A 144,179-nucleotide genomic window follows, 5' to 3' on the forward strand; every position below is an offset into this window, starting at 1 on the left:
AGTCCCAGGATCGAGTCCCGCATTGGGCTCTCTGCTCAGCAGGGAGTCTGCTTCTCCCTCTGCCCCTCCCCCCTCTCATCTCGCTCTCTCAAATAAATAAATAAAATCTTAAAAAAAAAGAAATTAAATATTCTGCTGATTCAAGGCACTAATATTACAAATCCATTCCCACTAGGTTAGCCAACATATGTCAGAAAAATAACTTTTTAGTTCAAGATTCAATTCATCATTCCCTGTAGAACATACAAAAAGATCCCCTGGTCATTTTCTGGTATTCTCCTCTTCGCAAAAATAGAAGAACATCTCTGTAATTTACTCTCCTCCAATAAGCGTTCTGTGGGAATTGCTGCAAGGGGGGTGGCACGCTTCTCTCACCTCTGTGCTTCCTCAGCTTTGTGTAACTTTGATCCCACTCATCTAGTAAGCTTTGCTCATTAAAAAAAGTAGACCCGTGACATCCACTGCAACATATTAAAAGTAATTTACAGAGGCGGGCAGCACATTGGAAGTTATGAACTAACAACACAGCAACTCTAACAAAAACACACATTTTTCCATTCTGTGACACAGAAAGTGGGCAGCAACACGTGAAAGGCGCCAAAGAGCTAAAGCATCTAATTAGAAAAGCCAGTATCTGGGTATAGTAAGCAAAGTTTCTTAATAAGCAGTTTTAAAGAAAATCTAAAGCTGTCTTTCAAATCTCTTTCCAGTTTTACAGTAACCTTTCTTCCTGGGGAGACCCTAACAGAATTATTTCCAGGAATCTGGTCAGTTATACCTAAGTTGTATTTAACCTCTCAGGGATCTCTGCCTTTATTTGCACTGTGAAAAATAAACAGCTGTATCATGCCTTTCTGGACAGTCAATAGGTTTTATTTACATTGCTTTGAGAAAAAGAGACAAAAGACATCCCTTTACAATTGTCTTTCAGCAATCTCACTTTTGAGGGCAATATATAATCCCCATTTTTACATAGAAGGCACCCTGTAAATACACCTGTAAAAACATATAAATAGACAAATGGACATAAAGTGGCTATGAAGTCTCTTGAAGTACAAATTTATAAACTGACCACCAGACACAGAACTTGGACCTGCAATGGTGAAAAACCATGATTAAACTGAAGGGAAAAAAAAGAAAAGAAAAGAAAAGAAATACCACTGCCCCCGACATGGGAAAAAAAAAATTAAATAGAAAATAGAAAACAATAATCACCGGAAAACCTGTGTCTTGTAAAGATTTCTTTCCATCAGAAGATGCAGAAACATTTTTCCCCGTGGAGCAACTGAAAACGTTTCTCAAGCGCCCCCAGTTTCTTCCCTGCTTTTTTCCCCCAGGCGCCGGTGTAGACGGCCGGTGTGGACTTTTTTCCAGAGATGAGAAGTAGAAGTGTGTACTTTATCGGGAGCGGGTGCACTTTTCCCCCCGGCCCCCCTTTCCTCTGCCTCCAAGATGGTAGGAAAGTTGTCGTTTCGGAGGGCAGAGGAGCGGCTCTCTGGTGTTATGTCCTCGCAGTGCCTGTAGTGGTGCTATAGGAGGCTGCTGCCTCTTCTTGTGCAGCCCCGGCAGCCCTGCCTTCTTGGCTGGAGAGTATATTCAGGGATTTCCCCTTAATAATCACCGACCCTGGGAGCACTTTTTAGTTTCCAAAATAAAAATATGATCCTCACCCCTCTTGCTTGACAGGGAAAGGCTCTCGCCGGAGCCCAGGGGGGAGCAGTAACAGCGGCAGCCGAGCTTCCGAGTCCATTGCCAGCGCCTCTCACTCTGATCTGTCAGCCCGGCCGAGGGAAAAGGGGGGAAGGAGGAAAAAAAAAAAAAAAAAAAAAAAAGCAGCTGAAAGGTAAGCAGAGGCGGCCCCAGGCCCGGCCCACATCCCCGGGCTCCCGTAGGGCGGCGGGCAGGGCCGCGCAGGCAGGGCGGGCGGCGAGCGCGCTTACGTGAGGCCGGGGATTCGCCGGCCCGCGTCAGGCCCCGGGCAGAGAATGAAAGGGTGAGAGGGGCCGGCGCCGGGGTGGCGGGGGCTGGGGGCCGCGGGGCCTGGGGGCGCCCACGGGCGGCGGCGGCGTGCGGGCGGGCAGGCGGGCGGGCAGGCGGGGGTCCAGCCGGGGCTCGAGCCGGGCGAGCGGCGCGGCCTGCGCGGGCCGGGGTGGGGGTGTGGGCCGGGGCGGGGGGTGGGGGGGAGCCGGCTAGGCCTCGGGCCGGCGGGCCCCGCGGTGGCCGCGCCCTGCCCCGGCACCCCGGGCCTCCCCGCGCCCCTCCGCCTACCCCGGGGCCTCCGGGCGGGACGGCGGCGCTGCGGGGCCGAATCGTGCGCCGGCCGGGAGGCCCCCCCGCGGGGCGGCAGGCCCGGGTTGCCGGGACAGGGGCGTCGGGGCCTAGGAGCGGGGAATGGGCACCCGCCCGCCCCTTCCCCCTGGTCTCTCGCAGACGCCCCCCACCTCCCTCGATTCCGGTAATCGTTGAATTTATTTATCCCCCTCTGCGCTCCGGGCGGCCAGGCCGGGGCGGGGCGGGCGGCCTGGCGGGCGTGGGGTGGGGTGGAGGGGCGGTGAGGAGTCAGGTGCAGCCGCGGCCCGGAAAGTTTCCTTTTAGGCCCGAATTGGGGGTTGCCCTCCTTTCGGGGAGCCCTGGTCCTAGCGCCCGCGACCCCCGAGGGCGTGGGGGAGAGCACTCGGCTATTTTGCAACTCTTTGCCAGTTCCTGTCCATTGAAGGTACTCCGCCCCTGTACCCCTCGCCCGCGCCCCACCCCACTCCCCGGCGAGCCCTTCCTGGGCTGCAAACTCCAGCCGGTTCCCCCCGGAGCCCCCACAGGCTGGGAGAGGGCCTTCTCTGCCCGTTTGGAAAAGTTTTCCAGGGATTTTTCTTAGCTTATTAGTTAGTGACTGGGCTCTTGCTGTGAGAAAGGAGGAGGTAAATTCAGGTGGTATTTCTACCGGGTAGACTTTCCTAATCGCCTTTTTAGCCCTTACTCCAGAAACCGGGGGTGTTCATTTCAGATTAAGCACCCCCCTCCTTGCCTCCTGGACTCCTTTGGGTCTCAAGCCCCCCTTTTCTGGACGGTCCCCGCAGAGGGAAAGACGTAGGGAGACTGTCATTAGAGGGGGCTGGATTTCTGGAGCAGCCCCCAGACGTAGGAGTTTCCTGCCCTATTTGGTCAGTGTCTGGTAAATCAGACACATGAACAGAACCCAAGGGGGAGACCCTACTTGTCAGAACGCTTGGAAGCATTAAAAATTAGGAGGAAGGAGTGGAGGTAGGCAGGGCAGCTCCTGAAACAAGGTATGCAGTTTAAGGACGAGTAGTTTATTTATTTCCGACGGTAACTATTTGGATTTATGTGATATTCTTACGTTCGACCCTGGAGATAGAAAAATGGGGATTTTAAGGAAACTTGTTAATTGCCACAACTCGGAAGGGTCGGTGGAAGAGCCCTCAGGGAACTGAACATAGCTGACACAGTGTGGTTTTGGTAATTTTTTTTTTCTATGTTTAAACGGATTTAATTTTAGCTTTATTTTGGTGCCATGAGCTTTGAAAGTTGCAAAAGAAAAAAAAAAAGTCAGAAACTTAAATTTCCAAATCTAGATTTCCTGGTGTTCAGGGATGGGATGTTTCCTGTGGTTACACTTAACCTCCTTCTGGTTGTTCTTTGGTATGGAAGTGGAAATGTTAATGTCCCCTGCCCCCCACGACCAGCCCCTGGTGTGGGCAAGGTTGGAGGTTATTTTTCCTCTTTCGATTGTTCCTCCCCCTCCCCTTCTTTTTTTAGTGGACCTCGGGCATTATGTGCTGTGTATGTGCGCGTGTCCTGCCTGGTATCAGGCTGTAGTTCACTGGCAGAGGTGTTCCACATTCTGACCACACACCCCTCCCCAGAGCACTGTTACCTAGTGAAAAGCTACCACTTGCAGAGCAGTAGATAACCCATGACTTACTTGGTCTGACTTCTGTCAGGCGTGGAAGTGAGACTCCTTCTGTGATTCTTACTAAGTGTGGCTTCTTTTCCTTTTGTCTGCCTAAAATAAAACTCCTTCTGTTTCTCCACAATGATAGATACCCAGCCAGCTAGCATTTTACTTAAGGAAAGCTTGATATTTGAGGTTGTATGGATTTCTTACAAAAATGCAAATTGCATTTAATGGTTGTTTAACTTTATTGATGAATTGAAATTGCGTATTGACTCAGATATTTTCATAGACTTGTGTAGCCAGAATTGTTACTTCTATTATAGCTTGCCCTTATTTTTAGAGCATGTTGGATGGAAGAAATCATTCAGTGAGTCTCTTTTCCTAGAACATATTAGGATTTAAAAAGATCTCTTTGCCCCGTAATTTGATATCTTTAAGGTATATTGTCGACTTTACATATTTCTAAGCTTTCAAAAGCCTTATATGTACAAATCCTTAAAGTTTTCTACTTTTTCCCTTCTTGTCCCAAACCTACATAAATTTCCTAATCTAATCACCTCGTGGGCTACTTTATTATTCCCGAGGGAATGGAGGCTTTGATATTTTTCAAAGTTACATTTTATTTGAAACTAATAAGACTTTCAGGGCAAATAATTGAATTAACTTTAAATTGCAAAGGTAATGTATTTTTCACTATTAAATATTTACTTTCAAAAGTAGATGTTTAATTTGTTAAGTCTGCAGTAATCACATTTCCTCTGAAACATTATATAAGGAAATTTGTATACTCCCACCCCAGCTATTTTCCTCAGCAAATCATTTTAGAGAAACAAAATACTATTTTAGAGAAATGAAATTTTAGTTTATATGGATTTTAAAATTTCAAAGAGCACTGAAAATTAAACATGACATTTCAAAAATGCTGATCCATTCATTCTTACCTGAGATATTCCCCAAGGGTTCACAGCTCTCACTATCCAGGTTTGGAACAGTAGTTATGAATAATGAGAGGTCATTTATATCTGAATACAGTTAGCAATATTGTCAGACACGTAACACCCCGTTTCTCCCCCCACACACCTGGTGACTTGTAAACAATAGATGAATAGGTGATACTGGGTTGGAGGCAGCCAATTGTGCCCAAAGCAGATACTCTGCTGCTTATACAATGGAGTCACATTTAAGTCCTTGTATCTTATGCTAATGCCATCCTGCTTTGCAAAACAAACAGCAGTGGAGTCTCCTTCCCACTCCCTTCAGGTATGGGTCTGTCCCAGAGTCCTCACAGTCCTGGCTGATTTTAGAGATAATGCTTCTGGCTCTTTTGAGACACTTGTAGAGATAACTATTGACTAAAGCTTAAAGTTAAAAACCGTAGGCCTCTATCTTTTCCCACCTTCACTTACTATGCCAGGCTTCTTAGTTCTGATTCTTTCCCAGAATGTGGTTTGTTTTTGAACAGCTTCTCAGTTAAATTTTACTTGTCGCGTGGTATCCTGCAGTCAGACACATTTGGACTGGGCTTTGGGTTCCGATCCCAGCTCTTCCACGGGGTGGGTTCCTTAATCATTGGTTTCTTTATCTGTAAAATGGAAATACAACATTTTCTGATGTAAGGATTAGATGAGATAGCCCCTGTGCTTGGCTCTTAGTCGGTCCCCATCTATTCCCCTAACCCACCTTAACCTTTTTTTTATTAAAACCATTTAAATACCACCTCTCTTATTGGCTTGTTTGCTTTTTTTCTGACTAAAAGTTATACGTGCTCGTTTTCATCCCACTCAGACCTATTTTTCACACTCAGGAGGTAACTAACCGCTGTTAACATTTTTTGTTGTGTTTTCTCTCCTTGTGTGATTGCGTGTACATGGAACTTAATCTTAGGATCTTCCATTTAACAGCGTTGTGTAGTTTTGTGTTGGCTAAGCACTTGCGCTCTGACGTCAAACTGGCCTCGAATCTCATGTGACTGGGACGCATTGTGTAATTTCATTAAGTCTCAGTTTCTTCATCTGTGGAAAGGGTGATAATAATACCTTTTCCATAGGGTTGCCGTGGCCATTAAATGAGGAATCGCACATAGTTTCTAGAATGGTGCCTGGTGCATGACTTTTATATAATATTTTCCTCTAAAGATTTTTACTATTCTGGATGTGAGATTTTTTTCAATGTGAATAAGTTCTTGGCTCTGCAGATATTACTAATACTAGTAAGTATTTGAGTACAGATAGAATAGTATAATTACCTTCATGGGGCAAATAACTGTTTTTGTGCCAGTAAAAAGTTGGCAGTGTGTTCTAGAAGTCTCAGCAGCTCGATGGTGGTCTAGCTGTTGAATTCTGTGAGTTGGCAGATGTAAAGGATTGGTAAGTGCACCAGCGGGCGAAGAAAGTGGGTTTACTTCTAGTTGCTCCTTTGAGGCTCTTGCAGTTCTCGGCCTGCTTGGGTGGGTGCTGCAGAGCTTTGAGGAAGGCCTAGTCTGATTTTGGTGGGCTTACCTTGGGAGGGTGGGATGTTTACCTGAGGCATGATGGGAGTTGCCAGAACCAGTGTCGTTTCATTCACTTTACCGGATTAGCTTCCTCTTGGTCACTGTGGCCTTGTTATACAAAGAAACATTCTCTGCCCTTGAGGAGTTTTTAGTCTAGTGGGGAAAAAAAAAAAAAAGGCTGACATTCACCACATTGAATGATAAGAGAGAGATTAGCCTGGAGGAAGAAAACCTATTTATTCTGGCCTTGGGGTAAGCCTTAAAGAGAAGAAGGACTTTCCAGGATTTCTAGACTTTAAGGGTTTCTGCCCTAAGCGAATGGGAGGAGTTAGAAAGGCATTCCAAGAGGTGGGACCTGCTTCTATGAATAAATGCCTGAGGACAAAAGAGTATTCTGTGTTGCAAATTGTAGGAGTAGTAGGAATAGGAATAAATAGTGGGAGGGGGAGCGGTCTTCCTGGCCCGGTCCTAAGGAGTTTACGTGGTGGGCTTGGGAGTTTGGATTCCTTTTCCGTTCCTACGCAGACCCTGAAGGCCTTTGGCCAAGTAAATTATTTACGTTTTAGAGGATCCGAGTTGTACAGAGTGGAGTGAAGGAGGGCAAGACTGGAACAGGCCAGTGAGGCAGCTGCAAAGAAGAGATGGAAGGTTGGAACTGAGGCCTTGGCATTGACAGTGGAGATGGAGAGAAGTCAGTGGAGAGACTGCTCACCGAGGTAAAGTGGTCCGCATAGGCGGGCCCGACGTAGATTGGGGGGTCATCCGCACGGGGATGACAGCTGAGGCTGTAGAAGCAGAAACATTTGGCTTAGTCTGGTTCTTAATCTTCTGGGGGAATCTGATGAACTCTGTGGATTCTTCTCCCAGAAGAATGCATTTATGCATGTTTACAGTTCGTGCATGTGGCTTGAAACTTGGGATCATAACCTGTAGTCTGGGAGGAGATGTAGAGAGGAAGGTCAAATGAAAGGCTGTAGAAATGTTTTGTTTGATTCATTTTTTGTGTGTTTGTGACTTTTTCACTGCCATTTCATAGATGAGGAAATAGATTTACTTGCTCAAGTTGAGTCAGGCATCTTTATTTTACAGTTTAATGGGCTACTAACATTTTGTGGGAAAACCTGGATTTCTACCTTTTGAAAAGTCGCTAAGATTTAGAAACCTTGGGTCTGCATTTTTTTTTCCCTTTTTTCTTTTTCTTTTTTTTTTTTTTTTTTAATCACGACAACTTGCTGGAGCTGGTTTGAGTGAGCCCCTTTTAGATGAGCAAAGTTTGCCCGTTTGTCCCTGGCCCGCCCCTGTGGCGCATTTAGGCATTTCATCTTGCATCCCTACAAACTAAGAAGAAAATCTTGGGGAATATTGACATTTAAGTGTGGGACCAAGAAAAAGGAAGCCACTGAGCTGCCAGAAAGGAGAGATTTTCAAGAAGTGGTCAACAGTGTCAAATGCTGCAGAGAGGTTAGATAAGATAAGGATGGAAAAGTGTATGTGAAATTTAGCAACAAAGAGACCCTTCGTTTCAGATTCGTAGAAGAAAAGAACTTTGAGGACTATAGCTGGAACTTTGAGGACTAGAGTTATAACTGAGTTTTTCTAATGGTCCTACAATATAGGGTTTCTGTAACGATCGAGAGTGAGCGTGGCATGGATATGAACGCAGCATTTGTTGTAAAGGATTGCTACATGGAACTCATAAGTGCTGTAACCAGATCAAGCACCGCTCCTTAGTATTTTCCATCACAAGAATATCAGTATATAGATGCTGTATAGAAGGTAAAACATATTTTTAACATTGGATTCTTAATATAGATTATAGGAAACAATTCTTAGTGGATTCTGTTACCCTAGCCCCAAGAAGGTGGGAGGGCCTGACTTAATGAAGAATTACCCTGTACCATTCAGAAAGGCACTAGCAGCTGCAGAGTGCATTTTAGCCCTGCAGATTCTAGATTAAAATGATAATACCAATAAACTACTACTTACTGCTTCTAATAGTAAAGATTAAGTGATTACTATGTGCTGGGTACCGTGCTAAGTACGGTTCATGAAATACCTAATTTAATTCTCTTAAACGACTCAGTGAGGTACATGGCTGTTATAGCCCTCTCTTTACATATGAGAAAACTGGAACCTAAATAATTTGCCCAAGGTCACACACCTAGTAATTAGCAGAACCAGATTGGAGCACCATCTCTGATACCCGCTAGAGCCAGAGTGCTCTCAACTGCTCCATAAACTATCCTTAAATGAATCAGCTAAGGAACTCAACTAGTGTAAAGGCCATTTTTAATTTAAATTCATTATGCAGACTTATTTGTGCAGTGCTGTTTGAGCATAGATATTCAGTAACCACTTATTTGGTTTAAAATATTTTCTTTTGAACTTTAATTATGCTGAGTATTATTTATGTTTTGAGATGATAGACAATTTTTCCCCCTGATCTTTTTCTTCAGATCACATCAGTGGGCAGATTTTCATCACTTCCGAGTCTAATTTTACCACTTTTCACATTGATATGTGGGATGTTAGTTTTTTGTTTTTGTTTTTTAGTGAGTACACGCAACTGTTTAGTATCTCACTACCTTTTTTGGCTCCATGAAGTTGAATAAAAACTTCAACAAAAGCTTAAAATGGGGAGAAAAGTTTTTTAAAACCTGAAAGTATATGACTCTGGGATAAGAAAATGTTTTTTTCATTGTATTAAATATATTAGAAAGCTAACATTCTGGGAATTTAGGTGCTGATTTAAAAAAATTGTATGTTGTTGGTCTAGCTCTTAAAAGGGGGTAGAATATAAAATTACAGATAGCAATTAGGGGAAAATGCTGTGGCAGTGAAATGAACATGCTTCTGAAACACGAGACTCGAAAGAACAGTAATGACATGCAGAGTTTCCACATGGATGTGGTACATGGCAGTCCCAAAGAGAATGATGTTCATGTTTTGGTCAGATTGGTTTATGTGTTGCTGTGGGGAGACTGAAAGGGCCTTAGGTTGCTTTTGTCAAAAGCTTGTCTTTTCTCCCTGGTAATGTCTTATTCCTCTATATTTGTAAAGAAGAAACTATGGAAAGAAAACATTTTATTTTCTAATTAAGCTCAGCATAGAGTATGAAGGAAGGTGGTTTTTTTTTTTAAGATTTTATTCACTCATTTGAGAGAGAGAGCATAAGCAGGAGGAGAGGGAGAAGCAGGCTTCCCGCTGGGCAGGCGCCCCTAAGAAGGTGTTTTCAAGATTTTACACCTAACCATTATTTCCTGCTCTTGAATTCCAGTATATGGATATGTTTGCCATGAAAATATTCATTCTGTGAGACTGTTCTCAGCAATGATTACTTTTGCCTTTTGGTAATAAATAAGGGTGTATATTCTGCTGCTCTAAGAAGTGCTTAATTACTTGCATTCTCTTCTTTAAGGGAGCATAGATCCACTTGTATTCCAAACAAGTTATTTCCACAGCTGAAGGTAATATCTACAGTTGATGTTAATAAATTGAGTATGGTTGGGATTTTTTTCTTTTTTGAAGCGATACTGATCATGTGTTAAAAAAGTAGAGCTTAGGGTATAGCTTTTCTTCTTCATGGATTAGACCATACAATAGTGTATTAATATTAGGGTCTGTAAGAATTTGATTAAGATCATGTGAACTTTATATATCTTTTTATTTTATTTATTAAAAGATTTTATTTATTTGAGAGGGGGAGAGAGCAAGCGAAAGCAAAGAGCAGGGGGAGGGAGAAGCGGAATCCCTGCTGAGCAGGGATCCAGATTTGGCGATTCGGGGCTCCATCCCAGGATGCTGGGATCATGACCTGAGCCTAAAGGAGCCGCTTAACTGACTGAGCCACCCAGGCACCCCAATATATCTTTTTTTTTTTTAAGATTTTATTTATCTGAGAAAAGAGCATGAGCAGGGGGAGGGGCAGAGGGAGAGGGAGAAGCAGACTCCCCACTGAGTGGGTAGCCCAACATGGGACTCGATCCCAGGACCCTGAGATCATGACCTGAGAGGAAAGCAGACACTTAACCAACTGAGCCACCCAGGTGCCCCTCCTCTTTATATCTTACAACAAATGTTAAGGAGTGAGGGCTATGTGAACTTCACCTTTGGAGTTGGGGTAAAGAACTTCAGTTGTAGGCGGCTGCATGTAAAAAATGAAAAAAAGTAGGCTTTTTTTCCTGAGATCTGCCTTATGCTTTTGTTAATGATTTCTTTAGTTAAAAAAAAAAAACCCTCAAATGTGGAGAAGACCAGATGAATAGTTGTTTCCAGTTCATAGACGAAGTGATTTTGATATTAAATAATACTCATTTAGTAGGAAGTTCAGTTTTGAAGCATGAGGGCCGTTTTCCTTCAGCATTTGTTGCTTTTTATGGCATACAAAGTGAGTCTGAATACATTAGAGGATTGGAAATACTAAGTATGAAGATTAAATTGAGCCTTTTTTTTAGAGAAAGAGAGAGTTTTTTTTTTTTTGAGAGAGAGAGAGAGAGAGAGAGAGAGAGAGAGAGAGAAAACAAGGAGGGGGCCAGAGGGAAAAGGAGAGAGAGAATCTTAAGCAGGCTCCACGCCTAGCACAGAGCCCTATGCGGGGCTTGATCTCACAACTCTGAGATCATGACCGAGCTGAAATCAAGAGTCAGCCACTAAACTGACTGAGCCACCAGGCACCCCTAAATTGAGCATTTAAAAGAGGGATTTGAAAATGAAGTGTTGATTGTTCAAAAGGAAGATGGAAAGCATGATACACAGTTGGCTTTTAGTAGGATTTTAAAATACTAAAAATTAAAGAAATGGGAAGAAAAAATTCATCACAGGTAGATAGAAAAAAATTAAGGTTCAATAGAAGTTGTTTATAAGATGTTGAAATTAAACCTCTTTTTATAATGTCATAGAGGTGATTAGTGAGAATTTTGGCACCTTGTGCCAAATACTGAAGGAGGGCAGTTGGGTAGATTAATGAATTCTTCGAGTTAGAAAGAAGTTGAATAGGCAGATTTTAATGCATTCTTTTATTTAAGATTTTATTTATTTATTTATTAGCGAAGAGAGAGAGGGAGAGAGAGCGCGGGAGCATGGTGGGGCGGGGCGGAGGGATAAGCGCACTTGCTGAGCAGGAAGTTGGCTGGATGCCCCGGGATCAGGACCTGAGCTAAAGGCAGTTGCTTAACCAACTGAGCCACCCAGGCGCCCCTGCATTCTTGAGTATTTTTTAAACATTATTTGCCGAATAGACATTGGGTGCAACATTATATGACATCTATTTGATGTTCATGAGATGTTCTGGAATATTCAAAAACCTTCATGTTTCTAAATTACACTTTCTCTTGCTGAATGACTGTGGCTATTAGAAATTATTGTATAGACTATCTGAAGTCCCGATTTAGTGATTTTTAAAAAAATTATTTAATGATCCCTGGGTGAATCTTTGTTTTAGGTAGACCACCAGGAATTAAGAGTTACTGTCACAGAAGCTGTTGATGTAAGTGGCTGTATTTGTTGAGCACCTGTTAACTTCTGGGCACTGTGCTAGGCCCTGGGATGTAGTGATGAACAGAAAATTGTTCGTCCCTTTGGGAACTTTATTTTTTAGGTGGGAAGACAACAGAGGAATAAGCAGTTATAGAATGTGATGATTGCCAAAACAGGGAAATGCATGGAGCACGTAACTAACTCAGCCTTTGGGAATCTGCATGTGGCCATGACTAAGCTGGGTCCTGAAGCATTGGCCTCCGGCTGGCCAGAAGTGGGGGGCACACAGAGAGGGAAGATGTCTACTGCTCTGGGCAGAGGGAGCAGCCTTTTAGATCTGATGAGACTAGAGGAGCCTGGGTGCTCAGAGCTGTGGGTGAGGTCCTCCAGCTGTGCACTTCCTTTTGAATGCATCTCATCTTAGAGACTGTATCTTCTAAGGTGAAAATTGTCTTTTTTTTAATTTAAGTTTTTATTTTAATTCCAGTTAACACAAAGTGTTATATTAGTTAAAAATTGTGTCTTTTGCCATTATATTTTCCACAGCTTCTGAGAAAATGATGGGCTTTTCACAAGTGTTTAATAAATACTTGCCATTAAAGCTAGAGTCATGTGGATTTCACATAGTGAAATGAATTGAGTCAAGTTTATTAGCTTTTTTAATAGCATATTGATTCTTTAAAAATAGATTACAAAAGTAATGTGTTTATTATGAAAAATCATATTTTGGTTTTATTTTGGTATATTTTATTATACAGAATTTTAAAATATATTTCGGGTTAATGACAGTGGAGTACTGACATCTTTGTTCTCTCTAAACCAACTAGAAATAATAAGGAGCATGAGAAACAGAAAAGCAGCTCATTCTTTGATAACTAACAAAATCTTATAACCAGAATTTGTGAATTAGTGCCGGTAAGTGCAGTGAAAATTGAACCAAAGCAGAAGGATGACAGGAGAGCATGAACTCAGGCAAAGTGAGGGCACAGCCTTCTGCCAAGTGGCTGACCACCATGGGAACAAAACCAATAAGCTGCATATGTGGAATGACAAAGTTGGTATGTACATTGGGCTCCCTGAGTGGCAAGAGGTGAGGCTGAATTACGGACTGTGCAGTCATACTATTTTTTTCAAGAAGTTTAGAGTGGAGGAGAAACCGGCGGCAAGCAGCCTTACAGCTGCCGATCTTGGTCAACTGAAGAGGAATAAAGCCTACATTATCATCCCCTGAAAATCTATGGCATGTGGGCCTCTGTGAGTTGGGGAGGCGAGTTCAGCATTGAGTTGAGCTTCAAGGGAAGAGTGTTAGTGATAATCATTTTCAGAAACAGCACAGCAGGTGAAAATTATGAACAGAGTTCCCTATGGCGGGAGGTGGCATGTGAAGTTGAGGGTGAGATATAGCTCCTCTGAGGCAGGAGTCTAAAGATGAGACACAAAAGCTCAAGAAATCAATGAGACGACAACAGGAAGAGATAAGAGTGACCTGATGGAACCAGGTTACAAAATAAAAGATTCTAGTCGTTATGGAAATGAAGGTCACTTTCAAAGCAGCAGATATACACTCTAGCTGGGAATCCTGGAGGTAAGCTTGAGAGATAGGAGCAATCCAAAATGGAAAAGAGTAAAAATTTAGAAAGACTAGAGAGTAATAGATATGAAACATAGTGAATTTAGCATACCAGTAATTGATATCCCTGCCATATAGAATCATTGAAGCAGAAAGAATTTGTCAAGACGTTAAGAGTTTCCCACAATAAAAGACCTGACATTTTAGAATGGTTTCTAGTCTTTAAATGTAAAGACTATTATTGGGTCAAAATGGAAAAAAAAAGAAAAATCAAGCCCCCTATAAAATAAGAGGCTGGCCTTACAGGCTTTTCCATTCTGTCACACATGGAAAAACACCAGTCACTAGATAAAAAAATATGACCCACGAATTTTACGTCCAGGAAAGCTATAGTTTAATATCAATTGACACATGTTTCCAAACAGAAAAACTAGGGGGCTTAGTTCTCATTAAGTCAGCCGTGCAGGTCAGGGGAGGGTGGGGGACAGGGCTGGAGAAGGGAGGATATTATAAACTTTTGAATCAAGAGATGAGTTGAAACCTGAGTTAAAAGGATTAGTGATTAGCATTAAATAAATTTAAATGTAGAACTAATATTAATATTGTGGCAATGTAGAAACACAAGGGAAAAATTCAGAGTTGGGGATTGGGTAGATGGTTACAAAAATGAAAATTTTTCTCATCATTCATAACATGAGATCAATCATAATAATGCTAAGTGCAGCTGACCCTTGAACAACGTGGTTTGAACTGTGCAGGTCCAAGCTGGATTTTTTTTCTATAAATACAGTACTGTAAATGTATTTTCCTTATGATTTTCTTAAGCTTACTTTATTATAAGAATATAGTATGTAAGATGTATACATGAGAAATATGTATTAATCAACTCTTTATATTATCAGTAAAGCTTCTCGTCAACAGTAGGCTCTTAGTAGGTAAGTAAGATCAAAAGTTATACTTGGTTTTTTGACCAAGTAGGGTGTTGGTGCACCGAATTCCTGCATTGTTCAAGGGTCAACTATATACTAATTTTCTTAATGTGGAGTAAAGAGATGTTATCTAAAGGACATAGACTATAAATCTTCCAAGAAAACAGACTATATAGTGAAATATGTAATAAAAAGTAAAAGGATTAAAAAGATAAAATTATGACAAACTATTTGTCATATAAACAAATACAAAATTATAAATTGGGTAAACTAATTTATTAGAAGAAAGTGACAGATTGGAGCAAAAAAGTTAAATCCATTAAGAGAGACATCTGAAAAGGGACCAGCAAGTAATATTTTAGTAAGTTTATTGTATATTTACTTACTTAGTGAATTTTTTAGGTGTGGTGACCATCCAGTCTCTTTTGCAAGTACTCCGCTCTACTGACAACGGTGTGAAAGCAGCCATAGATAACATGTAAATGAATGAACAGGACAGTCTTCCAATAAAACTATTTACAAAAACAGGTAGTGGACCACATTTGTCCTGAAAGCCAGTTTGCTGACCCATGATCAGAAGACTTTTAAAGTAAAAGGTTGGGGTGCCTGGGCGGTTCAGTCGTTCAGCGTCTGCCTTGGCTCAGGTCATGATCCCAGGGTCCTGGGATCGAGCCCCGCATCGGACTCTCTGCTTGGCGGGAAGCCTGCTTCTCCCTCTCCCACTCCCCCTGCTTGTGTTCCCTCTCTCGCTGTGTCTCTCTCTGTCAAATAAATAAAATCTTTAAAAAAAAAAAATTAAAAAGTAAAAAAAGTAAAAGGTTAATAGCATGATAAATGGAATAACAACATACCCTGGAAACATTCTTTTTCAAGCATACCTATTAGACCCCAAAGAAAGTATCAGTCAAATTCAAAAAGCAGAGATAGATGCAGATTATGCTCTATTCTTAACTAGAACTAAAGCGAAAGAAACTATAAAACTTTGCCATCTGAGAAAATTAACCCTTGGGCCAAAGGAAAAATTGAAAACTCCAGTCCAGATTAACTAGAAAGTACTGATAATCAAAATTCTGTGTTAGTACCTCTGGGATATGACTAAAGCAGTACTCCGAGGAAAATTTATAAATAAAAGTAAACTACTAAGCAAGAAAAGAATGAGATAGTAAAATAGTCCAGCCCAAGAAGTTACTAAAAAAAAAAAAAACCACAAAAAATGGAAAGAAAGTAGAAAGAAGATACTAGCAAATATAAAAGCAGAAATTGATGAATTTAGAAAACATACATGGAGGTACTAATAAATCCAGGAGATTTGGCTTTTTTACTTACTTGTATTTTTGAAGATGTTGGTAATAATATTAAGCAGACAAACTGTTGAGCCTAATCATGAACAAAAGGAGAACTTAGAAATGTCACCTGTGTATGAACGCACACAGAATATGAGAATGAATCACAGGTATTTAGGAAATTAAATGTAAGTGGACATATTGCTAAATTGTGTGCAGGTAAATTTCAAAACCGGGTGTACAAAAAAGCACTGTGAGGCCCAGGCAACCTTCTAAGGAACATTATAACTGCAGTGCTTTTTAACTTGTTCCAGAATATAGAAAAAGGGAAAGGTTTTCTAAGTTATTTTTTGAAATATTATTTTGATACCAGATTCTGAAAAAATATTAAAAACCCTAAGCTCTAGACCATTTTCAAATTACAAAAATCCTAAAAAATTAGCAAATGTAATTTAGCAAAGAGAATAATACACAATGACCAAGTTCTCATTATGAAGTATCAGGAAATACTAAATACATCAGTATTGGGAAATACTAAATGCCTTGTTTTTAACAGTACAAAAGAGAAACATGATTTTCTCTCAAGCCGAAAAAGAATTTGGTAAAATTAACCATCAACTCTGAGTTGTTCTTGTTTTTTTAAGAAACAACTCTTAATAAAACAGGAATTACTTGATATTTAACATAACAGGAAATAAATTTTATGGTAAAAGCTTGCATTATTCCTACCATTGACTGTAAGCAATTCTCATTTAACAGGAATAACAGTGGTCCCCATTATTATTAACATTATTCCAGCAGTTCTGGCCAATTCAAATAGGGGGAAAAAATGATGTATAAAAATTGGAAAGCAGTCATCAGTCTAGATACATTACATGTGATTGTAGATCCAGAATATGTCTTAAAAGTGAAGGTTGTCCTTCATGTCCCTCCCATTCCTGCCCCCAGTCTTTCTATGACTTATAAAATATTCTCATACAGATAGATATATTGGCTACTTTTTTCACTTACATCCAGTGTATTTTTTTCATACAGAAGTTCATACAGGTTTACTTGAACTAGTTTACAAAATATTTAATATTGACCAGGTGGATGAGCAAGCCAAAGAGAGTATAAAAATGAAACAGCATGGGGCGTCAGTGTGGCTCAGTTGGTTAAGTGTCCGACTCTTGATTTTGGCTCAGGTCATGATCTCTCAGGGTTGTGAGATCCGAGTCCCATGTCGGGCTCTGTGCTGGGCATGGAGCTCCCCCCCCCCTTAAGATTCTCCCCCTCCCCCTCTCTCTCCGTCTCTAAAAAAAAGAACAAAGAAAAAAAAAGAAAGCGTGGGTTTGCTTTGAAATATTTCCTGTCCTTGAACATCTAGACCTTTAGGGCAGTTGAATTTTTAATAGAACTTTTTCTCCTTGTATCCTAATAAAGTAAAAAGGGAAAGCTCTTATTTTTGTGTTTTGTAAGATTTTATTTATTTGTCAAAGAGAGAGAGCACAAGCAGGGGGAGCGGCAGGCAGATGGAGAAGCAGGCTCCCTGTTGAGCAAGGGGCCCAATGCAGGACTCGATTCCAGGACCCTAGGATCATGACCTGAGCCGAAGGCAGACGCTTAACCGACTGAACCACTCAGCCGTCCCGAAAGCTCTTATTTTTGATTTACATTGATTATCTAATTAGGTTTACTCAGTAATGAATGTGATTTTTATTAACTAAGCTAATACTTCAGTTGTTTTTTCTGCTACAGTGAAGTACTCAAGGACAATAGAAATTCTGTATCACCAACAGGTAGAATGTAAGTAATAAGAAGCATTGACGTTTTTTAATAACCTCATTTGTTCGGTGCTTAACATGCACTAGGCAAGGTAGTTGGTGTGTTGCATGCTTTGTATCACTGGATCCTTAGAGCAACCTGATGATAACATAGCTACTATCATTAGCCCCACTTTACAGATGATAAAACTGAGGCTGTATTATTTATTCAAGGTAACACTAAGTGACAGATGGCAAACGTGTCTTCTGACTCCTTTAAGCAGATACGTGTCTTGACATTGATGGGTGTGAGGAATTTCATACCCAGTTTGGTAAAGAAGAGCGTATTCTGGAGTTTGTCTGTAGTTAGTATCCAAGCTGTTCTGTCAGCCCGTCTGGATGAGTTGTAGATTCTGGAGAAAGTGGGTTAAACCACAGGGTCCCACTACACCCTGACTTGACACATCTAGCTTTCACTGTAGACTGTCTGATGTTATACTATGGAAATGTTACTGCTAGCCATTCTGTGTACAGAGAAGTAGTGGGTGTTACGTGGTTTCTTCCTTCCATTTGTTACTAAAACTCCAAACATTTCTTAAGTCCTGATTCTTACCCTCTTTAGGGTAATTGGCTGCAGCATGTGGTATATAGCCATGCCCTGGATGCTGGAAGTGTAGTTAGGTGACTAGTCTTTGGGCTCAAGAAGTTTACATTTTGGGTGGGATAAATGTGGGGAAATAATTACAGGGAAAATGACTTCTAGAACAGGAATTTGCCCCCCCTTTTGTATTTCATAGAAACATTTGTTGCAAATGGCCAAATATTTTGTCAACATATCAAAATGTCAAATTTCTGAGGGACGTTTTAAGTCTGTAGGTTCATTCCATTGGTATTGTGAAGAGATTTGCGTTCTGAAAATAGATGTAGCATTCAACCACCAGTAATGACATACAAAGACCTGCCGCCTTACATTTGTTTGAAAGAGCCCCGCTGCTTTGAGGCACTTAAAAGAACTTTCCCAGAGTAAAAGTTACTTCGTTCAATTTGGAGGGGGGAGGTAACTTGGTGTTTTATAATGTCTCTTACTATTTTAATTTCATATTGGGATGATGGGTTACAAAGGAGAATCCATCCTGTTAGGAAGGGTGATATCCTAGTGTTTGACTTCCCAGGTAAGCAAGCTTTTCTCGTTTCTATTTGTTAACTAGGCCTTTTGATATTTTTGTAGACAATCTGCTTCATCTTGATTCTGCAGCATTCCAAACTGTGGTATCCTTGGGGTTCTCTTAACATTGCAATGGTGCAGAAGATTTAAAATCAGGTATGGCTGTGGGGCCAGAAGTCCCTCAGTGAAATTCTCAACTTAAATCTGCCTTATACTCTCTGATTTATCATTTGGGTTTCTTTTTTTGTGGTGGTCTTTTAGCTGATGTTCACAAGGAATAGAGTCACGTGATGTATGAAGGGAAACATATACACTTCTCTGAGGTTGACAATAAGCCCTTGTGCTCATATAGCCCCAAACTGTGCAAGCAGCGGCGACTCAACGGGTACGCTTTCTGTATCAGACACGTTCTGGAGGACAAGACTGCCCCCTTCAAGCAATGTGAATATGTGGCCAAGTATAACAGCCAGCGCTGCACCAACCCCATCCCCAAATCAGAGGATCGTAGGTAAGAGCTAATGATGGGGATCCGTCTTTGATTTCATTCGTAGACCTGGAATTTTCTTTTTCTTCTTTTACGTGCGGTGAGTTTAAGCATTGAGTTCTGGGATAATCTAAACCTTGGAATCTATTCTAAAGACAAGAGATGGCAGTTTTTAGAAAATGGAGAAGTGGGGAATTATTTGAAAAGTGTGTTTGGTTTTTTGTTTTTTGTTTTAATTGGTTTAATAGACTTTGAAAGAAATTTTTCCTCAATCGTCGCTTGTGTTTGGTTTGCAGTGTTTTATAAAGTCGTTCCTGATTATGATAGAAATCTGCTTAAATAAGAGAAATTATAGGAACTATTTAGGTGTTGTAATTAATGGTAATGATTTTGGAAATTTTTAATCTGTGCTTGAAAGGTAGCAAAGGGTATGTACTTAATGAAAATGAAGTGTTCAAAAGAATGATTACTTGAATTATTGAGAAGATGTACTTTGTCTCAGACTTCTAAGCAGTGTTTGGCATTGTTCTGTAATCTTGCCTTTTGGTTAAAAGAGTTCCATATAAAGTATGTTTAACATAATTGAGAAATGGTATGTTTACAGTAAGAGTAGGCTTTATCACTAGGATTATGAATTTTTACTTGGCTGAATTAAAAAACATGGAGGTGTTTTTAGAGAAAGAGTCTTATGATAGTTACTCATCTTTCATAGTCTCAGGAAAATTCAGACTATTTCATATATAATCTCTTTTTCATTTTTTTCTTCGGTTCTCCAGAAACCATGTGGGCATTGTTGGATATTACAGAGAGATGCATAATTATTCCCCAAAAGTTTCAAATACTGTTATCTTTAGGTAGAAAATGCGAACTTTTTACTTTAATCTTTAAAATATGTATATCCAGCCTTCATCCTTGTACCTGTGCATAAACAGATGTCACCTGCATAAATTGGTTGAAAAGATGTCATGTTTTGTGTATGTCATGGTGAGCAATTTTACACTTTTATGGTGAAATAAATAATTTGTGTTGATAGAGCTCCCACCAAAAATGAGTATAGCATCATGTGGTGATTTGGGAATACTTCCTTGGAATTTCTAATGCGCACTTAAAGCTTCACATTACAATACCTGAAAGAAGCAGCTGCTCAGTGAGGCAAGGAATAAAATTTTAATCTCAGTTGAGAAAGGGACCACTCACTGTACCTGACTAAAAATATCTGTCCAGCTTCTAGCAGACTTACCATGCCCGTTTCTTAACCCCTGGCCTTCTTTAACTTGAAGAATTGATGAACTTGGGTTCATTTTTTTACTCCAAGCTCCACTATAAACACATCTATAATTTGTCCTTTTTTTTTGAAGTTCATTTATTTTATTTTTGAAGATTTTATTTATTCATTCGAGACACAGAGATAGAGAGCATGAGCAGGGGGAGGCAGAGCGAGAGGGAGAAGCGGGCTCCCTGCTGAGCCAGGAGCCAGACGTGGGGCTCGATCCCAGCCTGGGATCACGACCTGAGCTAAAGGCAGACAGTTAACCATCTGAGCCACCCAGGCGCCCTAAAGTTTGTTTATTTAAGTAATCTCTACACCCAACATGGGGCTCAAATTCATGACCCTGAGATCAACAGTCGCATGCTCCTCCGTCTGAGCCAGCCAGGCACCCCTGTAATTTTGTCTTAAATTCAGTTTACCACATTTGCAATTGTCCACCTTGGATTTTTTTTTTTTTCCATTTCAGCGGAAGCAAGTACTATGTTAATAGCTAGCAGCGAGAAGTAAAACAAGAGTTGCTCTGCATTTCTCCAGAATATTAATTCTCTGAATCATAGGTCTTCACCTTGATATTCAAAGTAGTTTCCTCTTTTTAGAACAAGAAAAGAAGGGGAAGGACTTGTGTGGCTGTATCAAAAGAAACTACGCTTAAGTACTAAGTTACATAAATCTTTCCAAATTGGTTCAAACCAATGCAAATGGTAATATTTTTATTATTTGTAGGGTTGCTTGGAGGTAGATTAAGTAGACATCAGTAGGAGGTAATATTCTTATGTTGCCTCAAGAAATCCAGGTTGAATTGATATAAGGTCTAAGGTGTATATAAATATTGATAGTTAATAACTACACTATATGACATAATGTAGAAAAGATTGATATTCTTTTGAAAATAAGCTTTCATTATTGTTAATGCAGTTATTCTTTGGACACTTAGGAATTTGAGATGGTTTTATGTATTATAGAAAACAAACTCCCAATGACTTTTAATTGATAAAATTATCTGATTGGTGGTCAGCTGAAGGAAGCTTCTTAGTATCTGGTGTCTAACTTCTGGTATGTATTAAAAATGCTAACTTAAGGGATTCTTACCTCTTTGAAATAGAATAGTGTTATGTTCACTAGGAATACTGGTATAATTAAAAAGTAAAGTTCATTTTCTAATGTACAGTGGGAGGCTAAGGCTTATTACTGTAGCCTTGGTTTCTCAGAGATAAGTGGTTTTATTAAATTGGTTATTTTATATAATTTAAATTTGTCTAATTTTATATATTTTTTAGTAGTGATTTGTCAAGAAGTTTTTTGTTTTCCTGTATGTTTACCATTTTCCTAGACAGCTTAATTAAGATATAATTCACATCTGATACAATTCTCTCATTTGAAGTGTATAATTCTGTATTTTTTAGTACAACTTTCATCACAGTTTAATTTACAACATTTTCGTCCCTTCAAAAGAACCCATTAGCGGTCACTCCCCTATAGAGTTATTCAATTCATATTTGCATACTTCTTTTAAACACTGATCATAATGAAGTAAGCTGTTGTAATTCTAGCTATGAAAATTCTTCCCTTCTAGAAGAGGAAGTGTTTTACAAGTTCAGACTCTGTGTGGTAATGCTGACAGAGTAGCTGGAGCAGGAGTTGAGGGTGAGGTTGAAGGAGGGCTGGACGTGCAGATTAGCCTCTGCCCTGTTACGTGAGGTGGCACGGGGCAGGCTCAGTTACCTGTTCAGGCTGCTCATGTGTAATGAGCAGAAAAATTTCATTTCCAAATTTAAAAACTATCCCACCTCATTTCTACCCTGCTAATCCTTTTGTTAATTTAAAAATGACTTGAAAACAACAACAAAAATCATGCAGTTATCCCTGAAACTTTTTCCATTTTGGCCACAGCTTTATAAATCTATTCTGTTTAAGGTCTGTGTGAGACCTAACCTAAACCTGTTAGGTGTGTATGTGCAAGTGTGTGTGCGCGCGCGCGCACACACCCGTGCACACACACACACACACACAGTGTAGATTCTCTTTACTGTCCAGAAAGCTTTTTCTTAATAGTCCTATTAAAATGGAGGCGTGTCTTTGAGAGATTTATTTCTCAGACAAACCAACAAAACCATGTCTCTTGATGATATGGTGAATCTGTATCTTTAACAGTTATTTAAAAATTTGTCTGATATGGCCCAGTGAGTTTCAAGATTGACATTAATTACTTTATTGCCATTTTTACCTAAACTGTGTTCTCCACAAGTTCGCTACAATAAAAATAGATGCCCTTTTCACGTAAGTTTGGGAAACCCTGCCAGATGGGTACATTGCCACCTTGAAGCGCAATGTACGTTATCATACAAAATGCTTTGAGAAGTTGTTCAGCAGAAACAAACAACAAAATCATTGTCTAATTCTGTTGAAGCCAGCATTTTTCAAATTTATTTAAGCATGGAATACTCTTTTTTTTTTTTTTTTTTTTATGGCATACTTGCTAACCTTCTGAACTGCATGAGGAATCCCAGTCTGGGAAACACTACTTTACTACCGGTTAAAAGCCTCTGTAGCTTTTCAGTGTGGTTTCTGGGAACAACATGTATTCTTCTTTCTTACTGAGTAGAAGGATGCTGTCCTTTTTAGTATTTTTTAAAATACCATTTACATTACAGAAGTAACCTCATTGCTGAAGACTATGGAGAGTCTCCTGAGCTTAGATTCTTCGTTGGAGTCTCAGCTCTATCAGTTTCCAGAGGGGGGTGGTTGGGGCAAGTTATTTAATTTTCATCAAGTTTAGCTTCCTCATCTGTATAAAGGGCATTATTTTAGTACCTACTGCAGGTATAAATGTACTTCTCTGGCTGTTGAGGAACTCATTTCATCTGTAATCCCTCTAACTGTTAGTTTTATTATTTTACTTTCTCCTTCCTTTCTGTATTCTTTATTTCTCTCTCTCTCTCGATCTGTGTGTGTATGTGTGTGTAGAATACACTGTAGACACTTGGTATTTTTAGGGATTATGTCATAAGATCTTTGTGAATCTACGAATACTTGAATGACATTGGAATATATATAGATAAATAGATACGATTTTTTTTTCCTCTCCATAACAGAGTTTTTAGAGATCCTTTAGACTTGATGAGTTCTTTTTGTGCTGTGAATACAAAATAACAAAGCAGAGTGAGAAGCCATAGCTGGATGGTCATCCAGGGCCACTCAGTGTTGGAATGACTCACTTCTCTCTGGCAGCCTCTGCACACACACAACTCACCTATTTGCTTCAGGAAAATTGCAGACTTTGAGGCGTGCTTGAGAGTAGTAGAGGTTGTTTATGTTAAATCCATGAATGCCAAGAGTTCCTATAGTCATGCATTTTTAATATATTAGGTAGGATTCACATTTTATACTATGTAGTTTTATATTCAACTTCTCTTCGTGTATATCATAATCATTTCCCCGTGTGTGTTTTTTAAAGGTACTGCAACAGCCACTTGCAGGTACTTGGCTTTATCCCGAAAAAAGAGAGGAAGAAAAAGAATGATCCTATAGATGAGGTGAAGGTCAGGCACCAGATGGATACCATGGCCTTTAGCCTGACGGTGCCCCCGTTGGCCTTGAAGATGCCCAACGGGCTGGATGGAATGTCCCTCTCTCCACCTGGGGCCAGGGTCCCTCTCCACTACCTGGAAACCGAGTTGGAAGACCCATTCGCTTTCAACGAGGAAGATGATGACCTAAAGAAAGGGGCAACTGTGAGAAAGAAGTTGCAGAGCAAGTTGGCCCAGAATCGGCAGCGCCAGAGAGAGACGGAGATTTTAAAAGTCCGACAAGAGCACTTTAGTCCCCCTCCTGCGCCTTCACAGCAGCAGGCCCCGCCGCAGCTCTCCCACCTGTCACCTTTAGCCTCGTCCTTGAAACCTCCAGCTCCACCGCCACCGCCACCGCAGGGTGTAGTCTGCAAGTCCCCTCCACCTCCGAGCACCAGCCTACCAATGCAGGGAGTGGCCCCCACCACACACACTATAGCACAAGCGAGGCAGTTGCCCCACAAGAGGCCGCTGCCCCTCCTGCCATCCAGTAGGGCTCCAGCCACGGACCCGCCCAGGACTGACCGGGTCCTCATGAAAGCCACAGCCTTCTCTCCACACTTCTCCTGTATAAGTCGCCTGCACAGACTGGTGAAACTGTGCACCCAGAAACATCAGTTGGACACTGATCTGTTTCCCCATTTAGGTGAGTTCTCTCATTTCCCGGACTGTAACACAGCGTGCCCTTGCAGGGGAGGCTCAGTGTTCAGACCCGCTGCATCTGTGATGCTGGTGGCAGGGCCCTGGGACCCGGGGGGTTCAGTGCAAGACTGTGTGTTTAGGGGGGCCTTCGTCAAGGAAATAGGCTAGTGGAGGGGATGATCCTTGGTAGACAGGATATGGAAGTAGGAGTCGGCAAATTTGGAATGGCAGTCACACACAGTTTCTCGTTTGTGGTAGCAACAGCGGTATCGAAAGGCAGTTGTGTTGGGTTCTCTGCCCCTGTGAGCTCAGCACCTGTGTCTGATGAAGTTTTCGACATGTCTTATCGTAGGACTTTGGAATAATGATAGCATTGTTAATATCTGCTGACAGTTAAAAAAAAAAGCAAAAAACCTTGTAAAAAAAATTCCCGTAGTGATGCCTGTTCATGATTTAAAAGTGAAAAACTACAGGTGAAACTTGAATGTAGTGAAATGTCTTTCCTTCATTGCTTCTGAATTTTCTTGCTCAAGAAAATCTCTCTGATCCCAAGTTCATACAGGTGTTTTATATATTCTTATTGATAATTCGATTGTTCTGTGTTTGATTATTTAAAACCTTTAATTCATTTGGAATATATTCTTAAATATGGTGTGAGCTGTGATTCTAACTTGAGGAAAAATCATTTGCATGATGTGATAGTAATAGAAGGATAGGAAAAGGATGGGACCAGAGGAAGAAGAAATACAAGTGGTTAGTAAACCAGTGAAAACCTCAGTCCCCATAGCAGGTGTGGAAATGCAAATCAAAGTAACAGTTTCTGTCAGATTGGCAAAAACTATATCCACTGTTGATGAGGATTCTACATTGCTGGTGAATAATGTGACCGTGTTTACAAATTAAAAGAGTGTATATATAGCCAGCAAACTCACTTTTGGGACTCTATTCCTATGGGTGAAAAAAATATCAGAATGTTAGGATATGTGTTCAAGGATGTTTATTGCAGTGTTGCTTGCAGTATTAAAAATCCTCAAACAGGGGCGCCTGGGTGGCGCAGTCGGTTAAGGGACTGCCTTCGGCTCAGGTCATGACCCTGGAGTCCCGGGATCGAGTCCTGCATCGGGCTCCCTGCTCAGCGGGGAGTCTGCTTCTCCCTCTGACCCTCTCCCCTCTCATGTGCTCTCTCTCTCTCTCTCATTCTCACTCTCTCAGATAAATAAATCTTTAAAAAAAAAAAATCCTCAAACAACCTTTATAACTAGATGTGCCTATTTTATATTAGCAAGTAGAAAAAAATCTGGGGGTATTGTATTACCCCATTTGTAAAAATAAAGTAAATAAACAAGGGGCATCAGTGTATCTGTTGATTAAGCGTATGGACAGATAGATGTTTGCCTGTTGAGGTATAAGCATGGGTCTTTAATGTGTGAATGGTTATATACTACCAGGCTGTTAACACTGACTGTCAAGGGGAGGACAGAATTGGATAGGATGTGTTTTTACAGAGATGGGAATGGCATCTCTTCTTATATTAGAGTTTTATATTGTTTCACCTGTTACTAAGCCATGTATGACTTTTGGTGATTAAAACAACTAATAATACTTAAAGAAAAGATATATAAAAAAAATAAATTAAAACACCCAAACCTTATTAATACCCATTTGTTAATGCCTTGGTATATTTCAGATCTGTAAAATTGGGTTCCTGCTGTACATATAGTTTTATAACCTGTTTTAAAATTTTTCACAAGGTACTATGAAGGTAGTAATTTTTTGATATACCATATAATTTGTCACAGCTGAATTCTTTCTCTAATTTAGGTTGTTTCCAGTTTATATTATTATAAAGTGTAGCTGTATATCCTCATAGTAAAATAATTACTGTCACATCTCTAATTTTTCCTTCAGATTCCTAGAAGCAGAATTGCTGATTCCAAGCTTTTGCATTTTTTTTTTAAAGCTTTTTGATACATGTTGTCAAATTTTCCTTCAGAACTATTTTGTTACATTGCCCTTCTTTCAGCAGGGTATGAGATGACAGTTTCTCTCCATCTTTACAGTACTGGATATTGGTTATTATTGTGCCTTTGCAAATTTGATAGAACATTTGCTTTAATTTGCATAACTTAGATCAGTGTTTCTCAAATTTTAGGCCTTAAGAATCCCTTTACACCTAAAAATGATTGAGGACACTGTAGAGCCTTTATGTATGTGAGTCACATTTGTTGATATTTACTGAATTAGAAGTTAAAACTGAGAAATTTTTAAAATGTTAATGCATTTTTAAAGATAACACCACATGTTAACATGTTCTTTTTATGAAATAGCTATGTTTTCCCAAAAGAAAAGAAATATAATGAGAAGAGCAGCATTATTTTACATTGTTTTGTAAATCTTAATGTGTAGTTTGCTGGAAGACAGATTCTCCTGTCTGCTTCTGCATTCAGTCATGATATGTGGTTTTGATTAATATGTGAAAATATGGCTTACACGTTTGGAGTTGGAAAAGGGAAGAATATTTTACTAGCTTTTTAAAAATAATTGTGGATATTCTTATTTGATCCTATACCAAAAATTGACCAATGGTAGTTTCTTAAAGATTAGTTGCAGTGTGAAACCTGAAACCCTATCAAGGAATTTTGCAAACCATTACATTAAAATCCATTGATCTGCTTTGCACTTTGAAGGGATCTTTTTACCCATGCGTGATTCTGTAACATCTATATTGGTCATTTGGAAAATATTGGTTTACCTAGTTAAACATATATCCCAAATGTGGACATATTTCATTATACCAAATTTAAAAATAATACTCTCGTGGGATGCCGGGGTGGCTCAATCAGTTAAACATCCAACTCTTGATCTGATCTTAAGTTTTGATCCCAGGGTCGTGAGCTCAAGCCCCGTGTTGGGCTCCACACTAGGTGTCCAGCCTACTTCAAAACAAAACAAAATCACATTCTTTAATATTACCACCAATCTCGTCAGAAAAGTCTGTTAGAAAGTTGTCATAGACTCAGTGATGACTTCAAGTTTAAAAAAAAAAAAATCAAGCTTTCAAGGGAAAATCTGAATTTCATTGTTGGCAACAAGCCCTGTCCATTGTTTTCCTTGAGGTGACAGTTTTCACTGTGTTGATATTAGAAAAAAATGACTGTCAGATATCCAAGTCTTAGTAACCACAGTTTGTTGGTCACTCCTTCAAATAAAAATGGTGTCGAGTGAAAAAAAAACAGCTCGTTGAGGTCACAGTTAACACCAGGTGCTGCAAGGGCTTTTCCTCAAGACAGCCACCATACGTTTACGGTGTGCAGCGCAGGGGCTTTCTGACTCCACGTGGAGTCGCAGACACTGGTGTAAAGACGCATAGTCAAGAACTAAGATTTAATAAACAGTCTTTACCTATACCGGGCTTTGTCACAGATATTCTTTTTTTTTTTTTTTTTAAGATTTTATTTTGATAAAATCTTCATTTGTCGGAGAGAGGGAAGGAGTGTGCGCACACAAGCAGGGGGAAGCGGCAGGCATAGGGAGAAGCAGGCTCCCCACTGAAGCACGGGACTTGATCCCAGCATACTGGGATCGGGCCTCGAGCCGAAGGCAGACGCTTAACTATTAAGCCACCCAGGTGCCCCAGGGATATTCTCAAAACTGTTAATTTATTTATTTATTTAACTGCACATTGTGGTGTGAAACACAGGATGACTGCTCGTATAGTTTGATCCCACCACTCTGATTGATGCTGAGGCGCCAGCAGATTGACCCACCATGGTTTGTTTTTTGTTTTTTATCATCAGTGCAAATGCCAACACGGTGAAAAAAGCAAATAATGTCTTCTTATTTTGAAGATAGTGTTGACCTAAGGAACTCCCTAAGGAGGGTTTCAGGGACCCCTGGGGATCTATGGACCATTTAAGTGAGAACTGCTGTTTTGAGATAGTAATTGTAGCTTTGAGTATTTGTTCATATGCTTTTTGGATGTTTGTATTTCTTATTTATTTTACGTTTTGAATTTTTTCACTCATTTTTGTTGAAGGGCTTTTTTTTTATTGATTTGGTATGATCTTTTTATACATATTTCATGTTTGTTGCAAAGCCTCTCCCATTTGTTATTTGCTTTTAAATATCTATGATATAATTATTTTGGAATTTAGGAGTTAAAATTGTGTTCTATTTTTTTAGAATTTTTTTCCTTTTGAATCAGACTTTTTGTTTTGCTTTATTTTGTTTCTCACTTGTTTGGGCTCTAAGAGTATGTAATATATTCACCCATATTTTCTTTTGGTCCTTTTATTGTTTGATTTATTTACATTGTAGTCCTCTGTTTGGAATTCATTAGGTATTAGTTTCAAGGCAAAATCTAACTTTATTTCTTCCCAAATGTTTGCCTCTTATTCCACAATGTACCTGTGTCATCTACTAAATATTTATTTATACTTTGTGTATTTATGGATGCTGGTAATTTTTTTAGCTTTTGAAACAAACTATGTTGTGTTAGAGGCTGGTTTTTTGTCATTTTGCACAGAATGAGACTTTACAGAAAAAGTATTGTCTTTTTTTTTTTAAACGATTTTTATTTATTCATTTGAGAGAGAGGGAGAGAGCGAGTAAGAGCACAAGCAGGGCAGAAGGTTAGAGGGAGAGGAAGAAGCAGGCTCCCCGCTGAGCAGGGCGCCCCACGCAGGGCTCCATCCCAGGACCCCATCCCAGGGCCCTGGGATCATGACCTGAGTCGAAGGCAGACACTTAACCAACTAAATGACCCACGCACCCCCCTCCCTTTTATTTTTTTTATTTTATTTTTTTATTTTTTTAAAATCAAGCATATTAGGGTCCTAGGTTTTCAAAACAAAGGTTACTTTGGAGAAGCCAGAAATTGTAATGCACTGTTATGACCAAGTATAGTCTGCATTCATATCAGCAAAGAATAAGAAAAATGCAATCTTGTAATCAGCTTTTACAGTCTCGTCTGGCCTGGTTATCTCAGTTAGTTATATTAAAACTAGTGATAATGAAGCCAAGATCAAAGGTTTGCTTTATTGGACAGTTAATTTCACAAGAGAAACACCTCCATCTTAGTTTTTACAACTTAGATCTTGACTTTTTCAGAGAAGATATAGGTGACTTAGTAGAAATTATTATGAATTATACAAAAACAATAAAAGATAATTCATGTCCTCACTTTGAAGATACCTTAAGTGTCACTTTGTGTTTGAAAGACTTCGCCTTTCAGTATCCTATCCTGAAGCTAATGCTATTGTGATTACTTGTTTTTTACTTTTTTTAATCACTAATTATTTTAACTTTTTTTTTTTTAAGTAACTTACTTTTTAAGGTGACCTAACATTTGGATAGTCATCTTGGAACTAAATTTGAGGTTTCTTTATGCCAGTGGTAATGTGTTACTTAATTTTAAGCATTTATAATTTGCATTTCGATTAACCTTTTCTTAATTTCCCTATTTGGCACATGTAAACTTACTTAAATTATAGAAGCAACCTCTGAGGTCCTTTCTAACATAACTGTCTAATGAAGATGGTCTTCTGAGTTTTGAGGGTCTCAAGAAGGAAGACCTAATACTAGTTACCAAGGTATCTAATTCAAGTCTCATAGCGGTATGAGTATATTTAAAGTTATGCATGTTAGACTGTGCAACATCAGTATTTATCGAGACCTTTCCAAGATACAAAACTTCTAAAAAGGTAAAACCTTTATGTTGGAAGCTAATAATTATCCAGTCATTAAAATTAGTAGTGTTTAACAAAATAAGTAAGCATTGTTCATCCTGTATTTCTCTATTGTCCCCTCTAAACTTGTTTTTCATAATGCCACAGAATGTGGCAGCTATTGTTTAAAAGAATTAAAAGAAAGCCCAAGCTGCATTAGAAATGGAATATTGCCCTCTTACCCTTTCCTCTTCCTGCAGAGGGTTAAGAGCCAGGGCCAGGGCTCTGCCTGGTGGATGGAGTCCTTTTCCTCCGGAGGGGTTGGGAAAGGGGATGAAGTGTCTGCCTTTGACAGTTTGTCCTAGGGCCCTTCTTTGTGGAAGTGTAGAGTGAATCCACCAGTGCATTTTGACTTCTTTCTTACCTGAACATACATTAGCCTTGTTTTATGTTTTTCTGACATGATGTATGATGTTTAATGTATGACGTTTTGGTGGGGGGAAGGACTGGAACTCTCTGCTTATGTTTCTGCTCCATTTGTGAAGTGTGACGAAGAAGTTCATCCTTGGAATATAGTTTTTTTTTGTTACAGTGTCATTATTTTAAACCTGAGTGTATGTCATACGTCATTATTAATACTTTTGTCGGAATAGAGAGGCATTTATTCATACAGTGATAGTATGTGCTATAGGTTTTGGGTTATGCATTTTTGGTAGCTTTTTTTCTAAATTTTAAATAAAACATTTTTTTTTAACGTGCTGTATCTTCTCACATGTCCCAGGTTTGGACTGGTCCGAAGAGAGCGGGGAGGAGCTAGAGGACTCAGAGCAGGCCTCGCCATACCAGGTGGCATGGTCCATCCGAGAAATGCTCAGATATGAAAGACACACGTAAGTCTTCCTTTTTGTTTTGATTCTTCAGTTACCCCTGTAATGGCCTGATGTTTCACTCTGTATGCTAATGTTCTTTTATCTCATTGGATCTAGTTTTATTGTAATGGAGGTAAAAGAGATTCCACTTGGGAGGAAATGTACTATATAAAGCTTTTCAGTTTTCTTGGTAAATTTGTTTCTGTACCCTTCCCATTTATCACTGAAGGAACCACTTGGAATAGAATTCAGAATGAAAACGAACCTTCGGGATTACCTAGTCCCATCCCCTCTTTTTACAGAAGAGGAGACCAAGGCCCAGGCAGGCTAAGGAACTGGCCTGAGGTCCCAGGGCTTCTCAGAGTCCTGCTGCCTGACTTCTGGATCCTCTTTGGCCTGATCCCTACAGAAGCTGGGAACAGCTTATTTCAGCTCTGTCTTCTACAAGATTGATCCATTTTTAATCTTCCTTAAGCACTGAGTATTTCTAATGTGCTAAAATGGTTTTCAAGATAATCTCATTAGGGGTTCTTGGTATCTGCCTTATCAGAAAGCTGTAGATTGATTAATGCACAGGACAGTGAGAAAGCTCTTTCTGTTTCAGGGGACTGCTTTAGGGATTCACTTAGTACAGTGGGGCCATTCCGAGATAGATCCCTGTCTGTGGAGCCAAAAGATGGCTCTCAGACTCAGCTAATTTTTTTCTTTTTTTTTTAAGTATTGTGGTTTGAATAGATATTTGACAAAATAGAGGGGAGACCAGCTATCTGCCCCAGGCCAACTCCTAGACTCTCACAGTAGCATTGTATGGACATATATTCTCTAGAACCTGGTTTTTTGGTTTATAGGCTTAAAATATGATTTGTTAGTGTACCCAGAGGTGATTAGGCTCAGGGAACTGATTCTCTAGAGAGTAATGTATAAACCAAAATGCCAGTTTCTTTTTTATTTTTTTTTAAAGATTTTATTTATTTGAGTGAGAGAGAATACGAGAGGGAAGAGGGTCAGAGGGAGAAGCCGACTCCCTGCATGGCAGGGAGTCTGCTTCTCCCTCTGACCCTACCCCCTCTTGGGCTCTCTTTCTCTCACTCTCTCTCTTCTCTCAAATAAATAAAATAAAGTCTTTAAAAAAAAATAAAGTGAGAAATAATCATTAAATAGTACAAATGTTCACTAAGCAAAACTACATGGGGAGCTTATTTGGGCCTGGAAGGAGAGTTAGTTGGATTTATTAATGGCCAGTTGTCCTGGCCTCCCCAATCTCCTAGATAGGATTGGAGAATGCTATAGTTTTCTTCTCTCTCCAACGTTCCATTTTATGTATCATTCAAGACTGCTTCCTTACCATTAGCATATTCTTTTCTTCAGATAAAGTACAGTTGAACTTAACACTCTGACAGGAATGGATAGTATCAGTCATGCTTTCTCAGGTGGATGTTCATGTCAGCTTAACTTGATTTGGGATATTTTGAGGTAATTTTAAAAATTGCTGTAAATGAGGTAGCATAAGTAAATGCTTAAGCACAATACCTGGTACCTGGGCAATGAATGATAAATGATAGTAAAGATTCCTGTTAGAATTCTCAGATTCTTTTGGAAGAAAAACTGGTAGTAGTCTGATCATCATTCTGTGCTGCCCGTCCACCTGCTTTCCCGCAAACCTGCTTTTCATGAGTTTTCTTGCTAAACCAGGATTATGCTTGAAGAAATTTTAGGGAGAAAGTTTGGCCTTTTTTTTAAGTAAGCTTTATGCCCTGCAAGGGACTTGAATTCACGACTCAGAGATCAAGAGTCACATATTCTACTGACTGAGCCACCCAGGTACCCCTGGCCTTGTTTTGGGAAAGATTTCTTGGTTACTTGGTTTAGCTGTACATGCATGTGCTGAAGGAGATCTCGCAGGCTCTTACTTATATCTCAAGAGCAGAAATAAGTTGGTATCTTAAATGTATTTTTTTTTTAAGATTTTATTTATTCATGAGAGACAGAGAGGCAGAGGGAAAAGCAGGCTCCCCGTGGAGCAGAGAGCCAGATGCAGGGCTTGATCCCAGGACCCCAGGACCACAACCCAAGCCAAAGGCAGATGCCCAACCTACTGAGTCACCCAGGCGCCCCTTAAATGTATTATTAACAGTAATTACTCCTAGTAACTCCCTTTCATATTCTTTCTTTTTTTTTTGGTAAGATTTTATTTATTTATTTGACAGAGAGAGACACAAGCAGGGGGAGTGGGAGAGGGAGAAGCAGGCTTCCCAAGGAGCAGGGAGCCCCATGCGGGGCCCGATCCCAGGACCCTGGGATCATGACCTGAGCTGAAGGCAGACACTTAACTGACTGAGCCACCCAGGCGCCCCCCCCAGTTCTTAATTTTAATAAGTACAATTTATTGCTCTTTTTCTTTATGGGTAATGTATTTGTGACCCATTTAAGAAATCATTACCCCACAGCTTCACAGTCATGAAGTTATTCTCTTAATACTATTTTCTAGGAGCTTTATTGTTTTCCTGACAATCTTTGTGGAAATTTATTTTTGTATAATTTGTATATAATGTGAGGTGCAGTGTTAAGGATCATTTTTTTGTGTGGATCTTCTGTTTAACCAACACTGTTGAAAACACTGTTGATCTTGCATTGGAACCCTTGGCATGTATGTGTATGTCTCTGTTCATTTTCTCTTCTTTTTCATTGGTCTTTTTAAAGAACAAGCTTTTAGTTTCATTGATTCTCTTTTAGCTTTATTTCATTGCTTTCTGTTCTTATCTCTATTATTTCCTTCTATTATGTTCTTCTATGCTTTCCTTCTTTGTTTTGGATACCATTTGTTTGTCTTTTTCAGGTTTTTAAGGTGATAGCTTAAACCTTGTTTTCTGACATAGACACTTGATGCTATACATTTCCCTCTATGTATGTTATAATCCCTGTAATACATTGCTATTGTTTAAGCAGTTATCTTTTAAGGCGATTTAAAAGAAAAATAATCTTTTGTATTTACCCACATGATTTCTAGGGTTTTTTTCTTTGAATAGTTCCATATTTCCATCTGATGTTATTTTCTTTCTGTATGAATGGTTCACTTTAACATTTCTTATAGTGCCGCTCTTCTGATGATGAATTCTTTTAGCTTTTATGTCTGAAGAATTTTATCGAGGTATAATTGACTATGCCTTTTTGGCTTGCGGGGGGGAGGAGTGCAGAGGGAGAGGGAGCCTGGTGTGGAGACTCGATCTCACAACCCTGAGATTATGACCTGAGCTGAAATCAGCGGTTGGATGCTTAACTGACTGAGCCACCCAGGCACCCCATGCCTTTTTTTTTTTTTAATTGAAGTATAATCAACACACAATGTTGCATTAGTTTCAGGTATATAACACAGTGATTTGGCAAGTCTGTATGTTATGCTCTGTTCACCAGAAGTGTAGCTCCCATCTGTCACCATACAACCCTAATACCATTGACTATATTCGCTATGCTGTACCTTTTATTCCCATGACTTATTGCTTAACTGGAAGTCTGCACCTCCCTCTGTCTTTACCCCATTTTGCCCATCTCTCTACCCCCAACCCCTCTGGCAACCGCCAGTTTGTCCTCTGTGTTTATGGGTCTGTTTCTGCTTTGTTTTGTTTTTTTTTAGATTCCACATATAAGTGAAATCATATGGTATTTATCTTCTCTGACTTACTTCCCTTAGTATAATACCCTCTAGGTCCATCCGTGTTTCAAAGATGTATGCCTTCATTTTTGAAAGATATTTTTGCTGGCATAAAATCCTAGGTTGGCAGTTTTTTTTTTGCGTACTTAAGGATGTTGCTCACATGTCTTGCATTATTTCCAATGAGAAGTCAGCCGTCCTTCACATAATTGGTCCAAGGAACATGATGTATCTTTTTTTTCTCTGTTAAGATTTTCCTCTTTATCAGTAGTTTTAAACCATTTGTGTAGTTCATTTTCTTTATGTTTCTTGTGCTTGGGGTTCGTTGACTTTTTGGATCTGTAAGTTTATAATTTTCCTGAAATTTAGAAAAAATTTGCCCTAGTTTTCTTCAATTATTTTTCTTCCCCCTTCTATTTGAGAGACTTAGTTTACACATATTTTAGGCTGCTTGAAATTATCCCACAGCTTATTGATGTTCCATTCACTTTTTTTCCTCTCTGTGTTTCAGTTTGGAAAGTTCCTATTGCTGTCTTCAGGTTACTTAATCTTTTGTGGCATGTAACCAGCCATCAATCCCATTCAGTCTGTTTTTCATGTTAGATGTTGTATTTTTCATCTCTCGAAGTTTGTTTTGGGTCTTCTAAATTATTGTCCATGTCTCTCCTTGACGTGATCATGATTACCTTCTCAAAAATGTGAAATATGGTTGTAATAACTGTTCTTTGATTCTTGGTTTACTAATTATGTCATCTGTATCATTTCTAGATCTGTTTCTATTGATTTTTTTCTCCTTATGGGTCCTAGTTTCCTGTTTCTTTGAATGTCTGATAATTTTTTATTAGATGCCAGGCTTGGTTAATTTTACTTACCTTGATTCTGGTATTTTGTCTTCCTTTAAGAGCTTTGTCTGGGGACAGTGTTACTTAGAAACAGCTTTTGAGGCTTTTTAAACTTCGTGAAATGGGGCCATGGCAGCCTTTAATTGAGGGCTCACTTTACCCCCATTAGTGAGGCAGTCTGCTCCTGAGTGGTCGGTCTACCCAGTGCCCCGCAGATTGCACGTTTTTCCCCTTGGGTGGTAGGAACACAAACTACGCCTGCCCTGTGTGAGCTGCTGGAACTTGTTTGACCTTCTCTTTTCAGATTCTTTTTGGGTATTCTTGCACACCCTTGCACTGATCAGTACTCAAGTGAAAAACTGAGAGGAACCCTCTGTAGATCTTCAGAGTGCTTCTGTCTGTGCACCTCTCTGCTCCCCAGTACTCTGTCCTAGTTCCAGCATTTCTGGGTTAGTTATATGTGGATGAGCACGCCAAATAAATATCTTGTCTCTGCAATATAATTGTGAGGTATGGGCTAGAGAACAGACTTGTATCTTCATTATTTAAGTGATGTTGAAGTTATGAAAATGAAGGAGAATTTTCATACATGATGTGAGGATTGGGAAGAGAAAGAAGAAAGAAGAAAATGAGGAAAATAACAGGAGGAAGCAAGGAAATAGAAAGTTTGAAGATGAAAGGAAAAGAAGAATAAAGTGGTTTTTGGCAGAAGAGAGGTCTAGTAAGATCAGATTGAAAAATAATTATTGCATTCCTACATTAATTAACCCAGATTGGATATTTCTTTTTTATATGCTGCTAGATTCAACTTACTAATATTTTTTGCCTCTGAGATCATTAATAAGATTTTCCTATAATTTTCCTTTTGTCATATTGTCCTTGATAATAAGTTTTTGGTATCAAATTTAGGTTAGCTTTATTAAAAGAATATTCCCTTAGGGCACCTGGGTGGCTCAGTCGGTTAATTGTCAGACTTTTGATTACGGCTCAAGTCATGATCTTGGGGTCGTGGGATTGAGCCCTGCCTTGGGCTCCATGCTCAGTGTGGAGTCAGCTGGAGATTCTCCCTTTGCCCCTCCCCCTGCTTGTGTGCTTGATCTCTCTCTAAAATAAATAAATAAAATCTTAAAAAAAAGAATATTCTCCTCTTTCCTGATATCTGGAATATTTTGTGTGTGATTGGAATTATTATTATTATTATTATTTATTATTGCTAGAGCTCATGGTAAAACTGTTTAGGCCAGGAGTTTTTTGCATGTGTGTATTTAATAAGTGATTTAATTTTAGTTAATGGATATAGGTTACTAGATGGATATAGGTTATTATCTAATAATAATACCTGTACTTATATTGTGATTTCAGATAGGTCATTTCTTTTCATTCTCTTCACAACTTTGGTTGCTGGGTGAGCCAGCTCTTTGATTTCACAGGTGAGGAAAGCCACATACTGAGAATGCAGAAGGTGGCAGGCCTGTCTCTGCTGGTAAATGATGGCCGCTGGCCTTTCTGTTCCCGGAATGACACTCTTCCTCCCTCCACAGCCAGGTGTGAAACAAGGGTTAGAACATCTTGGAAGTGGGAGGCATGTTGGAGATTTTCTGGTTAAGGACCATGCTGGGGATGGCCTGTGGACCTGTGCAGGTCTTGCAAACTACTTGTTAACTGGCCCACAACAAGATCAGCATGAAACTTCTGATAAGCTTTGAAAATTTTTATTGTAATGATGGAGCATGCCTCAACATCCAGGTGCATCTGTCCATTCATTGTCAACTTGAGAACTGCTGAGCTGCTCTGTCCTCCCCGCCATAATAGTCTTTTCAGATAACAGCTTTGGCAAGTGATTATCTACCTGAGCTTCACTCTCCCTTTAAGACTTGCAGTTTCTCCTCTCTTTCTTTTTTCTATTAATAGCCCTTGCATACTCCTCGTTATGCAAGTTCAAAGTCATTGAGTCATTATTGACTTTCTTATCCTTCATATCCAGTCACCAAATTGAGTTAATTCTTTTGTGATAATGGCCCTTAGAGGTCTCGTTCTTTCTATTATCTCCGTGGCCTTTTACTTACAGGCCCTCCCCTGTCCTTCAGTTGCTAGTTGTTGGCTATGAAATCTGTATTCCTTCCCTCGCTGTGCTCCTGCTTATCGTTTCCAACAGTTTTTCCCACTGCTGCCTTTGATACCTCACCTGTACTTTACATTCTTTACGTCTGAAATGGAATTTATTTCCTGCCCCAGATCTGCTTGTGTTCCTCTTCCCTGGTCTTCGCTGTTGGAAGGGGCCGCGCGACTGTTGTCGCTCGCATCCTCCCATCCCAGTTGACGGAGGTCTGCCTTTTATGCGTGCAGGATGCCTTTCCTTTCCTGCAGTCCCGCTGCCGCCGTCCTGGTGTGTGGGTTCTTGTTACCTGTTACCTGGAGTGTTTTAATAATTTCCTCCCTGCCCTCTGCCCTGCCTCTTCCCATTTCTGCCTACCGACGGTGTAACCTTTCTCATGCACGGCTCTATTATTGTTGCCTATTTTCTTCAGACTCTACAAGGTTCTTCACTGCCAGTAGAATCTAGTGTTTAGGTTTAGAAAGTTGGCCTTACCCACCGTACTCCCCTGTGTATGCCACGTCTTCGCCAAAGTGAGCTACTTAGTACTTGCTGTTCTCTTTCCTGTTCCTCTCTGAAGCCTGACTTGTATTCCTTTATCCTTGTGAGGAACCTTTTTTTTTTTCTCTTCAAATTCTACCCTTTCTTCACGGTTCAGTTTTGTTGGCATCTCTTCTGTGAAGCCTCTCATCCAGCAATCTTGCTAGTGAACTTTAATAGCACTTTAGCCATATCTAGACCTCTCTATGTTCTCTGCCTCACATTGAAGATATTTATAGTACCTACCGGCTCGACTAGAACTCCCGAATGAAAACCTGCTATGGGACTTCAGAGAACAATTCAAAATAAAGATTCCTGGGCCCCATTCCATGGAAATTCTGGTTCAGTAGAGCTAGGGTAGGTCTTGGGATCTCAAATTGTGAAAAACTCCTAGATTTTTCTAATTGAAGGTCAGATACTTGAATCATTGATCAGCCTGCCCCAGGGTTTTAGTTACTGATTTGATTGTCTTTTGAGTTGTTTAACTTTGGAGATGTGTTTATCTTGTCTAAACTGCATTGCAAACTGCTTAAATTATTTTCTCCTTTGTAGGACTCAACGTAATAGACATAGCAAATGTTGAATGTTAAATAAATGAAGAAATTGAAGTAAGATCCTTCAATTGGTGAAAATGGCCTACTATAGTAGCTAGTATTTGTAGTAGCTACTATACTGAAGAGAACATGTTTCTTAGGAATTATTTCTTAGACCAGAAATTTGCAAAGTAGAGATTCCTGGCTGGCTAAGTCTGTTAAAGTGTCTGCCTTTGGCTCAGGTCATGATCCTGGAGTCCTGGGATCAAGCTCAGTGGGGAGTATGCTTCTCCCTCTCCCTCTGCCCTTCCCCCCCTACTCGTGTTCTCTCTCGCTTGCTCTGCTTTCTCTCTCAAATTTTTTTAAAAACCTTTTTAAAAAAAGGATATCTCCTGTGTTAAAAGAAAATAATAAAAAATACTGTAGAATGATTGTGACCCCTACAATTAACATTCTGTAAGTGCTTAGCGAGGGGAGTGAAAACCAGTACATCTAAAAGGGCAGGTCTTTGATAAGGCACTGTTGGAATTCACTGCTCTATTTCTGGTATGACCTATCTTTTATGAAATTATGCTTAGTGTTTCCTCATAACTGCCATGTCATTTACTCAGTCGTTTTAGTTAAGCAAAGGTAAAGAAACCGTTTTCTTCCCGAGAACCTCTAGTCACTTAAAATTTAGAAGACCCAGATGCATTGTGTCTAACTCTGACATGCTGAGAAGGTGAAGCATCTGAAAGCACTGGGTGGCGTCTGCTGCCTTATTTATTGTCGAAATATTGTACTTACTTTCAGCTCTACTGGAATTCTCTAATTTTGTGAAGTATATGCTCACCTGCCCCAAATGTGGACCCTTGTGCATCCAAGTAGCTCCTTGACCCACTTTGCCCACTCTCTAAACCGAGCCTAACGTTTAATCAGCTTCTCCCTTTGTGCACTTTCCAGGTCAGACGACGATGATACGGAGAGTAGGAGCTCCAGGGTGACCCAACTTTGCACTTACTTTCAGCAGAAATATAAGCACCTCTGCCGCCTGGAGCGGGCAGAATCTCGTCAAAAGAAATGCCGGCACACGTTTAGGAAAGCTTTGCTGCAGGCGGCCAGTCGAGAACCAGAGTGTGCTGGTCAGTTGATGCAGGAACTACAGAGAGCTGCCTGCAGCCGAAGCAGGTGAGAGCCCCGGGCAGCCACCTGGTCCTCAGCCACCTGTCTCTCTTTTGTCTGTGTTTTGACAGGATAGTTGTGGCACAGTGGGCAGTGGGCATTTAAGCCTGAAATATTTAAGCGTTGCATTGTGCTTTTGTTGCTCAGATAAAGTTTTGCATCACGTGGTGATAGAACATCGCCACGAGCTGTCTAAAAGCATTGCTGTTGGTTTGCCAGAGCTTGACTAGAATTTACACCGTGAAGTATTTGAGAATGCTACCTGCCTTAAAAAAAAAAAAAAAAAACAAAAACCAGTGCTTAGAAATTTCATGTATTTAAAAGTGATATTTACCGTTTTTTTTACTACAGAAATAATATTTTACATTTTTTACTTAATATTTTTTTAAAAATTTTCTTTCCAACGTATTTTCTGTTGATATTTCCATTATTCCGCATATTAGGTCTTCAGAATACTTTATTACATTGCATTTCTTTGGGGGGAAAAATCTTTTCTTTTTATATTATAGTCCAGGTATTTGCTTATTGTAAATTTGAAAAACATAGGAAAGGGCGGGGGGGATTTCCATAATATCACCATGCACAGAACAGAGAATGAGCACTATGAACATTCTCATTGTTTCCTTGTAGTCTATTTGCTTTGTGTGGTGTGCGTGTGCACACGTGTGTGCGTATGAAATCTCCCCTGAGCCATGTATTTGTATTAAAGCAAAATTGAGATCATCCCATATGTATATTTTATTTCCTACTTTTTTTCTGTGGAACATTGGATTATGACCATTTTCTCATGACACTAATTCTTTAAAACATGGCTTTTAATGACTTTGTAAATGGATGTCAGTCCTTGGACTTTTTCTGGTTTTTGTATGTATTTAAGTAAAACTGGGTCTATATTTAAGAGCTATGTGTCCAATTTTTTTCCCTTAAAAATACATCATTGCCATTCCCCTATGTTCTTAAAAATTGTTTTGAAATTATGGTTTATAATGTGTACGTACTGTTTTATTGACGGAAAGTCCATAAATTGGACATGTAGAAGTTACCTGATATTTCAGTGAAGAAATTGTGGTGTTATTATCATTTCCGAAATTAGTTTAGATGGTGAAAACTTACCATAATTACTTATTTAGGTTATATACCTTTTAAAAATACTAGCTTAAGTGGCGCCTGGGTGGCTCAGTTGGTTAAGCGTCTGCCTTTGGCTCAGGTCATAATCCCAGGATCCTGGGATCGAGCCCCACGTTGGGCTCCCTGCTCAGCGGGGCATCTGCTTCTCCCTCTGCCCCTCCTCTGCTTGTGCACTCTCTCTCTCTCTCTCTCAAATAAATAAAATCTTTTCTAGCTTAATTGAATTAAAATTTTCCAAAATAATCTTCATATTTAATAAAGGAAATAAGTTTCAAATTTAGAAGGTATAGTTTTTTTTTGTTTGTATTTAAGATTTTATTTATTTGAGAGAGAGAGAGAGAGAGAGTGAGAGGACAAACGGAGAGGAGGGGCAGAGGGAGAGGGAGAAGCAGGCTCTCTGCTGAGCAGGGAGTCCAATGCAGGGCTGGATCCCAGGACCCCGAGATCATGACCTGAGCCAAAGGCCGGTGCTTAACTGGCTGAAACACCCAGGTGCCCCGGAAGGCATAGTTTTTTATGGAGTTTATTATTTCACAATTTTTAGTTACTATTTTTTTCAGATAACAACATTGAAATACACACGCATTTTTATAAGTTTATATAACAAAATATTAGCAGTGGCTATCTCTAGAGGATGGGATTATTGATAAATTAAGGTTTAAAAAAATTAGTATTATGTATATTCTATTTTTTCTATAGTGATCATGAGTCACTGAGGAAAAAAGGAGTTTAAAATAAAACTTAAAAAAAAAAAAAACTTTTTGGGCGCCTGGGTGGCTCAGTTGGTTAAGCGACTGCCTTCGGCTCAGGTCATGATCCTGGAGTCTTGGGATCGAGTCCCGCATCGGCCTCCCTGCTCAGCAGGGAGTCTGCTTCTCCCTCTGACCCTCCTCCCTCTCGTGCTATCTCTCATTCTCTCTCTCTCTCAAATAAATAAATAAAAATCTTTAAAAAAAAAAAAAGATTTTATTTATTTTGAGATCCAGAGCACAAGCAGGTGGGGTTGGGCAGAGGGAGAAGGAGAAGCAGACTTCCTGCTGAGCAGGGAGCCTGACACAGGGTTGGATCCCAGGACCCTGAGATCATGACCTGAGGCGAAGGCAGACACTTAACCGATAGATCCACCCAGGCGCCCCAAGCTAGACAGTCATTTTTATGAGGGCAGGAACAATGTACATTTTGTTCATAAATCTCCGGTATTGATGAACGAATGGATAGAATTAAACAAGTGAAGAGACGTCTGTTCTCTATTTGTTGAAAGAATTCACTTGGTTTGACATAGGTTTTAAAATAATGATATCTAACATTTACATTAGATAATGCTTTCAAGTGTACAATTTCAGTGGAGACTTTAGTTTTGTACAGCAATGAAGCAATCTATATGTGTAGAGTGTTATATACATTGAATCTAGTATATTATTATGACCTTGTCAGAGATGTAAGGATTGTACTCTGAGTTTGGGACAATTCGGTATTTGTGTAGAAAACTGTATTTATCTATGATTTTTAACTGGCAGAATCAACCCCCACCTTTTTTTTTTCAAAACATTTCCCAAACCACCATTAGTGATTTTTTTTAATTTCGTGATAATTAAATACTACTAAACAAATACCAAGATGAACTTTAATATACAGTCCTCATTTATTTGATGTCATTTGTTTATGTCACTCATGATGAGTAAAAAGTTTATTGCTCAGTGCCTCACTGATAATCATTTAACAATGAGCCATAATCAGTTGTTGGTGATTGGTAGTTTACTACTTTACATTATATTTTAGGCTCACAAAAATCAGCTGTCATTTGGATAATGCCCACTATTTGATGTTTTTGCTTTCAAAGACTAGTTCCACAAGAAACATTTAAAAAGTTGCTTTTAAATGTTTCAGAGGTTAAAACTTCAATGGCTGCCTTTTAATATAGGTATCCTTTAACATATAGTTTGCATCTAAACTGAGTATCATTATTCTTTCTCATCTAATAGCTTTGTCATATATATTGGTAAATATATGGAATAAACCACTGAAATAGCTTAACTATGTAGACTCAAGTATCTTGTAGCCGACAATCCTACAGAGACTAGTGTTTGTGTAGAAACTTTATTGTAAAAGGGGGATCTAATAATACAAAATGGAAGCTTGTAGTAGGTGTTTTCACATAAAAAACATCAAAATGTTTTGGTAATTCTCCGTTTGTTTTGTTGGGATTATTCGGATAATACAAATCTAACATCAGGCATTTTTACCTTAATTATCCAGGGACGTATTAGAATTTTGACTTTGAATTTATTTTACTGTTTAAGAGATAGATGGATGAGTTGGAACGTATCAGCAATTTTACAAAATGAAACCGGGCCCCTCGAAGTCTAGGATAAAGGAAAACGAGGGAATGTGTGGGACTCGAGGCTTGGTAAATGGCTGCGCAGATTCTTGAAGTGTTCCACAAAAATAATCCATTCAGTATAGAGAATTGCTTTCTATTTAAATTTAGACCAAGAGAATTACGGTAAGCTGCCGAAATAGTACAGCTTCATTTATTTGAAATTGTCTATCCTTTTTACAGACCTAAGTTAATGGCCCGCTTCTCCACTCTTGTGATTCTGACACATCTTGCAGCACCTTAATTAAAGCAGCTTCGATGGCAACACCTGGTTCTCTATTTGCATGGACTGTTTATAGGAAAGTTAGAGTAGAAATTTTACTGAGATTTTCTGTAAATTCATATGTAATTTGGGTTCTGTATGATCTTCTAATTAGTATAAATCATTCTATTGAAGTCCTTAGACTTAGAAACAATTTAAAAGAGATTTTATTTTTAATCCGTGATGTGTGATTCAGTATATTACGTAGATTCTTTTTCTACTCTCAGATAGGTGTAAAGTCCTACCAGTTTGTGATGCTTCAGAGAATCAAATTACACAGGACAGTTTTTGTACTTCTAAGAACTTGAATATTATTTATTTTTACTTTTTAATGTTTGTTTAAAACTATGGAAACATCCACAAAATAATAAAATGAATACTTATAGAGAGAGTGGGAAGTGGCAAATTGGGATAAGGGTAGGTAGAAAGGAGACTCTTTTAAATTTTACTTATTTATTTTAAATCTCTTTGTTTTGGGTTTTTTTTTTTTTAAAGATTTTATTTATTTATTTGTGTGTTTGTGTGTGTGTGAGAGAGAGAGAGCACAAGCAGAGGGAGAAGCAGACTCCTCACCAATCCAGGAGTCCAGTGCAGGAGGGACTTGATCCCAGGACCCTGGGATCATGACCTGAGCTGAAGGCAGACGCTTAACCCACTGAGCCACCCAGGTGTCCCAAAAGGAACCAAAATATCACTTAAAAAGAAAAAACGGGCATAGTTGAAATCAATTATAATACAATTACTTGTTTTGGCAGTAGATTGCGGAAATACTGGAACTGGTCATTGTACCTGATCGTTACCTTTTATTTAAAGAATGTAGAAAGGTGAAATGTTGGTGTTACAACCTGCCAGCCTAGTGTTGAAAAGTTGCCCTGGATCTTTAAAACATTTTTTAGAAATTAATGTTGTCTCTTTGCTTTCTTAGCATAAGCCGGACCAAGTTGAGGGAGGCGGAGCCAGCAGCGTGCAGTGGAACCGTGAAGGGTGAACGGTGCCCTAACAAAGCCCTTCCATTCACCAGACATTGTTTCCAGCGTATCCTCTTAACTGAATTGAGTGTGCATTGAAAAGTATTAACTCATTCGGGGCTAGTATTTCATTCTTAAGCCAAGTGGATGACTTTTGAAATCCTAACTATTTCATGTTTATAATTTTTATATAACTTCATTTTCATGATGTCTTCTAAATAATTTTTTTTCCGCTTCTATCATCGTGATTGTCTATTCAAGAATTATATCAGAATCTGCAAAATTGATAGCAAGTAGCAGATTCTTCTGGTGGCCGTCACTTAATTAAAAGAAATCTGGTTCTTGCGTGGTTCTGCGTAGCTTCTAGGAAGCAACTGTAACACTCATTGATGGAGAAGTCAGATCATATTATTCAAAAACTGATTTTAGTCTTCCAAGAAAGTTAAGAGTTTTACAGTGTGCCTTTTGCTCTGGGAATAATTTGCTGTTTGTATTGAGCATAGTGCTGATTTGAAATGAAAGAAAGATAAACATCACTGACTAGGAAAGAAGATACATTAAGACAGAATATACTTGAGGAAAACCTGGGTAAAGGGCTTCAGGCTGGTTATGAAATCTTATTACTCTCACTTTTATTAAACATTTAAAATTGAGTAGCATTTAAAAAATTAATACAGTAGCAATTACTTGCTCTTCTTTATTATCTTTGACTTTTTGTCCTCCTTTGTATTCCTGGCATTAAATTTCCACAACTTTTTCAGCAGCACTTTCTATGCAGTAAAGGTTTTATAAATAGCTTTAACTATTAAGAGTATAAAGGAAAAACAGAAAGGTACTTCCTTGATAGGTATGAAGTACGAGTTCAGGAAATGTCGCTAGGGGCTAAAAGTTTGGACATTTAAAAATGTTGCTGAAATAAAGCTGATGTTCCACGTTTAATGGTACAGTTTTGATCAAAAAGTAATTCTTCATAAGTTCTAAGTGAGAGTTTTGTGTTGGAAATGGGAAATGAAAAATCAAATTTGGATAGATGAGTTTTTATAATTATATCTTAAAATTTTTATTCTTCTTGATGTGGATTATATGTGAAAATTTTCCTTAAAAGAAAGTGCTTTTTTCTAACCATTGTAGTGGGACTTCTAGGAGTTTTAGTGTGTTAAGAAGGAAACGACCCTGCTTTTTCTAAATAACAAAAATCAGAATGTCCATAAAGGAGACTTCTATTGGGAGACCTTTAGCAAAATAGACTCCTTTAGAAGTATCTTCTGATAAATTCAGCAATTATCATTTCCCATTATCAGTATTTGGCTTGGTTCTTCAGCTTTTATAGATAAGAAAATTTATTAGTAAACACAAATAAGGGAAGAAGCAGATTTTTTTTCTTAAAGACTAATGTATTTAGAGAGAGTGCATGCGTGCATGTGGTGAGGGAGGGGGTGAAGGAGAGAGAATCTCAAGCAGACTCCCCACTGAGCACAGATCCCCATACGGGGCTTGATCCCATGACCCTGAGACCACAACCTGAGCCGAAACCAAGAGTTGGGCCCTTAACCAGCTGTGCCCCCAAGGCGGTCTAGAAGCAGACTTCATATAAAAATTGAAAACTTAAATAATTTGAGTTTCAGTGCATTATATTCCTAACTTTGAAAACTACAGATATCCTCTTGAATCGCTCTCAGCAGCTTTTCTCAAGTTGCACGGCCAAGTTTGCAGACGGACAGCAGTGCTCTGTGCCCGTGTTCGACATTACACACCAGACCCCTCTGTGTGAAGAACATGCCAAAAAAATGGTGAGTTCACATTTTATTTTCTGCAGCAGAGACTTTCAAACGGACACCAATCCACAGTAGAAAGTATCTGTTGACTTAGTACAAACTATATGTGTGTGTAAATATATAAATATGCATATAAATATTAATATAATATTAATATATATAGATATATGTGCTGGTCATGATCCACAATTAATTTCATAGCTAATTTAAAAAAACTATTCTAGAAGGTATTTAGTAGTTACTTACATATGGTTATTTTGTTTATTATCTACCCCTATTCTATACCTCCCTTCTCCTTAAGGTACATTTTCTTGTACTTAACAGATTTTTCAAGCTTTCTTTGCCCCATTTCTTTAGATTTTTGCTTTTTTATATACAATTCTGTGAAATGTCTTAGATATTTGATGAAATTTTAGCCACGAGCCAATTTTTTCTGTAATTAAGTGCATTTTTATTGTTTTTACCCAGATACTTGGCTGAGTTCAGCTCTTTGCTAGGTAGTATGCAAGGTATATGTATTAAAAAGCTGAATAAGACCAATCTTTCCCTCTGTAAGCATTTTGTAGTTCTAAGGGTGCACCAGGGTAACGGCACGGCCATTGGACCAGGACTTAATAGTATAAGGCTGTGATCCTGGTGTTACCACCAGCAAAATGTGTAACAAGGACTGTTTTAAGTAAAAAAATCCCAGCTGAGTACAGCAAACATTTGTAGCCATCAGTCCACAGTGAGAGGCTCACACTGGATGAGAAAAACCATACAAATCTCTTGGCTCTATGTTCAAACGTTCTTGAATCCAAGCATGTAGTACCAGCTTGGCTGCTACCATTCTAGCCTCCGTTGTTCTCACCTTTGCCTGGATGACTCTAATAGTCTCCTAATTGGTCCCCCTTCCTCTAGCCGTTCCCCCTACCCCCAGACGTATTGTTCACATAGCAGCTAGAGTAGGCTGTGTGGGCTCCACTCCCTTTGAGTTCATGTGCTGTAAAATTCACTCCTTTTGCTCCACAGCTCTCTGAGTTTGACAATACACAGTCCTGTAACCACCGACGTAATCAAGATACGCCATTAACCCCCCACATTCTCTTGTGTTATCCCCGCCCCCCCCGCAGTCTACCCCTCCCTCTGTCTCCACTGAAGTCTTCCTGCCCCTACAATTTTACATTTTCCAGAATGTCTTATAATTGGAATCCTACAGTATGTGGCCATGAGAGCAGGACTTTGAGAATATACATGTGATCGTTTTAGTTTCCTGGTCAGAACCTTCCAGTGGCTTTCTATCACATCCTGAATCAAATCCAAGATTCTCACCCTGGCCTATGAGACTTGCTGATCTGGTCTTTGCAGTCTCTCTAGCTGCACATAACATAGTACCCCCTTCACTTTCGGAGTTCTAGCAACATCAGCCTTCTTGCTGCTGCTTCAGCACTTGGAAGCTTGCTCCCACCTCATGGGCTTTGTGATTGTCCCTTTTCCTCCATTTCTGCATGCCTCACTCCTTCATTCAGGTTTCCGATCAGATGTCACTTCATCAAAGAAATCTTCCACCTCCTCTCCACCCCTGTCATTTTTTATCCTCATACTCTACCTGGTTTTTCTTCCTAACAGTGATATCAGCCTAATACTATATTATCTATTAATTAGTTTGTTTATTGCCAGTATCCTTCTACTAGAATGTCAATTTGACAAAGGCAGGAACATTTTTTTGTTCATTGCTATATCCCCAGTGCTTAGAACAAAAATGCTCAGTAAGTCATTGTTGAATAACAGTTGGGCACATGGCTGGGAAAGTTGAAATTTGGAATTAGGTTCAACCACTGGACAGAACAGCCATTGGTAGAAGCAACTCAAGCTACAGGAAGTCCAGGCTGATGCACAGAACTTGGTATTCGATGAGTATGAACCCATGCGACAGATGGTAAGTTAGCAAATGCAGTGTCCTGGCACGTAAGTAGAAGGAGACAGTGAGCAAGTTGGGAGTGAATAGTGTAGGCAATGGACAGATGGCATGAGGAAAGCCTCTAGGGCCTGGAGGCACCAGTGCTCTGGAGGAGCGCTGTGGGGGACTATCAAGAGCCCGCAGGGCCTCAGGCGGGGGCAGTTCTGTGTGGAGTACCTGGCACATGACCAACAACATTGTTGGGCTACAAGGCATAAGCTTGGGAGGACAAGACACACACCTAGAACCAGAACTAGGTGGTACCGGAGTGTCTTACAAGTAGGACATGTAGATCTTGGGCTAGATAAACTTTCTCCTGCCTAACATCCACACTAGTCCTAGGGGGAGAGTCTGGGATGGATGCCCAGCACCCTGGTAGGTACTGGTGGTTGCTCACTGTTTGTTGAATTAAATAGCTGATAATAATAAAAGTAGACCTCAAGTATTGAGCCAAAGAACTACAGACGCTGGGAAGCAGCCTTTCTTTTTTTGCTTGTTTGTTTCATGAATTTGTACATTTGTGACTTGAGTCTGTAATATAGATCCAAGTATTCAGCTAGTATTAAACTTCTTTTGAATCTCCTGAATTGATAATTTAATTTTATTCTTTCTTGTCTTGAATTTGTTTGCTAGTATTAATAACTAGTTTTAGTTATTAGTTTTCAAATATTTTGTACTCCTTTTATGTACTTAGTTATGAGTTATTAATGAATTCACTAAAAGGTGACATCAGTTGTAAAAACCACGATTGTTTTATATACCACCAAGAAATTTAAAAAATGGGGCACAGTGCATTTCTTACCACTTACAGTTTCTGTTTTATATTTATCAAAATAGCTTCTTTAGACTTAATCAGGCATAGATTTTTATCTTTTCTGATGCTCCTGGTTTCCGCTGAATTACTTGATGCAGGAAAGGCAGTGTTTTCTATGTACATCAACTGTAACACAGTTTCGTCTACTTTGTGGTTGTGTTCCTTTCTCATTTGGTGGTTGCTTTACAAAAAAGAAAGGAATTGTGGTCAGATCTTCAATAATGAGTATTTGCTTCACTAATGACAGTTGGATATGCTGCTTCTCTTTGTGCTTCCGCACACTCCAGCTTTTCCTCTTCATGTAAAACCAATAATGCACATCCCTCGACTCAAAACAGCAACAGTACCAAGAACATATGCACATATATAGGCAGCGCCAACTCTCGTGACCATCACCGGGCCAACAGCAATTGTAAGATGCCATTATTGTAAAATGGACCTCAGTTACAGAGACACTACAATGTGTGTCTTGGAACTAATGAAACGCAGTATTCAGATTGAAGGGTGGCCGCTGAAGAAGGCTGATTATTATTTGGTCAATTTCTTGTTCTTCCTGGCTGGTTCTTCCTCTCTCTGCTCACGTAATTAGAACAGTCTTATAACACTGAAGTCCCATGGTCTCTCTTTACCTGTCTCCCTGGCCTGTGTCAATGACTGGACAGACTTTTACTGTATCATGATTTCTGCGGCTACATCTCCACCCCATTCTTTATCCCTTATACCGTGTTCTCCTATCTCCTGGGACATCTTCGTACCTCAAATTGTGAGCCAAACTGAATTCCTTAACTTTTCTTCTGAATCCTTACTCTGCTGTGCTCTGTACCAACTAATGATATCATCTAACAGTCAACCCTAGAAACCCTAGAAGTGTCTTCGACTGCTCTCTTCCCTTCATCCTCACCACATCCAAGGAGCTGTCAAATCTTGAGAATTCTGTCCCTACAGGGCCTTGCTTTTCCATTCCCACTCACATCGCCTTAGTCGTTTGCCTTGTATTGACTGTTGGAGTGGCCCTCTGATTGGAAATAATGCCTCCCTCCACTTACCTTTTGTCTGTCCCTTTACCTTGCTACCAGCCTAGTTACTCCTTTCAAAACATGTCAAATTGTGTTAATCCTTTCGTCAAAAATCATTTCACATTGCCTATAAGATGAAGTTGAAAATCCTTAACGGTATTCAAAGTCATATATGATCTCGTCCTAAACTTTACAGCTTACATTCACATTCCATCCTCCATACGCCACACCCCAAGCACCAGTCATACCTGGTTTTTTGCTGTTCTTTTTGTCTTGTTTGTGCCATTTCCTTTTAATCATGCAAAACTACAAATAATTGGTTTTCCTTTCGTACACCCATAGAAGGTCACTGTTACCCTCTTTTTTCTGTACTGTATTTATGTATACTTGTATTCATGGTTTTCCTATGGAAGAGTTAAGTTTGAGAGCGCGATTACATTTCATTCACTATATTTTTACACTACAGCACCTATCCCAATGTCTTTTTTTTCCCCTCCCCGTCCCTTCTACCCACCTGCACCTCCCCCTTGGCCTGCCATGGTCTCACAGTGTGGGATGAACTGTGTGTATATATTGAATTGATTTGAATTAAATTAAAAAATGAATTGTTTATTCATTTATTGCTATGCATAGTTGTAGCCATGCAGTGTGCTTTAGGCATTCCATAGAATGTTAAGAGATACATTTTTTTCAGGTAGCTGTTAGGTTTTTCCTAAACAGTCTAGTTTAAAAGTACCCATTTATTCATTCCGAAGGATAATTTCTTGAGAGGAGATAGCTCCCGTAAAGTTCAGCACCAGCAGCAGAGGAAACCCAGGAAAAAAACCAAGCCTCCTGCACTTACCAAAAAACACAAGAAGAAGAGAAGGCGTGGACCTCGTCGACCCCAAAAACCCATTCCCCCTGCAGTACCCCAAGGGAACCTCAGCATGCCCACCAGCGTCTCACTGCCAGTGGAGGCTGCTCAGATCCGGTCAGTGACGGTGCCAAAGCTTACATTTCCTTTCTGTGTTCGATGGTTCTCAGAACATCTAGCTTACGTTCTTCTCTAGCATTGTGGCTGGCCTCCAGAAGCCATTTTGATAAATTAGCCTAGGCTTTGTAGATTTCAGTGTAATTTTTACTAAATATTTGACTGAGTGAGATCTGAAATAAAGCTTTTGGTAATAACACAGAAAGCAGATGCCGAAAATGAGAATTTGTCTACTCAAGATTTTTCTGTTTCAACAGAAATATTCCGTCAGAATTCTAATGCATTACTAATTTTGGCAGGGGTTAGCATTTTCACCAGATGAATGAGGCTTCTGTTTCAGCTAAGCATCTCTATTTTATCTGTTTATGTCATTTTTAAAAATTATTATTTCGACTAGATTTGAAATTTACTAAAAAGTATGAAGACATAGTGCACAAAACTAATTCATTCTACTAATTTGAAGTTAGAAGTACCATCTCAAAATGGTTGCCTTCATTAATACCTGGTTAAAAGCTGCAGAAATGTGTGACTGGATGGCGAGGTCTTCCTTTTGCTTTCACATTTCCTTCTCTGAAAGTAGGAAAAGGAGACAGTTTGAGTTAGGATTTCCCATCTTCCTGTTTGATGAACTTGTCTTGGGGACACTGGTGTGAAGGGAAAAGGGGAGTGGTGGGGCCAACCATGTCTTCTTCCCTAGGAGCCCGTCCACGCCGGAGCTGAGTGCTGATGAGTTGCCGGATGACATTGCCAATGAGATCACTGACATTCCACATGACTTGGAATTGAACCAGGAGGACTTTTCAGACGTCCTGCCACGGCTACCTGATGACTTACAAGATTTTGATTTTTTTGAAGGTGTGGTCAACATTTTGATTCAAGACTTTTTTTTTTTTTAATGAGTTTTTGAAAAGGGAAATTGTGTTTTTGAGATGTGTTTGAAGTACCCCTCCTCACAGATAGAAAATGCAGCACCACTATAGCTATTTTCCCGTTCCAGAAGGCAAGGGCTGTGTGGTTTTTCTCACCATACTGTAGGCTTAGTAGATTGATCATTCAGTTGTTAGGTTTTTAACTTTGTTGCTTCAAAAATGAGTCATTTTACTTCATTTTTCAACAAAAACTTTTTTTTTTAAAGATTTTATTTATTTGTCAGAGAAAGAGCACGCACAACCAGGGGGAGCAGGAGGCAGAGGGAGAAGCAGGCCTCCTGCTGAGCAGGGAGCCCGATGCGGGGCTCGATCCCAGAACCTTGGGATCATGACCTGAGCCATAGGCAGACGCTTAACGACTGGGCCAACCAGGTGTCCCAACAGAAACATTTTAAACTTGAGTTAATTGGAGCCTTTTAGAACTTGTCCTAATCTTAATACCTGTATGTCAGTTGAAGTGCATTTTTCCAAAACTAAGTTTGCTTAGTCCCACCAGTTCTCTGGTGCTTTCAGGGGAAAGCTTTTATATTCTTAGAATGTTTCTTTCCCCATTAAAAACTGGGTATTTTTGTGGTGATTAGTCAAATTCCCCACTATAGAGTTGTTTTGTTTTGTTTTGTTTTGTTTTAAGATTTTATTTATTTGACAGCGCGAGCAGGCAGAGCAGCGGGCAGGAGAAGCAGCCTCTCTGCAGAGCAAGGAGCCCGATGCAGGACTTGAACCCAGGACCCTGGGATCATGACCTGAACCACCCAGGCATCCCTAGATTTTTTATATTGGAAATGAAATCAGCAGCGACCCACGGGCTTCCATCTTACGAAAATTAGTTAGAACGAGAGGAGCAGGTTTAACAGGTCACACAAAAGCATTTTAAAAGATAACGTCTGAGTGGAGGGGAGTGCGGGGTGCTCACATGCAAGCATGAGTCGCTCTATTCCAGTCTTCTGCAGCCGCCCTCCAGCTGGAGGAAGGAGTTCAAGAGCAGAAGAACCAAGGGGGGACTCCTACACAGCTTTTTGTCTGCAGTCTGAACCAATATGATATGTTTCCTATTTTAATGATTTTAACATATAAGTTTACGTAAAACCATACGTGTAGTTAGACTGGTCACCATGCTTTTTAAGTTGGTATTGCTTAGAATCCTTAAGAATTTAATGCTCTGATGAGTTGGGTTTAGGGAGTGCTGTGAATAAACTGAAGATGTGATGCAGGTTCCAGGACAGCTCGACCTCTCTATGGATTCATATTCACTCTTTCGTTCCAATCCAGTCCTTGGAAGATTCTCTATTTCACAGGGATTCTCTTTAAATAGAATGTTGGTTTGGTTTGGTTTTAAAGATTTACTTATTTATTAGCGAGCACTCACGTGTGGGGGGAGGGGCAGAGGGAGAGACTCTCAGACTCCCCACTGAGCGTGAAGCCCCACCTGGGGCTTGATCCCACGACCCTGAGATGATAACCGGAACTGAAATCAAGAGTCTGACGCTTAACCAACTGAGCCACACAGGCGCCCGTGGTTTGTTGTTGTTGTTGTTGTTTGTTATTTTTTTTTTTTATGGTTTATTTTTTTGAGAGGGAGAGGGTGTGTGTGCGGGGGGAGGGGCAGAGGGAGAGAGAAACTTTTAAGAAGACTTGGACGCTCAGCATGGAGCCCAACTTGGGGCTCTATCTCACGAACCTGAGATCATGACCTGAGCTAAATCAAGAGTCAGAGCTCAACTGACTGAGCCACCCAGGCGCCCCTTTAATAGAATATTGTTAAAAAGTAATTCAGATGTATGGTTTTATGGTATGGCACCAGTAAAAGCTCTGCTGATTCTTGATGGCTTTTGTTTTCCTCAGGAAAGAATGGAGACCTCCTTCCAACTACCGAAGAGGCCGAGGAACTTGAACGGGCCTTGCAGGCTGTAACTTCTCTTGAGTGCCTGAGTACCATTGGGGTACTTACCCAGTCAGATGGTGTGCCAGTCCAGGAGTTGTCAGATAGAGGAATAGGGGTGTTCTCCACAGGTACTGGAGCTTCAGGAATTCAGTCCTTGAGCCGAGAAGTTAACACGGACCTAGGGGAGCTATTGAATGGGCGCATAGTACATGATAATTTTTCTAGTCTAGAGCTGGATGAGAACCTGCTCCGTTCTGCTACCTTGTCTAACCCACCTACACCCCTGGCAGGGCAGATCCAGGGGCAGTTCTCTGCCCCAGCCAACGTTGGCCTTACTTCTGCCACTCTGATCAGCCAGAGTGCACTTGGGGAGAGAGCCTTCCCAGGACAGTTTCATGGACTACATGATGGCAGCCATGCCTCCCAGAGGCCACATCCTGCCCAGCTGCTGAGCAAGGCAGATGACCTAATCACCTCACGACAGCAATACAGCAGTGATCATTCACACTCCTCGCCCCATGGAAGCCATTATGATAGTGAGCACGTGCCGTCTCCCTATAGTGACCATATCACCTCTCCCCACACAACATCTTATTCTGGTGATAATATGGCAGCTACCTTTTCAGCAGAGATGCCCATCATGGCGCAGCACTTGCTCCCAACCCAACTCGAGGTGCCACTTGGAGGAGTCGTAAACCCCAGAACTCACTGGGGCAATCTCCCTGTCAACCTTGGAGATCCCTCTCCATTTAGCAACCTTCTCGGCGCAGATGGACATCTTCTTTCCACTTCCCTATCCACACCACCCACCACGTCGAACTCAGAGACCACACAGCCTGCCTTCGCCACCGTGACCCCCAGCAGCTCCAGTGTGCTTCCGGGGTTACCGCAGACCAGCTTCAGTGGCATGGGGCCTTCTGCTGAACTCATGGCCTCCACCTCTCCCAAGCAGCAGCTCCCTCAGTTCAGCGCAGCCTTCGGCCACCAGCTGAGTTCTCACAGTGGCATTCCTAAGGACCTGCAGCCCAGCCACAGCTCGATAGCCCCTCCTACAGGCTTCACAGTAACAGGTGCCACAGCTACAAGTACCAATAATGCATCTTCTCCCTTTACCTCCCCTAACTGAGCGTGTCTGTGTGTTTGCAGGCAGGTGGGGAACCTGGTGTTTTCTATCTTTGTTTCCTGTTTAGCATCCCTTTCCCCCTTTTCCTAAAGATTTTAAAAATAACAGATGGGGACTAAAGGGGAACTCCCTTTCCCGGTTCAGCAAGCAAGCCTGCGGCGGACCTTGCTTCAGTGTTCACGCGTGCTCCTTCGCACTGGTGCTCATTCCCTCCTGGCGGGTTCTCTCTACCCCGATGGTTTCCTTAGTGGCTCAGCACAGTGACTGGCTAGAGTTGATTTTTAGCAGCAAGTCCTAGAAGTGGAAGATACCTCAGATTACCAGTGCCCTTTACTATTTCCTAGTGTTCAGATCAATGCTTTCCATTCTATGACCAGGTCTTTATGGAGGTGGTTCTAGATAGAATGGTCCTATTCATTGAGTTCCTGTGTAAGTGGTAGCAGGTGGTGCATAGCGGGCAGATCGAGGCTCTGCCTTAGCACCAACTGCTAGACACCACATGAGGCCAGGATTCCATCCCTAATTGTGATCATGTTCAATTAAAAAGAAAAAAATTAGTCTTTTGACCGCCTTTGTGTATGTGTACTCCCATGTGTGTGTGTTTGTGCAGGGCAGGAAGCAGCTGTCCCGTTGTTGTTGTTGTTGTTGTTGTTGTTTTACTATTTTTTTTCTCCTAACTAGTTTAAGGCTCTGACTTCTCCTTTCCCACATCTCAGAACCCTCATCAGGTTGGTCATTCTTTCCCCCTGAATTAGCGAAGTCTCCCGCGCACAGAGGGTGGTGGGCTGATGATGCGAATTGCACAAGCCCGTTTTGCTCGGTGATCCAAGAACGCAGAAAGCCGAATTCACGTCAGGGCCATGGGGACGCCACAGAAAGCTTGCGTGGAGTGACTGCAGGGTTCCTGAGATTCTGAGGTCCAGTGGTTACTTTGCCTTTTTAGACGTGCATTTTGTTTCTGCATCCCTCTCATGGAATACGTTCACGAGATGTAATTATAAAAAGACCATATTTTGATGTGAAAAGCAGGATAGGTCAGCTAGATTTGGAAAGATGGGATCTCTGAACTCCTTGATCCGTCTTTTACTTTTGACTTTTCCATGTTTACAGTAGTGATTCTTCGGTAAGATTTGTAAAATGTTGAAGACACTTGTAGAATCAATGTACCAGTTGTGAAGTGATATGTAATATCTGAAGGATACACATTTTAAAGTTTCTTTCAAAGCAGAATATGGAAATTAGACATAAATTGTACCCACCCTTTGGTACTTTTAAAATAATTGAAGTACTTAGGTTTAAGTTTGGGGAAATTTTTTTTTTTAAAGTACCAGGATTTTAGGGTTAAAAATCATATTGGGTAGTTTAGTGAGTTGGTGACTATGAAATAAATCTATGAGGTTTCTTTTTACCTGCCTTCTCCCCGGCCCCCTCCCCAAGGGTGGAACTAGATTCTAAAGGCATCTGTGCTCTGCTTTTGCTGAGAAGTTTCACTGTCCCCTGAGATACCATTGGCTATTTATACCTGAGTCTAGTCTAATTTACATATATATATTTTAAAAGATGAGTAGAAAGAACATATCTATTAATGATGTGATATAATTCATTTGTCAGGGAATATTTGATCTTAATTCCTTTTCAATAGGTAAAGATTTGGATGTATTTTCCTACTTCCTATATGTATTCTCTTTATGCCATGCTAATTCTAACCAGTCCCTTCTTTTGAAAGCTTTTCTTTCTCTGCTTTTTAAAGGAATGATGGTGATCAGCAGGCATTATGCAGATACACGTGCCTGAGATTATGGAGGGGAAATGTCACATGACTGTATGAAATCATTATATGCCCTATTTTGTATTTATTGAAGTTTTCTTTTTGTGGGCCAAAAATACATTTGTAATATATTTAGGTTTTTTTTTAATCATGATAATTGATTGGAAGATTTATTTTTTAATAGCTTTGCCTTTTTTGCAGATTGAGAAATTTCTAAATTATAAATTGTGTCACAAAGCAAAATTATATTTGGTATCACCATAAATTTCTATTCTGAATGGTGAGGACAGATCATTTGAGCATCTCTCACCTGTGAACCTATGTTAGGAAGCTTTTTTATTTTAATGTACTGTAATGAAATGATGATGAGTAGTTACCTCTGCTCAAAAGTATCACTTCATTTGTTCTGCTCTTTCACTTCCCCTTCTAATTACCCCTAGATAACTGTCTGTTCCCAGCAGTCGCTCTAGTCTCCATCGTGTGCTCATCCCAGGTTGTAGCAGCACACCAGCTGTCTTATCTACCAGCCCCCTCTGACAGCAAAGGGAAAGTCCTGGGCAGTCGGTTTGAACTTCTCTGGCTCTTCATCCCTCGTGGTAGCTGCTTAAAATTCTTCAGTTATCAAAACTGAGTTTGCAGTAAGTTGCACATTTTCTTGTTTGCAATTTTCTGTTTTACGTGCATTGAAAAGCCCTTTCCTGCTTTCTAGTAAGGAGGCATAAAATGATCAGGAATGTTGCCAGTTTCAGCTTCACACCAAAAACTTTGAGTCAGTTCATTTTTGTTTAGATGCCCACAGGGATAGCTGAAAAAGGGGCGCCCGTAGGAAGTACCAGTGTAGGTTTGAGGAATTAGCAAACAAAAACAAAACAAAACAAAAAACCCCAACAAATTTGTCCTCTCATTTCGTCTCCTTCAAAACCAACATCCAAGCTTGCAGTTTGCTTTGCTCTTGCAGCTTCTTGTGATCCCTTTTGGGAAGAGAGAAGAACATCTGTGAACCCAGAGATAACCCGGTAGGTTTTTCTTTTAGCTAATGCAGAGCAATTCTAGTCTGTTAGTAGTAGGTTTGCTGTTCATGTGTAGAGAAAGGAACGAAGTGTCTTTTACTCCAGAAATACGAAAATTTGTGTCATTCAAATAGCACTTACGCTATCATAAGGCAATACTGGAATCAAAAGCAAATTTTATGTAAGGTCCTAATTAGGTGGAAACTAGCTTTTTTTTTTTTTTTTTGGAAACTCATGAGAAATGGTGGCAGAGAAGTTCACTCTATTTCTGCAGTTCTTTGGGACCATTTATAAAGGCCAGTTAGATTGTGTTAATGTGATTTATTTACAAAGTTGCTGCAGTTCATGGATACATTCTGTACTGGGAGAATCTGAATTCCATTCTAAGGAATGATACTCACTGGCTGTGATCTTATAGCATCGAAGAAAAGATGTGTTTTCTCTCCTTTACTCTCTCTACGTAAGTGTTAATATTATTTTAATTAAAGTACTTAAGACATTGTTTTTTCCTCTGTAAAAATGGCTTAGTAATTTGCACATCTGCGTAGGTTATGTAGTTAGTAAACAATTCACAATAGTAAATAGCAATTACACTTAACCCACCAAATGACAGACTATGCAATGGAAAAATTTTGTAATTATCGTCACATAGCTTATACGGTGAAGGATTTTTTTTCCCCTCTCTAGTAACCTACCATGTGAGATAGAACTGCTTTATAAATGACTTCCTGAGCAATTTCATGCTGGCAGGCACTGCGGTGTGTCTGAGGACCCTCCACGAAAAGATTATAATTTAATGAGAAGCAAATAGTAGGTATGGAGATAAAGTTGGAAAATGTGGGGTGTTTTTTTCCCCCCTTTTCCTTAAAATTGTAGTTACCGTCTTGAGTGGCGTCAGGCTAAAGAAAGCTAATACTTTATCTTTGCCAAATAATTATTTATAAGATTTATTTCTTCAACAAGCCCAGTCTCTCAACTGCAAGCTAAGAATCCTCACTTTCTGTGACTAACACTAAAGCTTTTCCTTATCAGAGCTCATTTGTAGTCCTTCATCACAACCCAGAGGCAAAGACAGTGCTTTGATTTGGAAGGAAACAGTGTCTGTGATCCATGCCCAATCTGTAAGCTTTCTTCTTATGTGAAAGAATTTATATTTCTGTTGACCTGTACCATTCAGTTTTGTTTTGTTTTGTTTTATTTTAAGTAGGCTCCACACCCATTGTGGGGCTTGAACTCACAACCCTGAGATCAAGAGTCACATGCTCTACGACTGAGCCAGTCACACATACCCCTGTACCATTCGGGGTTTTTATCAGTTGGCCCTAGACTTTTGAGTCTATGTCGGTAACTCCCGCGCCATCAGCTCATGTTACTTGCCTGCAGTCTTTCCTGCGCCCTTGCATCATGGGGGTGGTGATGGCGGTCGTAGGCTGCATCAGCAATGTTTGTGTGAGGCGATCGCCTTCTCTCCGAGTCAGTTCCGTAGGTGGTTGTGGATTGGTATTGCAAAAAGATGAGGATATTCATAACACTAAACTCATGATTTAATAGATTTGGAATTCATTTAAAAAATTTTTTTAGGTATCTAGTTTTCAGATTCTTCAGCCTCTTTCATTTTAGCCTTTTAACATTCTACTAAATTCTGTTTTTAATCTGGTATATATAGATTAATATAATACAGTGGTCTTCTGCATGGTCAACAGAACTCTGCAGGTGAATGAGGCAATTTCAAGGATTCCTTAGAAGAAAATGTAGTCATACTGAATAGTCTTCATCTGTATCTCTTTCATCACCAACACCTACGTCGTTCCAAGGATTTTTTTCTGATGAGAAATACATTTCTTGGGGGTGAGGTAGGAGGTGGAAATATAGAACATAGATTTTTTTTTTTCCTCTCACAATACATTGGAAATACGGAATCTTCACTGGCATTCTGTAGAAGGGTTAAACAATGACTTCCTAATATCTGGAGCCTTATGAGCTCTCCAATATCCTATTCTGGAGGGAACTAGAATCCATGCTTAGTAGATTAAAGTAACACTTTAAATGCTATCTTTCAAAAGATTTGAAATAAAATACCAGTGAAGAACATATTTGGGTATCTTATCTGTTAAGCATTTCCCCCTGACCAGTGAGTTGGGAAAGAAAACCTAAAATACAAGTGAATAATTATGTCTCCTAATAGTCAGTGTCATTAATGCAAAAACTGTGGGGCCGACTTGGAGAGCCTCATTTCTAAATAGCAAAAACACTCTTTCCCTTCAGCTCTAATTTCTGTTAGCTTCCCTTTCTCTGCACTGTGATACAGAGCCAATAAAGGACGGGTGGCATTTCGGAGAGAGAGCAAATTTGGTATGACTTTCTTTACCGGAAACTAGGTTCCCACATCTTGGGAATGTTTGACTACTTTGAGTGGCAGAGTTTTGGGGGATCTAAAGTTGAGTCTGAAAAACAGTGTTGTAAGAGAAAAGCTGTCTGTTAGTAAGCCCTGTTTGGGCAGCCCAGCTCTCCTTCCCTTTTCCCTCCTGCCTGCTGGCCTCCACAACCTCCCCCCCCCCCCAGGTCCTCAAGTCTACCCACGCACCCCTGATCTGCCCTGATCCTGACCTAAGTAATAAAAGCCGCCTCTTCCATTTGGTTTTGTTTTGTTTTGTTTTTGTTTGTTTTCTTTTTTTGAGCTGGGGACCACTGAAGTAAGCTCTGTATGCACCCAAAGTTCCCCTTGGAAAAATGTTCAACATGCAGTGCTGCGAAATGCCACACCATTGCTTTTGCTTGGGGAATAGACTGATTTGCCCTGAACTGACTCCACCCTGCGTCGTTAAGGCCCCGTTGGCTCCAGCAGATGAGTGTGCAAGTGATGGGAAGTTGGATGCTTGTGACATTGTCTTCATCTGCTCGGAAGGGTTGAAATCAGTCCCTCTTCACAGTGATTATTCTTTTCACTGTATAGTGTTGAGTATGTCTCAGGGATTCCTTGTGGAAATTAGGGCAGTTTTTAAAATAAGAAAATAGTTTTAAAAGAAACTAAAGGTGACTCATCATTAAAGAGAGCGCAAGAAAGAGAAAACGTTCGGTTTCGTAGCCCACCATGTCTTGAGTAGGACTTTTTTCCTTTCTCCTTCAGGCTCTCATCTCTGCTTCAGCAAACAGAATCCTTTCCCATCACGCACAGCTTTAAAAGTTTTATTTAAAAATTTCCTTCCCCAATGAGCTTTCAGAATACTTATTGTAGATTTTAAGAGAAAACGTATATTAATTTATACTATTAACATCACCTCATAAATTATAAGTTTTATACTAAAGCTGTATTGAGTGTAATGAATTATGTTGCCTATGTGTTTTAATAGCTTAAAAAATTATATATGAGCTTTTTTTTTTTTTTTTTTGACAAAAACTAGTGAAGCACCTTTTTACACTGGATCTCTGCCGTGTCAAGGTGTATAGCTATCCTTTGCTACCTTGCAGATATATAAAATAAAAGGCTATCCTGGGGCCTCAAAATGTAGAACACCTTTAGACCATTTATTACTGCTCATTAGAACTGTTGGGAATTGTGTTTCTTTAGTAAATGATCTGTGGTTTACACTTAAGATGGCTAGAAGCTTAGTTACAGGGTAAATAGAAATACATAGATCAAGCAAAACTCCCAACTACTGTAGCTGGAATTTGTAAACTAAGTTTTTAAGACCTCTTTTATTTCCTATGGATTTATTCTTTAATTTACAGTTTATTCTGTAAGTTGGGAAGTAAAATAGAGAAAATAATAAATCTAGATGTTCTCAGTGTCTTATTCAGGAACTTTTTATCCCTCCTCACTAAGGAATTCCCACTGTGACTTAAAAATATAATTAAATTACTTGTGTGCATGTCTCTGTGGTTTTACACACATGCAAAAATATACATTGGGGGCACGTGTGTGAGAGAGATGAATGTGTGCTTAGGTGAAAATAGAGGAAGGTAACAGAATGTATTGTAGAAATATGATTTATTTAGATGAGGCTAGCAGAGTTTTCTCATTGTCTCTAGTATAAATACACCAAATTCTTCATTATGCTATCTTCTGTTAAAAGGCTAGCTCTGATATCATGTGCATTTTATCTTAACCTTTGATTGACTTATATTATGCTATGTTTTTAAAATGACATGAGAAACAGGTTCTAAGACCAGCCTCTCACTTTTGAGCATAAAAATATGAGAGAGAGAGAGAGAGAGACAAACCAGACATGGGCTGTGTTTATCTACTGGGGTGATGGGACCAGATCAGTTGAAACAACTTTTTTTATGTTAATAATACATTTCTTCTTATTCTGAGTTAGAAAATCTTATTGGTCATCTTTTCTTGGTGAAGTTAAGAAAATTACAGGCTTTTTATAAAGAATGCTGTTTTTTGAAGGGACTGCTTTGTTGGAAGAGTTGGGGGGATCATTTCACCGTGAATATTTCAAAGCTGGGGTGATTTCAGTTACTTCTAAAAATTAAAAAAAAATTACTCAGTTGTGCTATTATTTATGAAGTTAGCGTGCCCCCGACCTCTGTATTTTGGTTATAAGAACAATTGTGCTACTCTTGACTTTTACCTGATTCATATGGAATTAAAAAAAGATACATTCCTATATTTTGAGTTTTGTCATTTTGCTATACATTCATCACTGGAGTATCTGGTGGTCTAACATAGCCAAAACTAGAGTTGCCATTAAATGCTCCGATCACATTTATTTTTAATATCAAAATTATCATGTACTTTGCTATATGTCAAAACAACTGCTGAGAATACACCAGAATTTGTAGTGCTCTTTGAAGCCTCATTCATCTTAGGTATAGCCAAGACCTAGGCAAGCTCTACAGGTCGTTCCTTTTATAGTTGTGTTTCTGCATCTCCCAGTTTCATTCACTCTTGCTTTACGGATTTTTTAAAAATCTGCATATTTCTTGTACATATGCATGCAAATGAAAGAAGGGAGTTTGTATTGCTGCCATTCCTCCCTTCAGTTACTGGTTAATGGGATTTGCTAGAATAAATTCCCCCTGATCGAAGGGTGAAAATAGACCCTTTTGTGTATATCTGTACAGAGATGTGTATATGGGATGTGGTGGCACTTTGCTGAATGTGAACTTGCCTTGTCAATGGAAAGATGGAAGAGTACTATGTTTATTTATACCTTTGTATAAATCTATATATACACGTATGTATATGTGTGTGTATAGATAAAGCTTATATACATATATTTCCCTAAAAAATGTGTGTGTACAATAGATAAAACAGCCTTTGTTAAGCAAGATTATACGTCTATGGAAACTCAGTTATTCTGTAAGCAAGAGGAGGTGACGGTCTGGAGTCCGTCGTCAGTGCGTACCAAGATGGAAGTCCTTTGGATCATAGTCTTGTTTATGGCTATGGTTATAGGTGAATTCCTGCTAGAACTCTTCTTACGTGCCAGTTCCACGATTCTTCGTCTGCTCTGACTTCTCAGTCTCCCGTCACACTTCATTGTATTTCTTCCCCTTTATGGTGTCCTCTGTAGCCAGAAGCATTTGGCTCAAGCATAGTTCATTAACGTCTCAGTCGTTTCTTTTAAAGATCTTTTAAAGATTGGGTAATATTTTGTATAGTAATTTTAAGGATTGGGCATTCACCTTTGTCTCAAAACCAAACAGAAACCAACATTCAAACAAGACTAATTTGAAAGTTTTACCTAGATGATTTGGGGACATTTTCCTCACATTGGAAAACATAATGATGATTTTAGTATTGATAACAGTGTCAATTATTGTCACCAATCTGTCATTTAAAAATGTGGTTTACTTTGTGTCTTAATCATAAATTTACCACTCTCGTTTTAATGGAAAGCAGACTAAGTCACACATAGGCCTCTTGAATTCTAGAACTAAATCATTTTACTCATGATGACACTGCTTCAACGAATACTTACGTAATGAATTTTGCTATATTTCCTTTTTTTTTTTCACATTTGTGACATTGTGTTTTACCTTTGCTGCAGCTCTCTAGAAAACTTGCATCCCTATATATTGTGCCTTTAAAGCTCTTATGCACACACAGACAAAAGTGTATATATACATGTTGGAGCATGTGTACATACACTTTCGTATAGGCTCACACAGTATGTCTCGTATATATTGTGCGAGTGAATATATAGATATTCAAAGGCAATGGAATGTTGCTTTCTAGATATATATGTATATAAATAGTGTTGATGTACTGTATATACACATGTATATGTGTGGGTTTTAAATGGCAATCTTCTACATTGAGCAAAATGCTGCCCCTACTGGAATATTGTCACTGCAATGGCAGTTGTATGTAATGATTTAAAAATACATTATCGAAAATTATTTAAAGAACATTTAAAATTCTCATCTAAAGACATCCACACATTATTTATTTATCTTCCTTTTCCTTTTTATTGTTACATTTTGTTTTAACTGAAAGGGAGACTGTCACTTTAAAAAAAAAAAAAATGCCATCTGTCCCATGGGAGAAAGAGAGAGAGCTGGGGATTCACTTGCGGAACCCTGTGCATTTTTCCTCTCTCCGAAATGGAGATGTACCACAAACCAGCCAGTTTATTTCAGTTATAAAGCAATCCTAACATTTCCACTAGTGTATGTCAACCACCATCTTACTAGATCAACTTAATTCACCAATCTGCCTCTTCCTTTCATTAATAAATTATGATCATTGAGATCATTTTGCCTGGGGGAAGTTAACTACTCTCTAGCTGCAGGGAAATATATCACCTAATTGTTATTCTGCCTTGTTCAAAATTCAACTTTGAGAGAAGGCAGCTCTCCTGAAGCTGTCTTAAGCATGTTTTGCATTTATTTAGTTAAAGGTCTTCCCAGACTTTTTTTTTTTCTTTTTAAAAGAACTCCAAGTCTGCATGCGCTTGCCATAGATTTAATTCTTAGTCCCCACAGCTTCAGGTGTTTTCATTAGTACATCAATTTGACACACTGAAGGAAAGACTCTGAAGGAAAAAAATGAGATATTTTATTTTGTGATGAGTTGGCAGCAGATTACATTTCAAGACCTTACAGAGAAAGGAACATAGATGGACAATCCTACATTTTAAGATGTTACCAAAAAAAAAACAGTGAAGGAAGAGTATCCCCCCTGAAGACCAGAAGGGAGAGGTTGGGGTCTGAGTGATTTCACAGAGTAGTTGAGCTGGAACTTGATATCAGAAGCAGCCTTTAACAAAGCCTCTTGGCAGTTGTATGGTACTAACCTGGAGTACTGAGGTGTAAATCGAAACCAAGTTGCAGTGGGAAATCAAAGGTGAGGTGGTAGCTTCTTTGGATCCGGTAAGGGACAGACGCATTGCACAGTTTTAAAATCTCTTCTTACAAAGTAACTGCACGGTAGCAAGGACTAGCAGTTCTCAAAGCCCTTCTTTTTCAGTGTTCTCATTCACCTTGGCACACAAGTATGTTTAACAGGCCATACGTTAAAAATATTTACAAAAAAAAAAAAAAGCTGCTTAAAGGGAACTTACAAACCGAGAATCTTGTCTATTTTTACGTGAATAGTGGCTAGAAGTGGCTAGAAGCTTAGTTGTATGCACAAAAGCTAAGGGGCCACCCGTTTCTGCACAGACTATAGCAGTAAGGTGAGGAGGTTGGCAGATTTGGTTAAGAGCCCCCCAGTTGTGACGTGACGGAAAGGCGTGTCTGACATTGAGTGTGGTGTTGCTTGGGGGGGGGGACCACATTTTGGGAGGCGATGGGCTGTTGGTTTGTAATTTCCCTTTAAACATGAAGAGATGGCTCATATTTTCCATATATATCTCAATGAATGTACTGTATTACTGTTTTAAAAAATTTGATGAAATAATAATGGATTGGTCTCCTTTTATTATCTGGTCCTTGTTTAATTTGTTTAAGGGTTTTTGTATACAAAAGTTTACATTTTTATGTATATTTTTCTTGTGTAAAAACTGATGTAATATGTGTATAAAACACTGTATGTATTATCTGTATATAGTGTGACAAAATGATTTTTCTTTCTTTCTTTTGGATGTATTAATAAATCTTGCTGTGAAGTAGCCTTGTTTTGGGTATAATTTCCTCTGCCTGGATATAGATCAAAGCTGCAAATCCATTTCCCCCCCTTTGTTATTTAAATAGAGTAATTTTTAAAAATCTTACATTTTATTAAGAACTCTAGGGAGATATATTCATGGTTCTTTACGGTGAGACCAACAACAATTAATATTTGTAGTAGCTGTGGATCGATTAAATGCTAGGTGAGCTTAATGTGGTGTCTAGAACCTTGAAATCCAACCAGAAGTTGCATTTGAAATTGTTACATGTCATAATGGAGGTCTTACAAGCCATTTTCTATTTGATTTAATCAGAAGCTGCTTCTCTTTTCGTTTTCATAGCTTCCCAAGTATAAGAAGAACTTCATGCTGTATAGCCGAAAGTTAAAAAAAAAAAAAAAAACACCTCAAAGAAACGTTCTTTTCCTTTAAAGCATTGCCAGGTGTCTTCCTTGTATCTCCTTGGAATTGAGTTGTTACTTTATTTTTTAATATGCAGATTGGAAGTTTTCATTTCCTGTGCTGTCTTGTTGCCAAAGGATTTTGTGGTACGCATGGAGGCTAGGATAAAATTCATAAAGAAGAGTCAGTAATCTAATCACACATTCCTTTTGTTAGGAGATTTACTATTCATTTTTTGTGGAGCATTTAGACTGGTTTTGCCTTTTGAAAAGAAGTTAACATTTTGAGACTAGAAGCAGATGTCCACCCACAGTACTAGTAAAACGGCCTGCGGTGACAACTGCCTCCATCCCCCGGCTCTGAAATTGATAATGTATGAAATTGATAATGTATGAAGAATAATGCTGGAAATTGATCAGTCCATTTCTTCAGCTATATGATAGTTGATTTAAACTCTTGTTCATGTTTATTAAGGATGCTCCTTTTCTAAATATCTGCACAAATCACAAACTTTTGAGATTGTGCTGGCTCAGTTCTTGATTTTTTTGGAGGGGCGGAGGTGGGGAGCAAGAGAGAATCTCAAGCAGGCTCCACCCTCAGCATGGAGCCCCATGTGGGGCTCCATCTCCCCACCCTGAGATCATGACCTGAGCTGAAAATAAGAGGCGCTTAACCAACTGAGCCCCCCCCCCCCAGGCGCCAATGATTTTTTTTTAAAAACAGCATTTGGGAGGCAAGCGTATGAGTAAAATGTTTGGGTTAAGGCCACATCTTTAAGAGCTTGGTGTTGAGAGCCTATGGTCACCAAGTGAAAGCAAAAAATACAGTTTAGAAGGGAATCTCTTTCCTTTACTCCTTGTTGGCATGTCTTCACCTCCTTGTTCTTTCCTGTTTCATTTTACATATATATATATATATATATATATATATATATATATATATATATATATTTTAGTAAGCTCCATGCCCAACATAGGGATTGAACTCATGATCAAGAGTTGCATGCTTTACTGACTGAGCCAGCCGGCGCCCCATCAACAATAATTCTTGGCAGGGGGAGCTTATGTTATTTAAAAATCTGCTTACCTGCATTAATTTGTACCTTTCCGCAATGTGTGGATCTATCTGAATGTTAAGGTGGTATATTTTGTTCCTTTCCCTTAACTGGCTTCCTGGAAAATTCTTTAACTGACATGTTGTGACTGTAGTCAGTTATTTTTCCTCCTTGAAATCCCTGTGATGGAGAGGTGTCACTGCTTAGCGCTCAGCTTTCAGTCAAGCCCATGGTAGCGTGTGAGTGCTGTTCCTGTTCTAGCATCTTTTCAATCTTCGTTCAGGTCTTACGTTTGTTTTCTTTCTTTCTTTTTTTTTTTTTTTTTTAAGATTTATTTATTTGACAGAGACACAGCAAGAGAGGGAGAAGCAGGCTTCCCGCTGAGCGGGGACCCCGATGCGGGGCTCCATCCCAGGACCCTGGGATCATGACCTGAGCTGAAGGCAGACGCTTAACTGACTGAGCCACCCAGGCGCCCCTTCCGTTCGTTTTCTTATTCACTTATTTATATTTTTGAGCACTTGGTGTTAGAGACAGTGGGACACCTAAAAATGAATCACACCTGGATTCTACACCTGAAGGCTTTGCCATGTAGTGGAAGAGAGAAGATGCGTCACTATACAAACAAGATAGAAATTGCCAAGTGCTTAGAGGAGTGATAAAATGCTTTCTAAGTTCATGTCAGAAAGAGATGATTTCCAACCAAAGGAAAGAAAAATGTGTAGAGCACAGTGCCTGTGCGCATTCAAGGACAGGCAGTGTTGGGATATTGAGAAATGGAGAGAGTGTTCCAGATGGAGAAGCAGTGTAAGCAGTGTGTGGGAGAGCAGGTTGCAGCTGAACTTGACAGGTGTGAAACGCATGAAGGAGAGTGGTGAGGAATGGAGGAGAGAAGCCAATGGCTATTGCCTAGGGAGCACGGAAGGCAGAACAGGTGGGAGCGCAGGACCGGTGGCCAGCTGTGATTGGGAAGACTCATGGCGGAGAGGTGAGGAATGGTTAGGCTACTTGATGAAGCAGGAGCTAGTCGTGGCAGTAAAAATATAAAGGAGGGAGGAATTCGAAGACTCGGGAAGAGACTGATGAGATGACGGGGCAACGGAGCAGGGACAATCGAAAGAGGCTTCACCCAGGCTTCTGGAAGAGCGCTGCTGGTAGTGGCAGAAGTGGGCGGCACCGCTCAAGACCAAGGGTTTTGAAAGAGCCAATGAGGTTATACGTATATATATTTTGGGGGGGGGGAGGGGAAGAGAGAGAATCTCAAGCAGGCCTCGCGCCCAGCGCGGAGCCCGACCTCACAGCCCTGAGATCATGACCTGCGCCGAAGTCAAGAGTTGGACCCTGGACCGACTGAGCCCCTCAGGCGCCCTGAGCCAGTGAGTTTTAAATTTATGAGGTCAGAGTTGGAAGCAGGGGCACCCAGTGGGCATGGGCAACCAGCAGTGCAGTTAGGGCTCAGAAGAGAGGCTCAAGCTGGAGATAGAGATTCTGCTATGGGCATAGAGTTCCTCGTGGAAGCCAGATGTAAATGATCAAGGAAGAAAGTGAAGGACAGGTTTTGGAGAGCAGCTCCATGCCATCTATTACTTACTGTATTTTATTTACGGCCCAGAAAGAGCTCAAACACTTTCCCTAGAGTTTCCCACCCAGGGAACATAGAGCTGGTATTCACAGGCTTCCCATTCCCCTAGGAGCCATGGTATTGAGGAACATCATCCCCACCCCCCGATCCCAGCCTGCGGGTGTGCACTCACCCCCACACTCCATTTGTACCATTGACTTCTTGTTTGCCTCCCTGTCTAGACAGTATGCTCCAGTGTCTACCTTGTTAGCTCTTGAAACGCCAGCCCCAAGCACAGCGTGCTTACCCACAATCTCGTAGTACATGTTACTGAATGAAGTCAGTGATCTCAGGCCGTTTGTGAATAGAAGGAATGCAGATTTCAGGAGACTTAGAGCATCCGGTGAGAGGCAGTGCCGCGACTAGTTACAGCTGTGGACTTTGGACAAGACTTCTTTGGTTCTAACGTTGCTCCATTATTTAAGAGCTGTGTGATCGCAGGTAAGTCACTTACCCTCTCTCCCTGCTTCAGTTTCCTGCTCCGTAAAATGCACCCAGAGGATGACTGGACACAGCCTGGGGAGAGCACTGAGAATAGTCCCTGGCACTTACTAAGCACTTGGTAAATTTTAGTTATGCTCATTTTATAACTAGAGAATGATTGAAGATACAAACAACATAGGCCCCTTCCTAAAATAAGTGTCTAGGGGAAAATGAATAAATGAAAAAAGATTAGGGGGAGGTTGGGGATAGATAAGGAGCTAAGGCAAAAAGTTTGTGATGAGGGAGTGCTGATTTTTGTAATACAGGAGGACATAAATAACCAACAGAGAGGTTTACTTTCACTCAATCACATTCCAAAATATTCTAGGGTGTAATCAGTTACTAAAATCCAGTTAGCTGAAATACAACTTTGCCTTCTGCTTTGTAACTTTAAAAAAATTCTGTTTCTGGGGCGCCTGGATGGCTCAGATGGTTAAGCGTCTGCCTTCGGCTCAGGTGGTGATCTTCTGGGCCTGGGATTGAGGCTCAGGTCGAGCCCCACGTTGGGCTCCCAGCTCAGCAGGGAGTCTGCTTCTCCCTCTGCCTCTCCCCCCTGCTTGTGCTCTCTCTCTCTCTCTGTCTCTTTCTCTCTCTCAAATGAATAAATAAAAGCTTAAAAAAAAAAACACTTGGGAAAAAAAACTCCTATGTTTCATCTTTACATAGTGAAGCATTTAATGGGACAAAATGTATCATTGTATCCTGACTTGGAGAATATGTGTTGGGTTAAAAAGTATCTAAGAAAAGAAAAGTATAAAGAATTAGTAGGGGATGCCTGGGTGGCTCAGTCCTTAAGCGTCTGCCTTCAGCTCAGGTCATGATCCCAGGGTCCTGGGATCGAGTCCCACATCAGGCTCCTTGCTCAGCAGGAAGCCTGCTTCTCCCTCTGTCTCCCTCTACTTGTGCTCTCTGTCAAATAAATAAAATCTTTAAAAAAAAAAATCAGAAGGGGCACCTGGGGGGCTCAGATGGTTAAGCGTCTGCCTTCGGCTCAGGTCATGATCCCAGGGTCCTAGGATCAAGTCCCATGTGGGGCTCCCTGCTCAGCGAGGAGTCTGCTTCTCCCTTTCTCTCTGCTTCTGCTTGTGCTCTTTCTCAGACAAATAAATAAAATCTTAAAAAAAAGAATTAGTAGAAGATCATTTTTCAAAAACTGTGCATGTCCCCTGCTTAACTAAAAAATTGAAATCAAATTTAAAGAGCTAGACCATATACCACCTTCACGGTCTGTAGAGGCCGGACATGGTGCCCACAGTACTTAGCCTCTTAACCATGGATATTTCTTTAAGACTAAAATCTTACCTCTACTTTCTTTTCCCTTCAACTGCTGTCATTTCTTTTTACTGCTAAACATTATACTTGCTCTTTCCACAATTACTCCTTGTTCCACTGCAATTTAGCTTTCACCTGGTCATTTTCCTGAAGCCATTCTTGCCGAGGCCACCAGTGACCTTTGCTGTCCTTCTCTGTAAGCTCTCTGAACCAGTCAGCACTGACAACCTGCCATTGTCCCGTTCTCCACTTAATTCTCACATGTCTTTTCTGGGTTCTTTGTTAGTTCCAACTCTCTTTCTTCTCCCTCAGTTTGAACATGCCTCAAACCCATTCTTCAGCCTTTCCTGTTCTTCTTCCTCTGCACACAAGCTCCCATGGCCAGATCCTTCCACTCCCGGGGTTTAAATGCTGACTCCCTGGAGATGAACTCCACACCTGTGTCTGTAGCTCTGATGCTCTCAAACTTCAGCCTCACATCTCCCGCTGCTTCCTGAGGACCTCCACCTTCATCGTTGACCATCATGATGAATTTAATTTGTCTAAATCCAAACTTATCTTTCCTTTTTTCTAAAGTTTTTATTTAAATTTCAGTTGGTTAACATATAGGGTAATATTAGTTTCAGGTGTAAATATAGTGATTCAACATTTCCATACATTACCCGTGCTCATCACAAGTGCCCTCCTTCATCCCCATTACCTATTTCACCCATCACCCCACCACCACCTTCTTTCTGGTAACCATCAGTTTGTTCTCTGTGGTTAAGAGTCTGTTTCTTGGTTTGCCTCTCTCTCTCTCTTTTTTTTCACCTTTGCTTGCTTGTTTTGTTTCTTAAATTCCACGTATGAGTGAAATTATATGATGTTTGTCTTTCTCCGACTGACTTATTTCACTTAGCATAATAACTCTCTAGCTCCATCCATGTTCTTGCAAATGGAAAGATTTCATTCTTTTTTATGGCTGAGTGATATTCCATATATATATATATATATATATATATATATATATATATATATATATACACACCACATCTTCTTTATCCACTCATCAGTCGATGGACACTTGGGCTGTTCCTATAATTTGACTATTGTAGATAATGCTGTGGGACTCAGGACTCTGAGATCATGATCTGAGCCAAAGGCAGATGCTCAACTGACTGAGCCACCCAGGTGCCCCTCATCTTTCCCTATTAAGCCAGTTCTCACCTTGAATTTTTGCCCTTGTTCATTCGTTCACTTAGTCGTTCAGCAAACATAAAGACTCCAAGTTACCCACACTAGAATCTCCAGTCATCTTGATTTCTGCCAGTGTCTCCCAGCTTTCCATCACTTGGTGACTAAACTAGCATAGTGGTTTTCTAGCTGGTATCTTCTCCTCCCTGCCATCAGCCCTTTACATACACCCTGCCAGACTGATCTTCCCAGGACACTCCACAATTGGCCAGGACTAATTTATGATTTCAGATCTGAACCTCCTTCAATCTCCTTCCATCCCCTCTCGGAAGGCCCCAACATGGGTTGATTTTCAAGGCTCCTCATAATGTTTTTTATAACGTGCTTGAACCACATTTTGTTGTGTGATCATCAATAGCAAATGTATTTCCCTTCACATCCCCTCTTCCAGCCAAACTTCTCTGCACACACTTCTGTGCACACCTACACCCCTGTGTAGACAGTCCCTTTGCTCAATAAGTTGTTGCTCATTACGATGCCCATGGAAGCTAAATAATACGTCTGATTTCTTTAGGTAGGGGGAAAACAAGGAACCTTCAAATGTATCTTTACATTTAAAATTGGTGATCTTGTCTCTAACAGTAATTTGTAGCAGTGTATGCTAGATTGTCAGCATTTCACTTATCCATGTCCTATCTCCCTCAAAACATGTGCAGAGTCCGGTGCCTGGGTGACTCAGTTGGTTAAGCGTCTGCCTTCTTTGGCTCAGGTCGTCCCGGGGTCCTGGGATCAAACCCAGTGTTAGGCTCCCTGCTCAGAGGGGAGTCGGCTTCTCCCTCTTCTTCTGCCCCTCCCCCCATGCTTTCTCCCTCTCTCTCACTTACACATACTCTCTCTCAAATGAATAAATGAAATCTTTTAAAAAATATGTGCACAGGGCGCCTGGGTGGCTCAGTTGGTTAAGCGACTGCCTTCGGCTCAGGTCATGATCCTGGAGTCCCGGGATCGAGTCCCGCATCGGGCTCCCTGCTCAGCAGGGAGTCTGCTTCTCCCTCTGACCCTCTTCCCTCTCGTGCTCTCTATCTCTCATTCTCTCTCTCAAATAAATAAATAAAATCTTTAAAAAAAAAATATGTGCACAGTGGAAATCATTTAAAAAGCATATCATATCTTTTTTGTTTGATTTTTATATACTGATGTAGTAGTGCCAAACTGTATTTGAATTTTGACATTTAAAGTATAACATCTTTGGGGCGCCTGGCTGGTTCAGTCAGCGGAGCATGCAGCTTTTGGTCTCAGGGTCGTGAGTTCAAGCTCCACGTTAGGCATGGAGCCTGCTTTAAATAAATAAATAAATAAATAAATAAATAAATAAATAAATAAAGTATAACATCTTTTTCCATTCCTGGCTCTTACCTACAACATTTCTTTCTGAAAATAGTAAGAAACTTGGGGCTGTCATTTGTTTGTATTATTATCATTTGTTTCTCTTATCGTACTTCTGTTTAATTAATAGACTACTTGACAAAATAAATTTATTCCTGAAAAGTTGGCAGTAAATCTGATCTATATTAATTAATCATATTTTCTTGTTGACATAAATTACCAAATTGGAGATGCTCTCCTTTGGGAAGTATTTTGGGTCTAAGACTAAATAAAAACCTTGCTAGAAAACGCAATGAAACATTAAAATCACATACAGGCGTACCATGGAGATAGTCCCAGTTCAGTTCCAGACCACTGCAATAAAGTGAATATTGCAATTAAATGAGTCAAATGTAATTTTTGGCTTCCCAGTGCATATAAAGGTTATGTTTATACTATAGTGAAATCTATTAAGTGTGCGATAGCCTTATGTCTAAGAAGATGATGTACAGACCTTAATTAAAATATACTTTATTGCAAAAAAAAAAAGTGCTAACCATCTTCAGAGCTTTCAGTGAGTCGTAATCTTTTTGCTGGCGGAGGGTCTTGCCTTGATGTTGATGGCTGCTGCCTGATCGGGGTGGTGGTTGCTGAAGGTGGGGGTGGCTGTGGCAATTTCTTAAAATAAGACAACAGTGAAGTTTGCCACATCGACTGAGTCTTTCACACATGATTTCTCGGTAGCGTGTGATGCTGCTCCGTAGCATTTTACTCACAGTAGAACTGTAGAACTTCTTTCAAAATTGGAGTCCATCCTTTCAAACCCTGCTGCTGCTTTATCAAGTGAGTTTCTGTACTATTCTAAATCCTCTCTGGCCATTGCAGCGATCTTCACAGCGTCTTCACCAGGAGTAGATTCTGTCTCCAGAAACCACTTTCTTTGCTGAGCAAACAGCACTGTCCTGGGAGGGAGTCCTCAGGGGTCCGAGCTTCTCTTAACTAGAAGTTTAACCTTGAGAAAATAAACTCAGCCTCAGTGTCCCCGTCCATAGACAGGGAACTCGGCTAGATGAATGGTTGCTAAACTTTGCTCTGTGAGGTCCTCGAGGCCCCTCAGAGTGGTGGGTGCGACAGCAAACTGGAGTGGGACGGACGGTCGAGGCTCCGTGCTCCCTCTCCTTTTTTCATGGGCTTTTGTGTGACCAGTGAGTTCTGGAGCTAGAAATTTTAAATGTTTGAAAAATCTTCAGATTATACAATCTCCGAGATTCCTTCCAAATCTGAAATTCTAAGAACTTTTATTTTTTGTTTTTGAAAATAATGTCTTTCCTGTGAAGTACAGATATGCTAAGCTAACTGTTTTGGATTCTTTTTTAAAAAATCATACTTTTCCCTCTTTATGCCACCAGATTCTAGCTTTGTAGGGTCTTGAAGATTAGGAAGCTCCAAATTCTAACCAAGTCTGTTGAGTCCGGTAATCAGGGATCATCATGCCCTGATGGAAACTCTTCAAATGCATGTTCATGTACCATAACATGATAGTATTCTCAAAATATTTTGTTATTTTGTTGGTTAGCCTTGAAAAATTCCTTGTTCTGAAAAACTTAAACCCTTCTGCTTTTGGTTTTATTGATCTAAAATCGTGTTTCCGGATCCCCCTGCTGGGGATGCTATGGCCTCCCCTGTTACATTGTGTCCAGTGGGTTTTCCCTTAACTCGTTAGGCAGACCCCACCTTATCGAACCAATCCAGCCACTGCGAGCCCTTTCCCTTGCTGCCTAATCAGTGCCCCGGCTTCCTCATCAGAGCCCTTTTGGCTCTTTTTACTGATGTCTGCATCCCTCTCTTTCCTAATCTTTCCCAAGAGACTCTTTAAACCCACCATGGTGCAGGGGAATGGCTCCACCTGATACCCCAGCGACCCAGGTACATTTCCACGTAGGCCCCACGATTGTCCCAGAACACGAGAGCCGAGTGCAGAGATGCTATAGGGTCATTCCCCACTTGCCTCCCGGTCTTCCCAGGAAGTCATCATGCGAGTTTCTCGCTTCCTGGCTTCGCATGTCATGTGAGGTCTTGTCCCCACCTTTTGAGCTGCAGGCTATGTTACTGGCTCCTCAGCAAAAAAAAGTCCAGCCATCCATGCTGTAGGTTCTCTGGCCCCTTCTGTCTTAGTATTGCCCTGAGGGACAAAGGACGTAGGGGTGCTGGCACCTGTGCTCATTTTTCTTTTGCTGTCTATATAAACCAACAAACTGAATCTAACAGGACTGCTGCTTTCTCTACTGGCCGCCTCTGTTGGCCTTGCTTGACACATGGCAGCTACATCCGTGGACACCTTGTATCTGTCCTTGCTTAGTCACTCAATTCTTTCCCAAATATGCTGTAGAAGAATTTAAAAAGCACAAACGTGCTGTGGCACAAACTAGATTGGAGAATGTTTTTTTCCAGATAGGATTTTAAAGGCAACTTCTCTGCTGTGGCAATTCCCATTTGTTGGAATAGCAATGTATGCATCATTTCTAAACAGTGTTTCCTTTGGAGCAAACTTATAATCCATTCACTGGTTGACATTGGGAAGATGTTTGGATTAGTTTTAGTGCCATTAAGAATGTTTGTTGGAGTAATAGCCTTAAAGCCTAAGTTCATCAGTTATTCAAGGACTAATTATCTGCTCTGTTTATTATCCACGCTCCTGAGGTCTCCCTACTCTTCCTCCGGCTACTTGTCTTATAAACATTTTGTGCTGTAAAAGCACGTGTGCCACAGTGTGGGTAGGGGAAGAAGGAACTTCAGTTAGTTCTGATACTTCAAGAGCTGTAATTGAAGAATTTAGGGGAGGAGACTTTTTTTTTAAAGATTTTATGTATGTATTTATTTAGAGAGCGTGCAAGTGGGGGGAGGGGCAGGGGGAGAAGGAGGGAGAGAATCTCCAACAGGCTCCTCACTAAGCGTGGAGCAGGATGCGGGGCCCTATCTGATGACCCTGAGATCATGACCTGATCGGAAACCAAGTTGGATGCTCGACTGACTGAGCCGCCCAGGCACCTCGGGAAGAGGCTTTTTAAGTGGGCTGTGGGCCTTAGTTATTAGTAGTCCCAGTGCTGCCCCTGATATTCTTTTTTTCATAGCCTGTGCACAATATTCTTTTTTTTTTTAAGATTTTATTTATTTGAGAGAGAGAGCAGAGAGAGAGAGAGAGAAAGAGCATGAGTTGTGGTGGGGGGGGGAATGGCAGAGGGAGAGGGAGAAGTAGACTCCCCGCTGAGTGGGGAGCCTGACGGAGGGCTCCATCCCAGGACCCTGGGATCATGACCTGAGCCGAAGGCAGACACATAACGGACTGAGCCACCCAGGTGCCCCTTTGCTCAATATTCTTGAAGACTCCTTTTGAAGTGTAGAATATCAGAAGTGGAAGGGTAATTTAGACTAACTCCTTAATATAGAAACCACTCTTCACTACACTTAAAAGATGTCTTCCACCTCTACTCCTTCTCGGGCAACCCATCCTATTATTGTGCATCTCTTGTAAGACAGTTTCATACTTAGTTGAACCCTATACATTCCAGCCATTGGTGTGTCTTCTGTACTTGGGGGACATGCCTATCAAGTTTTCATTTTCTCCCCCACAATAAATATATGGGTTCTGCCACTAACCTCTTTAGGGACCTTGTTTAGCAAAAGTCCTAACTTCCTTGGTCTTCTATTTCCTTCTCTATGAAAGAAAGAAGTTGAATGATAGTATTTTTTTTTAAGATTTTATTTATTTATTTGAGAGAGAGAATGAGAGAGAGCACATGAGAGGGGTTAGGGTCAGAGGGAGAAGCAGACTCCCTGCTGAGCAGGGAGCCCGATGTGGGACTTGATCAAGGGACTCCAGGATCATGACCTGAGCTGAAGGCAGTCGCCCAACCAACTGAGCCACCCAGGCGCCCTCGAATGATAGTATTTTAAAGTAGCTTCCAATTCAGAAAGTCTAGGATATTCTGATTTTAGTAGTGAAAGTCAATATTTTCATTTATTGATTCCTAGTCATTCTTAAAAATGCAATCATAAATAGTAGGTCTCAAACATGATTTGTGATCACTAAATTCAAACGTACCCTTAATGTTGCCTAGCAAACAAGTATTCCCTTTACTCTTCTCCTTTTCCTAAGGGTCCAAGTTCATACTTTCTCCTCTGTCCTTGAACCCCACCTCATACTTCATTGTCACCTTGAGCAGATATCCTTGCTTCCTGTTTCACTAAGAAAAGTAAAGCAATCAAAGACAAGTCCTACCTGCTCCTGGGACACTTCTCCTCACTGGTAGATGTCTCTGTTCCCATTTACTTCCCCTTTTTTCTTGGTACTGTAGATGATGTGTCTGTGCTCTCAGCAAGGACCTCCCCCTCCATTTGGGCTTGGATCCATCCCCTTTCATTTACCCAGAGACATTGCTCCAGTAACTTACCCTTCTCTTCCCTATTGTTTCCTCATCTACTGGACCATTTCCACTTATACACAAACATGCTGTATGTTTCCCATCTTAAAAGAAAAAAAAAAAAACAAAGAGCCTCTCTTGCTTCCTCATCTCTAGTTATTATTCCATTTTTCTTCTATCCCTTGGAGCAGATCTTGAATCTATCCGTGACTATGTCCTTGAAGTCTCCAGTTTCTCTTCTCCCATTCTCTCTCGAAGCTACTCCTGTGAGACCGTCACCACTGACTCCTGCCCCCATGGGCCACAGAACTGTCCTTTCAAGGTCGTTGACACCTCTGTGTTGTTAAATCAGCCCCTGCTCCTTACTTTACTTAGCCTAGCATAGCACTAGGCACAGCTGACCACACCCTCCGTCTTAAAACTCTTCTTACATTTATCTCTACTTACATTTAGGACACTAGATTCTCTTGGGCTTTTTTCCTCACTTGGTGCTTCTGTCTCTCTCTGGATCCTCCTCTTCTTCCTGCTCCTGTAACATGGGGTGCCTCAGGGCTCAGACCTTGCAACTCTTCTCTCCACACTCACGATCTGGTGACCTAGCCAATGTCTTGGCTTTAAGTTCCATCTATTGGATAGCTCCTGATTTATATCTGGTAAAAAAAACAAGACAGCAGGCCCTGAATGGAGTTGCTTATGCTAAGCCCATATCACCAAAGTGAGATTTAATTTAATTACAGTTTTGGCTCTCTCAGAAATGGGATCTTAATTAGGAGTTGCCTGATCAGTATGAGTTAGGTCATCTGCCTGCTAGGTCCCTTCTCTTCCCTATAAGGAAAGTAACCTTCCAATAACCAATTCACTGTTTTGCCTAGTATAACTCCCTTGTTCCTGCCTCCTTCTGCCTATAAAATCTTTCATTTTGTACAGCTCCTTGGAGCTCCTTTCTACCTGCTAGATTGGATGCTGCCCAATTCATGAGTCATTGAATAAAGCCAGTAAGATCTTTAAGAATTATTCGGTTGGATTTTTTAACATCTCTATCCAGTACCTTTCTTCTGATTTCCAGACATATATACCTGTGTTTTTGACACCTGCATTTGATTGTCCAAGAGGTTTTCAAATTCAGTGTTCAAAACTGAGCTTCTGTTGTCTGCCCCATCGGACCCTCCCACAGTCTTCCTCACTGTCCGATTCCTCCCACCTAAAGCCTTGGTATCATCCTTACTCCCCTCTTTCTCTTATCCCCTATGTCTAGTTCATGGGCAAATCCTGAGGGCCCTGCTCTCACAATATACTCTGGCCACTTTGAGTGGTCCCTTTGATTCGCCATCTCCACCGGTTACCACACTGGTCCAAGCGACCGCCAACTCTTGCCCATGCTTTTGCCCTTGTCCCACTTCAGTCTGTTCTCAACATAGCAACCAGAGTGATTTCTATTTAGACCCTGAGCGGGATCCTGTAAGTCCTCTGCTCAGAAACCTGTGTGGCTGCCCGTCTTAGGCTAATGCGAGGCCCTACTGGTCTGGCCAACACCTTGACCTTGTACCCTCCCTCAGCCCCCTCCACCCTGGCCGTGCTGGGTTCTCTGGTACTTCTTGAATGTGGGCCATGCTCCCATCTTAGGGTCTTTGTAATAAATCTCTTTTTGACTTGGAACCCTTTATCCACAGATACCTAGATATAGCTCATCCCTGTACCTACTTTTGGTCTTTACTCAAATGGCACCTTCTTGTGAGACTTTCCCAATCTTATCTAAAATTTCAATCTCCCTCAACACTTGCTACTTTTTCCCTGCCTAGATTTTTTCTCCTTACCACTTGTCACTACTAATATACTATGTATTGTAGTAATTTATTTCTTAACATCTGTCTCCTTCATTGGAATGTAAGTTCCAGAGAGCGGGGATTTTGGTCCGTCTTGTACCTACAACTGCACCTAAAACAGTGTCTGACATATAGTGAGTATTCATTCATTGAGGGAACAAATGAATGATTTGTCATTGCTCCCTATCTGCTATGAAAACTGGTTATAATTTATATTTATCTATACAAAACATTATTTAACGGTATTATAAAGTGCCACGTGCTCGCATAGAAGAATTAGAAAATGTGGTTAAGCAAAGTGTCATGCCTTCCTTCTTAAATAACCTCTGTGACATTTTAGTGTGTATTCTTCTAGACTTTTCTCTCTGTAAAACTATACTTACAGATTAAAAAAATAGGATTCTACTATACATATGGTTTTCTAGCCTGCCTTTTAATTAACATATGGTAAAAGTCTTCCAGTGTCAATAAATCTACATCTCCATTATCGTTTTTAAATGGCTGCATAATAATTCATTGTGTGGATGTACTGCTGTTTATTTAACTAATCCTCTTTCTGGACAATTACCCTATACATATCGGTCCCGAATTGATGTAAAGGTGTTGGCAGATTTGAACAGCAAGAGATCTAGGACAAGCAAGCCAGAGCAGCTGTCTCCAATTATTTAAAGAATAAGGATGGCAAGCGGTTTGTGTAGTTTTGGAACTAGGACTTGGATTAGTGGATTAAATTTATTTATTTTTTATTTTTTTAAATTAATTATTATTATTTTTTTTTTAGTGGATGAACTTTAAATGAAGGTAAACTTCAGCTTGATAGAAACGACTTTGTAAGACTTCTTAAAAATGGAAAAGGCTGTCTTCTTGAGCTAGTAAACCCTTTGTGGAAGTTTCAAGGAGAGGCTGGCTGTCCTGGTTTCTGAAGTAATTCCTGCTTTGAAGGGAGTTGGGAGTCAACGGTCCTCCAGTTCTGTGACTTCCACAAGCAGAATCTGTAGAAGAGTCAAGAGTGAGCCTCCCGTGCTGGGTTATGGGGCTAAACACTGTGGCTTCAGGGCTCCTCCTGTCTCCAGGCGAAGGCAGGACAACCCAGTTCCAAAATTTATCTTTCTGTGCATAGCCTGGGAGCTAAGAGTGAGAAATCCAGTAGGGGTTAAGGGTTTAGAAGAGTTTTTCTTTTTCTTGGAATTCTTTTATGTCCTGCTAACCGCACTTTCCATTTAAAGATTTACTCATTTATTCTAGAAGCGGGGGTGGGTAGGGACAGAGGGAGAGAGAGAGAGAGAGAGAGAATCTCAAGCAGACGCCCCACTGAGCACAGAGCCTGACACGGGGCTCGATCTCACAGCCCTGAGATCATGACCTGAGCCAAAACCAAGAGTTGGCCGCTCAACCAACTGAGCCACCCAGGCGCCCCACTTCACCTTCCGTTTTTATCTTTTTTAATCTTTACTTTATCCTTTAAATATTTTTTTCCTTTCCCTCTTTGACTTCATTTTTGATACTAAATGATACTAAATGCAAGCCACAGGGTTGGTGAGTTTGGCCACAGGGTCCAGGATGGATGGTGAGGGGTCAGGGACAGAGCAAGCAGCCGAGGAACCCTGGGGCCTCTCATTTGCCCTGCCTCTCACCCATCAGAATCGGCCTCCCCCAGCTTCCCACTGTGCTGGCTACACTCCCTGTGGGAAGGCTCCTTATTGCAAATGCCCTTCTTCGTCTCTTGCAATCGTGCCCCTTCCTGTTTTTGATAAGTAGACCTCAAAAGACTAGACATTTCTTGTCTCCATTTCTCAGTCGGCAAGACTCCTTAGTGGATTTCCCACTAGAAAAGAATAGAGTAGAATGAGAATAATCTCCCTCAGTGTTGGCTGCTTGTGGTGTGCCTGTCTAGGCAATCCAGAGCCACTTGAGGGGGGCCCTGGAGCTGTGTCGTCCTACCCGGTAGCCACTGGTCACACGGGGCTTCCGAGCCCTTGAAACCTGCCCAGTTGGAATTGAGATGTGCCGGGAGTCCAAAATACGTACCAGACTTTGAATGCTGAGTACAAACAAAAGAATGTCGAACATCTCATAAATAAATTCTCCTCTTAGTTACATATTGAAACGGCATTTTATTGAATTATTGGGTTAAATAAAAATATATTGTTAAAATTAATTTTATCTACTTCTTTTCACTTTTGTAATGTAGCTACCAGAAAATTTAAAGTCACGTATGTGGCTCGCATTTTTGCAGCAGCTGACATTTCTACGGAACGGAGCCGCTCTAGACCTTTGCTACTTGAAGGTGGTCCCGGTCCTAGCAGCATCAGCGTTTCCTGAGAGCTTGTTAGAAATGCAGAATCTCAGAGCTTACTCGAGACCTAAGACTGGTAAGACTGCATTTTATTCAGGTCCACGGGTGAGTCAGGTGCACATTCAAGTCTGAGAAGCACCTCCCCCAGGCTTTCCTGTAGGCTTAGTGGCCCTCTCTGCTACCAGGAATGCATTCGAGACTTGCATTGTGGCTGCTAAACACGGAAAAGGCTTTCTGAATGTTGCTACCCAAATTTTGTTGTCTTTTTCTTTCTTTTTTTTTTTTTTTTTAGTCCCCCAGCATGGACTGTTTGGGTTGAGTTGGACTTCCACAGTGAGGCTTTCTGTCCTCTGATAACATGGAGCGCCGTGGGCTGGGAGGTGGGCTGGGGAAATGCAGGTGTGTCAGAGTCGGGGAGGGAGGCATCAAAGATCCTTGTTTGGCTTCCAGGTAATGGTTAACTTACTATGGAGGAAGAAGCAATTGAGACCGTGGACTTTAGTTTCTGGTTCTTTTTCTACAAACTTCCGTGGCCTTGGTTTAATCATCCTCCCGTCTTGGAGCACTGCAAACACTAGCAATAGGCTGGGCCCTTTTATTTCCAAGTCTTATGAATGAGGGGATTGAGCCAAGAAGGACAAGGTCTGGGCTTTTCATTGTGGCCTGGTTTTCTCCCTGTCTCTGAATGAGTCAGACAAGTCAGTTAGCTTCGTGGAACCTCGGTGAGATCTCCCACCAATAAATTACGGATTAGGGTTTTGAAAATAATAATAAATGAATGACTCAAGTTGATTTTTTTTTTTTAACAGCTTTATTGAATATCTCAGTTGATTTGGGATTCTATCACAAAGTACCATAGACTGGGCGGCTTATAAACAACAGACATTTATTTCTCACAGTTCTGGAGGCTGGAAGCCTGAGATGAGGGTGCTGGCAGGGTCAGAGTTCCGGGGAAGGCTCTCTCGCGGATGCCCACCCTCTCAAGCCCTCCTGGGGCAGAGAGCAGAGGGAAGCAAGGTCTCTCTTCCCTCTCCTTAGGGTACTCATCCCATTCATGAACACGCTGCCCCCATGGGCTCATCTAACCCTTATTAGCTCCCAAAGCCCACATTCAGGGGGCAGGGGTTCAACCGGTGAATTTTGGGCAAACACCAACATTCAGTCCATAACACTGAGACATAATTTACATGCCATAAAATTCACCCATTTTAAGTGTATGATCTGAGTAGAATTTTTATTGTAACTAAGAAGAAAAATAATGACACTTTTCTGAGTCCTCCTTCATTAGATTCAGTCATACAAAATTGCAGATGTTTAACTGTTTTTGACCTACAATGTGATTCAAACTTACCTCTGAAATGCTGTTTGTCAAAATTCTCTTGGAACAGGAGAATATTTTCCCAGAGAAATTTTCGGTTAGTGTGATGTTATTCCATATTTTAAACCTCTCTTCACGGTAAATTGCAGTAGAAGTTATTTTACCCAAAACTAGATTTGATATTTCTATTTTTTACAAGTAACTCTTTTCATACTATAATTCAGTCTACACTTGGAAAATGGATTTTTTAATCCAATAAGCAAATCTAATCAACTTTTTCTGATAAAGGTATTTTTTAATATTCAGAAAAAAAGAATTAAGAGACCTGAGGGAGAACTAAAATGGATATTTTGCTGTGTGTAGTAGTTATGATTTTCATAAAGAAAATAAATATACATGCAATAAAAAGCAGAGATGTAAAAGAGAAATGACTAACCAGCACACAGTAAATAGCAGACCCAGGCTGGCTCATGCCCAATGAGCTCCCCAGGCTGAAAATGAAATGTGAATATTAACACTCTATTTTATCTCCTACTCTCACGTTCCTCATAACATAATTGAGAAATACATGTTTGAGGGGTACAAATACCCATTTCATTTATATGTATCTGTGTATATTTTTTTCTTGGCTAGAAAGAAATGTCTTATCCCAGCCTTCAGGGTTTTTTTTTTTCTTTCTCTTTTTATTTCCTGAAGTATTTTAATATTTTAAATTCATTTTTACCTTTTAACCAAAATTATAAATGGACATGGTTTAAAATTTCAGGTATTTCAATAAGGCTTATTATGAAAAAAGAGCAGGCCTCGCTGACTCTCCATTTTCTCTTTCCAGACACAGATTTTATTAGGTTGTCCCATTTTACAGGTGAGAAAACAGAGGCGTGGGAGGACCATTGATGCACCCAAGTTCATGAGGGTAGGAAGTGATAAAACCAGGGTAAGAACTCAAATTCGTTTGACCCCAGAGCTGGAACCCTGAACTGTAGTGCTTCTCAGCTACAAAATGTATGGGACTCTGTTGTTTCTGACAGGACTTTCATGAGGTGTCTTTCTCACACACACACAAGCCATCAGGCAGAAAGGAAAGGGAGAAATACATGGTTAGTGAAATCGAGCCTCGCATGGCTCCAGGTGGCTGAAGTCCGCTGTCGATTCCAGAAGCGCCAGGCGGAACCGGGTCCCTGGCTGTGGATGTTCCTGTCCTCCACTGGCTAGTCGGGGCTTTGCCCTCCTCCACCACCCCATCCAACGCACATTCCTTTCTTAGGCCTTGGTATTGCTAAGCTTGGGCACCTGGTACCCGAGGCTGCCACTCAGGCAGGTGCACCACGAAGGTATTTGGAGAGTGGCTGGAATGAACTTTTTGCCTTCAGCATGGAGTGTATGGTGGGGGAGGGGGGAAGCTTTAAAAATAGGTGTCTAGTAGAAAAAAGTCTTTACAAAAACGGGAAGAAGGAACCCCCCCTTGAGATCTTGGGGGACAGCTTGACACTGTGTGCCTGGCCTCAGTGGGGAGGCACCACGGGAGCGCCGGGCTGCCGCCCCTGCTTTTGTCTGTCATCTGGGTCCAACGCTTCCTTCCTTCCACCCATCTGACCTCTTCCCTTCCCCCCAACCCCCAGAGCTGCTCTGAATGAAGTGTTGCCTTCGCATTTCATACAGATCAGCTTTGGGGGGAGGATCACTCCATAAAAGAGGAAGAGACCTGTAGAGGGAAGTCAGACTGTTGCCCTGGGAGATTTTGCAGATTTTTAGTCCTCACTTTTCACAAATACCAAGGATTAATTCATTTCCCCTTTTATTTCCCATGAATCAGGCTCCTTACCACCCGATGTTTACTAGTCTGAGTCAAAGAGATTTGATCTGTGGCTTTTGTGAGTCTTCCCCAAGAACCCCTCCAAGCTTCATTTCCACTGAAATCACGAAGGGTGTGTGTAATTATGGTAAAGTCTGGACAGGGACGAAGCTTTCCTTGGCACACTCACACTCAATATGGTATGTCCTGCTGTGCCTTCAGCTTTAATGGCTTTATACCATTCCCCCCTCCCTCCCTCCCTCCCTCCCTCCCTTCCTTCCTTCTTTCACTTTTCCAGGCTATTTAATCAAGCTACTTACAATGTACTCATTCCTGAGAATTCTCCATTGTAGTGACATTGTTTATTCCAATTTTTTTCTGCATTCAACCTAAAAGGTGTTTCTTCCCAAGAAACTGAACTTTTCTGTTACATGTGCTTGATCCCATTTATTCCAATTTTTTTCTGCATTCAACCTAAAAGGTGTTTCTTCCCAAGAAACTGAACTTTTCTGTTACATGTGCTTGATCCCATAGGAGAATTGGGTTCATAAAATGGATTCATTGCAAACTTTATGTATAAATCATAGACATCAGTAAAGAAATTCTTTATTCCGTGTTCTCGCCTTCTGTCATGAAGCGTAATAAATCTCACATGACCTACAGGAACAAATGCAGAAACAAACCCCTCATTGAACTTGTCCGCAGTTTTCAAGTGCATGTTGTTCGACAAGCCACATATTCTCATCGACGAGGTCAAGAGCAGCATGAGCTACGGACTGGTTCGGATGACGATGATCATCTTTGGACTCTGCTTTTCCTGCTGGCAAAAACTCCCTTTCAAAAACTGGATTTTCATGGTGGCAAACAACTACAAAATAGAAGCTTCCAGACATCATCCTCAATATCTAGCTCCTGCAGGGAGACACCGACTGCGGAAACAGCCAGTCTGGTCCCACCGCAGAACCTAGCTCCTGGGGGAGGCTGTTCTGGTTATTGATGGAAAGAAACTGTGGCTGGAAGGGAAGGCAGCGGGTGGAGAATTCAGGATTCGGTTTCTCTTTTCAGGTTCATTTTGGGCAGGTTGGTGTTTTTCTGAAATTGGTAGTAAATTTTCATTTTAGTATTTGAAACCACTATTGAGTACTAATCCCCTTAGAATTTTTTTTTAAAAAAGATTGATTTATTTTAGAGAGAGAGAGAGTGTGCGTGAGTGGGGGGAGGGGAGGAGTGGAAGAAGAGGGACCAGCAGACTCGGTGCTGAGTGGGGAGCCAGCAACGGGGCTCAAACCCACAACCCATGAGATCATGACCTGAGCCGAAACCAAGAGTCAGATGCCCAACTGACTCTGTCACCCAGGTGCCCCCCCCGCCCTTAGAATTTAATATCCGCAGTTGTGGTGACTCCAGGTTTGTTCTTTTTCCAGTTTTAGTATTTTCATTCTTGCCCCTCCTCACCTGTGAGTGCACGTGTGTGCGTAGACTTTCCTAATCACATAGAAGGTAACTCCTGTGCTGGGATGACCAGCTCTTCCCTCTGTTGTGCCCTCGGGCTCCCGTTCCACTTCTCTCCACCACTTCCAACTGCATCCTCGGAGTGATTTCCCTCCTAGGCCTGCCCTGCCACAAGCTCAGTGTTGGGCCCCAACGGCTGGGATCCGAGCCCCTGCCTCCGCACCTACCATGTGGCCTCATGCAAGTCACTCATCTTCTCGGAACTTCCGTGTCCTTTCGACTTGCACCGAGGTGGCCAGGGGGTCTGAATTTGGCTCACAGATACAGATGCATTTTATTTGTCCTGCACAACGTAGTAAGGATATTTAAAATTAAGAAAAAATATTTTTAAAAATATAGAAATATATAATGGTATGAATGTGTGCACATATGTATATATCCATACATGTATATATGTGCGAGTGTATATAATACACTCCGTGCTTTCCTGGCTTCTCTGAAAAATCCCTGAATTGGGCTGCTCTAATTTTACAGCATGGCAAGCTGAGTAGGGGCTGTCCCCATTAGATGACATGCTCTTTGTTACCACCCCTGCCCCATGCCAATTTTTTAATTTCTAATGATTGGCTCACCGGAGTCAGTCTGATGGCTCTTGGAGCCCAGCTGCTTCCTGGCCGCCTTCTGAACTGCATGCTTGGGTCCCTAGTAGAGGATGGAAGTGCTGGGAGCCACGAGCCATATCACTGAGGAGGACTGCATTTGCTACATGCCTTTCTCGCCAGTGTGGTGTTTTCATGTCCAGGACCTTTGCTCACACTACCCTGAACCTCGCCTGTACTTCATCATCAGTTCTTTACCAAAGAAAGCATCTCTTTCTTCAGGGCCCAGCCTAAAGGGTGCAGCTCATTCCCTTGAGCCTTTTCCTATTCTCTCTCGGCCCTCAGAGTGAGTCCCTTCTTTGCTTGGTGTCTGCTGAGCTGACAGGTCTCAGTCACTGACAGGTCTGTCTTCCCTGCCCTATTTCTGTGTCTCCAAGGCAGGGGTCCCATCCAACTCACCATAGATCCCATCCCCCTGTCTTGCTCTCCAGCCTTCTCACCCTGAACACACTGTCTGGCCCCACATTGAGGACCAGGTGGATGTTTGTGGAGCTGAAGTCCTTAGGAAAATTCAGTTTTCTATTTTCACATTACTGATCAAAACTTACCCAAGAGGAAAAGGGCTGGTTCCCTGAAATGAGCTGCTGGGTGCATCTGACTTTCTCACTCATTGTTTTCACTATGCCTGATACATCAGGGGAGTCCAGTCGGCAGCAAGTAAAGGGAAGAAGAGGGCTTTATGGTAAAGGCTGGAACCCGAGTCTCTTTATCTTGACCTGTATGATGGACATTCAACCAAATTGCATTCTGCATTGCATATGAATTGGCATTCTCAAGAATGTCCTCACTGTTCTCTCTCCGATTAATTAGGGTGCTGTCTAAAAAAAGAAGTACCCAGAGAAATGTTGCTCTTCCCATCCCTCACCATAGGAACTTCTTGTAGGATTCAGATATTGGGGTTTTCTCCATTTGGCCCAGCCCACGCTGAGTGGTGGAAGGATGTGGGAAATCTCTAATAATGAAATCAATAGATTACTCTGTCTTTCCCAGGCGGTTTGATGCAGAATATCTGCTCTCTTTGCCTTACTTCTTAGACCTTTGTTCAGAGAAATCTTCACATCCATCTTCCCCAATTCAAACTTGCTCTCCAAAAATGAGCTCAGCTTTTATTCAAATGCTATTCCAAGGGAAGAGGTTCACACACTGGTTAGTGGCAGGTACCAAAAGACCATTTTCCCCTGCCCTGCTGCATTTCTACCTTGTAATTGGATGGTACATGCATCTGAAAGAGTGACTTTAAAGTTGAAGTCAAGTGTTAGGGGGAAAAGAGAATTCTCATTATAAAAATTCCCTTACCATACTCCTCCTTTTTCCTAGTTGATTCTGCATCATATGTGCTGGTTTCTCAAGTCCTGGAGGAAAGTGGAACTTCTCACTTCGTGGGGATGGTGTGGCAGGTTGGCCCTGCCCAGGGAAGTATTTTTAATATCTTTAGGATCGGAGCATTTGTAGTTAGTTCCAGGAAGATGTTTGCTTCCTGTTATGAGTTGAATTGTGCCCCCCTGCCGAACCCTGCCATTCATATAGTGAAGTCCTAATTCCCTTTACCTCAGAATATGACCTTATCTGGAATTCAGGTCATTGCAGATGTAATTAGTTAAGGTGAGGTCATATTGGAGTATGGCCTCCAACCCAATATGATTGTGTCCTTATAAAAAGGGGAAATTTGGAGACAGACATGCATACTGCCAGAACAGCTGTGAATAAGAAGATGGAGATCGGGGTGGTGTGTCTATCCACCAAAGACAGCAGGCAAGGTGCCCGAAGCTAGACAAGAGACGCGGAACCGATTCTCCCTCAGGGCCAGCAGAAGGAATGAACCCTGCCCACACCTTGACCTTGGACTTCCAGCCTCCAGAGCTGTGAGATGATATGTTTCTGTTGTTTAAGCCCCCCAGTGGGTGGAGCTTTGTTTTGGCAGCCCTAGCAAACTCACACTTCCCTTTTCACTTCTCTTCCAAAAAAAAAAAAAAAGGGTTGTAGAGTTGAGGTGCTTACTTGAAGGCCTGGCAGGAGGATTCATGAGGGAAAGAAAATTCTAACTTCCCTCTTCCCAGTGTCAGTTCTATATCCTTTGCTAGCTGCAGGGCACAGCGGTTAAGGGGGAGGGCACTTGAGCTGGACTTGAATCTCGGCACCCCCCAGACTTATTACCTTCCTCGTGCTTTGATTTCCTGATACATAGAAATAGGGGATATGAGTAGACAACCTCTGTAGGCTTGTTTTGTGGTATAGATGAGATAAATTACAAAGCACATAGAGTGTGCTCAGCACATTGTAAGTGCACAAGAAATCAGTTAGCTCCTATTGGTGTTCTACTACTAGGGTTTTTTTGTTTTGTTTTGTTTTGTTTTAAGTAGGCTCCACACCCAGCATGCAGCCCAATGTGGGGCTTGAACTCAGGACTCTGAGATCAATACCTGAGCTAAGGGGCACCTGGGTGGCGCAGTCAGTTGGGTGGACGACGCTTGGTTTCGGCTCAGGTTGTGATCTCAGGGTCTTGGGATCAAGCTCCGTGTAGGGCTCCCTGCTTAGCACATAAACATAATATTCTCTCCCTCTCCCTCTCTGCACCCCTCCCCTGGGCTCTCTCTCTCTCTCTTTCTAAAATAAATAAATAAATCTAAAAAAAAAAGAAAGACCTGAGCTGAGATCGAGTTGGATGCTTAACCCACGGAGCCACCCAGGTGCCCCTACTTGTGTTTCTTAATGGACTCTCTCCCGTTTCTCTCCAGCCAGCCTGTTTGACGCTGCGCCTTTCCTTTTAGCCCTCCTTGTGAAGCTTCACAGGGCCCATCTGCTCACGTGACCTGGGAAAACAGGTGAGGCAGTTTATCTAGGGAGGTGGCCCTCCGCAGTATCTGTTATCAGTATCATCTGGGGACTTACTAGAAATGCAGATTAGACTCCACCCAGACTTACTACACGGGAAACGCTGGGGCGGGACCCGGAATCTGTTCCAGGTGATTCCGGTATGTTTAAGCTTGCGAGCCACTGACGCCAGATGGCCTTCCTGCTTCTCCGTGTGGCAGCAGCTTCTCCAGATGTGCCTTCCTTCTCCCCTTCCCGGATGCCCCCTCTCCAGGCCCGTCCAGTAATACCTGCTCACAAAATAGGAGGCGGCAACACAGTTTACACCCCCCAGCCCCAAGCTGGTTCTCTGAATGAATGCTGCCCCCTGAGTTAGAAGGACAATGGCCTTCTCTGGCAAGGACCACAGGAGGATCATCTTCTGCTTTCTTTTTGACTCTGGATGTGACTCTGTCCACACCGCATGCAGGGACTAGGAGTCAATCTCTGCATGAGCTCAGCGTTGGCGGCTATGGTCCTGTGCCAGGTAGACCTTCCGTGGTGGTGACTGACAGGAGGAAGGAATGGCAATCCATTGATTACTGACAGATTTCTTTGTGCAGACCCTTCTCTTGGGGCAAGTGAGGGCTGGCGGTGGTACTTAACATCATTTGTGTTCAGTTTGTGCGGAACCAAACCATACTCAGCTCCCCGAGGCAGGGGGAGACTCGGGCTTACCGCGCTGGCGCTGCCACTGTGGCTCATGCCCTGTCCCCGATCCTTAGTGACCTCTTCTTCTTCTTTCCTGGCGTGAAGCCACCCGGGCCCTGCCTTGCCACCTTGGCTTGTGACACCGTGCCTCCCAATTTCTTTCACATCCTATCCTGTTCTATTGTAAACCTACTAGAGGTCTTTTCCAATCTGTACCCTAGGCCCATCCTGATGTGGGTGGCTGCACTGTCACCTCCCGGAGTGAGGTGTGGTGAAGGGGGGCTTGGGACCTCAGCGTGGGATGCAGAGGCTTGTCTCTGCCATGCCCTACCTTCACCTCCCATGATGCACTGAAAAGCCCCACACTTTCCCATGCTCCATGACCTCCTGTCTCTGTCCCATATCCATCCTGCCCCTGCTCTCACCTGCCATCAGTCTCTTTGGAGTCAGGCCCACAGCCGCTGTCACAACCCCCTCCCCCTGCCCCCGTGGCTGTGGGCTCAGCTGAGTCTCAGCTTTTTTTTGCAATACCTGTGCTGACACATTTGAACGCAGGGGGCCAGCAGCTTCTCCTGCAAGATTGCCTTCCACCTTCAGGAGAGAGTGCTAGAACTTCTAGAACTCTCCTGAAAGTCTTTGCATGCTAACAGGAGGCTCTTGATTATCAAAAGCCTTCACATGTCAAAGGAATAAATAGTTTGAATAGGATTCACTAAGCCAGGCAGTGGGGAAAGTAGTTTGGGGGCAGGCCTACCAAACTTACCTTCCTACCAGAGGCCCTTGCTCCGGGCTGACCACTAGCCCTGAGCCCTGCTTTCTTGCCTACTCACTCTGTTAATTCATCATTCTGTCTTAAATAACAGCTTGTTTATTTTTTAAACTTTTTGGTAACAGTTTTATTGAGATGTAATTCATAAACCATAAAATACCTTTTTTAAAGTTTATTTATTTTTAGTTATCTCTACACCCAGTGTGGCTTGAACCCACAACCCTGAGATCAAGAGTCATACACTCTTCCAACTGAGTCACCCAGGCACCCTAAAGTCTACTCTTCTAATTAAAAAAAAAAAAAGATTATTTAAGAGAGACTGTGCAAGAGGTGGGGGAGTGGGAGGGGAAAGGAGGGGAGAGGCAGAGGCAGAGGCAGAGGGAGAGAGAGAATCTCAGGCAGACTCCCCACCAAGCCCAGAGCCTGATGTGGGGGCTCGATCCCAGGACCCTGAGATCATGACCTGAGCTGAAACCAAGAGTCAGACACCCAACTGACTGAACTGTCCTGGTGCCCCCGAAGTCTACTCTTTTAAAGTGTATAATTCAACATGGTTTTCTCTTTTGAATGTTCATAGACTTATGTAACCATCACTACTACTACTGTCTGATTTTAGAACATTTTCATCAGCTTCTAAAAAACTTCACACCCATCAGCAATCACTCCCCATTGCCCCTTCCCCTCAGCTCCTGGCAACGCTAATCTACTTCCTGTCTCTATAGATTTACCTACTCTGGACATTTCACAGAAATGGAATCATACAATATGTGACCTTCTGTATCTGGCTTCTTTCATGTAGCCTGTTTTCAAGGTTCATCCATGGTGTAGCATATATCAGTACTTCATTCCTTTGTATTGAAGAATAATATTCCATTCTATAGATAAGCCATCCAGTCATCAGCTGATGCACATTTGGGTGTATGTTTGGTTTTGTTCCCTCATTAGGTGACCCAACTGTTTGAGTTAAACCCAATCTGCAGAGGAGAAAACCCCACTCTGTTAGGCACCGTTCACCTCTCTTGGACGTATATCTCCTTTTCATGGACCCATGCACACTCAGCAAGAATAAGTTTACTATTTTCCATAGTTTGTTATTCATTCTGACATTCCTTTGGTGTATCACCCCTGGCTTTTATTTTCTGCATTCTGATGCTTTGCTATTTGGGGCCGTCAAGACCCTGGAGGGATTGCCTCTCCCAGTGTTAGCCAATTTCTAGAAATAATAACTGGCTTGCTCTCTAGTGTGCTTTTCAACACATGCCAACGAATCCAGAGCCCACAACAACAACCACCTCCTTTGTTGGGCTCCTCTCCACCTACCCTGATCACCCTGGGGCCAGGGACCAGATAACAAGGAACCGCCCCCATGCCCAGAGCCTGCTGAAATTATCTGAGCTAGCCAATCCTAAACCCGGTTAGATCAGCCTGCCTACTCTGTCTTCCTCCATTCTTTCCCACAGACTCTCCCTCATGTCCTCCCTTCTGCCTCCTACCTGATTCTGGGGCTTCCCCACGTGGCCGTGGGTGTAATGGCATGTACTTCTTCTTGGGAATAGTCATCTCCTGATCGGTTGGCCTTGTTATATCCACACCTAACAAAATACCTTATTCCCTAGCATATTGCCGGACCTCTCCTTTCTGGTGTGAATGTTGCCATTGTATATAAGGTCCGTTCATTCCAACAAATGTCATGCTGATGTCTTGAACTTGCCTCACAGCATCTAACATTCTTCTTAATGCTAGGAAACGAACACCTCTTACTTTATTTTTAGCGTTGGACATCACTCGTCAAATTGTTTTTCTCACTAGTTTTGTATACAGATTTTATTTTTTACCATCTCCAGCTTCCCCTGGGACATAAGACTTAAAAAACAAAAAAGCATGTCATGCAAGCCGCCTTTTATGAGATGTCCGTGCGTGCTAAGGAGAGATGGTAATAGTGTGTGTTTTGATCTTATTTGGGAAGGATTGACTGGTGTTCTTGCAAATGCACCTGTCTATAAATGGTCCCAACTTGTGCACATGGCCTGGAACACATTCCATCAAGCTGAGTATTTATAGATAATAGAGGCAAAAGAAGAAAATAGCTACTCTTTTTAGCTCATTTGAATTATCGTATCATGGTTTCTAGCACATGGCTTGTCAGTCCGGGCACTATTAACATTTTGGGTCAGATAATACTTTATTGGAGTGGGTAGGGGAGCTGTCCTGTGTATGGTAGGATATTTAGAGCATTCCTGGCTTCTATCTACTAGACGCCGATGGCATCCCACCACCAGCACACAGTTGTAGCAAGCAAAAATGTCTCCAAACATCGTTAAATGTCTCACGGGGGGAGGTGGTTGGGCAAAATTGCTTTAGGCAGTCACCACACTGGGGTTTTGAGGGATTTGGAAATCCAGCCTCCCAGCTGTGGGAAGCCTGCTGTACCATCCCCTAGGGGTTGGGGGTGACTGGTGCTCGAACACCTCCAGTGGTGCTGGGACCCCCGCAGCCTGAGGGAATTTGCTTCACCACGGTCACTTTTCTGCAGTTGAATTTACTAGCTGCTGCTGCCCTCTCTTGTCCCTCTTGTCACTGTGGTCACAAGAGTGTCCCCAGACGTTGTGGAGGGAGGAACTGTTGGCAGGGACTAAGAGGTACGGGGACCAGATGGGGAGAGCACCCCCCTGCGGAGCGGGGTCCTGGAGCAGTGGTTCCCACATCACCTGAGAGTGTGCTTGCAGATGCACAACCCCGCACCCAGCCTGCACCTGCTGGGGCGCGGGCAGCGCCGAGGTGTGGGCACAAACATGTGCCTGCACACATCAGAAAACGGTTCAGCCTAGAAAGACACTAAACTTCCAATCCGTCGTATATGTATCACGTACTGCATAACTTAGGAAATTAAAAGAACATTTCCTGGCTTAGGTTTCATATATTTTGAATTATAGGAGGAGTGGAGTGCTGTGGCACTTCTGGTATATTTAGGGCATCTATAAAAGTCCAGACTCCCAGAGGGCGAGGCCTGGGCTTCTACATTTTAAGTCTCTCCCCAGGTAATCTCAGTGCATAGCAACATCGTGGGACTATCACTTTGGCATAAATATTGGCAGCACGTTCTTTTAAGTGTTTATTGGAACTTTCCCATTGCAAATGTATTACAGTCTTATTATTGAAAATCTGGAAAATCTGAAAAAGAAGAAGGCAAAACAATGTCCAGGATCTTGCCATCCAGGACTGCCACAACCCCTCCTCTGTTTTTTCTTATATTCCAGTCAATTCCCTGTCTTTTCTGTGCGTGTATGTATTTATATCAAAGACATACATGTGCATAGCTGAAAAACCAAGGAGTATCAAAAGGCTTATAAAGAAAAACATTAATTTCCTTCTCATTTCTCTCTACTCTGCGTAGGTCCCCATTGAGGACTCTATGGTTCTTCTGTATTTACTCCATCTACCTAAATAATATGCTTATCTTATGACATGTTAGTTATCCATTTTGGACATGATCTCTTGGCTTCCTGGCAGTGGAGGATTCAGCTCCCTTACCTTTCTCCTTCCTCTCTGCCTTTCTCTTGCCCATCTTCCAACATGGTGACCTCACAATTGGGGGTTAGATTGGTAGCTGTGTCTTTTTACTGCTGGGTTAAATTGTATAATGTTTTGATTTCCTTGGAGTTAATCATTACCTTAATTTTTTAGTTTTGTAGTTTGCTATGGATCTACCACTATATACACTAAATTTTCTTCTAAATACTTCAACAGAAATTTCCAACAAAATGTTTGGTAAAGCCTTCTCCAAATGCTCAAACAAATCACGCAATGCATCCATCAGTCCTGCATTTCCCTTGGGCCCCCGCCCTCTGTCGTTTGCGGCAGTTGGTGGGGTGTTCCCTGGTTTGGTGCGCACACGGCTTCCTGTGATTTCCTTGTGCTGCTCAACTATGTTCCATTTTCTCTGTTCTTATTTTATCTGCATCTCATAGTAGATGTGAGCCCTCCTTGATCAGTCCCCGAATTTTCTCCCCCTCCCCCTCATTTTCCATCTCATTTTCTTTTGATTCAGCTTTCTGAAAGATTTAGTCAGTTTTATCTAAAAAGCCTTCTATTGGACTTTTTATTTCAGTGACTCCATGTTTATTTTGTACAAGCTCTTTCTTATTCTGTTTATTCTTATTTGCCCTGCTACCCCAGTAGCTTCCAGTTCTTCTTATGTGGATGCTCCATCTCTCTCTGCAGATATTAATTAACACCTGTTGAAGTTTCATTCTGTTCTTTGCATTGATTGCATTTTCCTCTGTTTTTTTCCCCCCGATTGTTTTATTCATTTACTTATTCATCAAATATTTATTGAGTGCCTCTTAAGTGCTAAGTGTTGTTCTACGTGTTGGGGATAGAGTGGTTAATAAGATAAAGTCCCCTGACCTTATGAAGATTATATTCTAGCAAGGGAGAATAATAAACAAATGAATGACATTATGGCTGTGAGTAAAAATAAAGCAGGATCAGAGTGTCATTTTAGATAGAGTAGCCCAGGAAAGCTTCTCTGACTGGGGTGTCTTTGCTCTCCTGTCTGCCACGTGGCCTGGGATGACTCAAAGCCTCAGCTCAGCGGGGCTTGTGGACCAGAGTGCCTACGTGGTGTTACTTCATGTGGTTTGGGCTTCCTCGCAGCATGGCTGCTGGGATCCAAGAGAGAATGTTTGGGGAGATGGCTCTCCAAGAGGCCAAAGGCACAGCGCAAGATTTCTGTTGGTTACAGGGAAGTCATTAAGGCAAGCCCAGATGCAAGGAGGAGGGAAACTAGACTATGCCTCTTGATGGAAGAGTGGCGAGGTCACACTGCGAAGAACCCGTGAGATAGGAAATGGGTGGTTGTCTGGGGAAAATACAATCTGCTGCACGTTAGGATGTAAGCAATGGCTTCAGATAATCCACAGTGTAGATTGCTGAAAGTTGATTGCGGCTGGGGAACGATGGTAGAGCTTAGAGATGGCGGAAGTAAAATGTTTTCTATTCTCTTCCTTTTCCGCTCGGGGTTTCCATCTGAGGAAAACAAGGCACACAGAAGTGAGGTGACATTCCAAAATATTGCTCGGCTAGCGGCAGAGCTGAGACTGCATTTAGACTTGAGTTTCTCAAATTCTCTGGGTCATATTAAAAACAATAATTTTTAAAAAGGATCCTCAAACAAAAACCTAACTAGAAAAACCCTCAAATAAACAACAACAAATAAAATATATTCAGAGGTCCCAGAAACTTAGACTATTCTAAGTTAAGCAAGTTAAACAAATGTTCTGCGGGACTTCTCTGAGGTTTTCCCATATTAAAGTACGTTATGAATCACCAAGGAGGGAGAAATGACAGATGTGCTGGAGAGGGGGGCTGGGGGGCCCATTTTCCAAATTTCTGTGACCAGTTTTGTAAGTTGTCTCCAGGACTGGTGTTTCATAGACCAGCTCATGCAGACAGTAACTATTTAAATGCATTCACAGGTGGCTCTCAGAATATCCCAGGTCCCCCTTCCCGTATCACCCAAACGAGCTACTTGTTTCTCCATTTGACGACCACCAGAGGTGTGCACAGCACAGATGGTCGAAGTACACACATGACCAAAGGGGTTTGCAGACGTGATAACCACTATTTTTCTGCACCTCTGTTTGGTAACTAGACAGGCTCAGCTAAGCAAGCGATTTAAGAGCATTTAATTTATACCTGTGAGGCTTAGAGAAGAAGATTCTTCCACATCTAATTTGTTTTTTGGGGATCCCAGTTTTCCCTGCTCGTTGGTGTTGGGCTTGAGAAAACCATTTTGTTCATGATTGCTGTGGTTCACAGGATTCATCTGTTCCGTCTTTTGGCCGAACATTCAGGGTCATTTCACTGATGACCACCAGATGGCAGCACACTGCTGTGCTATGATGCTTGGACTTCCCTGCGGCAGGTCTATGCGGCCAACCTGGAGAAGAGTAGCTGTGGACGGGTGCCTTTGAGGAACAGTTGTATTTCTGGAACACCTTGGACATTAAGTTCTAACTTGTTTTAATGATGCCTGGATCTTTTCCTGACTATGCCGGTACTTAGAATAATTGAGCCGTAAACAGGACTTTTATAAAAAGTGCTTCGTTTTTTCCTAGTGATTGGTCTGCTCCCACAATTTACTTGCTGGCATCCGTTGTTTCGAGGTCGCTTTTCAGAAGGCTCCAGCAACTACATTTTTTTTTTTTAAATTGGAGAAGTAAATTAAGAAATTTGTCAAATTTTAAAACTCCCCCAGAGTCTGGACCTTATAAAGAGGGCCAGAAGGACCCGAAATCACCTCCACTTTTTTTTTTTTTTTAATTTGGCTCTCAGGAACAAAGATGCTGTTATAGATTTTTATGGGTGCAGGATAGTTTCTGCTTTTCGAGTCAGAGACAAAATTAACTTTTTCAAAGGAGATGAGGATTAAGATACACATAAAATTCAGGAGAGATCCCTGCACAGACAGCCCTGAACCGCTGGGCTGGAATACTTATGATTATGGGGACCATGACGAGGGAGGGAGTTCTGAAGAGGCCTTGAACCTTATGAAATGAGGGCAAATTATTGCTATATTTGCAACCAATGCGCCAGACATTCCCCTTAACTGGGCCCTCCTGCCGGTGGCCCTGGTATTGGTGTGTGTGGATGTGGGTAGCTGAAGGCAGGACTTCATTTCCTCCCCTCCCCTGCCCTGCATCTTTTCCGTGCGGCACCCAGATTTGGGCACCACGGCCCTGCGGTTCTCCGTCGGCGCATCCGGAGATGCCAGTGCCCTGCGGTGCATGGAGCGCTCTGTCACGGCGGCCGGCAGCCAGGAGGTGAGGCGAGGAGATCTTCAGCGTCTCAGGCCACATCCTCTCTCAGCAGCTGATTAACAGCCCACGAAGAAGCCCTGGCTTGGGCTCCAAGAGGCATGTCCCGTGGAATGTGTCCTCCAGGAAAGAACAGGGAGCCAGGGCTACCCGTGGCGTCCTGCTGGTTTGTCTCACTGCCACGCTGCGCAGCAGTGAGACAAACTTGGTGGTCAGAGCGGCCTTCTCCTGCCAGGACAGGGCCTTGGGGCCCCACTGCTGCCTTCTGCACGGCCCCAACAGCCATCGGCCACCGGCTGCTGCCCTTCAGCTTCTCCATCTCACCGGGAGTGCTCTGGAGCTGACTGTACCCCTTGATGCTGGCAACGAGGAGGCATGTCCCATAACGCACGGGCTGCGCCGTGTCCTCCCCAGGAACACAGCAGTCCGCAAGGTGGTCCGAGGCCACGCGCCGACGAGCGCATCTCCTTGAGTCTGAGCTCTGGGTGAGAAGCTGGAAGGAGAATCAGGATGCCCTTCCCCAAGGTCTCTCCCTCCCTATAATTCTAAGTTTCCACTGTGTTTTGAGACCCTTGAATTGTTGAGGTCAAGAGAGTGAAGAGCATTATGATTATTTATTGTCACAATTGCCATCTGTCTGATTCTCTGCTGACACCCAGGCCCCTCATCAATCTCTATGAACATCAGATTACCACTGCTTATGAAAAAAAAGTGCTTGCAGGAAAGATTCATAGAAAGATGCAGTTCATGGGGACCACCTCCTTGGTACCTAAAACCATCAAGAGGACAGACAAAAAAGCAAGTTATCCCAAAGCATGTGGGGACGAGGAGGGTGAAGCTGGAAAGCGGTCCTTGTGGCGGGCAGGGGGGTTTTGTTTGGGGCTGGGATTGTCTTTGTGCAGACGCGCCGGCTTTCTTTCCTGACATCTTGTCTCCTCCTGTAAGATGCGTTGGTTATACTTCTCCCAACATCAGAGACTTTCTTAAGGCCTGGCTGAAAAGAATCATAATAAAAATCTATAAGCACTGGCTTTTATGTATTTCACTTTTATTGAATTCCTTTTGGTATAAAAGTAGCCTATATTGTAGCGTTCAGTACGATGTCCATCTACAGAGAGAATGCGCTGAGTGGGAGCTGAGAGGCAGAGGCAGATAAGGGGGAGGCAAGGCAAGCCTGGTGGAGGGGAGAGATGATTTCATGCCGAGCTAGGGCCACTCCTGCATCTCTCAGTTCCTCTTCTGTTCCCTTTGGGTGTTTGTGGTTTTCTATAGGTTATGGTGATTTTTTGATAGGGCTGAAGGGTATCTTCTAAGTTTCATTTTTGTTGTTGTTTGAATCACCTCTATTAATCAAATAAGTGACCAAAAATGGCACAAGAATGAACATAGCATCAAGGCAGCTTTGTTTGTTTTTTTTTTCTGGATAAAACCTTCATTTCCTCATAGTTTTCTCAGAAATCCAGGGATGGAATCAAACTGTGAACGCATGTCAGATGATGACTTATTTCAAGTTTAATTTCTGGGCGCTTGGGTGGCTCAGTCGTTAAGCGTCTGCCTTCAGCTCGGGTCATGATCCCGGCCGGGGTCCTGGGATCGAGCCCCGCATTGAGCTCCCTGCTCAGCGGGAAGCCTGCTTCTCCCTCTCCCTCTGCTGCTCCCCGTGCTTGTGCTCTCTCTCTCTCTGTCTCCTTCTCTCTCTCTCTCAAATAAATAAATAAAAAATCTTAAAAAAAAAGTTTAACTTCATGTCCTCTTTATCTCCCAGGCCTGGGTTTTCAGAGTCTCTCGTTGTCCTCTTTCCAAGCCCTTTCTCCCCTGCTGACAGAGCCACGGCTTTACCACAAGTGCTGGGAGGCATTTCACCAGATCGCTTGGTGGTGGTGACAGGCGTGACAGCAGTGCTCACGGGCGTCCCCAAGTCGCTACGCAGGCTGAGTGCGGACTTCCCTATCCACGGAGGCCAATCCCAGGGCCGTGTGCATCATCCTGAGGGAGGAGGGCGGAAGTGCACGGGGACCTGGGACCCGGCAGGACGTCTGATCCTCCCTCAAAGCACCCCAGCCCTGGGCCCACTGATCACATCCTAGCTGCTTCTCCCCCTTTTATTTTTGACTGGTTTCTGCCCCATGAGTGCTCCCAGGCTAGTTTGTCTGCGTGTGAGAAGCCAGCTCTCACAGAAGATGGGGTTTGACACTACGCAGAGAATGTGAGTTGATGGGTAGGAAGGGGCTACCAAGGCACCTGGCATGGTGGGGAGCACAGGGCAGTGATTTCTGGCCCTAACGGCCTGCTCCCAGAGGGCCTGGCTTGAATGACTCTGCTCTACAGATGGAGAAATGGACACAGGGTTTTCCTTGAGGTCAAAGGGTCTGCCCAGCCCACACTGGACCTCAAACACAGAGCTGGGCCTCCAGATGAAATCTGTGAACTTCATGGATGTGGGAGAAATCAGTGGCTGTTCTTGTGTGGCTCTGCTGCGGGCTGGCCTTAGTGGAGCCACACCTCCGGGGGCTCAGGAAAGAGCAATGAGGTATGTCTTCCCCGACTGCAAAGCCTCACACCCTTGGCTGCTCTTGGACAAGGGTTGGTCTGCTTTATGCCACTTGGGTCCCTTCCTGGGCTGACTCCTGGGGGCCCTTGCAGAAAGGGCAGGCTGGTTATGGCAGCGGGAGTCCTGCTGCAGGCTTTGGCCTCCTTCGGGAGAGGACAACAGCAGTATGACCTCTAAGGAGCCTGGCTTTGCAGGCTCGGGATGCCATTCCCACTACGGGAACACATGCGTCAGACTGCCTCTTGGGGATCTCCCTAAATTCGATATTTTGGTACAATCTGTTTCCAGTGCTGAAAAAATACATTTCTTCTCCATTAGTTCATTATCGCCTAGGAAATTACCTGTTCTCAATTATCCTGACAACTCATAAGCTCATAGTCCTAGATTTTCTTTATAAATCTCCTTCTAGTTTTTTTTTTTTTTAATTCATCAAGATGTCTGTACAATGGCTCTTTTGTCTTTTTCTTTCCGCACACCTAGTAACTTTTCAGGATGTGGTATTATCTTTCTCACACAAACTCGAACTGGCTGCAAATAGGCCCCATTGGATACTTCACTTGCTTAAGCCAGTCCCCTATTCTCTTCAGGGAAAAACACTCTGTGAGGGGTGGCAGAGGGGAAAGACAAAACCCAAGCGGTATTACATTCTGGTGAACGCTATCAAAAAGTCTTGGTTTAAATGAACATTACAGACTTAAAACCCACCCCCTCCCATATGTCAAAATATTGCTTAAAATACTGTTAAACTGGGGTTCAAACACTACTTAACTATTTCATCCGTAGGATGAAATTATACACGAAATATTGTATTAAGAAACTCATCACAGATGAATAAAGTTGAAACGGTCTAACATACACATCCTGATGACTCTCAGAAGAGGAGATAGAAGACCTTGCAGAGAGGTAAGAAAATGTGAGCAACTACGGAGGGGTTGTGCAAGATTAAAGGATGTCCCCAGCGCTCCACCCCCTCCCTGAATCCCGCTGAGGAATGTCACTTTATAGCGCCCCCCAGTGCTGCCTCTGGGCTTAGACGCTCAGACTGGCGTGGGCCGATGGAATGGTATCGAATGTGGCACAACCAGCCGAGGGCAAAGTCTTGCTTTCTCTCTTTCGCACCTCTACCACCTCCAGGAGCGCAAGGCCAGGCCAGCCTGCAGGAGGGAAGAGACACAGAGCCCCAGGTGATCCGGTCTAGATCAGCCCACCCCACCTTGGACCTCAAACACAGAAGCTGGGCCTCCACATGAAATCAATGAACCTCACAGATGTGTGAGAAATCAGTGGCTGTTCTTGCGTGGCTTTGAGCTTTGTGGTTGGTTGTTTCAGGGCCTGTAGTCATGTCATGGACTAAATGTTTGTGTGCCTGCCCCTCCCCCCCCCATGGGTTGAAATCTTAACCTTCAATGTGATGGCTTTTGGAGAGGGAACATTTGGGAGGTAATTAGGATTGGGTGAGGTCATCAGGGTGGGGCCCTGGTCTGATGGGATTAGTAACCTCATAAGAAGAGACACCAGGGATTCCTGGGTGCCTCAGGCGGTAAAGTGCCCGACTCTTGACTCTTGATCTCAGGTCTCGAACTCAGCGTCGTGAGTTCAAGCCCCAGGTTGGGCTCCACGCATAAATAAATAAATAAATAGATAGATAGATAGCTAGATAGATAGATACCCTGAGCAAACACAGCTGGGCACAGCAGAGCACTCAGGGGGCGGACTAGGTAGGTCCTAGGCCGCCTCCTGGAGTTGAGCTCCTCCACATTTGATGCACACCCTCTCAGCCTTTTTGTGAATGCACCCATGAAAGTTTGGAAGTGCTTTCTTTTCTTCTCTCTCTGGGTTCTTCGTCTGGTGCCTTGTTTGTGTTTGTGGGTCCCAGTCAGGCCTCGGGGGCACCCACCTGCCATTGCGGGCTGGCCAGCCCTCCCTGCCCTCCCGAGCATGGGCCTCCTGCTTCCTAGGGAGGTGTAACAAACCCCCTAAGCTCCTCCCTTTGCCCATTTCCAATGACGACCGAAAGAGGAGGTTTGAGAGGTAGTCGCAGTTTTTTCTGATTTTCTTTCTCTAATAGGGAGATACACTTTGGGGGGAAGGTCCTATTTAAACATAACTTAAACTGACGTTGGAGAAGGGAAATCATTGGATAGAAACTGCTAAAAATGATCAGAGCAAAGGACTCCCTGAGGAGCTAACTTTACACTTTAGGCATCCCCTTATTTTTCGTGTTCACTAAGCTTAGGATTTGTAAAAAGGATATGCTTCCTGTCTGAGTTTGGATAAAGAGGCCCGCTATTGAGCTAAAAAAGATATTAACCTTATTTGTAACCCATTTGAAAAAAATGGTATTCCATGTTGTACTACTCAGATTATGCATACAATCACGTGTGCTAGTAGGGAACTGTATGATTATGTTCATTTCATTATTCAGTATATCCTAAATGGTGATTTCCAATGTATGTAAAATCTAAACCATATTAAAATGTGAATGCAGTACGTGGAAGTGAGGGTAAAGAGCTGTCTTGATGCCCAGTCTTTAGGGCTATTTTAGATTTTGCTTTTGGGGTTGCTCTGGAAAACAAGCTGATCAAAAGGAAAAGGTCAAACGTTTGTTAGTATTCTTTGTCGAATGTATTTATACCAACCCTTTCCCCCAAAGGACTTAAGATGGTTGATTTAGTTTTCTCTCTGGAGTTTGCGTAAGAAATGGGGACCAAGAAGAAGCAAGTTTTGTTGCCACTAAAGGTGAAAGATGGAGGCCACGAGGGGCAGGGCCTCTCTGGGACAGCTGGGCGACCCCACCCGTCCTTTGCTATTCAGACTCAGATGAAAGCACTTTCAGCTCCCCCCCTTCCTTTAATCGCTGTCATCTCCCATCCTGAGGAGGAGAGGCGGGATCTTCCCTGGGACAGAGTGGGGAGGGGTCTCCTGGAAGCATGGGAGTAAAGTCAACAGAAAACTCTTTTATGCTCTCAGCCCACTTGAGTAGGAACGCTGGGCTCCGCCATCGATGAACCTGACCTTAGACACAGTGCAGGGCAACAGCTGTTGAAGCAGGAATATCTAAGCTGGGAGTGGGCCTGCCCGTGAAATCTGTGTATCTCCTCAAACATGAGAAATAATACAGTGATTTAGTCACACAGGGAATCCATTAGGCTTGGCAATTTAATTTCTACTTCCTTAAGATCCTTTCTTGAGGGCTTGGGGGCAGGAGTGTCTTCATAGTTAGCATAATAGAGCTGATTAGATTCCCTAGGGATTCCTGATTTGTTCTTTGGGCGATTTTAAGAAGGTGATTAAAAAAAAAAAAACACGTCAGTCTTGTCTGAAAAGAAAATAGGTGATGAGCCTTGATCACTTATCATTTCAGATCAACATTGAGACGCTAGGGGTTGGAGATCTGTCAAGTGGGGCAGCAGAAAATATGGTTATTTCCAAACAGGGCAAGTGCAGATTAACAAATTTCATATCCAATAATGTTTATTGAGCGTTTGCTTTGCTAAACGGAAAATTCTCCATTCTGAGTCAACGAGTGTTCAAAGCTTCACAGAATAAATCTGTATTAAATGAAAAATAAATCAATTGTCATGGTTGTATTGCCCAGAAAATTTACAGCTGAAATAAGACAGAGAAAAGTGACCCCACCTTCCTCTTTGCCTCTGGCTCACCCGCATCACTTCACACCTATCGGCCAGTCTCCCAGGCATACCCAGTGGTTCGGCTTCGGGTTATCCAGGCGCGCAGGAAGAAGGGTGGTGTGGGCTCAGCGCTCATGCTTAATTCGTTGGTTTTGTTTTATCAGGAGCAGTTCAGATGCTGGATGTCAGGAGTGGAAACTCTCTTGCTTCATCCAGCCATGGCCTGGGTGCGTTCTCCTCGCCATGCTGCCTTTCTTTGGAAAACCTCACAAGAAAATCAAACGATAGTATTTTTTTTTTTCCCCAAGTGCTTTAATTGATTCCATTTAAAGCTTAAAAGAAGAGGTCTTACAGGATTTTTGGCAGTAACACTCTCATTCACATTTCAAAGGGAAGAAAAGATTATTTCTGACTGTGGGGCTTGGGCTGGGTGGCATTTTATGCTAATAATCCAAAAATTGTCTTACCGGTAGCCTCTGTCTGGAGATTTTAAGGAATTTGCCAGCAAGATGTGGGAGTAGAACCCTGGCTAAAGGATTTGGACACTCTGCCCTGGACCAGGGGTGGTCCCACAGGCAGATCCATTTTTCCCCCACTTTCCTTCCCAGATGGAATCTTAGGGGTGTGTCTTTTCAAGATCCCATCTAGCTCTCCAATTTGATTAAGTGGCACTGTTTCTGGAATCAAAAGCTGAGCTAGCAACTCATTCTATGGGGAAAAGTTCCTGATGGGGAGCTCTCCTATATAAGCCTGAATGCCCCAGATGCTTTTCCTTCATGGGTGCACATGCCTTCCAAGGGATGAGTCTGGAAGAATGATCCAAACTCTCAGGGTCAGAGAGCTTTCCCTGTGAAACTTAGTTCTTTCCTTTTGTATCTTGTGGGTCCCACAAGACTTCACAAATTTGAGGTCATGGTATAATCTTGTACTAGAAGACTGTGGCCCAAGAATCTTATTGCTCATTCTGTCCCCATGGCTGAGTTTTTTCAAACCAAATCAGTAGGGAAATAAGAATCGTTCAAGCCCATTGGGAGGAGTTTTGGGGGAAAAAACTAATTTTTCCCCTAATTTTTAACAGTAGTGCCAGTGAGACAGTCTAGCTGCTAGTGACATACTCATCCAAAGAACGTTATTTAAGCTCCAAACCTTGTCTCTGATAGAGACTGATCTTGTCAACTTACTGTTTGGCAGGGACGCCTGGGTGGCTCCCTGCCTTTGGCTCAGGTCATGATCTCAGGGTCCTGGGATCGAGACCCGTGTCGGGCTCCCTGCTCAGCAAGGACTCTGCTTCTCCCTCTCCTTCTGTGCATGCATGCGTGCTCTCTCTCTCAAATAAGTAAAACAAATCTTTAAAAAAATTACTGTTTGGCATGCACAGCCAAAGTGTTCTTATTATTTTATAGGTAACAGTGGTAGTTCACCTAAAAACTTGGTTGAAGTGGGGAGATCATAAAAATGTTACATACATGCCATAAAACATTTGTTATAACTTAAAATATATACCACATTTCACGGATGCTAAGATGCACACGTTTTTACATTAGCATCTCTGAAATCAGGATTGTTTTGTAATTGCTGTCTGCCAGGCAAAATTCAGGATGTCCTTTTCATTGCCAGCACAAACATATTAGTCTGCCATTTCTGGTGCCACCAATGGACGATGCAGACCCTCTATGTTCTGAACCACAAACCATTTAAGGACCCCTTGAAGAAGGAACGGGAGTCCTGGCTGTTGTTGGCAAACATTCCTTTGACACCTTCTGGTAAGATCAAGGGAGGGACCGCATTGAAGTTGGCTGAATATGTGTGAATATGATGGCGTAGGGGAAGGTACTGAGTTGAAAGATACAGACTTCCTTGACTCTAGAAAGAAAATGATGTATGTATCAGGCTCTGCATGTCAAGAAGTTTAACCAATTTCTTTTCATATGTATGTATATTTTATAGGCACAAGACTGATAAATAACAAAAATCAATGTCTTCTCTGTCTAAAATAATTTTTTCAAGAAGTATAAAATAAAAATTCTAAATGATAAGAAAGCTTTGGTTATAGTTTTGGCTGTATTTTTTCTTTCTTAGTAGGATGCATAAAATAAAATCAATGGTATCTTAGATTCCATGAAATACAGTGAACATAAATTTGTTCTCCAATCTTCTATTGCATGAACAATTTCCTTTGAACAGAGGTTGGTGTGCCCTATTGTCTTCCTCCCATCTTCTTCTTCCTTTCAAGATTTTTTTTTTTTAAGTAATCTCTATGCCCAGTGTGGGGCTTGAACCTACAACCCCGAGATTAGGAGTTGCACGCTCCACCGACTGAGCCAGCCAGGCATCGTCTTTCTTGCATCTTCTGTAGTTTGCAGTTGCAGCTTCTTTAAAGTGAAGAGCCTAAAGCTGGTTAGGAAGAGCGGAATTGCAGCCATACCTAGGACGTAAGATTGTCACTCATCTATTGACTGAATGTTTGGGGTTAAAGAGAGAAGGAGACATGATGGTTCCCAGATTTCTGGTCAAAAGAGTTGACAGATTATGACCCAAGGACCAAATCTGGGGAACCACCTGTTTTTGTAAATAGAGTTTAATTGGAACACTACCACACTATTCCTTATGTACTGTCGATGGCTCTTCTCATATTACCACAGGACTGAGTTGTTGTGACAGAGACCATACGGCCTAAGACTGACAGTGTTTATTATCTGGACCCTTACAGAACAAGTCTGCCAACCCTTGGATTAGGGGAGTGGTGGTGTCCTCGAATTAAGTATAAAGGATATGAGAGGAAGAACAGATTTATAGGGAAAGGTGATGGGTTTGCTCTGTTGGGTTTCTCTTCTAGATGGGTTTATAGATAAGTGAGCAATGTATTTGTTTAATGAGAAATCTCAAATTCAGTAGAACACTGAACTGCAGGCAAAGATATTTTAATGGTCTGGAAGGAGAGTGTTAACACAGAGACAGATACTTTTGGCTCTGATTCGGAACTTGAAGCATGGGAGAAAGAAAACCGGATATCAAAGGGTTTCCTCCTCAGCCCGCTATGAGGCATAAAGTGTACCAAAAACCTGCGCAGAGCACTTTCTCCGGGAAGACTGGAGACCGATGTGAGCCCCAGTCGTGCAGATGTGGGACCTGGGAGCCTGGTCTCAGCAGCAGCAGCAGCTGGTGAGGGGGGGTCGGTGCCAATGCTGGGCTTAATAGAGCTCTCCAATTCGACATGATCTTGATGGACGGGATCTCATCAACACCCAGAGCAGTAAATCTGAAAGTTTGTTTCATGGATACTTTATCCTCTGAAGGTGAAACCAGAAGCTGTGTTTTAGTTGGTTTTACTTGGAGCCTGGAAAAAAGTAAAGCTAAAAAAGCAACGTGGGAAAGCAATTTGTAAGAAGCAAAATGATCAGTTTAAAGGACTCCTTTGCTTTCCCACCCCTAGGAGTTAGGGTGTAGGAGTGGATTATTATGCATAACAAAAGGTCAGTCATTTCTGGGCTCCAGAAGGATTACAGAGTTGTCTGATGACGTCAGCCTCTCTGCTTCCTGCTGATGGAGGCCTTAATATTACAGAAAGCAGAAAGCAGCCAGGTCTGGGGGAAGAGCCCGCAGACGGGTGGGGGGAGCCAAAGGGGAGTGTGGGGGTGTGTTAGGGTGGGTGTGGGTTAGAAACACCGGGTTTTAATCCTAGTTTGGAAATCGCTTGGAATGTCCGGGGAGGAGAGGCCAGTTGGAAAACTAAATAAACGGGCAATTGAAATTCATTAGACAACTTGAGTGAGTTCTGATCAAACAGAGTTGAATTACCTGCATTGTGAAAAATCAAAGAATGCCAGGAAAAAAGAAAACACAGATGAGATAAAGAGATCAACGTTAGCCCTCTTCTGGGAAGACTTGCTAGGATATTAATAACCTGCTGGAGCTTTTGATTTTTGTGACTGCCTCCGAAATGAACAATCTGTTCACTGTGGGGTAAGGATTTGCAAACGGAGTTCACCAACTCACCCCAGATAAGGAGCTCCGCATGCCTCAAGGCTCTCTGCTCCCAGGATAGGCCCTGACAGGGGAGGGTCTGGATGGACATTTCCTTGGCCGGAGCTCCCTGCAGTTTTTGGATGAGGAAGGCGGTGCTGGAGATGAGCGAGGCGTCGTGTCTGCTGGGCCTCCGGGGGGTGGGGGAGGGGGTGGGGTGGGCACGAGGCGGGTCCCACACAGCTCTCCTGCATGTGTCAACGTGGCATTTCTTTCTCGGGCCTGGGCCTCGAAGACGGTCCCAAATCTTTGAAATGGGAAGGAGAGAGAAAGAAATGAAATCCTGAAGCCAGCCATCGTTGTTAGACTCACACACGGCTGGGATGGCCTCCTCCAAGGTGACCTTTGGACACAGCTTTAGGGAAGTGTGGAGAAATTCTGGGACGCCTGGCAGCCCCCGTTCTTGTGTGTATGCATGGCGTGTCGGCGGGCAATTACTGCGCGTGGGGAAAGGGATTGCATTATTAATATATGAATTATTAATTATTATAATTGCACTTGTCATTTATTGAGCAGCAACCATGCACTAGAAGCTGAGCAGACCTTAAGAGTCCCGGCCCAGTGGGGGGTGACTGAAGTAATTACATTTGAAATAGCTACAGTCACAGGCTCACCCTGGAACTTGTGCATATACAGTGTGCGAGGAGGTGTGACTCCCGTTCTTTCACTCTCTCTAGATCCACAGATGATTTTTTAGATTTGTTTATGTAAAGATGGGGGCGGAGGTATTTGTCAGGACGAAAGATGCTGCATCAGGTTATTTTAATTAGTATTTATTACGTCTTCCTACTGGCAGTGTGCCAAGTGAGAAAATTTCTGTGACAAAACCCGTACAGTGGTTTTCTTCTGACAGCCGTCCCTTGCATGAGGGCTGATGGGCAGAAGGGGAGTCCACACGAGACTGGAGGGACCGATGTGGCCCTGTTGAGGGATCCCTGCTGGGCTTGCCTAAGTCGCAAGCACCATCGTATTTGCATGGTATGGGTAGCACATTTTAATATTTAATTGTGAACACTTAATATGTAGAGTCCTAGAATGTTAAGGCTGGAGATGAATTTAGAAATCATCTTGTCGGGGGCGCCTGGGTGGCTCAGTCGGTTAAGCGTCTCCCTTCGGCTCAGGTCATGATCTCAGGGTCCCGGGATCGAGTCTGCTTCTCCTTCTCCCTTTGCTGCTCCCCCTGCTTGTGCTCTCTCGCGCACTCTCTCTGTCAGATAAATAAAATCTTTTTAAAAAAATTAAAAAAAAAATCATCTTGTCCAAACTGCTCATTTTGCAGATTTAGAAAGTGAGTCTCAGGATGTCATACACTCTGCCCGAGGTTATACATTTGAGGAAGATCTGGGACTACTCGGGGGTGTATGGCAAGCCCAGGTCAGGGACCCCACTGCTAGGCCTTCTATTATTTTATTTATTTATTTATTTATTTATTTATTTATTTATTTATTTATTTATTATTTTTTAAAGATTTTATTTATTTGGCAGAGAGAGATAGCGAGAGCAGGAACACAAGCAGGGGGAGTGGGAGAGGGAGAAGCAGGCTTCCCACGGAGCAGGGAGCCCAATGCGGGGCTCGATCCCAGGACCCTGGGATCATGACCTGAGCCGAAGGCGGACGCCCAACGACTGAGCCACCCAGGCACCCCCTATTATTTTCTTTAAAGAAAAAGCTACTGTGGAATTGGACTCAGGAATTCGAAAGGAGAAAAAAATCAAATTCAAGTCATGAGGGTGATTGCAGGAATGTTCCAGGCGGTTCCTTCTCAGTGACTCCCTTTTCTGCTTTCACTCTGTTCACCCAGCAAAGGGCTCCACCACAGATACCATTCCTTACACACAGTGACTCTCCACCAGGGGGAGAAGATCTCCATGTCCTTCCTCAGGCAGCCTTCTCTCCAAACTCCGGAGTGGGTCCGGGAAGGGGCTGGTGAAGGTTTTTGTGCCTCTGTCCCACCCAAGTGGAATGGGTCCGTTTAGAAGAGCAGGTTTTCTGCCTGTTGTGTCGGGAAGGTGGTCAGGGCTCTGCGGTGTGACCCCTTCAGGACAGCAACTTGGGCAGTGTTCCCCAAAGGCTCAGGGAAGCCCATGGAATCCAGCCACATTTGGTCTGAACATCTGCCAATCATTTTGGGGCCCCCGATTGCAAAATATTGCAAACTTGATGCCTTGAGCAGTGTAGATGATGTAGGAAAGATGTTAGGTTTTGGAACTGATGGCCAAGAAAGAATTCTTGAGACGTCTTTGGTGCAAGAAGGTGTTTTTTTTTTTTTTTTTTTTTTTTTTTTAGAAGGTGGTTTTATGAATGTACGGGGACAGGACCCGGCGGGGGGGTGGGGAGTTCAGAAAGAACTGCACCGGGGTCATGAGGAGTGGCGATTATATTACTTTGGGTGGGGGTTAGGGACAGCGTAAGTCTCTAAGGAACTTTGAAGCAAGGTTTCCAGGATCCTGAGGGGGCTGGCTATTTTTAGGAAAAGGTCATTTATTACTGTCTAATAAAACCTTAGTCATGAGACCCTTCAGACGTATATCGGTGGGTCATATGCTTGGGGGATGACTGCCAACACATATCTTGTGGGATGGAGATAAAGGAAGTTTCCAAAGGCATTTTTTAGATGTTAAAGTAGACTTCCAGCATCCTAGCGGTTGGGCTAAGATTGTCTTTTGCCCTTAGCAAAGTGTAACAGTTAAGGCAGCTGAGTTCCTAGAGGAATGTCACTCAGCCTGTTCCAAGGGCTTGTCGATGGGCTGTAGGTAGTGATGAAATTTAATTTTTCTTTTGCCTCTGTTTCCCACATCATAGACACTCTGTATTCCCATTAGTCTTAATAAACACTCTGCTGGGGATAGTGGACATTTACATATTTCCTCTTCCTAAAGGACTATCGTGGGACCTTTTAACAAAACATATGCAGGCTTTGGTAAATGAGTTATTTATTTACGATGAAAATTATAACATGGGAATATTGCTTATAGCCTGGCTTCACCATTTATCTCTGGGAACACTTTGCATATGTTTTTGGACTCCATCTTCCAGGTAAAGCATCTCTGCATTAAACTGCTCATGTAACCTGGAAATATTTATGTTGGAGGTTCAGATCCAAAATCAAGCCTCCAATTTCTTTGCACTTGAGTGCTATTTGTTTTTCCCAAGTAGATTTTAAAATCTTAGCTTGCCTGAACACCAGGCTCACGTCTGCCATCTTAAATGTCTGCTTCTCAACACACTGTACCTTCTCACCAACGCCCGCTAAAGCTCTCCTAACGCAGGCGTATAAATGACCACGTTCCTATCTATTTTTGTAAATGCTTTGGCATTCATACCACATATACCTTTTATTGAATTTCCCCGTATTATGGCTTTTCCACTGGGGATTAAGAGGCTAATTCAGAGCCCTGTGATTACAGGAAGATGTGTGAGGAAAGCAACAGGGATACCATTCTATAAGGTCCGCTGGGCCCAAACAAGGAATCCATATGTTTCCATTTCCCTAATAGGCAGAGAAAATAAAAAACAAAGAGGCCTAGAGACACGCACCTGCATAAGCACCAGAGCAGAAGTAACCTATAAACACATGAAAAGCAGCTCTCCAACAATTCCATCTGCATTTTATTGAAAGAAACCTTTGAAAAGAAGAGAGAGAAGGTACAATTTACAAGAACCGTGGTATAAATCCTGCCACAGTGCCAATTGCTAAAAGCACTGGAGCCTGGGAAGGAGGGAGAAATCCATTCATTCATTGCCCCCAGAAAATAGGCATCCAGGCTGGCGGCATACCTCATGCGCCCCGAGGGATTTACACCTCTGACTGACTGATTGCATGAATCACCTTGGATTGATTGCTTCTATATAGAATGTTCCTTTATAGCGTATATGCTTTCTCATTGCAGAACTCGACTCAATTCCATTCTGTGGAGCCTCTTTGGGACACTTTGCATGAGAGATATGGGAGAAGGGAATGTTTTGTTTGTTGGTTTCTCTGGTACATTTCAAGACTGATTTACTCTTAAGCTGTGTGCAGAGGGAAATTCCATCATTCCCACATCAAGTGAATCCCAAATCAGGCGGCCTCCTCCCTGTTGCTACAAAGGAGCCTGCATTTTTCTCGTTCACATATTGTTGTTGCCTTTTTAAAAAAATCCTTCATGGGCACACGTATCTTTTTTCTTTCCTCTCCTCTCCCTTTTCTTTCTCTCTTTTTCCCCACAGGAAAATAATTTTGTTCATCGGATGTATCATTTAGTGCGGTTGGCATTAATGGTGTGCTCAGAGTAGCTGGGTTCCAAGGTTTACGTTTCTCTCTCTTTATCCACTTTGCCTTGCTCTTCCTGAAACGTCGGGTTTCTCTTCGGGGGCTGTTCAACGGTTTCAGCCTTTTAAGGGTTTTGATAACTCTCGCAGTAGTTATTTTGCTCGTTGTCATCCACAGTCCTGGCGAACGTGTTCAGGCCACTGAAGACGTCTTTGGGAAACCTCTTCAGATCATCTGAACTGGCCATACTGGACGTGAAGATTTGAGAGAAACCAGGGCTGGAGAATGTCCCCGGGTCTCTCCCGCAGAATACCGCCGCAGCCCCGCTTGGGTCTCCAGTCGCCCTCCTCAGGGGTGTGTGTGTGTGTGTGTGTGTGTGTGTGTGTGTGTGTGTACGCGCGCGTGTGCGTGTCCGTGACGTGTGTGTGCGTGCGCGCCCGTGACGTGCACTAGGGGGCGCTCCAGGCTCGCGCACCGGAGGGAGGACGGCCCAGGGGGCAGCTGTGCCCAGCCCCGACCCCGCCACCGTCGCTACAAGCCCCGCACTCCGTGTCTGGGTGTCTCAGTTGCTAGCTTCTTCCCACCGCCTTTTCTCGTACTCTCACCCATGCGGACCTGGCCAGGAACCCTGCAGGACTGAGGAACGCGTGGGCTGAAGCTGGCAGGAAGCATGTCAGCAAATGTAGGAGTTGCTCCGCAACTGAAGAACCCCTCTTCAGTTCCTTTATCAATGTTGTTAGTGGGGAACACTTACTCCACCTCCAATGACTTAGTTTGACAGTAAGAAGTAATTACAGTTTTTATGAATGAATGAATGAATGAATGAATGAACAAACGAACTTAAGAGCCTGTTCTGTGGGCGGCAGCGTGCTAACCCCGAAGACTTGTATTTGAGCCTGTTCTCCAAACTAAAAGCCTTGAACAGGTTGCTTAATCTCCCCGAGTCTCTGAACCTCAGTTGTCTTCTCTGTAAGATGGGAACGGTGATGCTGCAGGGGAGGACAAATCAGACCCTGTGTCCTCGGTGCCTCCTTGTCTTCTTCCTTTGTTTTCATGACACCATCCTCTCCTGATTTTTTCTTTTATTTTCTTACTTTAAAAAAAAGAGAGAGCTATCATTGACATAGAACTCTCCTGATTTTTCTTCTCTTTCACAAGCTTTGAAAGTCTTCTTTGGATTTTCTCCCTTTCCATAGTGTCTTCAATATTGGTGTCTCCTGGGTTCTGTTCATACCCATTTTTTTCATTTGTGGTAGTTGTTTTAAACAATCCTGTGGGCTTTCCTTGGGTAATATCGCCCACCAGGATTTTGCTGGCCCTGTGAGTTCCTGGATCCCCAGCAACTCTTCTAGCCCGTGTCCAGGCTCCAGAGCCAGAGGTTAGCACCGCTGCACCTGTCCACACGGACCTCCCGAGGATATTCCACGTGCCCCAACCTGACTTGATGGCCACTTCCTTCTCTGACTCTTTGCCCCTGCTCCCGAATTTCCACCTTTCCAAATGACATCATTTCTACCAGGCTTCTAAGGCAGACCCTGGGAATTATGCTCCACCCCTCCTTCACTCCCATTGGCCATGGGTCACCAAGATCTGTTGATTTTCCTAACCGCTCTCCATCTGTAACCCTTCACCAGCTCCCTCCAGTCACTCAGGGTGTGACCCCTCTCCCCCTCCCCCTCACTCTCCACCTGCTTTCCCTGCCTCCAGCCTCCTTGCTCCCTGCCAGCCTTCCACCCCTCCCCCACTGCAGTCAGAAAGACCTTTCTCAACTGTGGATGCTATTCTGCTGTGATCTTTGTGAAAAAAATGAGCTACTTGCCTGGAGCACAAGTCCTGTGAACTCCAACCCCTGCGGACCTTGCCCCACCGCTCTGCAGCAGCGACCTGACTCCTCTGAGCTCAGCCCTCCTCGCTGACTCACAGTCACACACTGGCCCTCACAACTGGGCTGAGGGTCACCATCACCAGGATGCTTCCTCAACCGACCTCTGTCCCCTTCCGGGTGTGGAGAAGGGGCTCTTCTGTCACTGTATCTGTCACACTGTTTCCCAGTTTTTCTTTCTCCCGGTGTGGGTAGCGTAGGGGCTCTGACATCGTTCATTCCCATGGCCTGGAACAGTGCCAGGCACACACTAGGTGTCAGAGGCTGTTGGCTGAAGGTGCAGAGAATGACTGGAGGGGAAGGACCCTGCCAACCACGAAACACAGTTCAACTGAAAGCCTACTGTTGTCAGGTGGGGTACCTGATGCGAGGGACAGAAAGATGAATTAGACATGGAACTGCCCTCAGTGGGAACACATCTCGAAAACCAACACCCAAATGCAGTGAATGGTTGACGCGGCTCTTACTCAGATTTTCAGATCCTGCTGAAGAGCTGCGTCATGGTACCTGCTTCCCTGTTTACCTCTGCTCACATCTGTTTCGTGCCTGGGAGCCACTGAGGGGCCCTTCTGTTTCTCGTGGCTCAGCCTCGGCTCTCAAAGGACACAAGCGCCTTCATTTACTTGAAGTGGCCCGGATTGCTTTGCTCAGGGACACCCAACGTGGTTAGCAGATGACTTCGGCAGAAAAGAGCACAAAAAGTAGAAAGGAAGCTCATTAACTCCTTGGAGATTTTGAACCTGGAGACAGGTGGGAGATATGGAGAGACTTGGACGTGCACGTACCCTTTCTGTCCAGCTGTGGACTCGGGATGGAAGAGGTGCTGGCGAGTCTTCATGATTGGAGCTGCATGGCGGCCACGGGCCCCTTCCACTCTTGGACCCTTGGCTCTATGGAGGCTGATTTGTTCTTGCAAGGTCATCATGCAAAAAGGTTGGTGGGCGGTCTGGTTTCCCCACGGAGGCACATGGCTATAACATTTGTAGAACAAGAGACTAGGACCTTTTGGCTGTGTAGAACCTTCTCTTGCCCCACTCCCTAGATGCATATAGTCTCGATCACATTCTGTTCGGAGTTGATTTTCTGGCAATGTCTCCCACGTGGCCTGGTATCATCTATAGTTCAAGACTTTTCTTTATGCTCAGGTTCTTTTAATCATAGCCAAGCGTCCCCTAGTTCACCAAGATCAATATCCTGACAGGATGCAATCCATCAGCTCAGGCAGCCTGCCGAGGGAAGGGCTCTGAGCACGACAGTGGCCAGGATGGGTGGGCTTGGCTGTGCGGGGCAGAAGCCTGTGTCGCCTCACCAGGTTCAGTCAGTAGGGCCTGCCAGGCTGATGAGAAGCCGGGGATGCTGTTAAGTGATGCCCAGTCCCTGGGGCTCATGTGTGCTCGGGCTTCTTCTGTGTGCACCTGCTGGCTGCGAGGCGTTTCTCCCCCATGCTGCTGTGTGTTGATTGTGAATGTGAACGTGAGACATGTGGCTGGCTTGCAGGTCTCAGCACTCTTGGGTTGTCTGGTCTCCCCTCCCACCGGGCAGAATATTCTCCAGAGTGTCTTTCTTCATTTCTGTCCAGCACAGTTACAGGAGTCTCATGTAACAGAGTTTCGGCCACTGTCCTTGAGGGAATAATTCCACACACATACACAGTTGGTTTCAGAAAGTCTGCAACATTACATGATGGATGTTGTGTGGGGCAGAGAACATTCCCTGGTTGGGTAGTTTGCTCTTCAAACAAAACACAACACAACACAACACAACAAAACAAAACACGAAAAAACCCTTAACTTCCTTTCTCTCTCTTTTAATTTTTTTCTTTCTTTTTAAAAATTAAATAAATTGAATTGCCCTGAAAAACTGCTGGTTCATTCCTAAATATCATTCCTAAATATCATAGTCCTTTCAAATCTGGTGTCTGGATTTTCCTCTAAACTGAGAGTCTTCTACAATTTTAAATCCCTTTCTAGAAGTGTTTTCCTTAATTTTTTATGTGCTGCAATATGGTGAATTTAGGAAAAACAAACCCGGCGATGGTGGGGGGGGATTATTCCTTTTATCTTTACCCCAATCAATCTAAATGTACAGTTACTTGAAATTGCACCAACCTGGGTTGAAATCTGAGAACTCTTCCTTTTTACTGGCTGTGTGTGTGATCTTGAGACACTTGCTTAACCTCCCTGAGAATTAAGTTCTTCATTTGCCATGTGGGACTGATACTGTTCCACTGGGTGGTTGTGAGTATTTGGTGTGATACGTGCTTAGCAGAGAGCTTGGCACATTGCAAGGATCCTTCTTAATATTCACTTACTATCAAAATGGTAATAATAGGCAGACCCAAGGAGGTGTTTACTTCTTACTCTGGAACCGGGCTGATGTATTCAGGGGAGAGAGAGACTCGGAAGTAAGAGTCAGGAGTCCCAGCTCTACCGCTGACTCCCCTGTCAGCTTGGCGAGTCACATCACCTCCCTCAGCCTCATGCCCTCCCCTAGAAAAATGGCCGTTGTCAGGATGAAATGAGGTGATATCCGTAGAAGCAGGTGGCTCTGTGCTTGGGACTCAGTGGTGCTCCATTTCAAAGACTGGGGGAAAGCTATGAAGCTAACTTCTTGTTCCTTCTCTCGACCCCATTCACTGCTCCCCTTTCCTGCGGATAGAGGCCCCCTAGGAGCACCACCTTCTGTGAGATTCTAACTTAGTTCTCACCACCTGGGAGGTGCTCACTATTCCGGGTTACTCCTGAGGAAAACGCCCTGGGCCTGTATGCGATAATGTCCCACAGGACATCTCCGCCACATGTCACGCTCCTGAGATGCCCGGATCAGTGGATTTTGGCAGAAGAGCCTTGAGAGTTTTAAGCAGTTTGAAGCATGTGGGGAAGAAGGTCTTAAGATGGTGCTTTAGAAGGTGTCCCCCTTTTCCATGGGAAGTGTTGGGCTAAGTGAACTGGTGCCTGTAACAGGAGCAGGGTCCTGCTGAAACACGGGTCACTTGACTTAATTCTCTGAGGAAGTGGACTCAGGTCGAAGTCCAGTACGAGAATCTCCACCTATTTTCAGACTTTCCCTCCGCTTCCTCTCAAATGCTGGCTGAGGCCTGACCCACACTCATTCACACTGAGATACAATCGATGGTATTCATGCATAAACCTGGCCACAGGATCTTTCATTTTGACTTCCGAAGGAAGCCTCACCTTACAAGAATGTCTCTCTAATAAGTGAATCTTAGAAGTGAATTTTAGGCACTCTCCAGTGAAAGAGGTATTATTTCAGGCAATGAAACCCTAAAATCGCACCAGCAATTCTAAAGGCTGGCCTTGTAGACATGAATGCCTTTTATTCTGAAATCTTCAACGAGATGACTGGTGACAGTACGTATTGGTACTTATTGGAAAGTCCATCAAAGAGAGATTCACTCTTCGGATGGAGAAAATCAGTGGCAGGTCCCAGGTCACCATTTGCAACAGGTGAGCCCTCCTCCACTGGGCTGAGGAACAGGTCTGGGGGTGAGGGGACCTCTTCTTTTTTTTTTTTTTTTCCCCTCTGGGCTGTCAGTTCCAAGGTTGTGGTCAGATGGCTTGTGCCGAGTTCTACTTGGGTCCCACAGGTGGCCGCCCCTGGGGGCAGCTGGGGGGACCTCTTTTGTAGGGTCTTTTCTCTGTACACAGTTTAGTTTAGTGTTCCATGGGTTCCATGGAAGAAGTCATGGAGTTAGGAGTAGAGAAGGCACGAAGAAACAGTTCGGCTGATAAAATGGATGGAAATGGATGGTAGAATAAAAAGCAAGCATATATGGTAAATTGAATTTCCATTAAAGACAAAGAGGAAATGAAGGCGAAATCAGGAGCCCTGTGATACAACCATCAAGTAGGGCAAACCGTTGCACTCCCCAAATGTGAATAACCAGTACCCCTGATGGCAGGAGGAAATGCTGCCAAGGAGGGAACAGAGGGAAGAAAGGGGCCGTTCCAGACACACCGCAGGTGGCAGAATAATGGTGCCTCAGAGATGTCCGCGTCCTAATTCCTGGAGTCTCTGAATATACTATGTTACCTGGCAATGAGGGATTAAGGTTGCTCATCAGCCGGCCTTTCAATACGGAGATTATCCTCGATTATCCAGATGGGCCCAAGGCAATCACAAAGGTCCTTTAAGCGTGGAGGAGGGAGGCTGAAGGTCAGGGTAAGAGAGGAATTGGGAGACTCTATGCTGCTGGCTTTGAAGATGGGGGAAGGGGTCGTGAGCCAAGGAATGCAGGCAAGCTCTAGAAGTTAGAAGGCAAGGAAATGGCACGTCCTGTAGAGCCTCCAGAAGGTAATGCAGCCCTGCTGACTAGCACCTCCCTTTTAGCCCAGGGAGACCCATGTTAGTCTTCTGACCTCCACAGCTGTAAGATAATAAATCCACATGTTTTGAAGCACCACCTTTGTGGTAATTTGTTACAGTGGTAAAAGGAAACGAATACACACGTACACACATGCACGTGCACGCATGCGCATGCACACACACTTTCGTGAGCTCACCGTTTTGCTCAGGCCCCTCACTGAGAATGTTGACGTCAGTCATTTACATACGCCCTCCCTGTAAAGTCCTAATTACTTCCACTGAAAAATGGGGTGGGTCCTCTGATGTTTTGAGCTTCAGTGAAATACATTAACACTAAAACAAGCCCATTGGTAATATTTCTTTGCTAATTTAGAAGGCATTGGCAGGTTCTAGATGTCCCTGGATCCCCATTAAGAGCATTGATAGCCAGTGGGGCAAGCCTGCCAGCTCACAGAAGTTTCTGTTTGAAGGGATGCCAGCCGAGCCGACACGCATGCCACTGATTCAACCTTCCACGCAAGAGTGACAAACACAGAGAGAAAGTGGCCACTGACTCCCTTGTCTTGGAGCCCAAGCTCTGGGAAGCCAAGCCCATCATCTCCTGTGTCTCTTGAGACAAAGCCACCAAGTGGCAGAGATGCTTATTCAAGTGTTCATCAAACTTTCAAGAAGCAGATCCCTGTTTCCAAAAACAGGCCTCTGAAAGGACTTCCCTTTCATACACATCCCTTGATTTATGGAGGAGAGAGGGGCGCATTAATTGGGGCTGGGACTGAGGGCACCCCCCTTCCCCACCCTATGCTAATGCTGTTCCATGGGGTCACATTCAGCCCGGGGTTTTAAATACACATTTCCTCCTGTATGAGTGCATTACTGGCTGACTTGTTAATTAGTCCTCTGGTCCTGGTAAGTCTTTTAGTTACAGGCTAGAATCTCTATTAGTACTCCCACAATGGTAGTCACTCGTTTTGCCCATTATGTTTTGCCGTGGAAGAAAAAGCATAGGTTTTGTTTTTTTTTTTGCCATTTCTTTTTAAAGCAAAGGAAAAGGAAAAAAAAGCACAAACACAAAGAGTGCAGCTCTGGGTGTCAGCTGTGGCCCATGTCCTGGAAAACTTGATTAGGTCCAGGGGATGAGCGACGTTCTCTCATGAAGTGATTGTAAAAACTTCTTTTCTTCTGCTAGAGCTTTCCCTCTGGGGACTTGTTGGCAGGGAGAATGCGGTTTCTCAGCAATAATACATTTTGAAGTTATTATGCGAGTGTAGGAAAAATACGGGGATTTGAGAGAATGTTTTTATGACAGCCCAAAGTGCTAAAAAATAACTAAACTAGTGCAATCTCCAGACACAGTCCACACTTCCGAGTTTGCTGAAAGTTGGTTGATTGCAGAATGACTTGCTTGCCTGGGTTGTATCCTAAGATAAGGGGAGTAAACGATGCACTTTCACACCCAGGGACAGAGGGGGCAGAGACAAAACCTTTCTGAGAGAATTATGGTTCTCTACAATGTACAGAAAGTTTTGCCATGTTTGTTTCTCATTGGCACCTGCTTACTCTCTATTTTTAAGATGAGATTGTCAAAATCAGTGAATCACTGTGTTGCTGAGAGGTCAAAGTGTGGGGTTTGGGGTATTTCCTTGAGCAAAGAGAAGGACCTGGAAGAGTGGAAGGACCCTCAGTGAAGGCTCAGTAGATCAGACTCCCCAGGGATGGCATGGTTTGGAAAATGGATATGTGCGTCCATCCATAGGGTGGGAAAGCAATGGATCTGAATGATCGCCAAGCCTGAAGTAGGGGCGCTGTGTGGCAGAGCCATCCCTTTGAGGGACATCTGAAGGAAATCTCTCAGGACTTGGCTACCTGGCTGTGGAGCTGGGTCATTGACTCATTTGACCTTTTCTGGGGTCAGGATGTAAGGTTGGTTAGTTTTATTGAATAGTTCATTAGCTCTTGCTGAGGACTTAATTAGTGTCAACCGAGTCAAGGCTGTGCTTAGCAAGAAGGATGAAAACACTTGAGGAGTGTGCTCCTGATTTTCTTTGGCACCAGGGAATCAAATCCTTTGTGTCCTTACACTATCGATTCATTTGCTCATCCATTCATTCATGCATGTCGGTATGCATTCATTCAACAAACATTTCCTTTTGCACTGCAAATCTTGGGTTACAGTGGCACTCAATTGCTGAGCAGTCTAAACACTTCAGAAAATGGGCTTGCCATTGAATTAGGTACAAGAGTTTAGCACAGGAGCAGGAAGAAGACATTCTGAAAGGCATGGAATTATGTGGCTGGTCTCCATTATGTAGATGCAGTGTTTCAGATGGGATTTCAATTAGAAGTGTTGTCAGTGACATTAGGCACTGAACCTTATCTTAAGCACTTTGGATGAACAAAAAAGTTATTGTGACCTAATGAATGGGAACAAGATGTTTCCCCCACCACCGGGGAATGTGATTAAACAGTCATCATCATTAATAAGGCATGCAAGGAACAGGGAATGAGCACCTTCCCTGCTAGGGGGTTAAAATACATCCATTTCCTTCAGCTCAGGATAGTTTAATTTTTCACTGCACCTGTTACCTCGTCATGTTCTAGTCTTTTTTACCTAGGTTTTTTTTTGGCAATGGGGGAAGGAGTGGAATGAAGGTATAGGTATATTTGTAGCAATGCATTCTCTAGGGCTGGACAACACTGAAATCTAACATTTGTGGGGTTTGTACTGGGTTCCAGAGACTGTGTGAGGTCATCAGCTGTTTTTCACCTGGGATGTGTATGCCTCTGGGAGTCCATGGAAACTTTGTAGGGGCAGGGATAGCTGTAAGGGCCTAGAATTCTGGAACCCAAGTTCCATACAGCTAACTTGGGTGCTAACCCAGCTCTACGAAGTCTGTCTGTGCTCTGCCAGATTCTTGACTTTCTTTTTCTAATCACCTTCTCCCCACATTAAAAAGAAAAGAATTCTTCTCACCAATCTTAGATTTTATGATGGTGTATTTTCCCCGGGGGATAGAATACCCCCAGGACAACCCTTAAAAGGGAAAATTTAGCAGTATATTGCTGTTGAGCGTAGGCTCTCATGAGACCAAAGCAAAAAAGAGTTTTCTTAAGAAAATATTGAAGGAGGGGCGCCTGGGTGGCTCAGTCATTAAGCATCTGCCTTCAGTTCGGGTTGTGATCCCAGGATCCTGGGATCAGGCCCCACATCGGGCTCCCTGCTCAGCGGGAAGCCTGCTTCTCCCTCTCCCACTCCCCCTGCTTGTGTTCCCTCTCTTGCTGTGTCTCTCTCTGTCAAATAAATAAGTAAAATCTTTAATAAATAAATAAATAAAATCTTTAAAAAAAAGAAATATTGAAGGAATATTTGCACACCCACGTTCATTTTAACATTTACAATTGCCAAGAGGTAGAAGGAACTTGAATGTTCATCAGCGGATGCATGGATAAAGAAAATGTGGTATTTACATACAATGGTATATTATTCAGTCTTAAAAAAGAAGGAAATACTGTCATAGGCTATGACATGGATGAAACTTGAGGACGTTATGCGAAGTGAAATAAGCCAGCCACAAATCGATAAATACTGCATGATTCCACTTATATGAGGGACCTGAAGTAGTCAGACTTATAGAAAGAGTAGAATTATTGTTGTCAGAGGTAGGGGGTGGGAAAACAGGGAGTTGTTATTCGCTGGGTATAGAATTTCAGTTTTGCAAGATGAAAAATTTCTAGAGATCTGTTGTGTAACAATGTGAATGTGGTTAAGTATACAGCTATACACTTAAAAGTGGTTAAGGTGGTACAGGTCTGTGATTCAACAGTCTTACACAATTCACAGCCCTCACCATAGCACATACCCTCCCCAATGTCTATCACCCAGCCACCCAATCCCTCCTACCCCCCACCACTCCAGCAACCCTCAGTTTATTTCCTGAGATTAAGAATTCCTCATATCACTGAGGTCATATGATACTTGTCTTTCTCTGATTGACTTATTTCGCTCAGCATAATACCCTCTAGTTCCATCCACGTCATTGCAGGTGGGTATTAAAGAGGGTGCCTATTGAATGGAGCACTGGGTGTTATACACAAACAATGAATCATGGAACACTACATCAAAAACTAATGATGTAATGTATGGTGATTAACATGACATAATAAAAAAAGTATAAAAAATGGTTAAGGTGGTAAATTTTATGTAATGTGCTGTTCACCACAATTAAAAAAAAAAGAAATATTGAGGGAGAGGACACCTTATTTCATCCAGGTGATAAACTCATGGTAGGGCTCTAATCTATTCATCTACCCACCATGCATCCATTTTGGAATTAGATCCAGAACGAAGGAAATAGCCATGGAATCCTGTATTAACACATTTGTTTGAGTTAAGGTAAAATTAGACTTTTTTCTTACAGTGAGTTTGACTTGATAATTGGTTTGACAATGAGATTTAGTTTTTCTAAACAGGTTAGGTGAGAGACATTTTCCACAAATTGGACTTAAATTCTTAGCTCCAAGATTATGATAAAAACATATTTAAAGTATGTGTCTAATATACTGGAAAACATATCCTTTACAACTTTTTAAATAATATAATTAAAATTCAAGGTATTAATTTAATAACATGAACAAGGAAAATCAAATTTAGACCATGACTTAGAGGGGAAATATATTGGTCCTTCCCATGATCTGCCTCCTCATTTAGTAATTTAGCTAAGAGTTGAGAGAATCTTCTTTAAACCTATAAGAATTTTGCAAATATTTCCAATATATTTCCAAGCATAGCAACAATGATTTGAGGTTAAAGTCCATTACTTTGACCAACAGAAAACACTAATGAGGTAGCCCCTACTGATAATGGAAGTGAAAGATACTTGTTGTTCCATCTCCTGTCTCCCAGTCCATAGTTAACCATGTTCAGCAAGGCGACCTGTAAGCTGCTTATGTTTGTCCTCCTTAGCCTGAGGGCTTATCCTTTTGGCCATGAAATGTGAAGCCAGGTCTGAGGGAGCCTCTGGCCAACCTAGAGTGAATCCCATTTATTCAGTAATATTTGGTGCTCGTTGAATTGCAGCGTACCTAGGGGCTTATTTACCCAGACCCTGCCTGGTTGCTCATGGGCACCGTCTCCATTTGGAAGACATGTTAGTAGGATGCAGAGCAAGAAATCAGATACCAAATCTGAAAGGCAGAATCTAAATCTGGAGGAGCATTCCTAGACATTCCCAGCTTCACTGTACCCTCCCTGGCATCCTGTGCGGGCATGGTGTCATGAACCCTGGGGCTCCTGTGTTCCAATCCCAGCCCCTCCACTTTCTACCTGTAGATCCCTGGGCATGAGAGGTACACATATTTGATTCTGCCCTCCATTCATGGAAGTAAGTGTAAAGATTTATACATGAGGCTAGACTTTCTGGGATTGCCAGGATTTTGAAGATGTAGGCAGAGAGCCTGCTCTAGGTCTAGAATGGTCTAAGCTCATGAGTGATTTCTTGAACGGTAATTCAGCAATGCAAATGCCACAAACCCATCCATCATCTTGTTTCTTATTTATGTCAGGAGAACAGGGAAACAATGGGGGAGATAGGGATGGGGAAAATGGTAGATTCTGGGTACAGAGACGGAAAAGGTGTAGAGAATATTTTGAGACAGTTATGGTGAGTGCACACACCAGTGTCTCTCAGCCCTTAGAGGATCAAAGACACGTGGGGTACTTAGAGTAATATCTGGGAGCGTGAATTTGAGTAATAAAAAAAAGGCCCAAAGGTCTTTTTCGCTTTTGTCTCTTGATGAAAGTTCTTCTTCAGGGTCAGTCCCCACATGAAACTGTGAAGTTGAGGTTTTGTCTTCTTGCCAGAGCCCCTGCCTGTGGCTGTGCAGCTTGCGTACCCCTCAAGGGGGCCTGGTTGAGGAGAAGAGTGGGAGCTGATGGCCAAGCTGAATGCCCTGCTGTGGCTCTGAGTTTGCCAGGAGGAAGGCGTACTTCTCCTCATTCCACAAAATTGCCTTCTGGTTTCCCGGTGTAGCTCCCTGGACTATGGCCTGAGCACCTGTCCAAATCTGGGTAGAGCCTCCATACAGAGCAGTAGGGACCCCACTCCTGACCTCCATTTCTGTTGCTCTTAGTTCATGTTGCATCCTTAAATCTTCTTGATTTCTCCTTTGCTGAAGAATTTGCAATTATTACACATGCTAATGAGCAAGGGATTTGCCATACACCCTCTTCTAGGAGGAACGAGTGGGGAAAGGCCATTCTCAACACACAGAGGTGAACTGATGCATCATGGGGAGGTTTTGTTTTGTTTTGTTTTTGAGGGGCAGACCTTCCTTTTCTGCATTTCCTTGAGACTACCAAATGCTGTCTAGAAGACAAAGCATCCTAGCCTTAAAAGGGTGTGTTCTCTGTAGACATGTGCAAAAACGTAGGATGAGAAGAATTCTCTAACAAAGGCAATGTGTTTATGTCCATAGCTTCCTGGAGACTTTGGATCTTTTCTTCTTCTGGCTCCGGCTGTTGCTTTTCCATCCCTCTCTCCCTTCTCTTCTTTCTTGGGAGTCCCTGAAGGAATATTGTGGCAGGGTTAGCACTGCCATCTTCCACTCTTGGTGAAATGGAAGCCTCTTTTATTTCCACGGTGAACAGATGTGATCAAGAAGGGACTGAGCAGTTTCAAGTTCTCCAAGGGATGGATGAAACCCTCTGTTTCTTCCAGTTCCAGTGAGTGAAGAAATTAATGTTAATTTTTGAATTCAGTTCTGAATTTCAGGGCATATTTTTAAACTGCAGAGAACATCACCTTTGTTCTTACAATCTGTTTAGCTAATAAGGATTTGTTCTGTGAATCAAAAGGTAAACATTTGGTGAAATTTGGGAGTTTCCATAGCATAGACTATGTTCATCTCTGTTCTCCCTTGTTCTGTGCTAAGATTGGATTTCGTTGTTGTATTAACCCTGGATCCTTACATACTGTTATTCTAAATCACATGTTAGGGAAGGAGAGAACTGCCAACATGCCGAGTGGTATAAAATATAGCTCTATCCTAACCGAAAACTTCTTGGGTTGCATAGATAAAGGGTTTGGGGAAAATAGCCTGTGCTGTTTGGGGCTTGTCAGGCAAATCCATGTTCTGTGTAACAGTTGGATGAGAGTCCCAGGAGAGGTTTCATGGCTGCTGAGCTTCCCCCAAGTGTGACCTTGGAAGAGAAACTGGGCCTGGCTCCTGATCAAAATAGCCATCCAACTGGCAGCCCCTGAAATCTGCTTCTGGAGGGGACTTCCTGCCTGACCCAGAGGGTCCTGAGGGAGCACTGCTGTGGGCTCTCTGGCTATGAGTAATAAACATGGTTAACAACCTGGCTGGCTGGTTAGTGCCAACCCAGCAGAAATAAAACAGGGTAAGTTGAACTATAACCAGGAAAAGAAAGCTGTTTAATTCTATCAATTTTATTGAGCTGTTTGAAATGGAGAATGGATCAGAAATCTCCCCCCCCCCCCGCCCCCACCGACGGCCCCACCCTTGGCTACGTCTCAGGGCAGAGAGAACTCTTGTGACTCACAAGCGACCAAGACTGTCACTGAAGGCTGGTGAGCTCACGTTCATGGTTGTGACTGAATTCTTAACCTTCAACAGGGGTGGAAAAATCATGATGTTTCCTCCCCATAACGGAGCAATCAAGCTACAGAGAGTGTGTATGTTTATGTGTCTCTGAGATTTAGAGGGAGAGCAAATGCATGCATGACTTATATGCAGGCAGGGAGGCAGGTCAGAGAGAGGGAAGCTTAATAGCTATTTAACCATTTTTAAACAAACCATAAAATCATATTGACCAAAGGCCTTCTGGGCATTCTCCACATCTGAGCATCATCTAGCGAGGTTGTTTCCCTAACAGAGAATTGTTAGCAAAGACTCACCCATCGAAGTTGTCAGAGTTGGTGGGCTCGACATAAGTGTGTGATTTCACATTGGCCCTTGTTAATATGCTTATGTAACTTCCTCTGACAACAGCTGTCTGGGGTTTCTACCACAGAATCTCGAAGTATTTCATGCTCTGTGCTCTGAGATTCCCTGGGCCCCTAACAGAGGGGTAGCTGGCTGGTCGCTGGAGGATGATATACTATCCCTGTTGTTAGCACAGGCAACCTCAAGATACGTGGGAAAGAATTTTCAGAGACACCAGGGTAAGGAACGAGCCGCATCTACTTCTCATCTTGGCAGCAGGAGTGTTTCTGAAACAGTTTGTGTTGCACAAAATTGTAGTTTATGAAGAGCATTTTGTTGATTCAGCCATAAAAATTGACCTGCAATATGTTTGTTGAGGGGATTGAGCTCTGTTTCTTTTTTCTATTGAGGAACATACTCTTCGTGTTTGAACCCAGCTTCTAAAAGAAGTCTTTTGTGAAATTCTGGTCGCTTCTTTATCAGGGACTGAGGAAGTGGTTCCTACAGAGTCTTATCTCACTGTTTGGAACATGTTAATTTATAGAATCAGCTGACAGTGGATGCCCGTGTCTTAGGAATAAGAGTCAAGGTTGGTTGTTGGAGTTGACTGAACAATGGCCCAGGAAGAGCAGGTTCTAGTCCCTGGAATGTGCCACCTTATTTGGCAAAAGGGTCTTTGCAGATGTGATTAAGTGAAGGATGTTGACTGGTGACATTATCCTGGATTATCTGGGTGGACCTAAATGTCATCACCAGTGTCCTGTAAGAGAGAGGCCGACAAACCTGGAAAAGGCAATGTGAGAGATTGGAGTGAGGCGCTCACAAACCAAGGAAAGTGGGCAGACACCAGCTCTTCAGCTGGAAGAGGCAAAGAATGGATTTTCTCCCAGAGCCTCTGGAGGGAGCGGCCAACACCTTAATTTTAGCCTAGTGACAATGACTTCAGACCGCTGGCCTCCCGAACTGTGAAAGAAGAAATTTCATTTGTTTTGAGCCACCAGCGTTGTGGTGATTTTCTCCTGCAGCCACAGGAAACCCTATTCGTTCATCGCATTTATGTGAGATACAGCTCTACGTATGTAGGTGTGAATATAAACATAAATATGAATACAAATATTAATAGAAATAAAAAGAAATCTTCACAAAAGACTGGCTGTCTGTGTGTGGGTTGTGTTTGTGACTGTAGATGGGCACGCTGCGAGGACTCGGGGAGCTGTTCTCCTTAGGACCTTCCGTCTAGCACCTTGGTTAAATGCAAGGGTCTCTCGAACTTACGTGCAAATCTGTGATTTACGAGCTTTGTGATCTTAGAAAAGTTAAATAACTTCTTTGGGACTTAGTTCTTTGAGGATTAAGTGCACCGATCCATGTGGAAGCAGAGTGTCTGTCCCGAAGTTCTCTCCAATGTCAGACGTCGGTGATGGCTTGATGGCTCTCTAGATTGCTTGAGCTACGGTCAAGGCAGAATCAGACATCTTCCATATTTATGGACTGAACCAAGTACTTTAAGAAAAGAAAGGGAAAAAGATCACTTTTGGTTGGGGGATTAATGGAAACATTAAGGACAAGGGGCATTTAGGTCTAGACTTAGAGGATGGGGAGGTTTTCAAAAGGCAAAGATCAGTGAGGTGGGGCCCCCAGAGACCATCTAGGTAAAGGAGACACTGTGGAAAAGGGGGCTGAGTGACAAAAAGCCCAGGATGTGGTCGTGGTCTGGAAGGATGAATCGAGGGACAGAGGAGGTCAGGCAGGTAAGACAGGTGAGGACCTGATAGGGAAGGGTCTTTGAAGACTCAGAATATGTGCAGCTCTACACAACAACAGCATGACTGATGAAGTCCCAAGTAATTAAACCTCTGGCTGGAAGCATGAGCGAATTCTTGGCATAGGTTGCTTGTGGAGTGGGAGGGGAAAAAGAGTCTTCCACTTGTAAAGTGTCGGGCTAGGGAATGGGCAGACACTCCCCACCAGTCTGGATAAAGGATTGCTCTGGGCCTGGCAATTTGTGGCCAGGTTTACAGTCATTGGAATGGCGCCTTCCTTATCTGCAAGGGAATCATTTTGCCCTGCCTTCAGCCATAGCTTTGGAATGTGTGCTGTTTAATGCATGAAAGTCTGCCCATTAACTAGGTAAGTTTTATGCTAGGAGTTGTGGAAAAACGCACGGAGGATAAATGGACTTTTTACAAAGCAAATTGCAAACCCAGTGTCTCACAAAGGGCTAGAGGCAAGTTGGACTTCTCACCGCAGTCAACCTTCTGGGATTTAGGCGCTTGCACATGCAGAAGTCAAGGAGGGAAGACATTACACATTTAAGGGTTTCAAAGAGGCAACTGGGACACAAGAGCCAGCAATTCTGGGCTGAAAAGATTGACTCTGGAAAAGCAGCAGCCTTGAGCTGACACGGTGCTTGCCCCTGGAGCTCAGCTGTTTTAGCAAAGAGAAGTATACCTGTACAGTCCTTTCATTACAGAGAATAAGACACGGAAGTAGCCTCCCACTTGAAAATGCATCAGTCCTGGGCTACCTGGATAACGTATTGAAATCAGCTTGCATTATAATCAGTGGGTAATGTCCCCTGGTTGGGTTGAGGTCTCGGAGATGTGGTGGGGGAGGCAGATGAAGCCAGGCATTGGGACCCTTATGTGGGAACCCTGAAAGGGAAACGTTTGTCTCAAGTCACAGTGGATTCAAAATTCTAAAACCCATAATCAGTGGGGTTTCCAGTGAGATGTTTGAGTGGGAGGTAATTTCACTCTTTCTTGCTAGCTGAAGGTAGGTGATAAAAAAAAGGCTTTATTTATGGTGGAGGTGAGATATTTGGAAGAAGAGCAAAGTAAGTACTTGCAGTGACAGATGAAGATGAATTGGTGACAGTGGGTCTTGGGGAAGCACAGTGGGGGAGAGAGTTAGAAGGAAATTCAGGAGCTATTTCCAGCTCTTTTTCTCTGTTCTCTTAGCTATTTATCTCCACTTGTGATTTGTTCCTTTCCGGTTCTGAATCTTTCCTTATGGCGGGTTTCCTGTTGATATCAGGGTTGCTAATTCTAGAACAAATCTAGACAGTCTGTGTTATAATATATCATAAGAACCCAATCTTTTCCAATTTTTAGGATGCCCTCAAACTTTCAAGATAAGAATTTAAAAACTCTTAGCCTTAAATAAACTATTAACACGTGAATCAACATGGATGGACCTCAGAATAATGAAGCTGGGTGAAAGAAGTCAGCAAACAAGAGTACATGTGGTATCACTCCAATATGAAATTTTAGAAAATGAGAACTAATCTATAGTAATAGAAAGAAGATCAGTGGTTGCCTGAGAAATAGGCTGGGAGAAGGGGGGTGGGCGGCTAACACAGGAGAGTGGGGAAACTTTGGGAGCTAATGAATATGTTCACTGTCTTGATTGTGGTGATGGTTTTGTGGATGAAAAAAAAGTATCTGTTTACCAAAATTGTACACTTTAAACACGTGTGATATTGTATGTGAGTTATAACTCAAGCTATTAAAAAAAATCCCAACCTTAGCTTTAGAAGATCAGCTGCTTACACATGGGGGAAGGCAAGGATCAGAGAAATAACCAGGAGGTCATAATGCCGTGTGGGGAGTGCTGGGGCAGAGCCACTGTGTGCAGAGAGGGGACCGCCAATGCAGCTTTGTGGGGACAGAGGGTGAGCTCACACACACTAGTGTGCCTGTGATTTAGGATCGTTTTCCCCTTCTTGCCGAACTCACTGTTCTCTCTGGCCAGGTCCACATTCTCCATGGAAAAAAGGGAAAAAATTCATAAGCCAGGAAGCAGTGCTCGTTGGCTCGGAACCAGTAGTGACCCTTATGGTCTGTTCCCTTCTAATTGGTTCGTACACACTGACAGCCCATTCGCTCCCGAGAGAGTGACCAGGCCTGCAGTGCTGGGCCTTATGTAGTCCCTACGTTTTGCTGAGCCTCCGTTGCTCATAGTCTGAGGAATGAGGAAAACAGAGAGGTTAATCTCTGAAGTTCTTGGTGCTGTGACAGACCCTGGTAGAAAACTATGGGCACAGACTTTTGGATGTCCTAAGACTTTTTCATTTATTTCAAAAATCTTTGTTGAATATATATTATGTGCCAACATCCAGGCTTATAATTAGCAGTGAGGTGGCAAATAAGATGGAAAGGGTCTCTCATGGTGCTTACTGCTTAAGGCTACTGAGATGACAAAAAAATAACCAGGGGATTACAATATGGGCTTTTTGTATCTAGAGAGGGCTAGGGAAGAATGGAGAAGACACCCGAGATTTGAGGGGTCGGAGGGAGCTTCTTAGTGCAAGACTCTGAGAAAATACTTAAGTTTTTCTTTATGAAAATATGATGGATGACCTTTTACAAGGAAAGCAACTGAGCCCCCTAGTAACACTTAAGAACTTGGAACAAAGACATGGAGCAGAGTGGCGTTCACCGGCCTTTGAGGATGCAGCGAAGTCCTGGGAGGATGGGCCCCTCAGGTAGGGCCCACCGTGGATACTGGACCGAATGACCTAGGGCGACTGTGCTGCAGCCCACTGACGCTTGACCCGTAGGGTAGGACAGGCAGTACAAACATCCCAGTGCAACGGATCTGAGACCTCATGACAAGGAGATGGATGCCCAGGTGATCCAAAGGAGGCATGAACACACACTCCCTTCTCCCACGTGGAATTGTGAAAAAGTCTCAGGAAAAAACAAGACGCTTGGCCAAAATAGGAAATCAACTGTGATAACACGGGCCATAGGCTGTCATGGGGGAAAGAAGTCACAACTCAGTCGGTTTTTAGATTTGTCGTTGATGAGCAGTTGAGCTGGGGGGATGTACAGTCCACGGTCCCTCCTCCAAGTGTGGCTGCATCCAGGGCATTCAGCACCATCCAGGCGGCCCACGGAGACCGCTGGGGCCACCCCCAAGGAGGTGGGTGTTCTATAGTTTTCCACAAGCTGCCTTATCTGTTATCAGGGTGGTCACTCTCTGGCTAATGAAAAACATCTCTCTGGTCCAAACATGACCTTGAGGTTTATCTAAATCGTCTGTTGCTCAGCAGAACAACATATATCAGAAGTGAAATATATGCCAAAAGACACTTCTAATGTACCATTTATCTTTTCTGTAATTGATTCTCATGCAGGACAAATACCCGGTGGGGATTCACTGAGGGCTTAACACACTCTGCCATTATGATGACATCATCTCACATAAAGCAGCCCTTCTGGATGCTTGATAGATGACAGGGTCTTTTTTTCTTTTTTAAGTGCTGCTCACAGCACTACATTTAACCGTGGGAGTACAAGGAGCAACTGTTCCTATCATACTTTCCACCCTTCATTTTCTGCCTGCACGGTCAGGCTAGTCCCACACTCCAATCAAAATGAAATTATTTCAAAATCCATACCCAATTGATTGCTCGTGCCAAAAGAAAGTAAGTAACAATACATAGCCATCGACTTTCAGTTCTGGCCTGTGTTGAGATTTATTGTCTCTAGGCAAATATTGAGCTGGATGAAGTTTCCGTCAGTTATGTCTTTCTCAGTCAATAAATAAGTGTTGACTTTGGGAGGAGTCAATGGCCACAATCAAGCATTTGTTTAGACCGATGCCTTTAATGACTGTGAAGGTGATGGAGAGCCACGAGACCTAGTTCAAAACTTTCGAGGACCTGTGGGTTTTCAAGAAAGGACTTCAGGATGTACAGTAAAACTTATAAACCAAGCCGCCGAAGGATGCTCCTGAATGTCATACAGGTAGAACAAGAAACCTCCTTGCTCTGAAGGATAGCCAAGGAAGAAAGGGTCTCCAGCTCTGAAAACCATTATATGCAGTTATACATCATGATAATATTAATTACATAATCATTGCAAACGGCCCTCCAGTATGTCGTCCTCTGACCCCGAGGGCTACTCCATGCAAGGCTATTGAGTAGTAATTGGTAGTTTCTCTAGATCTGTTAGGTGGAGGGGGTGGGAGGCAGAACCTTGCTGCTGAAACTGATGCCTTCCAGTGGGCAAGGGGCCTGGGGAGATGCTAGCAAATACATTATAGCAGCTGGGTTTCATAGGTTTGTTGCAGACTGCGAGAGTATCACTCAGCTGAGCATATTTGTTCTTTGAAACATAAGCATTCTGTTTCAAGTCCTAAAATTGCATTAAACTATTCTTTTCAAGTTCTGAAGGAAGGAGGGGGAGAGGAGCATATTGCTAAGGCATGCAGAGATCCCTGGCAGAGTCCGCATGTACCCCGTGTTAGTCAGGCTAGGCTAGGCTCTATGGCAGTAACAAATACATCTCCCCACCCAAGCAACTTGGTTCAACTGTTTATTTCTCAGTCTGGTGTGATCTGAGTGGCTTTCCTTGGTAGGCTCCTCCATGCAGGGACTCAGGGATAAACACTCTTCCTAGCTTGTGTTCCTACCATGTTGAGAGTTTAGCTAAGCTACTCCATGGTATTGCTGCCTTGCCATCCATTTTATTTGGCCAAGTGACCTGCAGGAACCTTAACCTGCCACTAGTCCCTCCTGCAAGCACGTGCCCAGACAGTAGCCCAAGTGTCACAAACACATGTAAGTTTCTGCTGTGAATTCCTCGACAGTCCTTGTGATCAGCGGTCTCGCTACCCCCAGCATCTGCTTGCCTTACGCTTACTAAAACCCGACTCTTTTGATTTGAATTGACCATCTGGGTCTGGCCAGGGAACCCCAAAGCACTCTACCCGTGGGCCCTCATGAAGGAATGTGCCCCAGGTGCCCTTGCTCCCTTTCTGTCTCCCCTCTGCCTTGACCTCCCCGTGTAGCCCCTCAAGGTGCGCCGTGTACTTCCTTCAGGAAATGTGAATATGAACATTTCTATTTCAGTTTCTCTTATGATCTGTGGTGGAACCGCAGCTCCCCATCTGGCACCCTGTGCTCCATCTGACACATGTTAATTTAACAAAGTCACAACATGCCACTTAAAACATGTGGCCTCTAAGGTAGTCGAGGAAGGCAAAACGAGAACTGGTGGACCACCCCAGATATTTTGAAGGGCCAGGCTGGAAGGGACTTAGGTCACTTCTTTCTATATTCTCCTGGGCAGAACTTAGTCCAGTGGTAACCCCTTCCCCAACTTAGTTGTGAATGAGGTGGCTTAACGACAAGGGAGCTGGGGACGTGTGCTCTTCCTGTGTGCTTGAGGAGAGATGGTATGGCGAGCACGGAGCGTTGTCTCTGCCACGGTCTTTTCAAAGGGAAGCTTGCCTCCAGTGGGGCAGGTGGTATGCTGCTGATGCCTGGCTCCCGGGCCCTTGGCCCACCTCCGTGTTCCCCTGCAGGGGAGAGGCAGTGCCCGTGCACACTGAGGGCTCCACACTCACATGCCCTGGTCTTGCTTCTCTGTCTGAGGCTCTGTCAGCCCAAGCACAGGGCAGACACCAGGTATCCCAGATTTACTGCCCCCCGGGGACGTTCTTAGCCAAAGGGTTAGGAATTGATGGATAAAGACTCCAACTTCCTTGGCCTCCCCAGAGACAACTGCAAGATGTACTCTCCACAGTTCTATGGTGAGTTCAAGCTCCAGAGTCCTCCCAGGGTAGCTCACTCACCACCTGGCTCTTTATTGTGTGTGTCACGTTCTCCACTGGCTCACTTGTTCATCTGGGCATCATTCTCCAGCACCCCTTCCCTCTCAAGTCCTTGTCCCAACAACTGCTTCCAAGAGAACCCAAACGTGGGGTGGATGGGAAGAATTTAAAAGCTGATTGAAAGTGTAATCCTATGGGGAAGAGCCCCCCCAAGTGGATTCGTGCTGGTCTCTCTTCAGGAGAAGAGAGGTTTGCCTCTCTTTGCCAGGAGAAGAACATGGTTCAGGGAGCAGGGAGTTCAGTGGAAAGGCTGGGTTGGAGAGGCCAGGGGAGCTTCCCATCAGGGATCAGGCTGAAAGGGTGGGAATACGAAGGGCTCTCTCGGCATATCACATGATTAAAGGCTCCCCATGGGGAAGGGATCCGAATGGTGAGCCTTGGCAAGTGCCGCTAATGTGGCACACTATCCAGGGACTTCTCCAAAATGCAAACATTTTGCTCAAAGTTCTTTACCTGCAAGACAAAAATGAAAACTCCAGCTTCCTCGACATGGCATACAGGCCCTTCATGACCCAATCTCTGCTTACATGTCCTTCCCTGTAGCATCCAGTCACACCACCTGCCTGGTCCCCCAGCATTCCAAGCAGACCCTCTTCTCCCACGAGGGATGTTTGTACTTTCTTCAAGAAACAATTTCTTCAAGACTAAGTTCAATCTAATGTCTTCTATGAAGCTTTCCCCGACTTCTCCAGAAAGACTTTCATTATTTATTCATTCAACAAATATTCGTTAAGTGCCTAAAATGATGCCAGGCACTGTTCAGTACGGAGGAAAAAAACTGACGAATATCCCTGCCCTTGTGAGGTTTGCATGATGGTGTGGGGAATTAGAAAGAAGCAGCTGTCTTTTCCTGGCCTTTAAGCCCCTCTTGGGCAATGGCCACGGCTTTCCATCTATTTATTCCCAGTGTCCAGCAGAGTGCCCAATACAGCCGCGTCCCGAACGTGTCCTCAGTGCTGGTCACAGAAGAGCTGAGCAGCGAGAACAGTTGTACTTGGTAGGAAACAATATTCAGACCTTGTTGCCTAGATTTCCTTTAAATCGGGCTCCATATTTTATTTTATTTTTTATTTATTCATTTCTTAGGAAAAGCTGTTAACCTATTTAAAGTTATTTTATTAAGAAGAGATTTTAAAATTAAAAAAGTATGACCGCACAACACTGTGCATGTACCTAATGCCCTGAATTGCACACTTTAAAATGGTTAAGCTGGTCAGTTTTAGGTTCTGTGTATTTTACCACAATAAAAGATAACAAAAATGAGACTCTGCATTTCATTTCACAGAGAGACACCCACTATGGACCAGACGCTGCTCTCGGTTTGGGAAATAGAAAGGCAAGTAAGACGTGGTCCCCGTCCTCGAGGGACTCATACGTGTAGCAGCAGGAGACAGGCACGTGAGCCATAGGGACAATCAAGAGCTGTTTGCATGCCTGGGGACAGCTCTCTGTTCAGCCCACAGCACCTAAGTCACTGGTGACAGCCACTGGATTTGGAGACACTGTGAGTGCTCAGAATGCCATAGAGGAATTAATGTCTTTCAGGGCTCACTTTGTATTTTCAAAAATGCCAAGTAATGGAAACGTGATGGAACATTCATAAGAGCAGTTTTCCAAGCTATCAGTTCAGTGGTAAACTGAGGATCTAGCCCTGTGTATTCTTATGTGACAAAGCCACTTGATAGTAAGGCACATCTCAGAGCCATCGGACACCGCCCAGGGAGGCACCAGCAAATTGCACGTGTCGGGAATATTTAGGAAAGGGGCAGCTAGTTTTGAGAAAATTGTCAGACTGACATTCGGTTGAGAGAGATAGGGTGTGGAGAGCAGTCAAGGAATCACACCGACTCTTGGCTTGAGGCCAAGGAAGGCTCTCACCCACCGGCTGCATTACCCTGCCTCCTAGCAACGCACATAGCCGCTGAGCGCAGTGGGTTGGTGTCCGGAGTCCTCCCACAGAGAGGTGTGCGTGCAGGCTGATGGGAGCAGGTTACTCCAGAGTTCATACAGCCAGACAGGAAGAGAAAACCAGATGCATATCAACACCCTCTGGGTACTGGGCCTTGCCTGGGGGGGCGAGGTGGCCGAGAAAGGGGGAAATTACAGAGGATGCCTTTTACAGAAGACAGATACATCATAATTATCTGAGTAGTGTTTTGGCTTTTTGTTCCCAAACCCAAGAAATACTGATGGTGCCCTTTTGAACGGCCCAGGGATGCTTCTATTTTTTTGTGTGTTTGTTTACAGTAAAGAGAGATTATTAGCGAAGGACCATTGCAGGGTAGTTCTTCAGTGTGACAGAGTGGGAAGGGCTCTGAGAGTGTGCGTGGGATGTTTGGTGCAGTATTTGCTTCTGTTCCTGTGTTCCTTTTGGATGACACTCTGTGACTTGTCCCCTTTGGGGATGGTTTTCCTTCAGGTTGATTCTTACAGGTACCTCAACTTGCCAGGGCCTCAGTTTCTACATCTGTAAAATGGACCAGTTGGACCAGTTGATTTCCTGGGTGACTCTGGCTTTGCCTTTCAGTGATTAGTTCTATATAGATAATCCCAATTATACACCCAACTAGTGACTTGTGTCTATAATTACATTAATGAAGCCCCAGAAGCTGAGACAAATAGTGAGAACACCAACTGTGGGATCACTTGGAACCAGGAAGATAATGATATGTTGTATGGATGTGTTTTGTACACACACATCAACTCTGGAAATTTGTTCGAGTCCTAAGAGGGTTAATGAAGCTCCAAGCTGCTGCTAATGTTGATAAATATGAGTAACACCCCGAACACTAAACATTTCTAGTTTTGAAAAGAATACTTTGGATTTTATGATCGTTAGCACTTTCTCTTTCATTGTTTTTTCATTCTATATTTATTAGTTCAACAAACATTTACTGAGCATCTTCCATGTGTCAGGCACTGGCCCAGGTCCTGGGAATAGTGTGGTGAATGGGACAGACAAAAATCCTTGACCTCGTGGAGATTACATCAGAGCAGCGGAGAGAGTTGTAAAATGAGTTTCAACTACTCATAACTGCCATACCAGCAATAACAAAAAAGGGCATAAAATAGAATAAAATGGAAAGGAGTGACTGGGCTGAAGGAGATGAGCAATAAACACGCAGGTCAAGGAAGGCCTCCCTGAGGGGGCAACCTTCGAGCTGAGCTCTCCATCAGGGAAACACGTCTAGGCAGAGGGCATGGCAAGGTCAACAGTCCCACGAATCAGGTGGGACATCGATGGTCCCTCAATGTACACACGAAAAGGCTGAGGCTCAAATGGATTTTCTGAGTCCTTGTTCCTTGTTCTTCAAATGTTACCATGTTGGGTAGGATCAGCACAGATGTTTGACCATCAGCAAACATTTATGGAGAATTGGTTACATAGTAGGCTCTCTTTTCAGGGACACAGCAGAACAACACAAACAAAATCCCTGTCAGGATGGAGCTCATATTGCTAATACTCAAGGGCAACACACGCAGGACAAAGCTTTCCATGTGAATTTGTCTTGGGATCGTCCAGCTAACATAGGCAAGGCGAGTGAACCACTGGGTGGGCCATTTGGGTTTCCCTCTGCTGCTGCCTTGCTGGGGGGCTCGGAGTTAACTGACAAATCTCTCTGGGGCTCGATTTCTTCATCTGAAGTTGGCCCTTCTGGGAGTTAGATACTATCCAAGGCCCCCACCCACTTTGAACAACGTGGAGATGTAGTTTGGGATGAGGAGGAAGGTTTTAGGTGCCTTAGGCCTACTGAGGGCTTCTCTGCTATGGACATGGGGATGTTCAGAACGGACTGCTTTGTGTTTCTATGGAGGCGACCATTTCCCAGGGCCATTCCACATAGGTAGCTTGTGGGCTATTTTGCAGCGGGCCCAAGCAAATGTTTTCCTCAACCTTTCTATGGGGATGCCTGGTTACTGCATAAAAGGGCCAGCCACAGGCATTCAGACGGTTGAGATGTGTGGAGACAAGTCTCCCTAAACAGAAGCCGTGAGTTTAATGAGTGGAATTAAAAATGCAAATGAGGGGCACGATTGCTGGGTAATTTCATGATTAGAGCAGCCCTGTCAGACTGGGGCTCCAATGGTCTGTTTGTGGATCCATGTCCTGTTTATGTCTAGGCAACTAGCTTGAGGCCTCCCCTTGCCTTGGGCTTGCCATGTGGGGGGACCCGCTCACCACCTACCTCCTTCCCAGGGGGCTTATGGGACTAATGAGGGAGCCTTTGAGAGTCACTGATGAAAGGCGCTGTAAAAGTACAAAGTCTCATTACGCTCTAAGGAAACCACATTTCGGCATCTGTTCTCCACCAACTCCAGAGTGAAACTCGACAGTCTTTCAGCCCATTTGTCAAGTGCCAGTATTTCCCATCTCGGCACAGGTGAAACAACAATAAATAGAAATTGAATGTGTATCCTAGGTATTTTAATAAAGTCGATAAAACACAGTTGTGCTGGCCCTTTTGGCTCTTGCCAACCCTCGCTCGTAAACAGAAACCCCCATGGGGATATTCACTGGCTGGGGTGGGTGCATTCAAGGTGCATGCTCAGATCCCGAGCTCGCTATTTCATTTGGAGGAAAGGGCTTGGTGGATGCACTTGGGTTACCATGGCAACCGAGGGACAATGCTCTTGGGCGTGCGGACCCCATGTTTGCAGCATTATGCTTCAGAAGGGGGATTTAGAGATGCAGAACAAAACATAATAAAGAAGCGTCAAACCTAATAAGACTAGGGACTGAAAGAAAGCCAGGGACTTCTGTTTAGACACCACAGCGTTCTCGCGTTGTGGGTCTGGGAACCGATCCAAGACTGAAACTTGTTCATTATACCTCCCAGACTGCAGGCATTCAGAAGGGCTCTCTGCATTGAAATTGCAACTTTTTCTCACCTGGCTGCAAAGAGAACCCACTGAGTTTAGAACAGTACATGAAGGAAGAGATTTTCTCATTTAAACAACATCCTTTTGTACCTGGTCGATAAGATAGAAGGAAAAAAAAAAGCCCAGCTTGACTATTGAGCAAGTTGCCAAAATTGAGCCCGGAACAACCCCATGGTGTCTTTATCGGGTAACATAAATATCATTCTTGGATATAGCCTCATTAATCAAAGCCACAAATGCTCCAAGAGTTCTGATGGAAAGGATGTAGCAAAAGGTGGCTTTCATCATTTACATAATTTAAAAAAAATCCTGGATTCTTGTCCCTTGTTTGATGCCTCTGGGTTATGGACAGCTGACACCTGCTTTCTGGGTGCACATTGTTTCTTCCTATAACTTCTCTTTTCTTATCAAGGAGTGGGCCCCACACTGCCTTGTAGGGAAGGGAAAGTTAACACAAAACAAAACAGAGCATTGAACGGAAAGTACATTAATCAAGGACGCATGTGGGTAGAGAAAAGAGATTAGGAAGTCAGGACACCCGATTTCTAGTCCCTTTACAGTCATTCATTTGGTACGCACAACTTTGGTCAAATCATGGAACCTCAGAGTCTTGGTGTTGCTCATCGTATGAGGCTGGGAAGCTGATGCTAATCAAATGCAAGCTCTCTGATGATCACTGTTACTCTTTTGTCTCACGTTGTACATGGTCAGCAAGATCTAACTGTGTTTTGAATGGTTGAATACCCAAGATTCTGCCCGTTTTCTGTAAGACGCTTGCCCAGAGTTGACCAATAGAAGTCATTTGGCACCATCCTGTTTGGGTGGGCAGTGAATGACGTGTCCCATGGGCTTCCATCATCTGAAGCTGCTTCAGAGGCTCCTCGGGGCAGATGCAAATGGAGACAACTGAATTTTGACCTTAGAACCTTAAAACCAGTATTTAAATATTGAATTCCATCTTGGCGACCCTGGCTCCCCCTCTGGTTCATGTAACAAATTGCTGATGGAGCTTGGGCAGGGTGGTATTGGGGTTTTAGGAGTAGACTTCAAGTTATTCCTTCAGCAGGACCCTCCCAATATTTTAATTCTGAAACTTTCCTTATTATAGTTCTCCCTCTAGTATTTGCTGATTAAGAAAGTCTACAAAGTGGTAGGTTGCATTCATGTTCATGATGTTCCTTCTCATAAGAGAAGAAATCTTTTTTTAAAAGATTTTATTTTCATTCTTATTTATTTATCTGTCAGAAAGAGAGAGGGAGCGAGCACAAGTGTGGAGGAGCAGCAGGCAGAAGGAGAAGCACACTCCCCACTGAGCAAGGAGCCCGGTTCGGGACTCGATCCCAGGACCCTGGGATCATGACCTGAGCCGAAGGCAGACGCTTAACTGACTGAACCACCCAGGCATCCCCTCATAAGAGGCTTATACATTCCTGCCCTTCCTGTGCCTCCTGTGAGGGTTGTGGATGTTTGCACTCCACGGTTGCGCCAGATGTGACTGTATAACTTGACTAAGTCTCTTGCAGCTTGTTACAGTCAGGGGCTGCTCCTTCAGCCCAACTTCCAGAATGAGGAGGCACACGGAACAGAGCAGAACTCAGCCTCAACCAACCTGCAGCCTATGGGTAGTCCGAGTAAGAAATACATGTTGGTTGTTGTAAGCCACTGAAATTTGGGGGTTACTTGTTACCACAGCAACCAAGCAACACTAGAAAGCAACAATACAATGAACTGTATCTTAATCATCTTAACATCTACAGGTGTTTGAAAAATAGTGGGATGGCAGTTGGACGGATGAATGAATGGATGATTCTGTAAGTCAGTCATACTTTTGTCTTTCCAAGTATTTGGGCCATGCTTGATGTCCCATCTGAATTAGATTTCTTGCCATAACTCGTCTGTATTCTTTGCCATAATTGGGTTTCTGATTCCCTCATTTGGGACTATCATTCTAGAGCAATTATTCTCCTTCAGATTTGTGGCAATTTGGAAAGAGAATGGATATTTGAGACAGTGGATGTGGGATTGGGTCCTGGCTCTCTCACATATTTCCTGTGTGAACTTGGGCATGACCCTTGGCTTTTCTGAGCCCTTGTGTTCACTTAAAACTCTTACATACAGGGCTGTTTGGAGGATTAAATGGAACAAGCCTTGTCGATCCTTCTAATGTGAATTGTGGGTGTTATTCTTGGATTAAGTAACTCAAGGATAAAAGAGCCCTAACACCTTCACTCCCCCCCCGTCCTCCCCAACTCCCTTCTCATGTACCCCCCAAGCCACCAGCTGTGTGCTCCCACACATCTGAGTTTGAAAGATGGCATTGAGGAAACTGAAAGTCCTCATCAAAGGCTTGGGGGCATTGGCGGCTCTGGTTAGAGCAAGGCAGCACTTCTGTTTGAGATGAAAGTTAATTCAGAATCTGACATCTAAAGGAAAGACCCAACTTCGTATTACCCCCCATGAAAGGCCCTACAAGTTGACGAGTGGTGGCTTTCTCCTCTGCCCCTGCTCCTCCCCAACCCTCATGACTTCCCACTCTTTGGACATGGCTCTCTCAATATCCAGTGCAGTGGAACTTAGAGCAACTGTGTTAATTAGGACCGAGGGAAGCCCCACAACCAGGCTGCTTAAATTACAGTCTCTGTGCCTTCCAGTCAGTGGGAGGCACCTGCCTACAAGCCTGTGTCCAGGGTGAGCTGCTGAAGGGAGGGATCAGGGTTCCTGTCCTGAACGTCAGCTCTCTGGGGTCAAGAGGTGAATCCTGCAGGGCTCAGATTCAGGGGAGAAGTTCTGCTTCATGAAAGTGATTTTAGGGGGCGCCTGGGTGGCTCAGTTGGTTAAGCGACTGCCTTCGGCTCAGGTCATGATCCTGGAGTCCCGGGATCGAGTCCCACATCGGGCTCCCTGCTCAGCAGGGAGTCTGCTTCTCCCTCTGACCCTCTTCCCTCTCGTGCTCTCTGTCTCTCATTCTCTCTCTCTCAAATAAATAAAATCTTAAAAAAAAAAAAAAAAAGAAAGTGATTTTAGTGAGGTCAGAAGGGTCCTGGGTATGTGAGCGTGGGGGAAATGTTGGGAAGTGGCTTTAAAATGACAAAAGGGAGGCGGCGGGGACCAACCTTTGGCAATGCTGTGTTTCCAGAGCCTTCAGCACCATTCTGAGGCTTCTCATCTCAGTCCACCTCGGCCCCCCTCATAGGCCCCCATGCCTTCCTGCAGCCCCCGCTCCCCCACTTTCCACCATTATAGCCCAATCTGTGAAATGGGGATAAAATCGCCTTGAGCTTGAGGGAGCCTTGGCCACCCGCCAGTACTGTGCTGAGCACTTCCCATGCACAGGTTGAACGCTGAGAAATGGCGGGTATTTGCCCATTTTTGACCCGCATCAACAGCAATGTCATACAGTGCCATCACATTTCATTTCTCCGCCATCTTGGGAAGTATAATGACATCTCCACTTTGCAGATGAAGAAACTGAGACGTTGAGTCACCGGCTCTAAATCGTACATTAGTAAACCACAGAGTGAAAATGTCTGTTCAGCGTCCTGACTCCAGGCCCAGCCCAGAACCATCACACTCTGCTGATAAACACATTTATACTAATATCTAATTGATTAGTAACAGCTTCTAATGTCACCTCCTCCACGGGACTGGGCTGGTTCTAAGGAAGTTGTTCTAACGCTGGCACTGGAAGCTCTTGGAAACGAGGGGTACTTTTTGCAACCAGGTTGAACTTCCCAGGATGTCTCTGATTTGGTTTTCCAGGGTCTGCCTGGCCCACCTGGCCCATGAGACATGTGCTGGAAAGGGGGTGTGGGGGCAGGGGGAGGCGGGATGGCAGGGCTAGTGCAGAAACTCATTTCCTTTAAAAAATTTTCTGTTTCTCTGATTTAAGGAGTAATACCCATTCAGTGTAGAAGATGAAGAAAATGCAAAAATAAAATAAAATAAAATAAAATAAAACAAAAATGACCAGCAGTCTTCACCTAGAGGTAGTCCCAATGTCTATGATTGTTGTGTATCTTGCTGTTCTCTCTCTTTTTCTCTCCACATGCATATATAAATTTTGGAGTGGGGTATCTATTGTAAACATTATTTTCCTTATTTATTCTCTATTTTCTTCCAGCAAAGATTTAACATGGTTGACAAGGATGCACGAAATGTGACATGATAGCACAAATTAAAAGTGGGGTGAGGAAAGAAAAATCCGTAACATGACATATTCAGATGTGTATTTTTCCCAGCTTTACTGAGATAATAATTGACATAATATAATGTACAACACATTGATTTGATACATTTACATACTGCAAAATGATGACCACTATAGCATTACGACTTCTTTTTTGTGGTGAGAACATTTAAGATCTGCTCTCTTAGCAATATTCAGGTATATAATACAGTATATAATATGGTGTGGATCCAAGTATATAATACAGATTGGTAATTTTAAAGAAAATTTTTATGGTAAGATAGATAGATTTATTTATTTATTTATTTATTTATTTATTTATTTATTTTTAAGTAATCTCTACACCCAACAGGGGGCTCAAACTCATGACCCTGAGATCAAGAGTCACATGCCCTATCGACTGAGCCAGCCAGGCACCCCAGATCTGCATTTTAAAAATTTAACATAGCACCCAGAATATTTGCCTATGCCATTAGGCATATTCCACAGCATCATTTTAAAATCATTTAAATTTAATTAATTAATTAAAATTAAAATTTAATTAATTAATTAAAATAAAAAAAATAAAAAATAAAATTAATTAATTAATTAATTAAAATCATTTAAAATTAATCCATTTAAAGTAAGTAAAACATATCAACACAGAAAAGTGCACAGATTAGAAGCAAATGTCTTGATACAGTTTCATTCTTAATGACTCTGTGCCATTCCACTGATTGGTGACATGGCTCTCTACTTGATCACTTC

The 144,179-nt window shown here is 42.7% G+C and overlaps 1 protein-coding gene and 1 pseudogene across 9 annotated transcripts; one reads left to right on the forward strand and one right to left on the reverse strand.

Annotated features, from left to right (window-relative positions):
- Positions 1-1,703: 1,703 nt before the first annotated feature.
- INO80D (INO80 complex subunit D) lies at positions 1,704-64,729 on the forward strand. Of its 9 annotated transcripts, none has more exons than XM_073879586.1 (11): positions 1,787-1,843; positions 18,632-18,724; positions 18,830-19,076; positions 23,777-24,534; positions 30,978-31,086; positions 39,667-39,891; positions 44,578-44,687; positions 46,277-46,410; positions 50,920-51,137; positions 51,835-51,992; positions 53,909-64,729. In XM_073879586.1, the coding sequence occupies exons 3-11, from the start codon at positions 18,859-18,861 to the stop codon at positions 55,072-55,074; spliced, it is 3,096 nt and encodes a 1,031-aa protein (XP_073735687.1). In that variant the 5' UTR covers positions 1,787-1,843; positions 18,632-18,724; positions 18,830-18,858; the 3' UTR covers positions 55,075-64,729. The 9 variants fall into 9 exon arrangements, with proteins under 9 accessions (XP_025748556.1, XP_073735687.1, XP_073735693.1 ...); XM_073879592.1 differs by having other exon boundaries at positions 18,921-19,076; XM_025892762.2 differs by lacking the exon at positions 1,787-1,843 and adding an exon at positions 1,860-1,993.
- A 20,675-nt stretch (positions 64,730-85,404) lies between these two features.
- Positions 85,405-85,828, reverse strand: LOC112807632 (trafficking protein particle complex subunit 2-like; annotated as a pseudogene).
- Between the last annotated feature and the right edge of the window lie 58,351 nt (positions 85,829-144,179).

The sequence above is a fragment of the Callorhinus ursinus genome, unplaced genomic scaffold, assembly GCF_003265705.2.
Source record: "Callorhinus ursinus isolate GAN/ISIS: 27379988/994484 unplaced genomic scaffold, GSC_fseal_2.0 scaffold2, whole genome shotgun sequence".
Lineage (NCBI taxonomy): Eukaryota > Metazoa > Chordata > Mammalia > Carnivora > Otariidae > Callorhinus > Callorhinus ursinus.

Bases quoted from the DNA above. Each gene is read 5' to 3' on its own strand.
- INO80D (XM_025892771.2), top strand. From the start codon at position 18,859: ATGTATGAAGGGAAACATATACACTTCTCTGAGGTTGACAATAAGCCC. The intron at 44,688-46,276 runs GTATCCTCTTAA...TGAAAACTACAG, and splicing joins CACCAGACATTGTTTCCAGC to ATATCCTCTTGAATCGCTCT. The intron at 51,993-53,908 runs GTGTGGTCAACA...TGTTTTCCTCAG, and splicing joins AGATTTTGATTTTTTTGAAG to GAAAGAATGGAGACCTCCTT.